The following is a 116,111-nucleotide window of genomic DNA, read 5'->3' on the forward strand; positions in this document are numbered from 1 at the left end:
TATGACCCGACCGTGAGTAGAACTCCCCATCTCTCAATTGGGAGGCGGACACACTAACCACTAGGCCAACTCGCAATCATGACCAATAATGTGACTCATTGCTAATTTGAATTTTTCTTCCTGTTAATGGCCATCACCCTTCCCTCACTCCCCTTCCTCCACCCTGGTCTGGTCCTGGTCTTGACTTGGTCTCACCCTGCCTTGGTCTTGGTCATGACTTGGCCCATGTTTACATTAGACCGTATCAGCGGATCATCAGATTAACGTTTTTAAAACGATTAGTGTGCACACAGCAACAGCAATACAAGATTTGCGTGCACACAGCAATACCAATACACGGATACGCTCGGCTCCGCAGGCATCCTGCGCTCCAAATCACGCCGCCCTGAACAGCGAGTGCCCTCTGGAGGGTGCGCACTCCGGCCTTGCGCAGCTCACAGAGCACGCGAGTGAAGTGAACAAGCTGTGATTCGGGACTGAGCCGCTGTGTGTGTGATCCCAGCGCATATCACTTATCACTTGCAAGTGGAAGGATGGCAAGCCTAAAGACAATCATAACTACACAATGGGCAGTATTTGCATCAGTATTTGCAGTATTTTCATACTTTTATACTCTTTAATGAAAGGTGATACAAGGCGGAAGTCCGCGCCATTTTTCAGCAGTCGCGTCACATGACCAATGTCACAGTGACATTGTCCAATGAGACGCCAGCTAGAGCTCAGCACAGCGTATCCACATATTCTGAATGTTTACACAGCACCGGAGCTGACACGATCTGGATTGAATACGTGGACGCTGGCGGATTCCCGTTTCCAGGCGGTTTAATGTAAACGGACAGTGCATCCGCGAAGAAAACGAGACAGATACGGTCTAATGTAAACGTAGCCTTGGTCTTGGTTTAGGTGGTCTTGACTACAACATGAATACTAAGTGTCTTTCTAGATTTTAAGCTATTTAGACTTTTGTGAATGTAACTATCCTGATCAGATCATGAAGAATTCACACTCAGCTACCAAGGTTTTCGACATCTTTACTCAGACTGACTCTGTTGCCTACCTTATTTGTTAAACTGGCTCCTTAGTAATCTAAATAAATGTATTTCCACAATGAAACTGATTTCATGATTTTTGGATGTTTTCCCACATTCAACTGAAGTGACTGTAGATGGCATGATATACTGCTAAAAAAGTTTGAAAATTGTTTTTGTTTGTAAGCACCACTCTTCTCCTTCTAGTTTATGTATTCTCATTTATGTGTGTTTTGTGGAATCATTAAACAATGGCCCGCTATACAGTAATTATCACAAAACTCTTCCCAACTCGCCTCGAAGTTCACCCTTGCCCTTGACACTCGGTATCTTGCACTTTCTTTCCTCATTTCATTTCTCTCTGAGTCATTTCTCCAAACATCTCCCTGAACAAGTGAGATGTTCCTGCTCTACTTTTCCAACCAGCAGCACTAAGAGAGGGGTAAAAAAAGACTGAAAGATGAAGCGAGATGGGAACATGAATTCCATTAAATAATAAAATATCTCCATGTCCCAGTCAGCTTTTAGAGAATGATGTTACAGAAGGAGGTCAGTGTGTCTGCATATGTGTGTTGATGTATGTAATGGGGTCATCACTATTTCACTTCTCTTTCTCTGAATACAGAAGACCCGAGACTAGAGTTCATCCATCCATTCTCTGTAGCCGCTTATCCTGTACAGGGTCACAGGCAAGCTGGAGCCTATCCCAGCTGACTATGGGTGAGAGGTGGGGTACACCCTGGACAAGTCGCCAGATCATCGCAGGGCTGACGCACAGAGACACAAACAACCATTCACACCTACGGTCAATTTAGAGCCACCAGTTATCCTAACCTGCATGTCTTTGGACTGTGGGGGAAACTGGAGCACCCAGAGGAAACCCACGCAGACATGGGGAGAACATGCAAACTCCACACAGAAAGGCCCCTGACAGCCACTGGGCTCAAACCCAGAACCTTCTTGCTATGAGGCGACAGTGCTCACCAATACACCACTGTGCCACCCAGAGACTAGAGTTCAAGTGTTTAATCATAACTACAGTAAGTCAGGGAGCCACAGATCACTTCTTGATATTGGTATGGCCTTTTTATTTATATTATTTTATATACTGAACATCTTCCATCATGGAGTTAAATAATTTAGGATCTGAGGCTCAGTAGCTACATTTAGAAGAGATTATGTTGTTGTCACTGTTGCAAAATCCTACTCCAATCCTCATCGTGGTGCAACAGTGGCAATGGCTGTTCGGTAGCTATGGTAGCGGGGTGTTTCACCCTGGCAGGTTCAACCATGCTACAAAGGTACCGAAGTACCAACCCTAGGGGAAGACTGGTTCTGCAATACCCAAGCAGGATCTATCATCTAGAGGTTGAAGCTAGCGAAACTGGAGAGGTAACTGGCCTGCCCACCTAGCCAGCAGGGTGGCGTCATTGAAATGGCTAAAACAATGCAAAGAAGAAAGCCTCAGTACCCTGCAGGGCAAATGGATCATCCAACGGCGGCAGGACGAAATCGAGGAGCCCAGAGGCTGATAATCTCAGGTATCCGTAGGCCGCTGAGACGAAGGATTACAAACCTTGCCATATGTACTTACAATTGCAGGTCATTGGCAAGGAGCACCGGTTTGGCCCATCTAATGGAGGAGAAGAAGAAAACCAAATGCGACATCCTCAGTATATGCAAAACACGTCGAAAAGAAGAACTGAACGCAAGATGGAAAGATGGGAGTGCCCTAAGATTTGGGAAGGCAGAAGGCACAAGATCAACAGGAGGCATCGGTTTCATCATCAGCAATAAATGGACCTTGAAAGTCGTTTCGTGTGATATAACATCATCACGCCTCGGAGTACTTGTCATTAACCTCTCGAGTCGAGCAAATCTGAAAGTTATCCAAGCATACGCCCCTACAAGCAGCAGCGAAGATGATGAAGTGGAAGAATTTTACCGAATGCTAGATACCGTACTAGTTAAACATACAACATATACCATCGTAATGGGTGACTTCAATGCAAAGGTTGGCAAAGGACGGCCAGGAGAAAAGTTCACAGGAAGATTTGGTCTGGCAGAGAGGAACGAGAGAGGAGAACGGCTGGTCTCCGAAGCGGAGGCGAGGAGGTTATACATAGGCAACTGCCTTTTCAAGAAAAGAGCTGAGAAAAGGTGGACCTGGATATCTCCAAATGTTCAATACTGCAACAAGATCGATTACGTGCTAGTCGACAAAAGGAGAATTCTGCAAGACGTCTCTGTCATCCCACAATTCAACACCGGTAGCGACCATCGTTTACTGAGCGCGAAGATAGCGATAGACGAAATAAGAGAGAAGGCATTGCACATGAAGAACCAACGCGTCAAGAGTGTTGACGAAAACATTCTAAAATACGCTATCAAAGAGGAAACATGGGCACAACTGGAGGACATTGACAAGGACTATGACTCACTTACCCAGAAGATCAAAGCATGTATTTGAAAGGCGCAAGTTCCCACCCCGAAAGAAGATAATGGAAGGATCTCAGAGATGACGAAGAAACTGCTGGAGAAAAGGAAGAATATGAAAAGGAATATCAAAGATCATCTAGAATATTCCATTCTCTGCAAAAGTATTCAACACAATCTCAAGGAAGACCTCCAAAACTTCAAGATGAAGAAGCTGATTCAGGCGCCAGAGGAACGGAAAAGTTTGAAAAAAACGTAAGCAAGTAATGGCACAATACAGAACGGAAGTGATGGCTCTCAAAACCAAGGAGGGGAACACCACCACCAACAAAGGAGAAATGAAAATGATCGTCGATACGTTTTACACGAACCTTTTTAAGTCATCGATCACAATCGATCCTCCTCCGTCACAAACATCAGAAGCAGTGTCAGAAATTCTGACATGTGAAGTCGAAAATGCCCTCAAAATGATGAAAGGCGACAAATCTCCAGGAAAGGGTGGCATAAACATGGAATCACTTCGAAGCAGCAGAGAGGCTCTCTGGAAAGTACTCGCGATACGGTTCAATCGATATATGAGGGAAGGGAAGGTACCATCACTTTGGAAACAATCGAAAACTGTCCTGTTGTACAAGAAGGGTGATTGAGAAGACCTGCGAAATTATCGGACAATATGCCTGCTGTTCCATCTCTACAAACTCTACACTAAAATCATAGTCAACAGACTATCACAACAACTTGATGAGCAACAGCCGAGAGAGCAGGCCGGCTTTCGTAGGAAATACAGCACGATTGACCATATATTTACCCTCACCCAACATTTGGAACGTGCGAGGGAATACAACTTGCCTCTGTGCATCACTTTAGTGGATTATGAAAAAGCCTTTGATAGCGTTGAGATAAATGCACTGCTGAAATCTCTACACATGCAAGGAGTCGAGCCTCAGTACATAAATGTGCTGAAAGAAGCCAACTCTGGATGTACAACAGATATCGAAGTACTATCATTGCCCATGACAGTCCCAGTTGGAAAAGGTGTCAAACAAGGGGACACCATCTCTCCAAAACTCTTCATTGCATGTCTCGAATCCATCATCTGAAAGGTCAATTGGGATGGAGGTATAAACATCAATGGAGAGATACTGACACACCTCAGATTCGCAGATGGCATCGCTCTCATTGCATCCAATACAGGTCAACTTCAGAATATGCTGAACGAGCTGGACAAACATAGTACAGCCGTTGGCCTCAAGATGAACCGCACCAAAACCAAGTACATGCGGTCTGACAATGTAGCACGCGGAAGAGTGATTGTGGGAAGCGATGAAATCGAAGAGGTGAGGTGGAAGAGTATACATACTTGGGACAAACAGTAAGCATGAAACGTGATCAGGGTACAGAAATCTCCCGAAGGATCCGAGCAGGATGGAAGGCGTTCACCTCCATCAAAGAAGTGCTGACAGCAAGAATCTCCAAGCTCACACGTGCGAAACTGTTTAACAGTACAGTCTTACCCGCAATGCTATACGGAAGCGAGACTTGGGCCACCACACGCAAAGAGGAGCAAAGACTGAGTACGACCCAAAGAGCCATGGAAAGGTGGATGCTGGGAATCTCATTGAGGGAGCACATCAGAAACGAGGTGATACGAGAGAGAAGCGGAGTGAATGATGTGATTGCAGAATACCGGAGACGGAAGATCAACTAGGCAGGCCATGTCACCAGACTCAGAGACAACCGATGGACTCGCGCAATTGTCGAGTGGTATCCAAGGAATTGGAAAAGACCATGCGGGCGACCTCCAAAATGATGGAAAGACGAGCTGAACAACAATCTCGGGACAACATGGATGAGAAGGGTATCATCTCGTATGGAATGGAGGCGCATTGTGGCCAGCGATGGAAACATCTGAAGTCTGGCCAATCCAGGCAATGTTGTTGTCATTTAGTGCACCACCAAATGAAAGTAGTACAAACAAGAAGGGCTCTTGGTAGAATGCATACCTCCACCAAGCCAAATATTATCAACATCAAAATCAAATCACTTGAACCAAGGATAATTCTAAAGCTGTCCACCAAATTTCGTCCAAATCTGTTCACTTCTATTTGAGTTACATTGGGAACAAACAGAGACGAAAACATAAAACAAAGTTGGTAGGAGGTGTGTCGGGGTGATGGTCTTGCTTATTTTATTTCTCATATCTTTACAAAGAAAACCTGACCATATCAACAATTATGCATGATCTTTACTTTTTTAATCATGAATTCCTGTGAACGAGCTGTTACTATAGAAACAATAATGAGTGCATTAATATAAATCTGTGAGTTGCAGTTGCCATACTGCTAGTCAACCAATCACAGTCCAGAATTCAACAGTGCAGTTGTCTACTGAAGAAAATAATCTCATCTCATCATCTCTAGCCGCTTTATCCTGTTCTACAGGGTCGCAGGCAAGCTGGAGCCTATCCCAGCTGACTACGGGTGAAAGGCGGGGTACACCCTGGACAAGTCGCCAGGTCATCACAGGGCTGACACATAGACACAGACAACCATTCACACTCACATTCACACCTACGGTCAATTTAGAGTCACCAGTTAACCTAACCTGCATTTGGACTGTGGGGGAAACCGGAGCACCCGGAGGAAACCCACGCGGACACGGGGAGAACATACAAACTCCGCACAGAAAGACCCTCGCCGGCCACAGGGCTCGAACCCAGACCTTCTTGCTGTGAGGCGACAGCGCTAACCACTACACCACCGTGCCGCCTGAAGAAAATAATATTAGTTGTAATTTCATAATGAACAGGTCCGACCCTCTTCTGCCGGTGATGGCCCAATTAGATGATGCTACATCTCAGATGATCTCCCAAACTGAACTCTGACCAGCTTAGGTGGGGTTTACATTAGACCGTATCAGCGGATCATCAGATTAACGTTTTTAAAAACGATTAGCGTGCACACAGCAACGCCAATACACGATTCGCGTGCACACAGCAACGCCAATACACGGATACGCTAATCACATGACTAATTCGGCACGTAAGTTGAAATGTGTCAGTGCGGCTCATCGCTTCCTCCTCAGCGGCTGCGCTCCAAATCACTCTGCCCTGAACAGCGAGTGCCCTCTGGAGGGTGTGCACTCCGGCCCTGCGCAGCTCACAGAGCGCGCGAGTGAAGCACACGAGCAGTGATTTGGGACTGAGCCGCTGTGCGCAAGTCACTTACCACTTGCAAGTGGAAGGATGGCAAGCCTAAAGACCATCATAACTACACAATGGGCAGTATTTGCATCAGTATTTGCAGTATTTTCATACTTTTATACTCTTTAATGAAAGGTGATACAAGGCGGAAGTCCGCGCCGTTTTTCAGCAGTCGCGTCACATGACCAATGCCAGCAAATCAGGAAGGTGGATGTCACAATGACGTTGTCCAATGACGACGACAGCTAGAGCTCAGCACAGCGTATCCGCGTATTCTCAATGTTTACACAGCACCGGACCAGACACGATCTGGATTGAATACGTGGACCCTGGCGGATTCCCGTTTCCCAGCGTTTCCAGGCATTTTAATGTAAACGGACAGTGCATCCGCGAAGAAAACGAGACAGATACGGTCTAATGTAAACTTGGCCTTAGAGACGAGACTTGACTTGTGACTCATGAGCGTCTCTGGGACACAGTCGTATGGATTTCAACTGGATTCTGAAGGAGACTTTCACCACGGTTGGGTCTCTGGCCTTCATGAGTGTGTCAAGAGACTGTCCTCAATTGACAGACCTACATTTGTTCAGAACAGGATTAAAAGAGCAAAAGGAAAACTAGAAAGGATTGTGGATGCATTTTAAGAAATTATATAAGGACGGACACCTGGCAGCCAGTCAGAAACAAGCTTTATCTTTGTGTATTATGCTATAAAGAATGTTATATAAGCGTGTTCTTCTCCTCTCTTCTCTAGGCTCAGATAAGAAGCGAGAGGAGGTGCAGGAGGAATGTCAGTGCACTATGAATGAGGAGCAGTGGACGAGTCCCATTGTGAAAGGAGAGGAATTCCCTGCCCCTGCCATCAGACCTGAACATCTCAAGAAGGTAGAGTCTGATTGTAAATTTGACAACATATCGGATATATTTTGGCTTCATTTCTGTAGGCTGGGAGTGAATGGAGCCATGCTGTCCATGTTTTCTATAATTTTTGCTGTGTAGTGAGCAAATATAATAAAAAAAAAGAAGCCATTTGGAATTTGGCTTGTGTTGAACCAGAACCCAGACAAACAAACAAACATCCCAATGAACAAATACTGAATTGCCTAAAGGTGATGATATACAGGGCAACTTTTTGGGCAATGTTGTTGGCAACAGGCAACCAGGTGAGACACAGAGCAACTAATTAAGACAACAGACAATTGGCAACAACCAATCAGATAAGAGCAAATCTATTGCCAGGGAGACAGACACCGCAAAGATGGACACGGAATCATTGTCAGCTGTCACGCTTATCTTGGCTTCAGCCTTTATTTATTTCGCTCAAGTAAGTATCACTTCTGGAACAAAACTGAATAGATCCTCTGGCCAAAACATAATTTGCCATTATTTTAACATTTATAAGTCAAAATAACCACATTCTATTAATAATAAACACTTTTTAGATATCTTTAAAAATGCTACTAGCTTCAATCACATAATGCTAAAACTAATATCTGACACATACATCACAAAAACATCATCGTTTAATTCTCATCTCAGCAAAAAGACAAAAGGTCTTGGAGCAGGAGATGCTGCTGTGGAGGAAAAGGGTGTGGCGGAGCTCCTGAAAGGCGTTCGGAGGAAAAGGGTGTGGCAGAGCTCCTGAAAGGCGTTCGGAGGAAAAGGGTGTGGCAGAGCTCCTGAAAGGCGTTCGGAGGAAAAGGGTGTGGCAGAGCTCCTGAAAGGCGTTCGGAGGAAAAGGGTGTGGCGGAGCTCCTGAAAGGCGTTCGGAGGAAAAGGGTGTGGCGGAGCTCCTGAAAGGCGTTCTTTCTTTTTTACACCCCGAAGTTTGTACTGTTTCACCCTCCACAAGTAATCGTGCTCTGGATGTGAATTAGATCAGACGATAAGTTCAACAGTCTCTATCACAACTCACAAAAGAAAAAAAAACAACAACATGGGCTGCCCATCACTTTTAACTTGATGCAAGAGAGCTACAGTAACATTATCTCTACATAGCTAGTGATAACTTTCAGCTAACTATGTTAGCAAAACCCACCACTAGTTAGCCAAATCCCATTCAATCTCTATGGAGCGGTGGCTATGGCGCTAATGGCAGTTTACACTTAGCTGAAAAAAATAATAAATCAATGTCCTAAGTACAACCTGAACACATAAAAATAGATGTCTGTTGGTTTTCTAAGCATTTGATGAGGTAAATTCACCACTTTGGGTTTACACAGAACAACTTACCGCCATAAAAAGATACAAGTTGTCTCTCTTTTTCTTTGCTCCACTGCTGTTGAGTGAGATGCCGCCATCTTTGTTGAAAATTTCAGAAGCTCTCAGGTGGTCATGTGATTCGCTGTAGAGGTCTGCGCGGGACAGAATTTTCAGTCCCGCTCCCGCATTGTGCAGTCCCGCTCCCGCCAAGAATTATGATTTTCAGTCCCGCTCCCACCCGCGCCTGCCATATTTTGTCCCGCTCCCGCCCGCAAATCCCGCATGATGCAGACGTTCGCGTTATTTCTCACGAAAGTTCTTGTCATTGGCTTGGGGAATTAAACATGCTAAGCTTAGCTGAGCTCTCCACTGACCGATCCTTCACCTAGCGCACGTAGCAAGGGTGCGCGTTGCCAGGCAGCATGCGCAGCTGAGGCTTTACAGAGATACCCAACACGCCTACCAAAATCTACAGTGGATATTAAGAATATTGTACATTACACATACAGTGGTGCTTGAAAGTTTGTGAACTCTTTAGAATTTTCTATATTTCTGCATAAATATGACCTAAAACATCAACAGATTTTCACACAAGTCCTAAAAGTAGATAAAGAGAACCCAGTTAAACAAATGAGACAAAAATATTATACTTGGTCATTTATTTATTGAGGAAAATGATCCAATATTACATATCTGTGAGTGGCAAAAGTATGTGAACCTCTAGGATCAGCAGTTCATTTGAAGGTGAAATTAGAGTCAGGTGTTTTCAATCAATGGGACGACAATCAGGTGTGAGTGGGCACCCTGTTTTATTTAAAGAACAGGGATCTATCAAAGTCTGATCTTCACAACACATGTTTGTGGAAGTGTATCATGGCACGAACAAAGGAGATTTCTGAGGACCTCAGAAAAAGCATTGTTGATGCTCATCAGGCTGGAAAAGGTGAAAAAACAATCTCTAAAGAGTTTGGACTCCACCAATCCACAGTCAGACAGATTGTGTACAAATGGAGGAAATTCAAGACCATTGTTACCCTCCCCTGGAGTGGTCGACCAACAAAGATCACTCCAAGAGCAAGGCATCTAATAGTCGCCGAGTTCATAAAGGACCCCAGGGTAACTTCTAAGCAACTGAAGGCCCCTCTCACATTGGCTAATGTTTATGTTCATGAGTCCACCATCAGGAGAACACTGAACAACAATGGTGTGCATGGCGGGGTTGCAAGGAGAAAGCCATTGCTCTCCAAAAAGAACATTGCTGCTCATCTGCAGTTTGCTAAAGATCACATGGACAATCCAGAAGGCTATTGGAAAAATGTTTTGTGGATGGATGAGACAAAAATAGAATATTTGGTTTTACTGAGAAGTGTTATGTTTGGAGAAAGGAAAACACTGCATTCCAGCATAAGAACCTTATCCCATCTGTGAAACATGGTGGTGATAGTATCACGGTTTGGACTTGTTTTGCTGCATCTGGTCCAGGACGACTTGCCATCGTTGATGGAACAATGAATTCTGAATTATACCAGCGAATTCTAAAGGAAAATGTCAGGACATCTGTCCATGAACTGAATCTCAAAAGAAGGTGGTTCATGCAGCAAGACAACAACCCTAAGCACACAAGTCGTTCTACCAAAGAATGGTTAAAGAAGAATAAAGTGAATGTTTTGGAATGGCCAAGTCAAAGTCCTGACCTTAATCCAATGGAAATGTTGTGGAAGGACCTGAAGCGAGCAGTTCATGTGAGGAAACCCATCAACATCCCAGAGTTGAAGCTGTTCTGTACGGAGGAACGGGCTAAAATTCCTCCAAGCCGGTGTGCAGGACTGATCAACAGTTACCGCAAACGTTTAGTTGCAGTTATTGCTGCACAAGGGGGTCACACCAGATACTGAAAGCAAAGGTTCACATACTTTTGCCACTCACAGATATGCAATATTGGATAATTTTCTTCAATAAATAAATGACCAAGTACAATATTTTTTGTCTCATTTGTTTAACTGGGTTCTCTTTATCTACTTTTAGGACTTGTGTGAAAATCTGATGATGTTTTAGGCCATATTTATGCAGAAATATGGAAAATTCTAAAGGGTTCACAAACTTTCAAGCACCACTGTAGCTTATATGTCACTCCTCACATTTACCATACATTCTAGGAAATACAAGTAGGCCTATAAGAAATTAATATAATTTAAAGACACAGCGTGATGGTGCCCCGCCCCCTACTTTGAGTGGATTTGAGCATAAATATCTACAGCTCACGTTCAGGGGTGCGTTTCCCAAACAACCAACCAAGTTAGCATTAAACCAATACGGTACGATGCAAGTTTGAACTAACTAACATCTAAAAAATGACTGTTTCCCAAAGCTGTAGTACCAACTTGGTCTTAACCAAGTTGATTTGAACCAACACAGTTCAAACCATGATGTTTTCAGATGTGTTCGGATGGTCTCGTTTATTGTCGGAATTCAGAGAAACAGCCCGAAGTTGGCTGACAGTGCGAACGGCATTTCACCATTAAATGACCGTTAAGCCAAACTTGGTGCGTCCATAATCTTCCCCTGATGCTTGCAACTTGGTGTAGATGTTCATTTAGACTAATATAAAATTGCAATACCCCTCATTTGGAAATCACGTATAAACAAAAGGCATCTCCATAAATGAAAGCATCATATACTAGTTTTGGCTATAAGACTATTTGCCCTGATTAAAAATAGCTAAGCAAACTGCTGTGAGATGGCACAGATAACATTATGTAGATCTGCATGTTGTGTATTTATAGGTGGCATTGTTAGGTTTATTGTAAGTTTATTGTTTAGACTCTGACATTCTGCTGACACATTCCAAGTTGAGCGCTGCATGCGCTCATGATTGACAGCTCTCGCTTTGATTGACAGCTCTTGCTTTGCGCACTCGCACTCCCACTTCCGAGTCTGTGGCATTATGATTCCAACCGCGATTTCATTCTCCTCTCATATGAAGTGTTGCACAACCACAACCAGCTCCTCAGATTATACACTGTCTATTTCTCGCTTTAGACCACATCCGCAAATTTAGGCATCTTAAAATGTTTTTATTAATGCCAAATAAAATATCCAGCACAAATTATATATGATAGACATAAATTAATAATTTATAAATTTTATTTTAAACACGTTTTTAGTTAGCGGGACTGCAGCTTATCACCTCTCCCGCCCGCGCCCGCATTGTGCACTCCCCCTCCCGCCCGCAATGAGCTTTCAAAATTTGTCCCGCACCGCACTGCTTTGCGTCGGGTCCCGCGGGTCCCGCGGGACTCCCGCGGGAGTGCAGGGCTCTAATTCGCTGCTCTGATTAGATTATCTTAAAAAATTGCCAAAAACAATCAAAATCGTTCAGATAGAAATTATGTTGCCCCAATCTCAATGGGAAAGTGTCGAAGTGCAATTGCCCTGGCAACACTGCCCAAAAAGTTGCCCTGTGTATCATCAGCCTAAGAAGTATAAAAACTAGCAACAAGGTAAACTCGTAAATTAAAATGAATTCATTTTTCCCAGGACAGCGGGAATCCTTTCAGAGAATTTCTCATTGATTAACGCTGCCGTTATTTGGCAGCTCAGTCTTGTAAAGTAATGAGAGTCAAGGCCAAGTGGACGTAGAAATAAAAACTCAAGATTAATTGATTATCATGTAAGAGTTTGATGTTGTCTTGGTTGGTCCACACAGCTGCGAGCCCCTCAGCCCCCAAAAGACTCCCAGAAGCCCTGTGCAAGGAGCCGCGTGCTGGTCCGTAAGACCCACCCTCCTGATGGTCTCAGTCCTGGTGCGAGCATTGCCATGGTTGAGCGCCTCCCAAACAATGGTGTACTGCAGCCACTGGATTATACAGGTAGCTATTAAATATCTAAAAAACCCATCAGTATGGAGAAGAACTAAAGCGCTTTCAGAAATACAACTGCACTAATTCGGTAATATAACCAAGCAGTTCAAAATACCACTTTCTTCAATCAGGTCCAGGAGCGCCACGCTTCGATGCCCAGGGCATGGTCCTGCCGCACAGCATCCTGGGAACTCTGGAGGACTTTCGGAAGGAGATGGAGGCTAGAGGAGAGGTGGAGGTGAGAATTTTTTTCTGTTCACACAAAGACAATTTAGATTAATCTTTAGTAACCCTGGGAATTTGTGATCTTTAACTGACGTTGTGTTCCCGCGTCTTTCTCTCAGCTCGTTAAGCGAATTCCTGATATGAAGAAACAACAGTCTTTTGACTCTGGAGGACAGAAACCCGAAGAGAAGACCAAATCTCGTCCACATTATGAACAGGACCAACAAGGACATGCCCTTAAACACTGGTGTTATCACATGGTAGAGAGACGCAGGCAGCAGAACTTCATCTCCAGTGAGTCAGTAAAGTTTCATACAGTTACCGTGCAGTTTCAGTGGACAACTGAGAACCTGCCCTGTTCAACAAGAACTTGCAGAGTTGCAGTCTTCGATAAAGCTAAAATTACACATATAAAATAGAATGACCTCTTCCCCTCAGTTGCATAAATCCAGGAGAAGTGTAGGATGCAGGAACAGCAAAGAGCTCCATATTTGGCCGTACACACAAAGTAGTGAGTCAGTGTAGGTGTAGCTTACACCGACGGCCTACACTAAGGGTAATCCCTTTACCGTGTGTGTGTGTGTGCTACAGAACGCACTGTGCCTTCACATAACTGTGTAAATGTTCACATAACACATCCACACACACACACACACAGTCAAATGAATCATTTGGAGATGACTTGGTGTGCTAGGTCCATGTGATGTGAAATAAATCACAGTCTCTGCTCACTAGAACCCTAGAATTCACGTCCAGTTTCTTTCTTTCTTTCTTTCTTTCTTTCTTTCTTTCTTTCTTTCTTTCTTTCTTTCTTTCTTTCTTTTACTAGAAAGTCAGCCATTTTAAGAAAACAGAATTGGCATTGCCACATGTCAATCTGTGAACCCCTCTGCCCCCTACAGGTCCTCCAGGAACTCCCTAACTACAGTATGAGACACACTATAAAATTGCAGATGTTCTAGTAAGCAGTGTTGTAGTCGAATCACTAAACCTTGAATCTGAGTCCAGTCTCGAGTCCCCAGTGTTCACGTCCAAGTCATTAAAGAAAATTTTGAGTCGAGTCCACTACTGATCCAAGTTGAGTCTGAGAACAAGACTCCAACGGCACCATCTGACGGTGGCTGTCGCTGCCTTTATGCAAAAGCGTCTCTGCTACTGTGTTGGACTAACGTTCCTGCTCGACTGCCCCATTTTAGTTAACAGGCTACAGATAAAAAGCTTGTTCATCGCTCAGCAAGCCCCGCCCACTATCAACAGAGCAATGAACGTAGTGTGTCACTTCCTTCTCTGGGTGGAGTCTTACCAAATGATGATTGAAGTTCGAGGTTGTCCCCGTCGTCTCCTCGATAGTTTTTCTACATATGGAACACAGCAGTGCATTTTTTTCCCACAGCACGAGAAGTCTGTATAAGCAAAGCGGACAATCCTAGCGGCATCTCTGCAGGCATTTTAGCGCCGTTAACGTTATTTTGTTCCTGAACATGACGTATGAACAGGTGAATGTGCATTCTCTTGCACAAAATTAGTATAAAAATTAATGTAGATATAAATATCTTATGGGCGGCACGGTGGTGTAGTGGTTAGTGCTGTCGCCTCACAGCAAGAAGGTCTGGGTTCGAGCCCCGTGGCCGGCAAGGGCCTTTCTGTGCGGAGTTTGCATGTTCTCCCCGTGTCCGCGTGGGTTTCCTCCGGGTGCTCCGGTTTCCCCCACAGTCCAAAGACATGCAGGTTAGGTTAACTGGTGACTCTAAATTGAGCGTAGGTGTGAATGTGAGTGTGAATGGTTGTCTGTGTCTATGTGTCAGCCCTGTGATGACCTGGCGACTTGTCCAGGGTGTACCCCGCCTTTCGCCCGTAGTCAGCTGGGATAGGCTCCAGCTTGCCTGCGACCCTGTAGGACAGGATAAAGCGGCTAGAGATAATGAGATGAGATAAATACCTTACAGTGGTGCTTGAAAGTTTGTAAACCCTTTAGAATTTTCTATATTTCTGCATAAATATGACCTAAAACATCATCAGATTTTCACACAAGTCCTAAAAGTAGATAAAGAGAACCCAGTTAAACAAATGAGACAAAAATATTATACTTGGTCATTTATTTATTGAGGAAAATGATCCAATATTACATATCTGTGAGTGGGAAAAGTATGTGAACCTCTAAGATTAGCAGTTAATTTGAAGCTAAAATTAGAGTCAGGTGTTTTCAATCAATGGGATGACAATCAGGTGTGAGTGGGCACCCTGTTTTATTTAAAGAACAGGGATCTATCAAAGTCTGATCTTCACAACACATGTTTGTGGAAGTGTCATGGCACGAACAAAGGAGATTTCTGAGGACCTCAGAAAAAGCATTTTTGATGCTCATCAGGCAGGAAAAGGTTACAAAACCATCTCTAAAGAATTTGGACTCCACCAATCCACAGTCAGACAGGTTGTGTACAAATGGAGGAAATTCAAGACCATTGTTACCCTCCCCAAGAGTGGTCGACCAACAAAGATCACTCCAAGAACAAGGTGTGTAATAGTCGTTGAGGTCACAAAGGACCCCAGGGTAACTTCTAAGCAACTGAAGGCCTCTCTCACATTGGCTAATGTTAATGTTCATGAGTCCACCATCAGGAGAACACTGAACAACAATGGTGTGCATGGCAGGGTTGCAAGGAGAAAGCCACTGCTCTCCAAAAAGAACATTGTTGCTCATCTGCAGTTTGCTAAAAATCACGTGGACAAGCCAGAAGGCTATTGGAAAAATGTTTTGTGGACGGATGAGACGAAAATAGAACTTTTTGGTTTAAATGAGAAGCGTTATGTTTGGAGAAAGGAAAACACTGCAATCCACCATAAGAACCTTATCCCATCTGTGAAACATGGTGGTGGTAATATCATGGTTTGGGCCTGTTTTGCTGCATCTGGGCCAGGACAGCTTGCCATCATTGATGGAACAATGAATTCTGAATTATACCAGTGAATTCTAAAGGAAAATGTCAGGACATCTGTCCATTAACTGAATCTCAAGAGAAGGTGGGTCATGCAGCAAGACAATGACCCAAAGCACACAAGTCGTTCTACCAAAGAATGGTTAAAGAAGAATAAAGTGAATGTTTTGGAATGGCCAAGTCAAAGTCCTGACCTTAATCCAATGGAAATGTTGTGGAAGGACCTGAAGCGAGCAGTTCATGTGAGGAAACCCACCAACATCCCAGAGTTGAAGCTGTTCTGTATGGAGGAACGGGCTAAAATTCCTCCAAGCCGGTGTGCAGGACTGATCAACAGTTACTGCAAACATTTAGTTGCAGTTATTGCTGCACAAGGGGGTCACACCAGATACTGAAAGCAAAGGTTCACATACTTTTGCCACTCACAGATATGTAATATTGGATCATTTTCCTCAATAAATAAATGACCAAGTATAATATTTTTGTCTCATTTGTTTAACTGGGTTCTCTTTATCTACTTTTAGGACTTGTGTGAAAATCTGATGATGTTTTAGGTCATATTTATGCAGAAATATAGAAAATTCTAAAGGGTTCACAAACTTTCAAGCACCACTGTATGTCAAATTATTATGGCATGTCACAAAAAATTAAGAAAAAAATCCAAGTCCTCGTCTCCAATTTACGAGTCCGAATGCAGTTTATGCACGAGTTATCAGTGCTCATGTCCAGATCAAGTCGTGAGTCCGAGTCCTGGACTTGAGTATTACAATCCTACAAGCTAGTAAGATATGAATTCAGAGCAGTATCATATAAAAGCTGATGCTATCTACTGTATATTCGTCTTTTCTGCCGAACCTGATCCGGGCTTGAGGCAAACCGTGTTTGGTTAACTTGGCCAGAATTTCGGCAGTAGGGTGTCTGGGACCATTCTGGTCACTCACACACACACACATTCACACCTATGGACAATTTAGAATGGCCAATTAATTCACCTCACTACATGTCTTTGGACTGTGGGGGAAACTGGAGCACCCAGAGGAAACCTACACAGACTCCACACAGAAAGGCCCCTGGGCTCGAACTCAGAACCTTCTTGCTTTGAGGCGACAGTGCTAACCACTACACCACCGTGAAGTAGGCCTCACTATACTTCATGTGGAGACTTCACACGTTTAGCCAACTTCCACAAACAGTAAGTATGACTTAATCGTGGAGAAAACGCACATGGTCATGAACTTTAAGGCCACGGTGAAACAGCAGGCAGTGTGTGAGCTTGTGAAGGTCGTGTTGGTTTCATTGTGTTGGCATGAAGCATGCTGAGGCTTTCAGAGCCTGCACCAAGCTGTTCTCTGAAGCAAGATGGCTGATGGAGGGTCCAATGATGTTTTGTGTGTCAGATTTGTTGCAGAAGCCGGTGGAGGATCTGCTGATGAACCAAGCGAACCGATTCCGAGAAACTCAGGAGCAGAGACAACTGATCAACCTTGGACTTTCCACACTACATCATGAACATGTGACTATAAATTCTGCATATACTTATGTAACCTTCCTTACAAAAGCCCAAGTGTATTATGGGTATTATGGACCTTTTCAGGTCAATCATTTGGACATTAGGGAAGATAAGCAGTGTATGGGATTCATGAGTGCACAGGATCTCTGCTCTGACTTTACCATGACAAAGAAAAATCTAACGAGTGCACGATGGAGAAAAGTGTAGATTGTCATGTGGCAGTTATTTACGAAAAATATCGATATAAGTTCTCTCCTATTCCGATTTCCAATCTGCATCTTTCTTTCTTTTGGCTTTTTGTTTCTTTTTTATTTTTCTTTCTGTTTTTTTATTTCTTTTTTAATTCTTCTTTCTTTGGTTGTTTGTTTCTCCTTCCTTCCTTCCTTCCTTCCTTCCTCCCTCCCTCCCTCCCTTCCTCCCCTCCCTTCCATGGTGTTCTGTCAGGGTGCCCGTGTGGGCAGTGAGTTCTGGAGTGTTCCACAGCGATATGGGGATGAACTGACTGGAATCATGGCCACAGTGACCCAGAAGGAGGGAGGACAAATTGATATCACACACATCACACAGCCTCATAGTACACGCCTAGAGTCAGGTACGCGCACACACAGTCATTGTGCAACCCCAAATCAGAAAAAGTTGGCACGGTATGTTGAAATTAAAGTTAAAATCGAAAACGATGATTCATAAATAATATTTGACCTCTACTGCACTCAAAACAATACAACAGCACATTATTTGATGTTTTACCTCATGTTTTTTTTTTTCCCCCAAATAAATATTTATTTCAATTTTGATTCTTGCAACACATTTAAAAAAAAACAAAGTTGTTACAGTAAAGCGTTTCCCACTTTATAATGTTCCCGTTCCTTCTCCCAACACTTCAGAGATGTTTATGGACTGAAGACTCCAAGTGATGAAGTGTTTCAGGTGTTATTTTGTCCCGTTCTTCCTGTAAACAGGTCTTAAGGATCTAAAGGAACCTCAGAAAGGAAATATTTTTCATTTCTAAATTCTCCACACATTCTCTATTGGGGACAGAGCGGACACGCCCTCTTCTTCCACAGCCACGCCTTTGTAATGTGAGCAGAACGTGGTTTTGCATCGTCTTGTTGAAATCTCCCTGGAAAATATGCCGGCTTGAAGGCAGCAGATGTTGCTCCAAAATCTCAGTGTACTTTTCTGCATTAATGCTCCATCACAGAAATGTAAGGTACCTTTGCCAAAGGCACTGACCCAACGCCATACCATGACACACCTGGCTTTTGGACTTGTTCCTGCGAACAGTCTGGATGGTCCTTTTCGTCTTCAGAGCACACGGCGTCCATTTCTTCCAAAAAAGACCTGGAATACTGATTCATCTGACCACAATACCCGTTCCCACTGTGTGATGGTCCATCCCAGACGCCTCCGAGCCCAGAGAAGTCGACGGCGCTTCTGGACACAGTTAACATAAGACTTCCTTTTTACACAGTAAAGTTTTAACTGGTGTTTGTGGATGTAACTCCGTATTGTAACTTGACAAATGTTTTCCAGTGTAATCCCGAGCCCATGTGGTTCTATCAGCTGGAGATGAACGACGGTTCTTGATGCAGTGAGGGATCGGAGCTCACGGGGGTTCAGATTAGGCTTGAGCCCTTTACACACTGAAATTTCACCAGATTCTTTGAATTGTTTAATGATATTATGCACCGTAGAGGGTGAAATATCCAAATCCTTTTCTATCTTTCTTTGAGGAACATTGTTTTTAAACATTTCAATAATTTTCTTAATCATTTGTTGATAAACTGGAGATCCTCGGCCCATCTTTACTCCTCAAAGACTCGGCCTTTACTGGATACTGATTTTGTCCCAAATCATCACCTGTTTCACATCACATCATTGTTTAATTGAAACGCAGGAATGGATGGATATTAAAAAATGAAATGAAGTTGACCAACAAAACATGAAATATCTCGGGTTCATTCTGTCTGCAATGAAATACAAGTCAAAATAAATTCAGAAATCTCTGCTTTATCTTTTTATTTGCATTTTCCACACCATCCCAACTTTTTCTGATTTGGGGTTGTACATAGCTTGCTGTTTTATACATTTTCTGTCTGCTTTTGTATTGCTTTGTATTTTAGGTGTGTGTGTGTGTGTGTGTGTGTGTGTGTGTGTGTGTGTGTGTGTGTGTGTGCAGGTAATGTGCCTTCTGAGCGCTCAGTGACTAGAGCATGGTGTCACAGTCAGTACCTGAAGCAGCGCCAGGACGAACTCCGAAATGTACTAAGTGACCTCGGCATCAGTCAGCCTGTAAGACACACACACACACACACACACACACACACACACACACACACACACACACAGTGCTCAACATTCTTAATGATCATAATATTTAATGACTCATTAGCAGTGTACAGCCACATGGCTCATTTAAATTTGTTCCTTTTAGCACGGTGTATCTTCAGAAACATCACATGATCAACAAGCTGATGTGGAAATAACACGCTGCAGTGCAAACGTTCAGCACACAATTTATTCCAACAAGGAAAAAATCGATACGGTGTTTTTGGAGCAACTGAGCAGATCAAAAATGTCTTTTTTCATCTTCTTTTCTTTTCATCTCATCTATTTTTCCTTCTTCTTAAGAGTGGCTTTATTAATCTATAAAGTGTAAATTTACATCAGTCCTCGTTGTGCTTGGAGGGGGAGGGACGCAAAAAATTAAATCAGGACCTGTTTCTTACACATCTCACATTGAAAGGCCCCGCCTCCTTTACTGTACAGATACACAGAGGCCACGCCTCTTTTACTGCACAGATACACAGAGGCCACACCTCTTTTACTGCACAGATACAGAGGCCATGCCTCTTTTACTGCGCAGACAGACACAGAAGCCACACCTCCTTTACTGCACAGACACACAGGCCACGCCTCCTTTACTGCATAGACCACAGTAATAATGTTCCTACTCAGCTCAGGTTGTCTCTCTCTCTCTCGCTCACACACACACAATGTACCCAGAACACACAGCTTCTCGCATTGTCTGTGCTAATTACCAGCAATTATCTCTCTCTCTCTCTCGCTCACTCACTCTCTCACACACACACACACACACACACACACACACACACACACAAAATAATGGTACAATTAGCCAATTAGCCTGTTCTCTTGCTTCTGTCCTCTGAGACTCTCTCTCTCTCTCTCTCTCTCTCTCTCTCTCTCAGGAGATGGATGGGTTGGAGATTGTGGGTTCGAGTCAGCCTTTCACATCTGACTCAGTGGAGTGCTGTAGGAAGCAGGAACAGAATGAGGAGGACAGGAGCGAAGGAGAACACAAAGAGAATGAGTAGGTTCTTCTGTACATCTGTAGATTTATTCATTCTGTAACTATCAAACAATAGTCCAACTCGACTGACCCTTCTTATCCAGAATCCATTGTATATACACAGTATGAGTGACACTTTGGAGAGGAAATGATCGTTATAATCAGTCATTGGCCTGAGTAAATATTAGATATCAGTATTCCCTGGAAACTGGACACTGAGTGTGAGATTTTGAACCTGCCGGTGATGTGTCTTGAAGCGACCCACTGGTGCTTTTTGAAGACGTCATGCAAGATGTGGAGCTGCTTCCTGCTCTGAGGATCAGTGGTGAACTGGCACGCTGGAATGGAAACACAACCTCTCAGCAGGTGCACCTTCAGACAAAAAACAAAACAAAAAGGTTTGTAGCTAAAGATCATCGTTTACTGACATGTTCTGTGTGTGTTCAGGGAGAGGTTGGGGTCTCTGTCTGCCTAACGTTTGAGACTTTGGTGGGTGAGAACACATCTTCTCACCTGGAACTGAAGAATGAGGGGACCACGGCTATCTACTACAGCTGGCAGAAAGTGGAGCTGACAAACAGCTTTCCTGAGGCCAGACCACAAAAACACACTCAAAAATTCTACTTTAACACAGCTACAGGTAAACACACACACACTCTCTGAAACAAGTCAAACTCAATGCGGCCCTGGGCTCCATCAGCATTTCAATGAGCCTTTGAAGGAGCATAATGTAAGATTATTAATTTTTTATTGAACATGTAATGCAGGTCCCCACGAAACACACCTCTGTCCTAATGGAGGTTCTCACAAACTACACTACAGTCCTAGCCCAGGTCATCAGAAAACAACAATCCTAAGATGGGTCCCCAGAAAGCACGCCAGTCTGAATGTAGGTCATCATAAAACACAACAATCCTAATATAGGTCCCCAGAAGGCACACATCAGTCTGATTGTTGTATTTTGTGATAACCTACAATCCAAATGTAGGTCGCCAGAAAGCACCCGTCAGTCTGATTGTAGGCTATCACAAAATACAACAATCCGAATGTAGGTCCCCAGAAAGCACCCGTCAGTCTGATTGTAGGTTATCATAAAACACAGCAATCCTAATATAGGTCCCCAGAAAGCACATCAGTCTGATTGTAGGTCATCACAAAACACAACAATCCTAATGTAGGTCCCCAGAAGCATGTCAGTCTGAATACAGGTCACCACAAAACACAACAATCCTAATATAGGTCCCCAGAAGGCACACATCAGTCTGATTGTTGTATTTTGTGATAACCTACAATCCGAATGTAGGCCACCAGAAAGCACCCGTCAGTCTGATTGTAGGTTATCACAAAACACAACAATCCTAATATAGGTCCCCAGAAACCACATGTCAGTCTGATTGTAGGTCATCACAAAACACAACAATCTGAATGTAGGTCCCCAGAAAACACCCGTCAGTCTGAATGTAGGTTATCATAAAAAACAGAAATCCTAATATAGGTCCCCAGAAGGCACACATCAGTCTGATTGTTGTATTTTGTGATAACCTACAATCCAAATGTAGGTCGCCAGAAAGCACCTGTCAGTCTGATTGTAGGCTATCACAAAATACAACAATCCGAATGTAGGCCACCAGAAAGCACCCGTCAGTCTTATTGTAGGTTATCATAAAACACAGCAATCCAAATATAGGTCCCCAGAAAGCACGTGTCAGTCTGAATATAGGTTATCAAGAAACAACAATCCTAATGTAGGTCCCCAGAAAGCACACCTCAGTCTGATTGTAGGTCATCACAAAACACAACAATCCTAATATAGGTCCCCAGAAAGCACATGTTAGTCTGAATATAGGTTATCACAAAACACAGCAATCCTAATGTAGGTCCCCAGAAAGCACGTAAGTCTGAATGTAGGTCATCACAAAACACAGCAATCCGAATGTAGGTACCCAGAAAGCACACCTCAGTCTGATTGTAGGTCATCACAAAACACAGCAATCCTAACGTAGGTCCCCAGAAAGCACCCGTCAGTCTGATTGTAGGCTATCACAAAATACAACAATCCGAATGTAGGCCACCAGAAAGCACCCGTCAGTCTGATTGTAGGTTATCATAAAACACAGCAATCCTAATATAGGTCCCCAGAAAGCACGTGTCAGTCTGAATATAGGTTATCAAGAAACAACAATCCTAATGTAGGTCCCCAGAAAGCACACCTCAGTCTGATTGTAGGTCATCACAAAACACAACAATCCTAATATAGGTCCCCAGAAAGCACATGTCAGTCTGAATATAGGTTATCACAAAACACAACAATCCGAATGTAGGTCCCCAGAAAACACCCGTCAGTCTGAATGTAGGTTATCATAAAAAACAGAAATCCTAATATAGGTCCCCAGAAAGCACACGTCAGTCTGAACATAGGTTATTACAAAACATAACAATCCTAATATAGCAAATACAAATACAAAAGACTTTATTGGATTCCCAGATGGACTCTTCATATCCAATTTACAATATAATGAAGAAGAAAAAATTATATATGTCTATATATAAATCCTATTTACAATTCAAGAAATCCTAAAGCAACTCATAAATTAATAATAATAAACCTAAAGGTAACTATGATTATTAGTTAAAATACTGCCATAAATTCCAATATGCAAATATTAACTCATGAGCCAATCACTCAATAAGTACTGTCTCAGCCGGCACTTAAAAGAAGCTACTGTAGAGCAGCTCTTTATCTCATTGGGCAACAAGTTCCAGATTTTTACACCTCTGTAAGAAATCGAGTTCTGAGCTAGAGCAGTCCTGCACTTAGGGAGGTGCAACAAGTCCCTTTTTCTGGTTTTGTAGTCATGAATTTGAGATCTCTTGTTGAACATGTTGCACAAATAGCTGGGTGCTAATCCATTAAGGCACTTGTACATTTGCACACCACCTCTGAGACGAAGACAATCCATTAGAGAAAGAGGTTTCAGCTGTTTGAGTGTTGGCTGAATGTGGTCAAATTTCCACTTTCCTGAAAGAATGCGGGCAGCAAAGTTCTGGACTAACTGATGTTTGGAGATATTATGCTTACTGGTACCAGCCCATATGGAGGAACAGTAAAACAGCTTGGAAAATACAAATGAATTGATTATGGCGAATAAGGTGGAATGATCAAGAAGATGCCTGATTCTGCTAATCATACCCAACTTTCCCATGAGACATGAAACAAGAGTGCCCACATGCTCCTTAAATGAGTGTATTTTGTCTAAGATCACACCTAGGTCCTTCACAGAATCTTCTACCTTCAATTCCTCTTCAAGGAAAGTCATTGCAGGAATCAAAACTTGATTCAACATTTTGCTTGATCCAAAAATGCAAAATTTGGTCTTCTCTGGGTTAATGAGTAGGCAGTTAGAGCAACACCACGATGCCACATGCAGTAGGTCTTTCTCGAGATCAGCTAAGCTATCATCCATAGTATTCCGCGGGAAGGATAAATACAACTTTGAGTCGTCAACATATGATTCCACGTTGCTGGTTTTACATACAAGGGGAAGATCGTTCAGGTAAAGATTGAAAAGTAGCTGTCCCAAAATAGAACCTTGCAGGACGCCATGCTGGATAGTAAGGGCACTTGACAGCGTGCTATTAATACACACGCGCTGCTGGTGGCCAGAGAGGTAGCTACTAAGCCAGGCCAGAGCATCATCAGGCACGCCAAGGTTGGAGAGTTTTGTAAGCAGAGTCTCATGATGAATGCTATCAAATGCCTTGCTGAGGTCTAGCATCAACACACCTGTCAGTTTCAAGTTCAAGTCAACTTTATTGTCAATAATGCCATATGTGCAGGACATACAGAGAATTGAAATTGCGTTTCCCTCTTATCCGCAGTGCAAACAGTAATAAACATCTCATTTCATCTCATTATCTCTAGCCGCTTTATACTTCTACAGGGTTGCAGGCAAGCTGGAGCCTATCCCAGCTGACTACGGGCGAAAGGCGAGGTACACCCTGGACAAGTCGCCAGGTCATCATAGGGCTGACACATAGACACAGACAACCATTCACACTCACATTCACACCTACGCTCAATTTAGAGTCACCAGTTAACCTAACCTGCATGTCTTTGGACTGTGGGGGAAAACGGAGCACCCGGAGGAAACCCACGTGGACACGGGGAGAACATGCAAACTCCACACAGAAAGGCCCTCGCTGGCCACGGGGCTCGAACCCGGACCTTCTTGCTGTGAGGCGACAGCGCTAACCACTACACCACCGTGCTGCAGTAATAAACATGAAATATAAAATATATAGGTACAAGATATAAAATATAAAAAGGAAAAGGGGGGGGGCCTGATGGGGGGGCCCCCCTGTCAGGTCCCCCCCCTTTTTCCTTTTTACACACAAGCTAAAGCTATCTAAGAAAAGACAAGACAGTGGCAATCCAGAAAGTGCAAATGTGGCAGTGTGAACAGAATTAATGGTATAAATTTAAATGTGACGAATGACAATATAAACAGAATGAACAATGTAAACAGGAACAGCAGTCTGACAGTATAGTAATTTATCAGTATAAATATAAAAAAAATAAATGGCAGTATGAGCAGAATTTTTCGTGTAAGTATAAATATGGCAGATATGACAGTATAAACAGTGTAGCAGTGAAGTCTATCAAAGATTAAAGATGTATAAAGTGTAAACAGTGTTGTAAACAGTTTTTATATAGTGCAATTAACAAAAAAAGGCAGTATGAACAGATTTTTCAGTGTAAGTATAAATATGGCAGATATGTAAAAAGTGTAAACAGTGTTCTAAACAGTTTCTATATAGTGCAATTAACTTAAAAAAACGTGATGACAGTATTGTAAACAGTTTTCACATAGTGCAATTGAATTCCGTTACAGTTCGTTAAAGTGGCTGGTGACATTTGGTTTGTGTATTAAGGGAAGGGGGTACTGGCCTGGGAAGGAGTTCAGCATCCTGACGGCTTGGTGGATGAAGCTGTCTCTCAGTCTGCTGGTTCTCGCCCGGAGGCTTCTCATTCTCCTCCCAGAAGGCAGGAGGCTGAAGAAGTGGTGGTTGGGATGGGTGGAGTCGCCCGCAATGCTGAGTGCTCTGCGGGCCAGGCGTGTGTTGTAAATATCCTGAAGGGAGGGTAGGGGGACACCGATGATCTTCTCAGCTGCTCTCACTATGTGCTGCAGGGTCTTCCGGCAGGATGCAGTACAGCTGCCATACCACACAGTGATGCAGCTGGTCAGGATGCTCTCGATGGTTCCGCGGTAGAAGGTCTGCATGATAGGGGCTGGTGCTCTAGCTCTTTTCAGTCTGCGGAGGAAGTAGAGGTGCTGCTGAGCTTTCCTGGCCAGCGATGCGGTGTTGCTGCTCCAGGAGAGATCCTCGGTGAGGTACACACCCAGGAACTTGGTGCTGCTCACTCTCTCCACAGCGGCACCATTAATGGTCAGTGGAGGATGCTGGGTGGAGGCTCTCCAGAAGTCAACAACCATCTCCTTCGTCTTCTCCACATTAAGAGAGAGATTGTTGTCTCTGCACCACGTGGCCAGTTGGCTCACCTCGTCCCTGTAGTATGACTCATCATTGTTGTTAATGAGTCCTACCACAGTCGTGTCATCCACAAACTTGATGAAGAGGTCGCTGTTGTGTGTTGGGGTGCAGTCGTGGGTCAGCAGGATGAAGAGAAGGGGGCTGAGCACACATCCTTGGGGGGCCCCTGTGTTCAGTATGATGGTGCTGGATGTGTTGCTGCCGACCCGGACTGCCTGTGGTTTTCCGGTCAGGAAGTCCAGCAACCAGTTGCAGAGGGAGGTGTTTAGTCCTAGACAGTCCAGTTTCTGTATCAGCTGCTGGGGGATGATTGTGTTAAATGCTGAACTAAAGTCTAAGAACAGCATCCGCATGTAAGAGTCCTTAGTGTCCAGGTGAGTGAGAGCTGAGTGGAGAGCAGTGGAAATTGCATCATCAGTGGACCGATTGGCCCGATATGCAAATTGGTACGGGTCCATGGAGGGAGGGAGGATGGATTTGATGTGCTGCATGACTAACCGCTTGAAGCACTTCATAATGATGGGGGTCAGTGCCACAGGGTGGTAGTTGTTGAAGCAGGATGGAGAGGCCTTCTTTGGAACAGGGATGATGATGATGATGATGATGCCCTTTATTGTCACTAGTCACATGTACCAGCGAAATTAGCCGTCAACCTGTCCGTACATATACAGCATACAATTGACATAGGGTAGACAGGACAGGAAGACAGGAATAAAAATAAAAAGAAAACACAACATGAGGAGAGATAAGGAAAAAAAAGAACACCCCAACACTATGCTCCTGTCAGGAGTACAGTGTGGGAACATTTAAAAAAACCTTGCATAAGCACAACTACAACACAGGTACACTTTAAACACGGGACTTGGGGGGGGTAAGGGGGGAGGGGAGGGGAGGGGAGGAGGTAATCCAGTGCAAGCAAGCAGCCGTCCACTCCTGCAGCCATGAAGGCGCTGGTCACACACCCACTTGTCACACTGGGGGTAAAAATGGCGACTGCGGAGAGTTAGAGAGGAATGCGAGGAATGAGAGCGTCTCCCGGCATTGACCTTCAGGGGGAAATGTTTTCTCAGCAATGGCCTAAAACAAGGCCGGTGCTGTCTCAGGGCGCCGAATGTCAATAAGGTATGAATTGTTTGGTCTTTCCAGACGCAAGTCTTTGCACGTCCTCACCGCTCGTCCATATCTGTCCATTCTGTTCAAGTTCAAATTGATCTCCGAAAAACGTATTCCTTGCAAAGCTGGAAGCTGCTCCGAGATAACAACCATTTTGTGGTTAAAGTTTTGAATGATGGTGGTGCTCTTGAAGCAGGTGGGAACAACAGCTTGGCTCAGGGAGGTGTTGAAGATGTCTGTGAGCACTTCTGTGAGCTCCTTTGCACAGTCCTTTAGCACACGACCTGGAATGTTGTCAGGTCCTACAGCTTTGCGGGTGTTGATCCTGAAGAGGGATCTCCTCACACTGGCTGGAGACAGGGACAGCACCTGGTCATCCGGAAGGGGTGGTGTCTTCTGTGCAGGCATGCTGTTGTTGGCTTCAAACCATCCAAAGAAGTTGTTTAGACTGTTCAGCAGAGTGATGTCCTTGTCACAGGTCTGTGGTTGAGGTTTATAGTCTGTGATGGTCTGTATCCCCTGCCACAGGCTCCTTGTGTCTCTGCTGTCAGTGAAATGATGGGCTATCCTGCTACTGTACTGCTTCTTTGCTAGTCTGATGCCACGGGACAAGTTGGCTCTTGCTGATCTCAGACCAGCCTCATCACCTGCTCTGAAAGCAGCGTTCCGGGCTTTCAGTAACCGATAGACTTCCCCCGTCAGCCATGGTTTCTGGTTGGCCCGTACTGTGATGGTCTTAATGTCTGTGACATCATCAGTGCATTTACTAATGTAGTCTGTAACAGTGTCTGAATACTCCTGGATGTTGATCTGGTGGTTGTAAGTGGCTGCCTGCTTAAACATGTCCCAGTCTGTGATGTTAAAGCAGTCCTGAAGTGCTGAGGAAGCACCCTCTGGCCACACCCGTACCTGCTTCTGGACCGGTCTGGTGACTTTGACCTTCGGCCTGTATGCTGGCATTAGCATAACAGTGATGTGGTCTGAAGCACTGAGATGGGGGAGGGGTGAGGCCTTGTATGCTCTTCTCAGTGTAGTGTAAACCTGGTCCAGTATGTTGTTTCCCCGTGTTGCAAAGTCAATGTGTTGATGTAACTGAGGAAACACTGTGTTGAGATTTGCGTGGTTGAAATCCCCAGCTACGATGAGAAGTCCCTCTGGATTGGCTGTCTGTTGGTCACTGATGGCGCAGTACAGTTCACTCAGTGCCTTGTCCCTATCATTGTTGTTGCAGCTGGGAGGAATGTAAACTGCAACAAGCAGGATGGCAGAAAACTCCCTCGGTAGATAGAAGGGCCGGCATTTGATGATCATAAACTCCACAAGGGGTGAACAGTGTCTGCAAACTACCACAGCGTCCTGACACCAAGCATCCCTGATGTAAACACAGACCCCGCCGCCGCGGGTCTTACCTCCTTCAATGAGGGCTCTGTCTGCTCAATAGCATGTTAGCCAGTCGAGCTGGATGGTGGAGTCCGGTATGCTGTCGTTGAGCCATGTTTCCGTGAACACAAAAACACAGCACTCTCTCACAGCCTGCTGGGTCGCTCTCAAAAGGTGAATATAATCCAGTTTGTTATCCAAGGAGCGTACATTGGCGAGTACGATGGACGGTATAGCCGGCTTGTGTGGATTAGCCATTAGCCTGGCCCGGATACCCCCGCGCTTTCCCTGCTTCTGCTTCCTCTCGCACCGCCTACGGCACTTCCTCTGCGGGAGTGCAGCAGTAGTGGGGCTCGATGTCAAAGCGGGCCACCAGAGTAGGCCGAGGTCATGTAGCTCCTTAGCGTGTGCTGGGTTTAACTTACAGAAAAAAGTGTTGCCAATGTCAAAAAGAGTCCCACGGCTGTATGTGCGCCTCAGGACGGACAAACGTGACGAAAACATACCATCACTTGAGCACACCGATGAAGATAAACATGTAAACACCACATTATTGGAACAGGGAGGGGCTGCTGCGTCTGCACACACCGCCATCTTGGAAAATACATCATGTGTAAATACATTTCTACTCATCAAAAGCTTTATAAAGGTGGCTAAGAAAGAATATGCCAAAAGTTTCCGTGGAGTGAAGCCATTTATTACCACTTTGATGGACAGACAACTTGTTGTTCGATGTAAGGAAATGTACCAACTGCTCATGTGTAATTCGCTCTAACACCTTGGACAGGACAGGCAACAAAGAGATAGGTCTGTTGTTGCTGGCCACCTCGTGGTCGCCATCTTTAAGATGGGCAACCACCTCAGCCTGTTTCCAGTCCGTGGGAAAGATTCCAGATATCAGAGACGTGTTTAAGAGACTTGTGATAACTGGTAAGATGTGCAGAAGGCAGGACTTAATAACGCCCATGCTGACCTTGTCAAAGCCTGGTGACTTGTTAGATGATTTTCCTGACATGCTCAGGAGTGACTTGTTCACATGCAAATTTCAGTGTGGAGTCCTCCACAGAAGCTGCTGGGGCTAAAGAGTGGGTCTCTGGAAGGTGCAAGTCAAAGTCCATAGTGAGCTGTTCGGCCTGCTTGGCAGCCTTGTTGCCGACAGAGATAAAGAACTGATGAAACTCACTGGCAACATCAGAGCAGTTGCGAGAGTATGACTGTATAGAGCCTCCTCCTCCTGGGTTCAGGCAGCGACGCACGGTTTTCCATATAGAAGACTTGTTTTGCTTATTTGAATTGATCTCATTTCTGATAAACTCTGACTCAGCCTTAATGATCTTTGACTTAACTTCATGACATAATACTCTGTATGCATCCCAGTCACTGTGATGAGAGGTCTTGCGGGCATGTTTCTGTAAGTCATCACGTTGAGACATAAGGCCTTTGATCTCAGGAGTAATCACATAAGATTTCCTATACTGAGCTGTAAAGGTGCTTAAAGGTGCATGATGATCCAGGACATTAAGAAACAGCTTATTAAAGGTTATTAACCTGATCATCAATATGGTCAAACAGGCTAATAGTATCCCAAGGGACGTATGAAATATCTGCGTTAAAAGCTTCACTGTCAAAGTTCTTATAACTGCGCGTTGTAATGACTGCTGGTCGAGATTTTGGGAGCTTCGAGTTGAGTACACCGTACATTAGAAAGTGATCACTTATTGTAGCTTGTAGGACCCCACTGTGCTTCGAGTTATTTTCTGTGGATGAGGATGACATCAATCAGCGATTCGGTAGTTTCCATCACCCGAGTTGGCTCAGTAATGAGCTGACTAAGATTCAAGATGGAACACGTCTTTCAGGGCGCGTGACTCAGGCTTGTTGGCCAGGATGTTGCAGTTAAAGTCACCGGTTATTATGATTTCCTTTCCAAGCAGAGTGGCCTGGGAGTAAGCAGGAACAAAATCATCGGTGAGGCAGGTCAAGGGGATGTCCGGGGGTCTACCGTATATGTGACACAAATGATCAGAGACTTTAACTTTTTGTGTTGCAAACTCAGCCAAAGGAAGCCACTAGCAGATATAGCCATAAGATCACAAAGTATTTTCACTTTCAAGGTGTTTCATTATACGCACAAATGCCAGCGCCGGCACGCCCCTCTCGGTCCAATCTGACTAGCCTATAACCGTCAATGTTAATATCCTTGTTTTTCACGGATGAGTTGAGCCAAAACTCAGAAATAGAAAACACATCAAAGTCACCCCCAGTTATAAGATCGTGAACTTGGTGGAAATGCGTGCGGTTTTTCAGTGAGCATACGTTCAAATGAGAAATTTTGATACAATGCCGCTATCCACAAATCCGATTGTTTTGATCTATATGACCCAATGCCCTTGTTGGTTGAGTGCTTATGGAAATACAATTACGAAGGAGATTGTTTGTTCTGTGGACATCAACCGCATTGCTGACGAACTGAATGCGTGAATTCTTTATTGCACGATCATCATTAGGACGGTTTGTGATTCAAGTAGTTATCCTTAACACAGATCCAGTAGATGGCCCAGGCAGGGGACGTATAGCTCCGCTTAGTTCGATCACCATAGCCATGAAGTTAAAGGTAGCATCAAAAGTTGCGATAGTAAGAAATCCGCATACTGAACCATGTTTTTGTTTTCACGCTGTGCGTCAGTGATCTGATGTAACTGGAATGTTGTTCTCTCAGAAAATGTTGTCCCCAGAAAGCACATCTCAGTATGAATGTAGGTTATCACAAAACACAACAATCCTAATGTAGGTCCCCAGAAAGCACACCTTAGGGCCCGTTTACACGAGGACGCTGTCGGGTAAAAACGACTAAATATTTTATCAGAAGTGCCTTTCGTTTACACGAGGACGGCGTTTCCGAGGCTGAAAAACGGATAAAATTGAAAACGCCTTCCAGAGTGGATAAGTTAAAAACAGCCCCCGTTGCATATCCGTCTAAACTACCCAATACGCGAAACTCTGCTCGGATCTGCTCACGTCGGGTACGCGTTTACGTCATACATATGTCATATACTGTACATGCCAGCCCGGGAAGTAAGAAAGTAAGTAAAAAAGTAAGAGCATGTCTGATTACATCGATCCAACGGACCTTCAAGCTGCTCTGTGTTTTAATGCAGTAGATGTGTTTTCCTGCTCACCCGCCCAGCTGGAGCTCCTCAGTTTGGTGTCGCCAAGTTACACACACACGCACGCGCGTGCCGCCTATTCAAGCCGCTCGTGAAACCATTTTTTTTAAAAATAAATTTTCATACATACTCAGTATTAATTAATTTAATATGTATATGTGATAATTATATGTGATTAATGTATAATTAGTATTTACCCGCCATCATGTCATCATTCATATGGACCGCAATGGAAATAAGTTTTAAACTTTCTTGCGTTATCCATGTACAACTAGTGTATATTTTCCATATTGTATTTATTATATCATGTATATACATTGGTTTACTAAATAAACAAAAAAAATAAAAAATAAAAATAAACCCGAGACTGAAAACAAAACTAGCAGCCGAACGGATTTATTTTGCTGAGATGGACACTGCCTTTTCTCTTCTTCACCGAAACAAGAGTGAGTGTTACTTAATAAAGGCAGATTAAAAGAGTTTCGGTTTGCTCCTGCTCCTCCCTCGAGCACTACAGTACCTCAGCCGGACCGGTGTTCTGTAAAGTTATCCTAGCAAGTTCTCATACAGACAGTTTTATTATTCAAAACAAGTCATTACAAATTATTTGACTCGGCCAAAGACTCGACCAATACGCACAAAACATAAAAATCGGCAAATGCGTGAAATTCTCACCGATTTTCTATCAGCCCAGCTGATCAGTGGGACAAAACTACTGTTGAATTTTCCTACCCTCCTGGATTTCGCGCATGCGTAGTAGGCTTGGTAGGATAACTTGACAGAACAGCAGCGCAGATGTGCAGATCAGACAAGACAGAAGACGTTGCGCATGCGTGCAGACATAGCGGAGACATTTATGCGTCACCGTATAGACGCAGATTTCCTCCTTGAAAACAGTCGTATAGACGCGGAAAAAAGTGAGAACGAAAACGGACTTTTGCGTTTTTGTTTTATACCGTCCCCGTGTAAAGTGGGCCTTAGTCTGATTGTACGATAGGTCATCACAAAACACACTTAAGTCCGAATGTAATGTCACAAAATACAGTTCATCCATAGATTCACACGTAATGATACAACCCCCTCCATTTCACATTAATTTCTTTCAGCTAATACAAAATCCCGAATGAAACCAGGCAGTGGGTTGGGTTTGGTCTCGTCAACTAGGGTTTGATGTCAGTGGTCTAAAATAAGTTTCTTTTTCAACGTTTCACAAATTTATGGTTGTGTTTTTCCATGAAGTGTTCTGCTGAAGACGAACAACATGAGGACATCATCAGAAGTGTCTTAAATCGCACACTTGGGCACAATTCAAGACCATGTTTCTGTTACAGGTCAGAATTGTAGGTCAGGTGGAATTTTTCAACCTAGGTTAGAATTTTTAATCCAGTTCATAATTTGCTCCTTGTATTAGGGAAACTTACTCTATCTAGGGTTAGGATTAGGGTTCAGATTTGGGAAGATTTTGTATTTGAAACTACTTGATGACATAATAAGACTGGACTCATTTATAAATTCAAAATATATATCACTCCTTCCATTGCAATCGTCACTAGCCTAGTGATTAAAGTGTTGGGTTAAGAATCAGAAGGTTCTGAGCTTGAATCCTGGTTAACTATGAAAAAGGATATGTAAAAAATGCGAATTAGGTAGACAGACAGACAGACAAGAGGAAATACTCGGTAGGTGTAGACAGAGAGGAAGTGGATAGAAGAAAGAGAGACAAAAGAAGTGATGGAAAATCCCTTTTAAGAATCTTTGATAATCCAAAATTTTACTGAGGTTGGAAATTATGAACTAGGTTAAACATTTTTACCCAGGTCAAGAAAAAATCACCTAGGTTGAATTTTTTTGACCTGTAACATTTCCATACACACACCTGTTTCACATATCACATGAAAACTATAATCTCTCATGATGGGTACTCTGCACTAATTTGCAACTAGTTATTGAGTACATTGTATGTACTGTGTGTGTATTGTGTTTCCACTGAGCCTTCTGTTCTAGACCATGTATTCTTTCAGTGGAGTTACCGGTACAACCCCGATTCAAAAAAAGTTGGGACAAAGTACAAATTGTAAATAAAAATGGAATGCAATAATTTACAAATCTCAAAAACTGATATTGTATTCACAGTAGAACATAGACAACATATCAAATGTCGAAAGTGAGACATTTTGAAATTTCATGCCAAATATTGGCTCATTTGAAATTTCATGACAGCAACACATCTCAAAAAAGTTGGGACAGGGGCAATAAGAGGCTGGAAAAGTTAAAGGTACAAAAAAGGAACAGCTGGAGGACCAAATTGCAACTCATTAGGTCAATTGGCAATAGGTCATTAACATGACTGGGTATAAAAAGAGCATCTTGGAGTGGCAGCGGCTCTCAGAAGTAAAGATGGGAAGAGGATCACCAATCCCCCTAATTCTGCACCGACAAATAGTGGAGCAATATCAGAAAGGAGTTCGACAGTGTAAAATTGCAAAGAGTTTGAACATATCATCATCTACAGTGCATAATATCATCAAAAGATTCAGAGAATCTGGAAGAATCTCTGTGCGTAAGGGTCAAGGCCGGAAAACCATACTGGGTGCCCGTGATCTTCGGGCCCTTAGACGTCACTGCATCACATACAGGCATGCTTCTGTATTGGAAATCACAAAATGGGCTCAGGAATATTTCCAGAGAACATTATCTGTGAACACAATTCACCGTGCCATCCACCGTTGCCAGTTAAAACTCTATAGTTCAAAGAAGAAGCCGTATCTAAACATGATCCAGAAGCGCAGACGTCTTCTCTGGGCCGAGGCTCATTTAAAATGGACTGTGGCAAAGTGGAAAACTGTTCTGTGGTCAGACGAATCAAAATTTGAAGTTCTTTATGGAAATCAGGGACTCCGTGTCATTCGGACTAAAGAGGAGAAGGATGGCCCAAGTTGTTATCAGCGCTCAGTTCAGAAGCCTGCATCTCTGATGGTATGGGGTTGCATTAGTGCATGTGGCATGGGCAGCTTACACATCTGGAAAGACACCATCAATGCTGAAAGGTATATCCAGGTTCTAGAGCAACATATGCTCCCATCCAGATGACGTCTCTTTCAGGGAAGACCTTGCATTTTCCAACATGACAATGCCAAACCACATACTGCATCAACTACAGCATCATGGCTGCGTAGAAGAAGGGTCCGGGTACTGAACTGGCCAGCCTGCAGTCCCGATCTTTCACCCATAGAAAATATTTGGCGCATCATAAAATGGAAGATACGACAAAAAAGACCTAAGACAGTTGAGCAACTAGAATCCTACATTAGACAAGAATGGGTTAACATTCCTATCCCTAAACTTGAGCAACTTGTCTCCTCAGTCCCCAGACGTTTACAGACTGTTGTAAAGAGAAAAGGGGATGTCTCACAGTGGGAAACATGGCCTTGTCCCAACTTTTTTGAGATGTGTTGTCATGAAATTTAAAATCATCTAATTTTTCTCTTTAAATGATACATTTTCTCAGTTTAAACATTTGATATCTCATTCATCCTTCTACAGGGTCGCAGGCAAGCTGGAGCCTATCCCAGCTGACTACGGGCGAAAGGCAGGGTACACCCTGGACAAGTCGCCAGGTCATCACAGGGCTGACACATAGACACAGACAACCATTCACACTCACATTCACACCTACGCTCAATTTAGAGTCACCAGTTAACCTAACCTGCATGTCTTTGGACTGTGGGGGAAACCGGAGCACCCGGAGGAAACCCACGCGGACACGGGGAGAACATGCAAACTCCACACAGAAAGGCCCTCGCCGGCCCCGGGGCTCGAACCCAGGACCTTCTTGCTGTGAGGCGACAGCGCTAACCACTACACCGCCGTGCCGCCAACATTTGATATGTCATCTATGTTCTATTCTGAGTAAAATATGGAATTTTGAAACTTCCACATCATTGCATTCCATTTTTATTTACAATTTGTACTTTGTCCCAACTTTTTTGGAATCGGGGTTGTAGATATTAGTGTCACCAGGTCGCAGGTGACTTCTACAAGAACTAAACAATCATCTGTCATCCAACAATCAGATCTAGAATTGAGCAAATATGTATAAAGAGTCCCCCCAGAAAGTATTCACCTCTCTGACATGATTTCGCTGATATGCTGTATTTAGTTTAAGCATTTCAGAATGGGATTTTTCTACAGGAATAAATTTAAATAACATATTTAAATATCCTTGCAATTCTTTAAAAAAGTCGAAAAAGTACATAACTGATAAGTATTCACTCCACTTTCTTTCCTTTTGTCATGTAAAGCAGGACTAATATTTCATTTTTGAGAGCTCCTATGAACAGGATATTCCTGTGTTCATTTTAAAATCTACCTGTGTCCAATTGTATGCTTTCACAATAAATATCACTGACTTTAGGAGTTAAACCAGCTACATCAGCAGATCAGATCAATCCTGCAGTGACGAAGAATAAGGAATGGCCCATAAAGCTTCAAGATGAAGTTGTTAGGAGGAGAAAAGTTTGCATTACATTACATGGTATTTAGCAGATGCTCTTATCCAGAGCGACGTACAATGAGTGCAAAAGTCAGGTACACAAAGTGCTGAACTTCTAGACAAGAAAGTTGCAGTGCCAACTGAACAAGTGACGGTAATACCTAGTGTAAGATGCTGTTGAAATACCAACACTCAAACAGCCAAGTAAACAAACCAACCGTATAAAATACAACTAAATAGAAAACTCAAACAGCTAAACCCAGGCTGGACAGTCTACAGCTTGGGTTGGTCTAGACCAATATGCAGTTACCCAGGGGGCAGGGAAGAAGGGGAGAGGTGCAGCCTGAAGAGGTGGGTCTTCAGTCTGCGCTTGAAGGTGGTCAGGGAGCCAGCAGTTCCGACCTCAATGGGAAGGTCATTCCACCAACGGGGGACCAGGACAGACTGGCTGGGCAGGAGCTGAGAGGAGGAGGGGCCAGGTGACCAATAGTAGTGGAGCATAGGGATCTGGCTGGCATGTAAGATGGAGAAGGTTATTAAAACATAAATCTTTTAACCTTCTTAGGAACAGTGTGCAACCCATTATAACAAATCAGAAAAATATATGACACAACCAAGACACTACTAAGATCAGGCCAAACTGAGTGCAAACTGAGCATCCAAGTGTCCAGCTACAACACTGAAGGAGCTATAGAGCTCACTGGCTTTTCACAGATCAGGTCTCGGTGGGAGAGGAGCCAGAAGGAAGCCATGTTGGAAAATCTGAGAATTTTTGTGAACGGAGAGTTTTGTGGTCTCAGGTGATAAAAGCATACCATTCCTGTGATAAGGCATGGTGGTGGTAGCATCATACACTAGGGTTGCTTTTCAGTAGAAGGAACTGGAAAGCTTGGTACCATCACAGGCAACATAGATGGTGCCAATTATAAGCAAATTGTTGAGGAGAACTTTTTACACTCAGCCACACATCTGTATTTAGGGTAAAAATATATATGTTCTGACAAGCCAATGAGCCAAAGCACAGGGTGGAAACTGCAATTAGTTGGCTTGAAAAGAACATGTGTTTTAGAGTGGCCAAGTCAAGACCCAGACTCGCAAGTGCAACATTTGTTATGCCTATAAATTACAGTTATATAAATTTAATCTGTCATTGTTATTGACATTAAATTAAGAATAGAACATTGACCATCGTTGTTCAAAGTTTTACTCTTCCAGCTCAGTATTCAGTTATTCATCTGAATAATTTATAACTACAGTGAATCTAATATGACCCCAGACAGGCCCTGGGATTTTGATCGATTTAATGAAATATGCTTAAGCCAAATGATGCTCACAAAATCTCGTTACCAAAAAAACTGGTCTCTCTGTCTCTGATACAGCTGTGATACTGCCAGGTGATACCGAGAGAATTCTGGTCATCTTTAAGACTGCGTGTCCTGAGATCATGACAGAGGTGTGGAACCTGCACACACATCCTCTACTCATGGGCGGCGCCATCCTTCAGGTCACATTCAAGGGTATGGCTCTGTACCAGGACAAAACCGCTGAACAGAGAGTGGCCCTGGAGGTGTGTGTGTGTGTATGTTTGTTGCTGTTACAGAATGTGTAGGTATGTTTGCGTACATTAATGCAGTCTTCTTGTGCATTTATAAAGTAATATAAATGTGTGTGGTGTGTGTGTGTGTGTGTGTGTGTGTGTGTGTGAGATGTAGCTGGAACTGGAGCACCGAGTGGCCATATCAGTGTGCAGATCCGTGGTGTCTGAAGTGCTGCATGGGGTTCGTACTCCTGCGAGGCCAAGATCACCAGCTGAACTCTATATGACAGATGAGGAACGATTTCTTGCCCAGAATCCTAATGTAGGTCCCCACAAAACACACGACAATCCTAATGTAGGTCCCCACAAAACACACGACAATCCTAATGTAGGTCCCCACAAAACACACGGCAATCCTAATGTAGGTCCCCACAAAACACACAACAATCCTAATGTAGGTCCCCACAAAACACACGACAATCCTAATGTAGGTCCCCACAAAACACACGGCAATCCTAATGTAGGTCCCCACAAAACACACGACAATCCTAATGTAGGTCCCCACAAAACACACGGCAATCCTAATGTAGGTCCCCACAAAACACACGGCAATCCTAATGTAGGTCCCCACAAAACACACGGCAATCCTAATGTAGGTCCCCACAAAACACACAACAATCCTAATGTAGGTCCCCACAAAACACACGGCAATCCTAATGTAGGTCCCCACAAAACACACGACAATCCTAATGTAGGTCCCCACAAAACACACGACAATCCTAATGTAGGTCCCCACAAAACACACGGCAATCCTAATGTAGGTCCCCACAAAACACACGACAATCCTAATGTAGGTCCCCACAAAACACACGGCAATCCTAATGTAGGTCCCCACAAAACACACGGCAATCCTAATGTAGGTCCCCACAAAACACACAACAATCCTAATGTAGGTCCCCACAAAACACACGGCAATCCTAATGTAGGTCCCCACAAAACACACGACAATCCTAATGTAGGTCCCCCCAAACACACTACAATCCTAACCTAGGGTATCACAAAATGCAGTATAATCCAAATGTAGATCATTATTTTAAAAAACAAACAAACAAAAAAAAAAAAAAACAATTTGCTTCCAATATAGGTCTTCACAAAACACAATAAAATCCTAATGTAGATCCCCACAAAACACACTGAAATCCTAATGTAGGTCCCTACAAAACACACTACAATCCTAACCTTGGGTATCACAAAATGCACTATAATCCGATTGTAGATCTTTCTTTAAAAAAAAACAAACAAAAAAACACAATTTGCTCCTAATGTACGTCCTCACAAAACACAATAAAATTCTCATGTAGGTCCCCACAAAATGCACTAATGTAGGTCCCCCCAAAACACACTACAATCCTAATGCAGGTCCCCACAAACACACTACAATCCTTATGTAGGTCCCCCCCAAAACACACTACAATCCTAATGCAGGTCCCCCCAAACACACTACAATCCTAATGTAGGTCCCCCCCCAAACACACTACAATCCTTATGTAGGTCCCCCCCAAAACACACTACAATCCTAATGCAGGTCCCCCCAAACACACTACAATCCTAATGTAGGTCCCCCCCCAAACACACTACAATCCTTATGTAGGTCCCCCCCCAAACACACTACAATCCTAATGTAGGTCCCCCCAAAACACACTACAATCCTAATGTAGGTCCCCCCCAAAACACACTACAATCCTAATGTAGGTCCCCCCAAAACACACTACAATCCTAATGTAGGTCCCCCCAAAACACACTACAATCCTAATGTAGGTCCCCCCAACACACACTACAATCCTAATGTAGGTCCCCCCAAAAACACACTACAATCCTAATGTAGGTCCCCCCAACACACACTACAATCCTAATGTAGGTCCCCCCAACACACACTACAATCCTAATGTAGGTCCCCCCAAAAACACACTACAATCCTAATGTAGGTCCCCCCAACACACACTACAATCCTAATGTAGGTCCCCCCAACACACACTACAATCCTAATGTAGGTCCCCCCAAAAACACACTACAATCCTAATGTAGGTCCCCCCAACACACACTACAATCCTAATGCAGGTCCCCACAAGACACACTACAGACCTAACCTAGGGTATCAAAAAATGCATTATAATCTAAATGTAAATCTTTCTTTAAAAAAAACAAAAACACACAATTTGCTTCTAATATAGGTCCCCACAAAACACACTACAATCCTCATATAGGTCCCCATAAAACACATTACAATCCTAACCTAGGGTATTGCAAAATGTATTATAACCCAAATGTAGATCTTTATAAAAAAAAAACACGCACACAATTTGGTCCTAATGTAGGTCCTCACAAAGTACACTATACTCCTTACAGAGACTACTACATCATCATACAGTCCTAAATTCTGAGTCCCATAACAAAAGCTGTTCTTATTTCATTCATGACAAGCCTGAAAACGATACCACAATTCTTCACCAGTTCAGATTATAAAAGCGTGCTCTTACTGAGAGAAACCAGTGGGGACTAGAACACAGATCGCAGTGAGGAATATTGGACTGAGTCAGTGTCAGCACTTAGCAGTTCAGAAATGACAAAGGAATGAAAATTTAAAAATAAACACTATTCCGAGTCGCTGTAACATAGAAACAGAAATCACTGATTTTATGGATCCAAGGCACTCTTATTATTATCCATACTATTATCAAACCTTAATACTATAAACAGGAAACAGTATTATGTCTTGTTCATCAAATAGTTATTAGTTTCCTGCTGCTCGCTCTTTAGCCCATGAGCTATGGAGTAAAGAGCTTTGTTAGATAGCTCCCGTATGGTTAGAACGATTATGCTGACGTCGACGTGATTGTGTTTTCTTACACTGATGGCCGTCTGTGCTGTGTAAGACCTTTAAAACTGTAAACGGCACGTCTTGCGTAAATGTGATTTCTGTTACTACAGGAAATGAATGAAAGCTCCTGCAGATAAAAACAGTAAACATAGTAAACACTGTAATAAACAGACACACACAGACAGCTACATGTGTTCAATCAGACAAACCAAAATCACAGGTCCTTCCAATCGGCCCTCGGAAACACCGTAGGACTTTTTATGTGCTGTGCATGTATGTGTGCAATTGGGATAACCAAATCTTAGATCTCCAGATGGAAGAAGAGCACCCAAGATACTGAATGAGAATAAAAATCTCTTACCGTCCACGTGAAAATCCTGGATGAGTTCCCATAAAACAGACAAGTTTTGATCTGTCTGTACTGAAGGAGTTTGAATTGACAAAATATGATCCATGAATGTAGACCTCGATCGCCTAAGAGATTCTGTCTCGTGGATATCCGGGAGCGAACAGTCACTGACAGAGACACAGCTGCTCAGAGATGTTTCTCGGTTTATTGTTGGACAAACATGATCAAGAGTGTGTTGTAGCTATATGATTGGAAGATGTGATTGACGGAGCCGAGTTATGTGTCTATGATATGGGTGATGAAGCATTACATCACTAGTCAGGATAACCGTATGAAAGCAGAGCGACATCGCTGGTCAAGATAACTTCATGAAAGCAGAGAACAGATGTGCGAGCGAAGATATGTTTAAAGAATTTCACTAGAACTTGCCAAAACAAGGAGCAATCAAACCAGCCTGTAACAGTTTCAAGCAAACCAAACATATACAGTGGTGCTTGAAAGTTTGTGAACCCGTTAGAATTTTCCATATTTCTGCATAAATATGACCTAAAACATCAGATTTTCACACAAGTCCTAAAAGTAGATAAAGAGAACCCAGTTAAACAAATGAGACAAAAATATTATACTTGGTCATTTATTTATTGAGGAAAATGATCCAATATTACATATCTGTGAGTGGTAAAGCTATGTGAACCTTTGCTTTCAGTATCTGGTGTGACCCCCTTATGCAGCAATAACTGCAACTAAACGTTTGCGGTAACTGTTGATCAGTCCTGCACACCGGCTTGGAGGAATTTTAGCCCGTTCCTCCGTACAGAACAGCTTCAACTCTGGGATATTGGTGGGTTTCCTCACATGAACTGCTCGCTTCAGGTCCTTCCACAACATTTCCATTGGATTAAGGTCAGGACTTTGACTTGGCCATTCCAAAACATTAACTTTATTCTTCTTTAACCGTTCTTTGGTAGAACGACTTGTGTGCTTAGGGTCGTTGTCTTGCTGCATGACCCGCCTTCTCTTGAGATTCAGTTCATGGACAGATGTCCTGACATTTTCCTTTAGAATTCGCTGGTATAATTCAGAACTCATTGTTCCATCGATGATGGCAAGCCGTCCTGGCCCAGATGCAGCAAAACAGGCCCAACCCATGATACTACCACCACCATGTTTCACAGATGGGATAAGGTTCTTATGCTGGAATGCATAGTTTTCCTTTCTCCAAATATAACACTTCTCATTTAAACCAAAAAGTTCTATTTTGGTCTCATCCATCCACAAAACATTTTTCCAATAGCCTTCTGGCTTGTCCATGTGATCTTTAGCAAACTGCAGACGAGCAGCAATGTTCTTTTTGGAGAGCAGTGGCTTTCTCCTTGCAACCCTGCCATGCACACCATTGTTGTTCAGTGTTCTCCTGATGGTGGACTCATGAACATTAACATTAGCCAATGTTAGAGAGGCCTTCAGTTGCTTAGAAGTTACCCTGGGGTCCTTTGTGACCTCGCCGACTATTACATGCCTTGCTCTTGGAGTGATCTTTGTTGGTTGGCCACTCCTGGGGAGGGTAACAATGGTCTTGAATTTCCTCCATTTATACACAATCTGTCTGACTGTGGATTCGTGGAGTCCAAACTCTTTAGAGATGGTTTTGTAACCTTTTCCAGCCTGATGAGCATCAACAACGCTTTTTCTGAGGTCCTCAGAAATCTCCTTTGTTCGTGCCATGATACACTTCCACAAACATGTGTTGTGAAGATCAGACTTTGATAGATCCCTGTTCTTTAAATAAAACAGGGTGCCCACTCACACCTGATTGTCATCCCATTGATTGAAAACACCTGACTCTAATTTCACCTTCAAATTAACTGCTGATCCTAGAGGTTCACATACTTTTGCCTCTCACAGATATGTAATATTGGATCATTTTCCTCAATAAATAAATGACCAAGTATAATATTTTTGTCTCATTTGTTTAACTGGGTTCTCTTTATCTACTTTTAGGACTTGTGTGAAAATCTGATGATGTTTTAGGTCATATTTATGCAGAAATATAGAAAATTCTAAAGGGTTCACAAACTTTCAAGCACCACTGTATCTCTATCAACAAGGACTCATTCTTCCATGCTGACGTAGGGCTGCTTGAGTAAGATTAAATGCACAGAGCAGTTGAAAATTGCTCACCAGTTACCAAAGGACTGCTTGACGTACACGATTGAAAGCCTTTGAATCTTTAAAGGCTTTTTATAAACGTTTCTACACTTCACACACACACACACACACACACACACACACACACACACACACACAATATGCAGTGTTTCATTATCAGACGAATTGGATATAGGCCAGAACATTTTAGAAGTCCCTTGAGAGGCCCATCGGTGCTACATTCATAAAAGAGCACATTTTTGTTTGTCCTCTATTAAAGCTAGACTGCCTTTCAGATTTTTCAAGTGTAGGTCATAAAAAGAATTTTCCCGACACCCAATTATTTTTGTTTAGGGACCCAAAGCTACTGAATTCAAATCACAGACTTCCAATTTTATTAGTTATTTTTTAATAGAACAATTAATGAATTTAGAGCCACATAGCCCTAAATTCTCTGCTATTTTTTCCTGCTTCACCATGACCCAATTCAAGATACTACATCATGCATCATATCACGTGGTGGGCTTTCCCTGTTCACGCAAGGCATTGTGGGCTACAAATTTGAAACAGGAGAGAAAAATGGAGGACCTGAGTGTGCGAATGAAACGTGAAAGAGCGACTACAGTAACGGAAAGAAAGCAAGAAGAAAAGACGTTATGTTATATATGAAGGAAAGGAAACGCAGGACCAAACTAATAAATATGGGCACTCAGTGAGCACCTCGGTGTGATCAGCTGTTCGTTTAGCGACAGAATGATGGAACTGTCAGTGCACGCTCAAAGGGAAACCTGTAGATGGCAGTAATGCAACACTGTGGATGCCAGCTGCCGTAAAACCCAAAAGAAGAAGAAGAAGGTAAACCTGCGCATGCGCACACGGACTTCCTCTGTCTGCTTGACTGCGCCAAGCGAGCGATTTCATGCACATTATTTGCTTTAATCCCCTCAAATTAAATAACTTCCCAGCCACAGAATGGCCTGATATTTTGTGAGATATTACAGAAATAAACAGATATCACAATCACCACATTTCAGACGGAACTAAATTTCACCGGTTTTATGAAATCGAAAGGCCGTCTAGCTTTAAGACACCCATACTTGCAAATTATTTAAAAGAAAATTTGTGTCAACTTATAACAATTAATGTTTGTTTCATGTCCTGTTAATTAAGTGAGTGTGTGTGTGTTTATTTTAGCTGCACTATCATCATGAGCCAGTGGAGGCACTGAAGGGTCTGTGGGAGCAGGCAACACGGGGAACGCTCGCAGAGTCAGGAGATACAGAGGACAAACACACACATGGCCCTGTCTGGGATCTGTCTATGAGCAGCCTTTATCAGGTGGAACTCCCACACACACTTTCCACTGATGAATCTTGGAGTCCATGTATGAAAAGAAATGGGCCACAATATACTAGTGCATCTCAAAAAATTAGAATACCATGAAAAAGTTCCTTTTTTTTCATAATTTAATTCAAAAAGGCAAACTTTCATATATTCTATATTCATTACATGTAAAGTGAAATATTTAAAGCCTTTTTTTGTTTTAATTTTGATGATTATGGCTTATAGCTTATGAAAATCAGAAATCCAGTATCTCAAATTATTAGAATATTCCCTAAGATCAATCAAAAAAAGGATTTACAATACAGAAATGTCCAACTTCTGAAATGTATATTCATTTATACACTCAATACTTGGTTGGGGCTCCTTTACCATGAATTACTGTATCAATGCGGTGTGGCATGGAGGTGATCAGTCTGTGGCACTGCTGAGGTGTTACTGAAGCCCAGGTTGCTTTGATAGTGGCCTTCAGCGTATCTGTATTTTTGGGTCGGGTGTTTCTCATCTTCCTCTTGACAATACCCCATAGATTCTCTATGGGGTTCAGGTCAGGCAAGTTGGCTGGCCAATCAAACACAGTAATATCATGGTCAGCAAACCATTTGGTAGTAGTTTTGGCACTGTGGGTAGGTGCTAAGTCCTGCTGGAAAAGGAAATCAGCATCTCCAAAAAGCTCGTCAGCAGATGGAAGCATGAAGTGCTCTAAAATCTCCTGGTAGATGGCTGTGTTGACTTTGGACTTGATAAAATACAGTGGACCAACACCAGCAGATGACATGGCACCCCAAATCATCACAGACTGCGGAAACTTCATACTGGGCTTCAAACACCTTGGATTCTGTGCCTCTCCACTCTTCCTCCAGACTCTAGAACCGTGATTTCCAAATTAAATGCAAAATGTACTTTCATCTGAAAAGAGGACTTTGGACCACTGAGCAACAGTCCATTTCTTTCTCTCCTTAGCCCAGATAAGACACTTCTGACATTGTCTCTGGCTCAGGAGTAGCTTGATATTAGGAATGCGAAAGTTGTATCCCCTTTCTTGAAGATGTCTGTTCGTGATGGGTCTTGATACACTGACACCAGCCTCAGTCCACTCCTTGTGAAGCTCTCCCAAGTTCTTGAATCAACTTTTCTTGACAATCCTCTCAAGACTGCGGCCATCCCTGTTGCTTGTGCACCTTTTCCAGCCACCCTTTTCAGCAATGACCTTTTGTGGCTTACCCTCCTTGTGGAGGGCATCAGTGATCATCTTCTGGACAACAGTCAAGTCAGCAGTCTTCCCCATGATTGTGGTTGTGTGTACTGAACTAGACCGAGAGATACACTGTGTTCATACTGTTTTACTCAAACTCGAAATGAAATATTCTAATATTTTGAGAGTTTTTTTTATGTTTTTGTACTGTATGCCATACTGATTAAAATTAAAATAGAAAAATGCTTGAAACATTTTAGTTTATGTGTAATGAGTCTCTATAATATATAACATTTTCACTTTCTTAAATAACTGATGGAAAATATTGAACTTTTTCACAGTATTCTAATTTTTTGAGATGCACTGGTAATTTCACCATTCTTATACCAAATTTATGTGTATTTGCTCCTTCTGTCCACAAGATGCTGGTGTCTTTGCCACCAGAAGATGCAGACACACATGAGGAGAGTGCAGGACTGTGCTTGGAGGAAGCTCTCAGCCAATACAACATGTTATTGATGCAACTCCACCAACCACAGCTCGCTTGCAAGCCACTTACAAAGCACGGAATAGGGTAGGCCGAAAGCCGGGTTTCCATCCAATATGTTTAAGCAAAAGAAAACAGGGATGACTGCATTTTTCCATCAAAGGAATGTGTACTTTGTCAAAATAAAACTATTGTCTTTCTGGACCTGGGTATTTGTGGTGCCAAATATATTTTGGCACCTGTATAATTTAAAAGAAATATAAGCAATGTCAGCTCTGGCTTCAGCTTTCTTACTAATAAAAGAAAACATTGTAAATGTAAACAGAGATTTGCGCAAACCAACTCATCTGAAAAGTTATAAACAGGGCTTTGAACCAGAATTTTTTTCCTATTGGTTCGTTCCGAACAGAAACGGAATTTTAACGTTTCCGGTTTTGGGTTCCACCATTAAATAGACGTTCCCGAACCGGTTAGAACAAAAAAATTTCATTCCCGGAACGGTTAATTATGTTCCCTGTCAGCGGTTTAACAAATGGCTATAAAGTTATGTCTCTGTCTCATCCGGCTTAAGCCAAATGTAGGCTAATTCTATTACAACCTTCATTAAATAAGACAAGAAATAATTCAAAACAATTATTATTTCAAATGTTGGCGATTTGGATTCTCAGTATGTCTTCCCATCTACACAAACAGAAAAAGTGCCAAAAATGAAAGATAATTCGTTTAGTGTGTTACCAAAGGCTAGTCAGGCCCTATAGAGGGCTACCGCATGACGTCACCGCGCCGCGAGATTTTGTTAGGCGCCATATTGGAAGGCCAAGTACACATCTATGCAAGTACATACATACATAAAACAAACTACACCTGAAATGTAGCCAGGGCCGGTTCTGCCCTAATCTGGACCCGGGTGCAACATTGCGCACCCCCCCCAAAAAAAAATACCAGTCTAAATCAGGACAACCATCACATAACTATAACTATAAACATTTTATATCAACTATTTTAACTAAATGGGCTATAATAAATAAGGCTGCAGGCAGCCACGGCGGGCTGCCTCAGAAAACTAACCATTTGTCCTACCTTAAAACTCGTTTTGCATTTTCTGCCTCCTTTTTTGTATTTTCGACCCTCCGTTTATTTTCTTTCCTTTTCTGAAAACCCGATTTGTGTCCAGACATTTTGTTCTGCTACCAACGAACTAACTCGTCAGGTCTCGTCTCTCGAGCCCGCGATGATTCCCGTGGGAAGGGCAACAACTGATACATTTTTACAAACAGCCAATAGGGAGGTTGCATCGTTCAGGCTCTTCTTTGCTCAGACACTCAGTAATGGAGACGTGATAGCAGTCCACCTTCCCGCTCTCTCCATTCAGTCAGCGAACGTCACACAGGAAGTGAACCCCAGCGGGTCATAGAAACTTGCGCAGGAGAAGAATGACTTTTTTATCTGTAGGCTACGGAAACTTTGAGGAACGAAATAAAAACCGGTATTAACCGGTTACCATTATTTTTAATAAGCGTTTCTGTTCCGGAACATAAAAAATAATAAAGTTTCTGGTTTCGTTTCTGTTCCATGTGAAATAGAAAAAGTTCCCGGTTTTCGTTTTCGTTCCTTGAACCGGTTCAAAGCCCTGGTTATAAATGGTTCAGGTTAGGGAGTGTGAATGATTTTAGCTCAAAATAAAATCCAACAAATTTGCAAAATCTTAAAACGTGAGTGATGGTCATGGGGGTGTGATCTTAAGGTTTTGATCTTGGGGGAAAAAAAAAACTTGGCTTTGACTTCATTTCTGGTGCACAGGCTGCAGTTATGGAGGGAGCTGTTGGATGATTTAGCCGGTGAGGCTCTGTGGCTGAGACATGTGCTGGGACTTCCTGAGAACGACACCTGGGAAGACACACATCCTGCACCAGACAGCAGTGAGTACAGTACACACAGCACTGTATTACAGTAATCTCACTCTGATGTACTGTTACTGACGTGTGCAACTGCATTTAAACTCGAAGGCCACTACTTACAGGGTGCATAGTTGATGGGCCAAAAAAATACAAAAAATTGTTCCGTGCAGAAGTGGACAAATCAGCAACCCAGGACAAGCATACGTATTTCATTTGCCTAAGTTTTTTATTCATAGTTACTTATTGGACAAATAGGTTCAACACTCAGAGAAAGAAAATCAGACCTAATTCCTACTGACTTTCTGCAAAACAAAATGTTTCGTTTGGTGTGTAATTATAAATACACTTCACAAAGAAGTGACACACCTTGATGCTGTAACTATAGCACACACTTCTCCACATGCACTATGGCTACGTTCAGAACTGAAGGTTGCTCCCTTGTTGCTGTAACAGACAGGTGTCTCATAAGGCAGGACTTTCAACTGAAGGCATCTTTCAAGAATGTTCATTTCAGATGACCTTTTCAGATAGATTTTATGATAACTTGTGATGTCAGCACACCGTGTAACTAACTAGCTAATCAGCCAATGAATGACTCACAAATCATCCATCCATCCATCCATCCATCCATAACCAAGCTGGAGTCTATCCCAGCTGACTATGGGTGAGAGGCAGGGTACTGTACACCCTGGACAAGTCACCAAATCAATCATCGCACGGCTGATACACAGAGACACACAACCATTCACACTCACATTCACACCTACGGTCAATTTAGAGCCACCAGTTATCCTAACCGCATGCAGGGATGAGAGTTTTCCGCTTTTTTTCAGTCAAAATGGGCCTTTTTTATATTGTTGCAAATCCGTTGAGAAAATTTTAGGGGGGTAGGGTAGGGTCTGGTACTATTTCTGGGCGGCCGGACTGACTCGCCGTCAGCTGACTCATATATCAGGACTCGCGTAATGTTTACAGAAATGTAGGTGGGCGGCACGGTGGTGTAGTGGTTAGCACTGTCGCCTCACAGCAAGAAGGTTCTGGGTTCGAGCCCCGTGGCCGGTGAGGGCCTTTCTGTGCGGAGTTTGCATGTTCTCCCCGTGTCCGTGTGGGTTTCCTCCGGGTGCTCCGGTTTCCCCCACAGTCCAAAGACATGCAGGTTAGGTTAACTGGTGACTCTAAATTGACCGTAGGTGTGAATGTGAGTGTGAATGGTTGTCTGTGTCTATGTGTCAGCCCTGTGATGACCTGGCGACTTGTCCAGGGTGTACCCCGCCTTTCGCCCGTAGTCAGCTGGGATAGGCTCCAGCTTGCCTGCAACCCTGTAGAACAGGATAAAGCGGCTACAGATAATGAGATGAGATGAGAAATGTAGGCATCCATTTTGAATATCGTTGTGCTGTTTTGTCATTGCCACGGGGCAAGGGAGACCTCTAGTGGTCATATTTTTCCATAGCAACGCAGTTTTCTATTCCTTTTTGTGCCTTGTTGCCGTACTCGGGTGTATTCAGTTATTTATGTTACACAGAAGCTGAACGGGGGGCGGCACGGTGGTGTAGTGGTTAGCGCTGTCGCCTCACAGCAAGAAGGTTCTGGGTTCGAGCCCCGGGGCCGGCGAGGGCCTTTCTGTGCGGAGTTTGCATGTTCTCCCCGTGTCCGCGTGGGTTTCCTCCGGGTGCTCCGGTTTCCCCCACAGTCCAAAGACATGCAGGTTAGGTTAACTGGTGACTCTAAATTGACCGTAGGTGTGAGTGTGAATGGTTGTCTGTGTCTATGTGTCAGCCCTGTGATGACCTGGTGACTTGTCCAGGGTGTACCCCGCCTTTCGCCCGTAGTCAGCTGGGATAGGCTCCAGCTTGCCTGCGGCCCTGTAGAACAGGATAAAGCGGCTACAGATGATGAGATGAGATGAGAAGCTGAACGGCCAATGGTTTTGTGATCTGTGTTTATGGCCAGAAAGCATTTGCCTGTAAGTAATTTGTTAATCTGCCTCTCAATAATTATAATAATAATAAGAAGAAATTATCTGACATGAATCTTCCTACATAAGCGAGAATATCTTTTTACAGTTAATGTATCAAATGGTAACCGTTAGCTTCTAATGACGTTTCCCATAGATGTTAGCCTTAAGCTAACTGCTCATCTTTCATTTGTCCTGTACGTAGCCTACTCTTTCTTGTGTTGTGTGATTATAATCCAAACATGGCTTAATCCAGATACACTTTGCATGTCTTGTATGTCAGTTTTACAGATAAATCTTCAGTAAATTCTTCATAAATCCACCAACGGACTCTGAAAGTTTATTGAAGAAGTTGTTAGCTATCTGCGTAGCTCGTTGCCATGCAACCAGGGAAGCACACGCACGAGCGGGGCAGAATAATCGTACTTTCTCGTAAGACGTTAGTTTGCCGTTAGTTTGTATTTGGTGTATAACCAATGTCGCATGTGTTGTGATTGGCCCCTGTATCGGCATTTGCTGAATGACAACCAATCCGTATTCACCTTCTTAAACCACCTTCCCGCGCTACGTGATTGGTTCTTTGCACGTGTGGAGGACTGCAGCAATACTCGTGTCTGCAGTTTTGTATCAATCAAAATGACGAATGTTATCGAGACTTGAGACGAAGCTAAAGTGCGTGATCTGAAAAACAAGCATGCAGAGTAAGAGAAAGGCCAAGGAGGAGTGAAGGCCAATTTATGCTGACAACGCAGTCCTCGCAGACGGTGTCGCAGATAGCGTCTGCGTAGCCCCCCCACCTTCGCAGATGCTCTGCGCACACCTCCCAAAAATTGTGACCACCGCAGAAGCCTCACAGACAGCATCGCAGACAAGAGGGCTCTGATTGGTCCACTCTACATCCGCTGTACACGCACTTCCGCTTCCCTACTTTCCCGGTTTGGTTTGTTTTCACGACCGCCATTTTTGAAAACACGAGCGAAGATGGAGCAGGACGAAGAGCGGTTGATCGAGGAAGTGGGGAAGTACGTACATCTATACGACTCCAGTTCTAGTCATTATAAGTAACCGGAGGATAAACACTCCACTAACCACACCCACCAACTACTCCTAGCGATTTCGCGACTTCGTGCCCCCTTGTGTTGTGGCGGTGAATAACATCGCGCACGCCTATTACTCCCCGCTCAACGATAAATTACAACTGTCTGCGAAAAGCTATCTGCAAAAGCCTTGTCGCAAGAGCATGCAGAGGCCCTTAGACAGGGAGCAAAAGAAAGCAAGGCTGGAGCATGTGAAAAATCAAGAGGAGTTGGCTAAAAAGAGGGAGAGGACCAACAAGCATTTAGTTCTTGCTAAAAAGCTCAAAATAAAGAAGAAATAAATTTTCTGCACCATGAAACTGTAAATAGTTGTATATATTGTAAATATATTTATTTATAAATAAATAAATAAATTTCTAAATGCAAGGTTTTGCACATGTCAAAGTTGAGATCACGTAAAGGGACTCCAAATAATTATCAACTAGCTGGGAAGGTATTGGAAACAGCCTCTGAAACTTTCGATCTCGGGGTGGTTGTTTCTAATAAGCTCACGTGAGCTACCCATATTGAGGAACTTTGTGCTAAGGGAAACAAAGTGTTACGTCTTGTGAAGCGCGTTTGTGGGCGTGATATTAACGATGTATCAACTAGGCAGTTCAAGGGCGTAAAAACGGTGTTGATATTGGTGGGGACATAATTTGGCCAAGCGCCCCAGTGCGCCATGGTTGTCGCATGAAATGTGGCCTACACTGTACAAATGATTGGTTGTCCATTCCTTTGTGTTATTTTGATTTTTAGCACCAGGTACACTCAGTCTTAGACTTAGGCTAACATCTGCATGTATACGGGCAATACATTATCACACAGAGAAAGTGGACATTGAAGTTGCTGTGAATTTCGCTGTAGTGGATGACCTACCCAAAATACAACAACACAATCAATCAAAATGATGTGCTGCTGCTTCATTTTCACACAACTTTTACTATTTTCACACATTTGAAACATCATGTGCTTCCTTTTGAGTTACTGCAATTTCAGAATCTGGAAGTAATGTAGGTATGGGTGGTAGAAGTGTGAAGAGTTTTGGTAGTTGTAGTGCATTTTGCAAAAATGTTTATTCATTAAGTTGAAAGGGTTAAGTGACAATTGTTTCACATTGTTACATTTTATTGCAGAGGTTACATACATACGCATATACACATGCATATATACATATGCATATACATGCAAACAATGAGCAAGAAAAAAGTAAATATAAGTAAACATTTAGCATTACCTACAAGCATTTATTAGTGTGTGTGTGTGAGAGAGAGATTGCAAACAGAAACTCCTTGATGTTACAGTAAATATAAGTAAACATTTAGCATTACAGGGCGGCACAGTGGTGTAGTGGTTAGCGCTGTTGCCTCACAGCAAGAAGGTCCTGGGTTCGAGCCCCGGGGCCGGCGAGGGCCTTTCTGTGCGGAGTTTGCATGTTCTCCCCGTGTCCGCGTGGGTTTCCTCCGGGTGCTCCGGTTTCCCCCACAGTCCAAAGACATGCAGGTTAGGTTAACTGGTGACTCTAAATTGAGCGTAGGTGTGAATGTGAGTGTGAATGGTTGTCTGTGTCTATGTGTCAGCCCTGTGATGACCTGGCGACTTGTCCAGGGTGTACCCCGCCTTTCACCCGTAGTCAGCTGGGATAGGCTCCAGCTTGCCTGCGACCCTGTAGAACAGGATAAAGCGGCTACAGATAATGAGATGAGATTTCGCATTATCTACAAGCATTTATTAGTGTGTGTGAGAGAGAGAGACAGACATAGAGAGAGATTGCAAACAGAAACTCCTTGCTGTTACAGGATCATATGACAAAAATGTCATATTATGTCTTCCTTATGTTTTCTTTTATTGCCCGACATCACTGCCTGTGTGCTGTTTTGCTGTAGCAGCGAGCTGGATGCTGATTTTACCGCTTGCTACTGCTTACAGCCAATGACAACAAAAAACCATAGCAACATCAAGGTAATGGGAGGTGGGCCAATCAAAAACCATAGCAACGTCAAGGCAACGGAAGGTGGGCCAATCAAAAACCATAGCAACGTCAAGGCAACGGAAGGTGGGCCAATCAAAAACCATAGCAACGTCAAGGCAACGGAAGGTGGGCCAATCAAAAACCATAGCAACGTCAAGGCAACGGAAGGTGGGCCAATCAAAAACCACAGCAACGTCAAGGCAACGGGAGGTGGGCCAATCAAAAACCATAGCAACGTCACGGCAACGGGAGGTGGGCCAATCAAAAACCATAGCAACGTCAAGGCAACGGGAGGTGGGCCAATCAAAGCTTCATAAAGCTTCTTTACCTGCTGTCCCCACCAATAGTCAGCCGTCTTTGAGAGGTCTGTTCACAACTGAAAATCAGCTGGAAGCGATACCGCGTTTGGTGTTTTTATTCAGCGTTTCCCGCATCGCGGCTTCTCCATTCAAAAATGGTATGGACATTTTAAACTCAGCTGAATATTGGTATGGACGCGTCCATACGCATTTTTACGCCCATGGGTCCTTCCTTTTCTTTGCGGCTACCGCCATTTGAATGTGTCCACCAGCAGCCTACCTGACAGTCCGACTGAGTGGATTTTCAAACCAACGAACCACATGGGCTGACCCAAGTGCACAATCATAGGGGGTGGTCGCAAAGGTTTTTTTTTGTTGTTGTTTCTCTGTGCTTCCTCAATTGAAAGTAAATCGGACATAAGTGAAGGATTCATTATAGCCATGGTTCAGGATGGCATATTATTTGTCTCATATTGATTTAATACGCCAAATATTGGGGGGGGGCAGATTGGTACTTTCCCAATATTGGGGGGGACATGTCCCCCCCAGTGCCTATGGTGGTTACGCCCATGAGGCAGTTACTGTATATGACTTTAGTTCGGCCAGTATTAGAATATGCATTGCCTTTGTGGTCCCCTTATACAGTTAAACATCGAAAGCTGTTGGAAAACATCCAGCGTCGCACCACAAAGTTTATTCTAAACTATCCGGCCGTAGAGTTAACATACAATGACAGGCTGTGTAAGCTAAATTTACTCCGTCTAGAATTTCGTAAGGAGATACATGACTTAGGTGGGGTTTACATTAGACCGTATCAGCGGATCATCAGATTAACGTTTTTAAAACGATTAGTGTGCACACAGCAACACCAATACACGATTCGCCTGCACACAGCAACACCAATACACGGATACGCTCGGCTCCGCAGGCATCCTGCGCTCCAAATCACTCCGCCCTGAACAGCGAGTGCCCTCTGGAGGGTGCGCACTCCGGCCCTGCGCAGCTCACAGAGCGCGCGAGTGAAGTGCACGAGCTGTGATTCGGGACTGAGCCGCTGTGTGTGTGATCCCAGCGCATATCACTTACCACTTGCAAGTGGAAGGATGGCAAGCCTAAAGACAATCATAACTACACAATGGGCAGTATTTGCATCAGTATTTGCAGTATTTTCATACTTTTATACTCTTTAATGAAAGGTGATACAAGGCGGAAGTCCGCGCCGTTTTTCAGCAGTCGCGTCACATGACCAACGCCAGCGAATCAGGAAGGTGGATGTCACAGTGACGTTGTCCAATGATGACGCCAGCTAGAGCTCAGCACAGCGTATCCGCGTACTCTCAATGTTTACACAGCACCGGACCAGACACGATCTGGATTGAATACGTGGACCCTGACGGATTCCCGTTTCCCAGCGTTTCCAGGCGTTTTAATGTAAACGGACAGTGCATCCGCGAAGAAAACGAGACAGATACGGTCTAATGTAAACTTGGCCTTAGTCCTCCTATTCAAATTCAAGGTTGGGATAATAACAGCAAATTTTGAAATTTTTTTGTCACCTGCAACCAGCCATTATAGAACTCGTAACTATGATTCTAACAACTTTTGTCCTCTTACGTCGCATAAGCAAGATTATTTCACTAACTCATATTTTCCTTGAACTATAAAATTATGGAACAGTCTCCCCAGTTATATAAAGCAGTCTACGTCAGTTCCTGAGTTCAAAAAACTACTTCGTAGCCATTATAATTCAAGATTGTACTCATACCGGGCACCATGATCTATATTTATTTAACTTGGATATTTTTGTTACTTAGTCAATTGATAATTATTTTTTATTGTTTTTCTTGTTTTTAATCATCTAAATATGTTTTGTAATGTTTTGTATTTTGTTAAGGGGTTGAATGTTAATTGGGGCTTTGCCCTGTATTCTTCTCCTGCCACTTTTTGCTATTTATGTATTTATTGTGGCAAACCTCAATAGACAAACACTTTATAGAACCAAAGGAAAAATGTATTCATAAATCATATAAACAGTTTGCGACTTGTACATGTATGAGGTAAGAATCTACAGCTTCTATCAAATTTGCACATTTTATATAAATACTAGTGATAAACCATTATTTAATATAGCAGTGAATGTGTTACCTTAGTTTGGATTTAGAGCAGCAAATTTGAAGTATCATGTTGGTGCTCACCTGGAATGTATATGCAAAATTTATCACAAAAGGTCTATGTCAATGTTTCCTTTACATAGGTGTAGTTGATATTTATCAAATGAAAGTTTAAGTAATGTATGTACTTGAAAGAGAGTTCTACTTTTGTATAAGTGTCAATTTTGTAAGCAAACAGGGTATGGTATTTCAACAACATTTGTAAAATTTTGATGATAAAATAAATGGTTTTTAGGGTAAAAACTCTCTAAAATCCATGAGCTCCCAGGGGCTGTGGCTCCCAGACCCCCGGCTAATTTTTCAGATTTTTTCATCACAAGCCACTCTCATCCCTGCGCATGTCTTTGAACTGTGGGGGAAACCGGAGCACCCAGAGGAAACCCACGCAGACACGGGGAGAACATGCAAACTCTGCACAGAAAGGCCCCTGTTGGCGACTGGGCTCAAACCCAGAATCTTCTTGCTGCGAGGCAACAGTGCTCACCACTGTGCCACCCCACTCACAAATAATCTCATCTCATCTCTCATTATCTGTAGCCGCTTTATCCTGTTCTACAGGGTCGCAGGCAAGCTGTAGCCTATCCCAGCTGACTACGGGCGAAAGGTCATCACAGGGCTGACACATAGACACAGACAACCATTCACACTCACATTCACACCTACGGTCAATTTAGAGTCACCAGTTAACCTAACCTGCATGTCTTTGGACTGTGGGGGAAACCGGAGCACCCAGAGGAAACCCACGCGGACACGGGGAGAACATGCAAACTCCACACAGAAAGGCCCTCACCGGCCACGGGGCTCGAACCCAGAACCTTCTTGCTGTGAGGCGACAGCGCTAACCACTACACCACCATGCCGCCCCACTCACAAATAATATCAAACAAATTTATTTGGTGACAGTCGCAAGGGTATAAGATAGCACAGTGTTTATTTCTCTGTAACTTTTCAAAAATATAAGTGAAAAAGCCCCAAAACTTACATTTGTATATGAAATCACTTTTTTCTGTAAAGTTCAATGATCTACCATCCTTTTTATTTTTTTTTCCATTGCTTGAGGGAGCTGCCGCACAGATTTATGGGTAATCGGCAGCATTGCAAATACATCAACGCTACTTTCAACTGGGGCAGTTTGAATGTATCTTATAAGACAGGAAACGAGTTCGATCAGTTTCAAACAGTCCTTGATGCCACATTGTCGTGTAAGACATCCTCTTGAGACAGCACTTTCCCTATTTCAAATGCACCCACTATATGCCCAATAGTGTGGACACCTGAATATCACACCTTTATGAAATTGTTGGATATCCTGTTCCAAAACCATGGGCATTAATGTGGATTGTTCAATCCCAAGTTATGTGGCTACAACAACTGCCACTCTTCTGGAAAGACTTTCGACAAGAATTTTTGAGTGTCTGTGGGAATTTCTGCTCATTCAATCAAAAGAGCATTTGTGAGGTCAGACACTGATGTAGGACAAGAAGGCCTGGCTCGCCATCAATGTTCCAGTTCATCCCAAAGGTGTTCAGTGGGGTTGAGGTCAGGGCTCTGTGCAGAACACTGGAGATCCTCTGCACCAAACTCCTCAAACCATGTATTTATAGACCTTGCTTTATGAACAGGAAAGGGCCTTCCCCAAACTGTTGCCACAAAGTTGGATGCATACAATTGTGTCTTATATCTGTGTATGCTGTAGCATTAGCATTACCCTTCACTGGAAGTAGGGGACGCCATGGCCTAATGGTTAGTGAAGCAGCTTTGGGAGCAAAAGGTCACTGGTTTGATTCCCTGGACAAGCAGGAGTGGCTGAAGACAAGAAGCCTTTATTTATCACATGTACATTCAAGCACAGACCTAAGACATTCCTTTGCATTTAACCCATCTGAAGCAGTGAACACAAAAGTGAGCAATGAGCACACACATACATACCCAGAGCAGTGGGCAGTTATGCTACAGTGCCCAGGGAGCAGTTGGGGGTTAGGTGCCTTGCTCAAGGGCACTTCAGCCCAATCTTTAGGCCATGGCAGACCTGTTTACTCCTACGATTTGTCCGTAGTTCCTACGATTTTTCAAAACAAAATACGGACTACGAATTATTGTCCAAAAACTACGATTTATGGCCGAAATGTTGCCAAATGTTTCAACAGGTTTCGTCTAAACGGGGGAACTGCGCCCTCTTACTCTCGGCGTGCGCCCCCTTACCGACTCCGTGAAAACATCCCAGCAACACTACGTGACAATGTGTCTGATCATCAAATACGTTATAATTACTCCAAAAATATTCCAATCATAGTAGATACACCGCCAGACGGTGCAAAAACAATCCGAATTGGCGTTTTCCAGACTGAAGGCGCCATGCTGTTTAGTTGTTTACTTGTCGCGGCTGCTCTCGCGAGATTTGACATGGGTTACATACAAGGTCAGCTGACTTGTAGAGCGAGATTTCTCGAGACTGAATGACCTTTCACCCACCGGCGCGGGAGCTTTTGACAGAAGTAGTCCGCGAGTTGTTTTTGTTGACACTTGGGCATTTAAAGATGTCATCCCGCGGCACGAAGCGGAAGAAAGCCAAAGACTGTCCGGGGTAGAAGAAGATTACTTCTTTCTTTTTCAATGTTGACAGACAATTTGTTACAATTTCCCTCTCAGATAGCCTCAGAATGTCCCATTGGAGCCTCAATTTTTCAAAGGCTTCGCACGGGGGCAACCGGCACCATCTCTCCCCCCCCCCCCCCCCCCCCCCCCCCGCTTTGCTCCCTCGCCATGGTGAGCGCCCTCATACTAAATTTTTCTAGAAAAAAACCCTGTTCATGACTTACTTTATAATCATATTTATTGTGGGAATCGAACATCGATCGTATAGTCATGGGCGCGGCCATGTTTAATCACGTTTAAGCCATGTTTACCGTACGTTGCATTGTGGGAAGGTTCCATTGTTTCAACTTTGGTTTCTGAGCACACAATCATGGCGGCCGCGAAGCGAAAGGCCGATGGCATTAAATGACTTGTGATTTGTTAGTAAAGAGTGTGAGATCAGTATAGCTGCCAATCAAGTATTAAGTAGCCTATTAGAGCATAGTATGGTCTCTGAAATATTTTTCTTATTGTAGCATCCTAAATAAGTATTACTGCTAGTCTTCTGGTTATTTCAGAGATACTGAAATAATGAAATGTATGAGGAGTCAACAAGTCGACCTTAGAGTCCAGGCTTGGTAATATGAGGATTATGGAGCAGATCCAGATTCTTACATGGGTTTGCTTTTTGGTTCTCACAGGTGCTTAACTTGACAGAAAAAATAAGACCAGTGCTAGATTTTAATTTTTAAAATTTTGTTCATGTAATCTATCACTTACTTTCAACTTGAATGAGTACTGTTATCTAATAGGCTGCTTTCTACTTTTTGTCTTCGATACAATACATAGATTGGACCCCAGTAAAATTCCTACTGACAGCTTACCAAAACTACTGACAGGATACTGCAAGACTACTGACAGGGCAAATTTGGGGTAAACAGGTCTGCCATGGCTGGCCCATGTTAACCTAACCACATGTCTTTGGCTTGTGGGGGAAACTGGAGTACCCAGAGGAAACACATGCAGACACGGGGAGAACATGCAAAGTCCACACAGAAAGGCCCTCATTGGCTGCTGGGCTCAAACCCAGAACCTTCTTAGAATAGAATAGAATGCCTTTATTGTCACTATACACATGTACAATGAGATTAAAGCATCTCCAATAACAGTGTGTAGAGAGAGAGAGGAAAAAAATAAATAAATAAGGGGGGGGGGGGTGTAAGGGGGGTAAGGTGCACAGTCCTGAGGTGTAGGTGTTGTGTTACATTATGGAGTGAGGTATTGCTCATTGCACATTATAAAGTATTTCACAGAGAGAGTCACATTATAAAGTATTGCACATTATAAATTATTGCACGAAAGAGTCACATTATAAAATAAAATATTACACATTATGAAGTATTGCAAGCTAAGGTAAGGTGCACAGACTTGAGGTGTATGTGCTGTGTGTAAGGTGCACAGTCCTGAGGTGAATGTGTTGCATTTCACATTATGGAGTGAGGTATTGCACATTATAAAAGTATTGCACAGAGAGAGTCACCTTATAAAGTACTGCACATTATAAATTATTGCACGAAGAGAGTCACATAGTAAAATAAAATAGACTATAAAGTCAGAGCATATCCGAGTTCAGGGCGGTTATGGCTTTTGGAAAGAAGCTGTTTTTGAATCCGTTTTTCTTTGTCCTGATGCACCTGTAGCGCCTCCCTGAGGGCAACAGGTCGAACAGATCAAAGCCAGGGTGGGAGCGGTTCTTGATAATGTTCTTAGCTCTGCTAAGGCAGCGGGAGGTGTAAATGTCCATCAGGGAGGGGAGAGGGCAGCCACTGATCTTCTGTGCTGCCTTAACTACCCTCTGGAGCCTCTCCCTGTCTACAGCAGTGCAGCTGTCGTACCATACTGTAATACAGTACGTCAGCAGGCTCTCGATGGATGAGCGGTAGAAGGTCAGCAGCAGGTTGGAGTTTAGGTTGTACTTCCTGAGGACTCTCAGGAAGTGTAGCCACTGCTGAGCCTTCTTAATGACTGCTGTAATGTTTGCTGACCAGGAGATGTCGGCAGAGATGAGGACGGCGAGAAACCGGAAGGTGTGGACCCTCTCCGCATACACGTTGTTGATGTAGAGGGGGGCTAGGTCAGTGCTGTGCTTCCTGAAGTCAACAATGAGCTCTTTGGTTTTCTTGGTGTTCAGAGCGAGGTTATTTTCTGAACACCAGGCTGCTAACTTCAGGACCTCCTCTCTGTAGGCTGCCTCGTCTCCCTTTGAGATGAGTCCGACCACTGTGGTGTCGTCAGCAAACTTGACGATAAGGTTGTTGTTGTTGTTGGTCGGACTACAGTTGTGGGTGTAGAGGCAGTACAGGAGGGGGCTCAGCACACAGCCCTGTGGAGAGCCGGTGCTCAACGTGTGGGTGGAGGAGAAGTGGGGGCCAAGTCTCACAGTCTGGGGCTGGTTGGTAAGAAAGTCCTTTATCCAGGCACATGTGAGAGGGGGGAGGCCGAGAGTGTCCAGTTTACTGATAAGGATGTCCGGGATTATTGTGTTGAAAGCAGAACTGTAATCCACCAAGAGTATGCGGACATAGCTCTGCTGCTGCGCCAGGTGGTTCAGTACAGAGTGTAGAGCTACGGCGATGGCGTCCTCTGTGGATCTGTTTGCGCGATATGCGAACTGGTAGGGGTCGAAGTCTGGGGGGAGGTGGTCCTTGATGTGCTGAAGAACTAGTCTCTCAAAGCACTTCATGATTACCGGAGTGAGGGCCACAGGAAGGTAATCATTCAGGCTGGTGACGGGAGACTTCTTCGGCACCGGGATCCAAGATGGCGGCGTGTGTGGTTGCAGCGGCTCACGGCTCTCCTTTTCAGTGCTCTTTTTTTTGTTTGTTTGTTTTTATATTTCTTTCTTGCTTGTTTGTGCACCATCGGTTCTGCGAACATCCGGTACACCTGCCAGTTACTTTTGGTCATCGGTGACCAACACCAGATATCTGTTTCGAGCGACTTTCACTACAAGCATAACATCCCAGATGACATAGCGAGACCGCCGGGCTCTCCGTGGATTGTTGTCGGGTCTAGGAGGCGGCTCAGATGGAGGAGGGAGAGGAAGCAGAAGCGAGGCCGCAGGTCCGGTGCTATGCTAAGGCTAAGAAAACAACCACACAAGCCACCTCTACCGAGCCTGTATCTCTCCAATGCCAGATCCTTGGTGCATAAAACGGATGATCTGGAATTACAACTCGCTGGAAATCGCTATGTTCGGGACTGCTGTGTTTTAATTATCACCGAAACCTGGCTTCATCCGGAAATACCCAATGCTAGCTTGCAGCTAGCAGGCCGCACTCTGCTCCACTGGGACAGGACTGAGGACTCCGGTAAGAGCAGAGGAGGGGGGCTCTGTATTTACGTGCATGATAATTGGTGTAACAACAGAACAATTATAAATAAACACTGTTCCTACATCAAGGACCACCTCCCCCCAGACTTCGACCCCTACCAGTTCGCATTCTTGCTGTGAGGCAACAGTGCTAACCACTACACCACTGTGCTGCCCATTAAATGCCATTGAGCAAGGTACCTAACCCCCAACTGCTCCCCAGTATGTGCTCTGAGTATGTTGTACGTTGCTCTGGATAAGAGTATCTGCTAAATGCCATTAAGGTAACGTAAGTAAAGGGTTCAGACCCTGATAAACAGCCCCAGATTGTTAGCCTTCCTCCACCACAATTGACTGTTGGCACTCTGCATTCCAGTAGGTAGCGTTCTTCTGGCATCCACCAAACCCAGATTCACCCATCAGACTGATGGATAGTGAGGCATGATTCATCACTCAGGAGAAGACATTTCCACTGCTCCAGAGTCCAGTGGTGGTGCTTTACACTACCCCAGCCCATGGAAACCCATTTCATGAAGCTCTTGACACACAGGTCTTGTGCTAATGTTGCTTCCAGAAGCAATTTTGAACTCTGTAATGAGTGTTGGATGCAACAGAGTTGCAGAGGCAAATTTTATGCACGACATTCTTCAGCACATGACCCGTGGCCTGTTCTCTTTACATGGTGTACCTTCTTGGTGAGCTCTTCAGTATGACCCATTCCACTGCCATTTTTCTGTTTGTGGAGATTGGATAGCTATGGCAATGGATGATTTTATGCACCTGTTAGCAATGGGTGTGGCTGAAACATCAACTCTGTAGATGGATTAGATAGATTGATTAGTATGAATGGATGACAGATGAACTCTCTCGAATCAGAAACATGCAGGCATGTGGAAAATAAAAAGTCTGTGCAAAGCTTCCATTTTAACTCTCCTGCCTGCTACATGCAGTAACAAAGAGAGAGTGAGAGAGAGAATGAATAAAGACGCTAGCTGGACATCAGTAACTTTTCCAGTGGGCTAGCTATTTAATTTAGCATCGTATGCCACCATGAATTTCATTTCCTATGCCGATGACGTCCAGCTCTACATCTCCACCAACTCCATCAACGCTGCTACCCACTCCACTCTGACCAGGTGCATCACTGAAATCAAATCATGGATGCAAGCCAACTTTCTCAAACTCAACTGCAATAAAACAGACATGGTCATCATTGGCCCCAAATCACTCACAAAAAAAACACTCATAACTTCTCCCTCACTCTTGATAACTCCACCCTGTCCCCCTCCTTCTACATCCGGAATCTTGGAGTCACTTTTGACAGCAACCTCACCTTTGAACGCCACATCAATCTAACCATCAGAACAACCGTTTTCCATGTAAAAAACATAACATGTCTTCATCCTTCACTCTCCTTCCCTGCTGCCGAAACTTTGATCCACGCTTTTATCACATCCCGATTGGACTACTGCAACAGCATCCTCTATGGTGCATCATCCAAAGTCCTTAATAATCTTCAATACATCCAGAACTTTCTTGCACGCCTGCTCACTCACTCCCGCTCCCGTGATCACATCACCCCGTCCTCCAAAAACTCCACTGGTTGCCTGAACCACAACAGACTCAATTCAAAATTATTTTCTTCACCTACAAAGCCCTCCATATCTCACTGATCAGCTCCACCATCATACTTCCTCCCGCACCCTCCATTTTTCTGATGCCAAACTCCTATCCATATTTCTCAGGACCAAACACCGGACTTGGGGCGACAGAGGCTTCTCCATTGCTGCCCCTTCCCTCTGGAACTCCCTCCCCAAACACATCCGTGACTTCACCGACTTGTCCAGTTTCAAATCATCTTTAAAAACTCACCTCTATACAATCTATAATACAATTTGGACTTATGCTTTATATGTTTTCCTGTATTGTTTATTTTTTGTTTGTTTTAACTTGCCTTAACCTTGTTTTTACCTTGTAAGGCATCTTTGAGTATTTAGAAAAGTGCTCTATAAATACAAATTATTATTATTATTATGGGCGGCACGGTGGTGTAGTGGTTAGCGCTGTCGCCTCACAGCAAGAAGGTCCTGGGTTCGAGCCCCGGGGCCGGCGAGGGCCTTTCTGTGTGGAGTTTGCATGTTCTCCGCGTGGGTTTCCTCCGGGTGCTCCGGTTTCCCCCACAGTCCAAAGACATGCAGGTTAGGTTAACTGGTGACTCTAAATTGAGCGTAGGTGTGAATGTGAGTGTGAATGGTTGTCTGTGTCTATGTGTCAGCCCTGTGATGACCTGGCGACTTGTCCAGGGTGAACCCCGCCTTTCGCCCGTAGTCAGCTGGGATAGGCTCCAGCTTGCCTGCGACCCTGTAGAAGGATAAAGCGGCTAGAGATAATGAGATGAGATTATTATTATTATTATTAGCATTAGTCAACCCCTGCAATGACAAATTGTAAATAAACCTGTGATGTTTTACTGTCGCTTGCACACAGAGCTTGAAAGTTCTCTGCTACGTTGCATTTACCATATGTTTAAGGAATAAGTAAGTTTTGATGTGCAAAGGCTCTAAACCTAACTTTAAGGTTAACCCTTCGTCTTAACCCTTCGCACCCAAAATGATATGTTTTAGCTATTTATTTATTTATTTATAAAAATGATGTATATCATAAAATCTTATTTTCTGTACAGACCAACAAAAAGTCCTCAAACATGGCATGTATTCGTCATATCATAAAGACCTTGAAGTGAAATACATGCTAGGCACATTCACATTCCTCTACACTATTGGTGTAACTATTGATTAGTTCATAAAGTATTAGAACTTTGCAGAGTTATTCACTGAATGGTTGCACAGGGGAGGAGCCAAAGGAGGAAGAGACAATGAAAAGAAAAGCAGCACCACTGATGAAAACGAAGGAGAAGAAAGGTGCAGCCAAATCTGCAGCCAAGGACAAACCTGCTGAGGTAATGAGCTGTAATGAGAATAGGGGAACAGCAGGGGGCAGCACACTACAGCAGCATTACATTGTGTGTGTGTGTGTGTGTGTGTGTGGTTTAGGAGCAGAGCCGAAGTAAAAGCAAGCCCAAAGGGGAGGAGAAGGAGGTGAGAACAAGGTCATCCTCCGCCTCAGTAAGTCCAGACTTCGAGAGCACTCCACAGCAGGACCACATCAATCCTGAAGTGCTGGAAAGATACCGATCCACTCTACATCAAAAGGCATGGACACACACACACACACACACACATTGAACTGACGTGGTCGGCTGCCCAGACCCATTCCATCCATACAGCCTCTTATCCTGTACAGGGTCGCAGGCGAGCTGGAGCCTATCCCAGCTGACTATGGGTGAGAGTCGCCAGGTCAGTCATCACAGGGCTGACACACAGAGACATGAACAACCATTCACACCTACGCTCAATTTAGAGTCACCAGTTAACCTAACCTGCATGTCTTTGGACTGTGGGGGAAACCGGAGCACCCGGAGGAAACCCACGCGGACACGGGGAGAACATGCAAACTCCGCACAGAAAGGCCCTCGCCGGCCACGGGGCTCGAACCCGGACCTTCTTGCTGTGAGGCGGCAGTGATAACCACTACACCACCGTGCTGCCCACAAACCCATTATTAATACTAATTAAAAAAACAGTTTTGGTCATAATTATTTTAACTGCAGAATGGTTGCATAAAGTACTAAACAACTGGCATGCCAAAAATTGGCACATATGGGTTTGTAAAAAAGAAAAAAAGCCTATATGTTTAACAGTTATTCCACGAAATCGAGTCTTATGTGAGCTAATAGCCGACGACGAGACTGAGTGGAATAGCTGTTTCATTCTATCCACATTCACTGGATTTTGAGAAACGGAGCATTTTTATTTTTATTTTTTTGGAAATATGATAAATAAAAACTTTATACAAAACATCTGACAAAATCCTTTCCACTTAGAATGTAAACAAGCCAGCGAAAAATGCAATAATAATAATAATAATAATAAGTCTTGAAAATAATTTAAAAATATACTTTCTGATCATCAAATACTTTTATTCCATATTTTTGTTGCTTTTTTGTATTTTGGGGAGTTTTGTTTTCAACTAGAGTTTGTATTTCATTCTTAGTTGGTTCAGCAACACGCGCCACCATTTTCTTCTTATTATTTTTCCTTTGGGTTTTTTTTGGTGGTTGGCAAACCAACTTAAAGGTGCATTACTGCCACCGACTGGGCTGGAGTGTGGAACAGGAGATACTGGGGTGGGGAACTCTATTCTTTTAGCTATTTTTGTTTCTTTTAAATACTTGACAACAAAGTGATATACAGTAAGCCCTCAGTATTTGCGGGGGTTAGGGACCGAACATGGCCGCGAATAAGCCAAAATCGCGAATACTTGTGCCCCCCCCGTAGTGACGAGCCACTGCCGCAAAAGTCTTCCCTTCCTTTAGCGTATCGAGAAGTCCTACCTTCTCCTGCAGCGTCATTACCTTCTTCTGGCACTTCGGTTCCTTGGCAGGAGCCTTAGAAGATGCAGAGCGTTTAGGAGCCATTGTAGGGTGTAAAAATTATTCAAAAATACCAAGAACACACAACACGTGAACAAGTCTGAACTACGGGAACCGCGAGACTGTACTGTACAATGCGCTCATTCGTATCAGCCAATGAGCAGCAGCCCGCCATTCAAACTTCAGCCAATAGCGAGCGAGCATTCGGGTCCGAGAATGTAGCAGTGCGTAAAAGTTCGATATGTTTGCCGCAAATGACCGCGAATCGCTGAGATTTCCGTGAATGTATAGGAGATATGTTCTATATAAAATCCCGCGAATATGTGAATTCGTGAATACTGAACCGTGAATAGGCGGGGGTCTACTGTATTTGACTTGATGCGCGCCACCATTTTGTTTTTACTCTACTCACTGTATATGAGCTGATAGCCTAGTAGTAGAGTAACCAATCAGAGCACACGATTACTCATATCCAGTGAATGTGGACAGAATATATATATAAATTAGATGTTTTTGTTTTGTTTTCTTCAAAAATAAATTGACTTTAATTGAAGATTAATTAGGGCCCGAGCACCATTCGGTGTGAAGACCCTATTGTTTTTCGAAGGATTATTTATTTATTTTTTTATTTTTTAATTTTTTTCTGTCACGCTTGGCTTTTTTTGGAGGCATTTCAAAACTCATGGCACGAAAACTCATGAAATTTGATACACACATCAGTCATTGTAACCGCTTCTCAGCCACAGACGTTTGGCCCTGGGCGTGGCCCAGGGACTTCATAGCGCCCACTATGCATTAGCCACGCCCAACAGGAAGTGAGGTAATTGGGCTTATATGCGTTTGGACACATGGTCATTTTTAACGTACTCCTCCTAGACGGTTCATCAGATTCATGTCAAACTTGGCAAACACGATGCCAAGATATTGCTGATATTGAATTGTGAGGGGATTTTTGATATCTTGTAATATGTTGAAATGGCCTTATGATTTTAATATCTTGCCACATAAACAGGAAACATGTCAGAAAGTCACAGTGCATTGACTGTATGGTCGGACACTTCTTACTTCAATAGATATTATGATTATTATGATAACCTGACGCCCCACAGATGTTTAGCCCTGGGCGTGGCCCAGGGACTTCATAGCGCCCCCTAATGTCATGGAGTCCTTGGACTGGCATATAGTTTCAGCTACGCATACCAAATTCGGTACGTATGTAGTTCATCCCAAGACGAACAACTTTCGTATATACATTGCATTAGCCACGCCCAACAGGAAGTGAGGTAATTAGGCTTATATGCGTTTGGACACATGGTCATTTTTAACGTACTCCTCCTAGACGGTTCATCAGATTCATGTCAAACTTGGCAAACACGATGCCAAGATATTGCTGATGTTGAACTGCGAAGGGATTTTTGATATGTTGTAATATGTTGAAATGGCAATATTATGAATTTTAATACTCGCCACATAAACAGGAAATGTGTCATGAAGTCATAATACATTTAATGATTTGGCTGAAACCTTTCAGGTTATTAGAGAATGTGATTATTATGACATCTAGACACCCAATATGCCTGTCTGGTATAGCGCCACCAGCTGGGCAAGGAAAGAATAGGGTTTTGAATATGTGTGTTTTGACACATGATGAATTTTAACATGCTCCTCCTAGACGGTTCATGAGATTCATGTGAAATTCGTTATATGTGATGCCAAGATGTCGCTGATATTAAATTGCGAAGGGATTTTTGATATCTTGTAATATGATTCTGATTCTCTTTAGCCATTATGGCATCTTTATTAACAGTCACGATCTTACACTTTCTCTAGTGGGGAGAACTCCGAACTCTTTTCATCTCTTTACAAACATAACACGCCTGGGCATGTCCTAAACAAAATGTGGTGTCACAACATGAGTTTCAGGCTTGTGACTTTTAACCCACTGTGGTGAAAACAAAACACTACACCTCATTAAACTGCATTACAATCACATATCACGTTATTGTAACAACTGAGTACATTAAATAAAAGAATATCTCTTAATTATTAGGGCCCACTCTCTCAAGTACGCACTCACATGCACACGCAACATCTATGAGCACACTCTCTTTCACACACACACTTTCTCTCTCTCTCTCTCTCTCCCTCCCTCTGACAAACAGACACACACACAATAATAGTGACCTGCCATCATTGTGCATTTTGCATATGAATGTGCATGCAGAATTTTCATATGTCTGCAGCAAAATGCACAATGATGGCAGGTCACTGTTATTGTGTGTGTGTGTGTGTGTGTGTGTGTGTGTGTGTGTGTGTGTGTGTACATGCAGAGTTCACACACACACACACACACACACACACACACACACACACACACACACACACACCGCAGACACAGGAAAGCTAAGATGACTTAAGATTACAGCGTGAGATAGAGATAAGGAGGAGACGCGCATCACCTTTGAACATTTGATGAATGTATGACATGTGACTGTTTTGTTGGGTGGCGGAATGTCCTGAGTTGCAGAACCACACGTGCGAGGGCCCGTCAAGGCCGCTAGCATCTTTAATCTTCTTCTTATTATTATTTTTCTGTCACGCTTGGCTTTTTTGGAGGCATTTCCCATGCACGAAAAGTCATGAAATTTGATACACACATCAGTCGTTGTAACCGCTACTCAGCCACAGACGTTTGGCCCCGGGCGTGGCCCAGGGACTTCATAGAGCCTTGAAATGGCCTTATGATTTTAATATCTTGCCACATAAACAGGAAACGTGTCAGAAAGCCACACTACATTGACTGTATGGTCGGACACTTCTTACTTTAATAGATATTATGATTATTATGATAACCTGACGCCCAATGGGCCTGCCTGTTATAGCGCCACCACGTGGCCAAGCAGGAAATGTGCCAGAAATTGGCAATGCCTTAACTGATTGATCTGACACTTTATAAAATATTGTGTATTATGCTTGTGATGATATTCCCATGTGTAATTCAGATGCCTAGCACAGCGCCACCATCTGGCCAAGCAGGAAATGGGCAAAAAATGTTCAATTCATTAATGGATTGATCTGAAACTTTACAAAATATTGGATATCATGAGTCTGATGATATAACATGTACAATTCTGTGCACACTCATACACACACTCAGTCATATGCATATTTATGCATACACACATACACTCTCTCACAAGTAGGCACTCACATGCACACGCAACATCTATGAGCACACTCTCTTTCACACACACACTTTCTCTCTCTCTCTCTGTCTCTCTCTCTCTCCCTCTGACAAACAGACACACACACACACACACACACAATAATAGTGACCTGCCATCATTGTGCATTTTGTTGCAGACATATGAAAACTCTGCATGTACACACACACACACACACACTGCAGACACAGGAAAGCTAAGATGACTTAAGATTACAGCGTGAGATAGAGATAAGGAGTAGACGCATGTATGATTTTGTACACATATAAATGTACATTTTCACACCACAGAAATACACACTTACAGTCTTTGTCTGTCTATCTCTCATCCGTCAAACAGTCATGGCATTTGCAACATGCACATCACCTTTGAACATTTGATGAATGTATGACATGTGACTGTTTTGTTGGGTGGCAGAATGTCCTGGGTTGCGGAACCACGCGCGTGAGGGCCCGTCAAGGCCGCTAGCGGCTTTAATTTGTCTTATATTTTCAAAGCAAGATGTATTAAATTAACCACAACATTTTTTTTTACTCATACTCACCATGGGTGCCAACATTTCTGCCCCTGACCATGCATATTAAAAACTAATTGAGCAACCTGAGGTCATATAGTAGCCATGCTGGTGCCTTCACCACACACTGAATGGTTATCTACTGGTGGATCCTTTCACCGAAATATGCGTACTTGGATAAGAGAAGTTCAGTAACCAGTGTTTTATTTAGTTAAAGAAAACGATGTTATAATTTGTTGTAAATCACATTATTATGAATGTATTCAGTTTCCACCTGTTTGTTCTCAGCTCAGACTTCCTCACTTCACATGCATTCATTTCAGTCAGCGCTGTCGTGTCCTCGTCCTCACACCACTCTAATGCTCTGTTTCTCTCTCATGGGTCTGCTGTAAACATCCATAATGGGCTTTTCAATCGACCCAGACACGACTGCGCCATTCAGAAAAGAATCAACAATCACGAGTTTGCATTAAAAACCTATAGTCAACCTCCCTGACCCTGATTTTCTGTCTTTCTGAGGACGTTTCTTTCCCTCTCTCTGCCTTAATCTTCCCTTCTTCTCAGTCCATTTGAGAGTAGACTTATAGTCTTGGCTATACGACGTTACAGCATTTTTACTGATTTTAAATGTATTTATTAATTAACAACAATGATTTAAGAATGTATTTACCTTCATAGATACACATATACACACACACGCAGCACGATTACTATGATCGCAACATGCCTACTCTGTCTTTAGGCCTTTACACACTGGATAGGACACGAAAACAAAAAAAAAAAAAGTGTTTGAAATTTTTGCACACAGAGTATGCATGTCGAGTCCAATGCAATTTTTAAAAAAATTATAATACATACAGGACACTTTTTGGATGGAATAAAAACGCATTCCATTCCCTTCTAGCGGGTTTCATTCATTTCGTTTGATAGCATGCAATATTGTTAGCATATCGCTTATCCTACATTTTACGTCACTCTACCCAATGGAGAAAAAGAGCTGAATATGGTTTACGATATTGCATGGTTGTCAAGACAACATGACGTCACACGTCGGAGCTGATACGAATATCCAATGAGAGAGTTTTCTGCTGCGCATACGCAGGAGCATTTCTTTGTTTGCCGGGAAAGAAAAATTTACATTGAACACCCGAAAGGCTACCAAAACTTCATTAGATATTCTTTATGCATACTTACAAGCAGTGTCGAACGGTTACTATTAGAGCTGGGACTTGAGCTCAGCCAAAACTTTGCCAGACAACAAAAAGCAACAGGGCAAAGGATTTTGTAAGGGATTAGCGTCAGGCTGCCAGGTCGCTCCGTTGTGTGTAGCTGTTGATGTTGATTTTAAAAGTCACTCAGTAAATTACACGGGGAAATGAATCCTTAAGTCTGATTGAAAAATACTGTGGCGAGCATGCAGCGTGGAAGAAGAGTCTGGAGACAGAAATCTTAGTTTCTCGGTTGTTAGCCTGTAACTCTCGATAGCACTGATTTGACTGCTTTATTAGCATTCGCTAACACTACTGATGAACGCTACACCGGCTGGAAGGCGACTTCACTGCTGTGCTGACGGCACCAATTCACGGTTAAACTCATGTTGGCATTCGAGAAGGCCGAGGGTGATACATGTTTGGTCCCTCCCACTATAAATCAAAATCTGATTGGTTAATTAATCTGTCACTTCCTGCATAAACATACACTGCCATGGCCTTCTGTCCCGGCAATGAAGTCCTAACCAATGAGTGAGCAGCTCGAAACTCTTCTCAGCCTAGAGACAAATAAAACGATCTCATTGGATAACTCGATTTTAATGTTTTCAGGACAGTGACCCTTTCATGTCTGAAGCACATTCAATCGAAAATGAGGCCAAATTAGAATCAGAAAATAATTATCATGAAATTATGAAAGAAATTAAAGAATGAAAGAAATTAAATATAACATTTGAAATGCTGATATGTTTGGGCTTCTCTGAAGGACTAGAAGGTCCTGACAGTTCCTCTCTGGTGTATGTATAATAATAATAATAATCTCATCTCATCTCATTATCTCTAGCCGCTTTATCCTGTTCTACAGGGTTGCAGGCAAGCTGGAGCCTATCCCAGCTGACTACGGGCGAAAGGCGGGGTACACCCTGGACAAGTCGCCAGGTCATCACAGGGCTGACACATAGACACAGACAACCATTCACACTCACATTCACACCTACGCTCAATTTAGAGTCACCAGTTAACCTAACCTGCATGTCTTTGGACTGTGGGGGAAACTGGAGCACCCGGAGGAAACCCACGCGGACACGGGGAGAACATGCAAACTCCGCACAGAAAGGCCCTCGCCGGCCCCGGGGCTCGAACCCAGGACCTTCTTGCTGTGAGGCGACAGCGCTAACCACTACACCACCATGCCGCCAATAATAATAATAATAATAATAATAATAATATTGGCTGGCTTTTTTCATGGTCTATCAGATATATTCCTCTCAGCTACTTGTCTTCGACTCGTTCAGTATCATGCTAGCTGAATGGACTATATCTGAAAAAACGCCTGCCATTATTTAAATATGTCACGTTTTATTTCGTGTTTGTTACCTCACCCGGGACGGAGTCTACCAGGGGTGAGGTATTGTTTTCGGTGGGGTTTGTTTATTTGTAAACTATATTACGGGAAAATGGCTGGACCAATCTTTATGAAACTTTCAGGATAGATGGGCATTGGTCTCAAATAGAACCTTCAACATTTTGAGGGTCATCCAGTCAAGGTCACCAAAAAGGTCAAAATCGTTTTTGTTGTGTCTGCTGCCTCATATAGAGGCGCTCGCCACTACGTCATCATGCTGTAAGAATGTAAGTGTAACGATTGCACACTGCGCATGCGCTTACGTGTGTTCCGATTAAAATGGCCGGTGAGTCTATACAATTCGGTTCACTATTCGAAATTAATGGACTAGACTAAAGAAATCCCTTTCAGACATGTTTATGCTTATTACAGAGGGAAAGTGCGTTCCACTGAGCTCTAGCACCGGGCCATTTCTGGGAAATAAGAGTTTGGGTCATGGCGACAGTGTGTGTATGTCAGCCTCGGTTCGGAGGTTTCAGTTTCGAAAACTGTAAGAGGTACGTGTAGAATAATATAAAGTACACACACTTGGTATATTTTACTTCTGTGATTTTTAAATTGTTCATTTTTGGATTACGCTTCATTTTTGTGGCTACCGCCTCAGAGTAAATATATATATGCTATATTTACTGCATGGACACAGGATCAGAAAACTACTTTATTTATAAGCAGCAGCCACATGGACCCATAGGGAAACGATTTTTTTTTGCAATATCTTCCTTCATGGGCGGCACGGTGGTGTAGTGGTTAGCGCTGTCGCCTCACAGCAAGAAGGTCCGGGTTCGAGCCCCGTGGCCAGCGAGGGCCTTTCTGTGTAGAGTTTGCATGTTCTCCCCATGTCCGTGTGGGTTTCCTCCGGGTGCTCCGGTTTCCCCCACAGTCCAAAGACATGCAGGTTAGGTTAACTGGTGACTCTAAATTGAGCGTAGGTGTGAATGTGAGTGTGAATGGTTGTCTGTGTCTATGTGTCAGCCCTGTGATGACCTGGCGACTTGTCCAGGGTGTACCCCACCTTTCGCCCATAGTCAGCTGGGATAGGCTCCAGCTTGCCTGCAACCCTGTAGAAGGATAAAGCGGCTAGAGATAATGAGATGAGATGAGATCTTCCTTCATATTCATCATAAGTGCTACCGGGCGAGGTTTGTTTTGCCTGGCAACACTTGTAAGTTATCCATAAAACATTAACAAAATGACTCCCAGCCCCCACATCAAGACATGCTCTTAAAAAAAAGAAAGTTTTGGCTACACCTGCTGTTGGAACCGAGAAGACGACAGGAAGAGTTTCATAATCTTATTCAAGAGTGGAAGCTGAGACACGGGATGTTGGGCAACGAGCAAGAAAGCAACATTCACAGTGTTGTGTGTTCAAGGGTGAAATATTCAGTTCCTGGATGTGAATACCAAAGGCTCACCACTACATTCGCTGTCACCCACATCACAACATGACATCCATTCCTCACAATGGGATTATCTCATCTCATCTCATTATCTCTAGCCGCTTTATCCTGTTCTACAGGGTCGCAGGCAAGCTGGAGCCTATCCCAGCTGACTACGGGCGAAAGGCGGGGTTCACCCTGGTCAAGTCGCCAGGTCATCACAGGGCTGACACATAGACACAGACAACCATTCACACTCACATTCACACCTACGCTCAATTTAGAGTCACCAGTTAACCTAACCTGCATGTCTTTGGACTGTGGGGGAAACCGGAGCACCCGGAGGAAACCCACGCGGACACGGGGAGAACATGCAAACTCTGCACAGAAAGGCCCTCACCGGCCCCGGGGCTCGAACCCGGACCTTCTTGCTGTGAGGCGACAGCGCTGACCACTACACCACCGTGCCGCTCCACAATGGGATTAGTTGATGCATTTATCCACTGTGCAAAAGCTCTGAAAAATTGACCTGCAAAAAAAAATTCGCTTTTTCAGTGTGTAATCACGTTCTGCATGAAAGTACTCTTGACAAAAACAGCAGTTAAAAAATTATATAAATGCGTGAATTACTTGTACAAACACCCCTGGTGTGTAAAGGCCTATTCTCTCTCTCTCTGTCTCTCTCTGTCTCTCTCTCTCTCCTGTCTGATTAATTCAGCAGATGCTTCTCTGAGCTCTTTGTTTTGTTTGCTCCACAGAGCAGAGACCTCTTAGTTTATGATAGAAGTGTATACCTAATGTATATTTTATATTTTCCACTTATTAGGGGTGTGCATTTCTCCTTATTTGCCCCTTTCACATATCCCACAATCCACTGCGTGGTTGGAAACTTCCGGTGGCCAGTCCCAGGCTGCTGATAATGGTACAAAAACCAATATTAGGCTATATAATCAGTTTCTATGTTCAAATCTCGGGTACAAGCCGAAATGTGATGTTGTTATTAGATTGCTTTTATATGTCTAGTTACTGGTTCCATGGTATTTTCTGTCAGCCCAGAAGTTTTTAATCGGTCATCCTTATATTATCGCCCATCCAGCCCTTTCACTTTCACTCTCTGCATTGTTTACACGAAATACATGTTCCAACTCCTCAGCACTATAACTCTGGCCAACAACATCTACAGTGTACATTTACACTGATGACAAACTGTAAATGTGCAATCATTCCGAGCAGTATTAATCTTGGAAAAATCTGTGAGACCATGCAAACCTGTAATAATATTTGAACATTGAAACTGATTATACAGCCCAATATTGGTTTTTGTACCGTTATCAGCAGCCTGGGCGTGACCACCGGAAGTTCCCAACCACAAAGTGGATTGTGGGATATGTAAAAGGGGCGAACAAGACGATTCAGGAACTCTCTCGGTGCAAACAACAGTTTCAATTTCAAAACAAAGGTATCGACTATGCTTCGGTCACACACACTGACAGGCACAGGGCAAGTGGCAGGCACACATGGCATGCCTCTTTAACTGTGATTTAGGGGCACAGAGGCCATGCCACCTTGATGGGGTTGAACAAACCAAGCCTCCTTCACTAGGTTAGAGGCGCTTAGAACAGATAAAGAGAGATACAAGTGAATCTACCCTAACTAAAACTATTCAAAGGTGATAGAGATAATAATGATGAATATCTCTCTCTCTCTCTCTCTCTCTCTCTCTCTCTCTCTCTGTTTTAGGTGTACGTCCTTGTGGAGAAAATGATTGATTCTTTTGCAGGTCTGCTTGATGAAACTCAGCAAATCCAAGAAAACCTTCACAACAGCAACTGAAACATTCATGTCTATCATTCATTATAGTGCACACAACACATACACACCCAGATGTGCACTCTGTATCACAGTGTTACTGTGTGTCAACAAATGTCTGTCCTTCTCTCATTTGGCTTTGGCTATGTTGAGGTGGTCTGTTGTCCTTTGGAACATTAGAAATGTGAGAAATAAAGAGAGCCTTTTCATAGCCCTTTATCTCTGCAGACTCTGTTTCCTTGTTCATTCAGGCTATTTCCACATTACACAATGGAACCGTTTTTAAAACCAGTTCTTAGAGAACTCAAACAGCCCCAAAGTGCCAAAACGAACTGATGAAGAACACTTACTACCTGGCAAAACTCCCATCCCTCATTCCCATGTTCACAAGCCCTGTCTCCGGCTCTGTCCCTGTAACTGTCCCCCACACCATCCCCAGAATAGCTTCAATTTCCAAAATATCTTTCTATCCCAACCACATCTGCACAAGTCCCATCGATATCCATATCCCATTCCCGTAAGTCCTGTGTCTATCCTTACCCCATCCCCATAAGTCCTGTCTCTATCCCTATCCCATCCCCATCCAAACTAGTCATGTCTCCATTCCTACCCCATCTTCATAAGTGCTCTCTATCCCTACCCCATCCTCGTAAGTCCTGTCTCCATCCCTACCCCATCCTGGTAAGGCCTGTCTCTACCTCTACCCCTTCTTCATAAGGCCTGTCTCTATCCCTACCCCATCCTCGTAAGTCCTGTCTCTGTCCCTACCAGTGATGGGAATAACGGCGTTAGAAATAAACGGCGTTACTAACGGCGTTATTTTTTTTTTAGTAACAAGTAATCTAACTAATTACTTTTTACATCGTTATAATGCCATTCCCGTTACAATAAAATGCTATGTGTTACTTTATTAAAGCTGTTTTCATCTGGCACGCTGCTCGTTCAGCCTTTCTTTACTCTGCTTTAGTGTGGGGCGGGGAGATGCGAGACAACAGCATAGTAAGCCAATCAGAGTAGATTTGGACAACATACGTACAACATACGTAGGTAGGCTATGTCTACTGCACTACTGCACACAATCAGAAGACACAGCAATGGCGAGCGGTCAGCCCAAGACTGCGTTTTCAAATTGGAAATACAGCCATTACTTTTCATTACTTGAAATAAAAGGCAAAAATGTCTAAGTGCAATGCACATTATGTCAAGGAACAAAGCGTTTGTCCTCATCAGTGGCCAGTAATTCAGACCTTATGAAGCACCTCACCTCATCTCATGGCAGTACCAAGCTAGTGGCCAAGAATGCCCAAGGTAACATTAGCAGCCCAAACCTAGATGGGAGCTTTGGTGATGCACAAGGAGATGGAGGAGCCACACCATCAAAACAGCAAAAGCTTGATTTTTCGGATCAACGCAAACTTCTAACTCAGTCTGAACTAAACAGGCTAATAGCCAGGTACGTGGTTGAAAACATGCTGCCACTAGCAACCAAAAATATTAATATAGTGTAGATAACGTTACTAATTGGTTCTGTTAAGTGTCCATTTCAGTCATTAAACACATTTAACATTCACTTTTATTATGATTACACTAATTGAATTTTTTTTTTTTTTTTGTGTGTGTGTGTGGGGGGGGTAACACAAAATGTAACGGAATAATTACTTTCCCTGGTAATTAGTTACTTTTATGACAAAGTAACTCAGTTACTAACTCAGTTACTTTTTGGGAAAAGTAACTAGTAACTATAACTAATTACTTTTTGAAAGTAACGTGCCCAACACTGGTCCCTACCCGTTCTTCGTAAGGCCTGTCTCTATCCCTTCCCCATACTCATAAGTCTTGTCTCCATTCCTACCCCATCCTAATAAATGCTGTCGCTATCTCTACCACTTCTTCATAAGTCCTGTCTCTATCCCTACCTCATCCTCCTAAGTCCTGTCTCCATCCTTACCCCATCCTCATAAGTTCTGTCTCCATTCTTACCCCTTCTTTATAATTCCTGTCTTTATCCCTACCCCAGCCTCATAATTCCTGTCTCTATCTCTACACCTTCTACATAATTCCTATCTCTATCCCTATCCCATCCTCGTATGTCCTGTCTCTATCCCTGTCCCATCCTCATAAGTCCCATCTCTATCCCTACCCCATCCTTGTAAGTCCTGTCTACATTCCTACCCCATCCTCATACACTAAGTCCTGTCTCCATCCCTACCCCTTCTTCCTAAGTCCTGTGTCTATCCCTACCCCATACTCATAAGTCTTGTCTCCATTCCTACCCCATCCTAATAAGTGCTGTTGCTATCTCAACCACTTCTTTGTAAGTCCTGTCTCCATCCCTACCCCATCCTTATAAGTTCTGTCTCCATCCTTACCCCTTCTTCCTAAGTCCTGTCTCTATCCCTACCCCATACTCGTAAGTCTTGTCTCCATTCCTACCCCATGCTAATAAGTGCTGTTGCTATCTCAACCACTTCTTTGTAAGTCCTGTCTCCATCCCTACCCCATCCTTATAAAGGCCCGGTCCCACTGGCCGATGGACACAAAACGTATGCAAAAAGGACACAGCGGACGAGCAAAATTTCGGGGGTGGCGCTATCCGTTTTCATCCGCTCCAGAAATGGACAAAATTGGCGAAAATTTGCAAAAACAGAACGGAAAAGAACGGACGTGGGTAGTATATAGCGGGGATGTTAAACGCATGTTCATAGGAAGCCTAGCGGATGAAAGCGGATGGAAGTGGATGACAGCTCCGAAGGGGTTACCGGTGATAACTGAGAAGCGGACGCATAGCAGAAAGAGCGGATGCATAGCGGATGAAGGGGATGCATCACGTACGCCTAACGGAAACAAAGGGGATGTTGCGCGGATGTATATCGGATGCAGACCGTTCACTGCGCATGTGGGGGGTATGAATTGCGTCTGCTCCGCGGATATAAAGGGATGCAGCACGCACGCCGTCAGCATAAAGCGGAAAGACGTGCTGGCGGCTACATCCATACATCTCTACTACTAGATGATTTTCTCCCCCTTTTTATACAAAATATCGATTGTCCGCTAGGTGTCCTTCTACATACTCTAGACATACTCCAGACATCCTAAATATACGAGATACATCCCAGATATAAACGCTTTGTCCGTTTTGAATGCTTTATATACGAGATGCATACGCTTACATCCTTTCTATTTCCGTGCTACTAACAGTGAATAGACGTTTCATGTACCTTATCTTTCCTCCCTCTTTCCGTTTTCAGCTGCAGTGGATGTGAGTTGCGAGGATGCCCAGAGGATGCAGAGAGGATACAGCAGACGTTTAACGGATGATAACGGACATAGAACGTTTGTTGCTCGTATATGTCGCGGATTTACATCGTACACGGCGGAAAGTTCATCCGTTCTAAAAGTTTTGTGCAGCTCAAAACTTTTTGCGCGGATGAAATCACAGTGGACGGATGCTCGATGGATAGAGCGTATGAAGCACGTATGCAATGAGTACACAACGGATGCATAGCGTTTTCCAATGGATGGCAAAGATTTTTTTACGTTTTACATCCTCTTTGCATCCGTAAGTACAGTGGGACCAGGCCTTAAGTTCTGTCTCCATCCTTACCCCTTCTTTATAATTCCTGTCTCTATGCCTAACCCATCCACATACATCCTGTCTCTATCCCTATCCCATCCTTGTAAATCCTGTCTCTATCCCTAACCCATCCCTGTAAGTCCTGCCTCTATCCCTACCCCATCCTCATAAGTCCTGTATCTATCCCTATCTCATCTCCTCAATCTCCATCTTCATCCCCACCACATCCAAAACCAAAACTCCACAATGTTCATCTCCTTCCCTACCAGATCCTCACAACCCACATCCTCCTTGTCCTTACACTTTTTAAAATCATTATTAAAATCAATTTCACTTCCTTTTTGGAATTATGATTCCAGGTCCCAATCACCATACAGCCTTTTACTTCCCTTTGAAAGAAACAACACAATCTCCTGTTTCACAGATATGGATTCAAGGTTTAAACACATTGATGCTGGACTACCAAAACAAGCCTTGAACGAAGAAAACAAGATTAAGATGTCAAATATGGGAAAGCAAAAAACGAAGGTATCTGAAACATTACATATCAAAAAGGTAGCTGAACTACATGAAATATTTACTACTGCCTTGCAGGAACCCTACCCTTGACAAAATAAGAAGAAACCTTTATTTGTCACATGTACACTCAAACACAGTGAGATTCATCCTCTGCATTTAACCCATCTGAAGCAGTGAACACATGCACACACACCCAGAGCAGTGGGCAGCCACACTACAGTGCCCGGGGAGCAGTTAGGGGTTAGGTACCTTGCTCAAGGGCACTTCAGCCTAAGGCCACCCCATGTTAACCTAACTGCATGTCCTTGAACTGTGGGGGAAACCGGAGCACCCAGAGGAAACCCACGCAGACATGGGGAGAACATGCAAACTCCACACAGAAAGGCCCCCGCCGGCCACTGGGCTCGAACCCAGAACCTTCTTGTTGTGAGGCGACCATGCTAACCACTACACCACTTAGGGCTTAGCATCATGGCGCCCCTCGAGGCAGATGTGTTTGCTCACTCCACTCTTGAATGCCGGCTTTTTCTTTTTTGTGTATTTTCTGGTTTTTTCTGCCATGCGCTGCTAACATTTAACTGAATTTAACATATAACTTAATTTCTTAATTTCTTAACATATTCTTAATTTCCTTGAGGGAACCCGCCCAAAGGGATCAATAAAATTTTATCTAATCTAATCTAATCTAATCTAATCTAATAACAGACAGGCACTGCTGGACATCACTAACACACACAGCCATTTGGAATTTACTGTCTTTATACCACCGGAATTACAACTCATTTTTCGCTCCTGCAACCATCACCAGCCCCAGGAAGGCCCTGAAGCACCGGGCCCAAGTGAGCATGCTGACCCCAGGAGAGTGCTCCGGAGACCCCGACGCAAGTGGGAGGGGGCTCCATGCTAAGCTAAAAGCTCGTGCTAGCCGACCACCACTACCCAGCCTCCTGCTAGCCAACGTGCGGTCTCTGGAAAACAAACTGGACGAATTAAGAGCCAGAATCACAGCTCAGCGGGAAATAAGAGAATGCTGCAGTCTAATTTTCACCGAGACCTGGCTCTCAGACTAAATCCCAGAATGCACCATTCACCGGACCACAGCCTCCGGTAAGGCTAAAGGGGGAGGTGTGCGTGTTTATTAACAACTCTTGGTGTGGAGATATGCAGACTGTTTATAAGCACTGTTCGCCAGATGTGGAGCTGTTACTGCTGAAATGCCACCCCTATTATCTCCCAAGGGAATCCACTGCTGTGTTTTTGGCTGCTGTTTACATCCCCCCGTGAGCGTAACTCCACAGCAGCACTCAGTAAACTCCATGATGACAGTGTGTTAAAGACGGCTCATCCTGACACTGTTTTTATCATTGCTGGTGACTTTAATCAGTGCAATTTATGGACTGTATTCCCTAAATATTATCAACATGTGGACATCCCCACCTGTGATGAGAACACACTGGACCATGTTTACAGCAACATACGTGGTGTATACAGGGCCGCACCCCACCCCCACTTTGGACACTCGGACCACATCTCTTTGTTCCTGTATCCGACCTACAGACAAAGACTAAAACAAACAAATCCTGTCACCAAACAAGTCAAACTCTGGAGCCCAGAGACTGAGAGCACCCTTCAGGACTCTTTTGCTTGGACAGACTGGGATGTGCTTAAAGCTGCAGCCACTTTGGAGGACTCTTCTGTCAGTATACAGGACTATGCTGAGTATGTGACTGGGTACATCAGCACATGTGTCTACAAGATCGTGCCCACCATACAGATCAGGAAGTTCCTCAACCAAAAGCCCTGGGTAAACAGTCAGGCACGACGCATGCTGCATGCTCATTCTCTTGCATTTAGATCAGACAATGAGACGAAGTACAAAGCGGCGAAGTACGGACTGAGGAAAACCATTACAGCAGCCAAGAGGCTGTACAGAGAGAAGCTGGATGACTTCTATTCTACTGCTGACCCTGGGCGGATGTGGCAAGGCCTGCAACACATCACAGACTACAGGACCATCATCAGCTCCACAGACAGCCTGCCAGATGACCTCAACACTTTCTACACCCACTTTGAGACCTCCAGCTACAGCACAGAGAGGAGGCACACACTCACCTGGACCACCCAACCCCCCTCCCCCCCATCAACAGTCTCATCAGGCCAGGTACACAAAGCTCTGAGGAGGATCAACCCCAGGAAGGCAGCAGGACCAGACAACATCCCTGGGCGGGCCCTCAGAGTATGTGCCAATGAGCTGGCTGATGTTTTCACCACCATCTTTTCCCTCAGCCAGAGCACTGTTCCCTCCTGCTTCAAGACCACAACCATCGTCCCTCTTCCCAAGAAGAGCCCACCCACCTGCCTGAATGATTACAGACCAATAGCACTCACTCCAATCATCTCAAAGTGCTTTGAGAGAGTGGTACTGGCCCACATTCAGAACAGTATACCGGAAACCCTGGACCCCCTGCAGTATGCCTACAGGCCCAACAGGTCCACCTCAGATGCCATCGCTGCTGCCCCCCATTATGCCCTCTCCCACCTGGAAAACAAAGACTCTTACATCAGGATACTCTTTGTTGACTACAGCTCTGCCTTCAACACTGTCATCCCCTACAAACTCATCCATAAACTGTCCACACTTGGTTTGCACCCCACCCTCTGTGACTGGCTCATCGACTTCCTGACTGGCAGGCCCCAGACTATCAGGATTGGTAATAGGACTTCATCCAGCATCATCACAATCATTGGCACACCACAGGCATGCGTCCTCAGCCCCATCCTCTACACTCTGTTCACCCATGACTGTGTCGCCTCCCACAAGGACAACATCATCCTGAAGTTTGCGGATGACATCACAGTGATATGACGCATCACTGGCGGTGACGAAACGGCCTACAAGTGTGAGGTGGCCAGTCTGGTGTCATGCTGTGAGGACAACAACCTCACCCTCAACATGGACAAGACGAAGGAGATGATAGTGGACATGAGGAAGGAGAGGAAACCTCATCAGCCACTGTTCATCCAGGAGCTTGAGGTAGAGAGGGTGAGTAGCTTCACATACCTGGGTGTTCACATCAGTGAGGGCTTCACATGGACACGTAACACCATACAGCTGGTTAGGAAGGCTCAACAGTGACTGTACTTTCTGAGGAGGCTGAGGAAGTTTGGCATGTCACCCAAGATCCTCAGCAACTTCTACAGCTGCATGATTGAGACCATCCTGACCAACTGTATCACTGTGTGGTACAGCAGCACTACAGCAATGGACTGCAAACGCCTGCAGAGGGTGGTGAAGACTGCTGAAAGGATCACCAAAACTCCACTGCCCTCTCTGCAGAGCATCTACTACTGCAGAGTCCACAGGAGAGCTGCCTCCATCCTCAAAGACCCCACCCACCCCCAGCATGGACTGTTCACACTCCTACCCTCAGGCCAGAGGTACAGAAGTCTGAAATGTAAGACTGTCAGACTAAAGAACTCTTTCTTTCCCACTGCCATCAGACTCCTGAATAGCTGACAGGAGTCTATAACCTGGACTACCTCCCTGTAAACTGTCCTTGACAATTTACATCTGTTTGCACATTACTGCCCTTTTTGCTGCTGTTCCTTGACTGTTTACGTCTGGTTACATTGTTTGGAAATTCACACATTACTGCCCTTCTGCTGCTACATCTGATTATTGCCTTATTTTTGCATCATACTATCTATTTTGCACTACATTTACCTTTATTTTGTACTACACTGGGTGTTTTTGTTTTTGTTGCTTTTGCTTTTCTTTGCTTTTATTTTTGCACTATATTGCCTTTACTTTGTATTACTTCTTCTGCCTATTTATTTATTTATTTATTTGTAATTGGCGGCATGGTGGTGTAGTGGTTAGTGCTGTCGCCTCACAGCAAGAAGGTCCAGGTTCGAGCCCCGTGGCCGGCGAGGGCCTTTCTGTGTGGAGTTTGCATGTTCTCCCCGTGTCCGCGTGGGTTTCCTCCGGGTGCTCCGGTTTCCCCCACAGTCCAAAGACATGCAGGTTAGGTTAACTGGTGACTCTAAATTGAGCGTAGGTGTGAATGTGAGTGTGAATGGTTGTCTGTGTCTATGTGTCAGCCCTGTGATGACCTGGCGACTTGTCCAGGATGAACCCGCCTTTCGCCCGTAGTCAGCTGGGATAGGCTCCAGCTTGCCTGCGACCCTGTAGAACAGGATAAAGCAGCTAGAGATAATGAGATGAGATGAGATAATGAGATGAGATGATATTTGTAATTGGTATTCATGGCGGACAGCAAACTAAGAATTTCATTGTGCAAGTGGACATGTCCTTACTGTGCATATGACAATAAACACTTTGAACTTGAACTGTGCTGCCTGGTGTCTCCTTATCTAATTATCTAAAATGTCTCCTTATCTATATTTTCACAGGTGTGAATATTTCACTAACGAGTTATCATGACACTATTCAGTGCACACACTCAGCCTGGTTTCGCATTGGCGGTGTAGAAACAGATTGAGTCGAATGAGTCCAGCTGCTTCCATATTTATGTGTATTGAACAGTGATGGATCCTGATGTCTTTGTATTGACCAATACAGATATCACACACTCAGCTCTTTTTATGTCGAATGTTTATGATTTCGAAAGCGCATTAAAGGAGTTGTCCTTTCTGTCCTGTATGTCCTGTGTTGTTGATTTATGCCTTTAAGATTTCACTCTCACGGCTAGTGTTGAAACAGTGCAAAGGATTAAAAAGGATTAAGCAGCAGCGGCATTTGGCCTTTTCTCTGGGATTGATTTAGTTGTGTGGTTGTACTGGGGAAGAAGGGGTTAATTGCAGCACATCCCTCCCTCTCTCTCTCTCTCTCTCTCCCTCCATCTCTTTCTCTCTCTTTCTCCCCTACATGATGCATAAGCAAGCATGAGGACACAACGCACCAGGTTCTCTCCGTTCTTACAAGCGAAATGCTGCACCCGAGGGAGGAATGATGAGTAGGGTGGGTGCTTTTTTTTTTGTGCTGAAGCATCGCGTGTTATGGATCAGAGCATCACATGCTCATTCTCTCTCTCTATCTAGGTCTCTCACATCGGCACTCCATCCTGAAGCACACAGAGGAGAGAGCAATGCTAGAGGTAAGACCGGAAGAGAGACTGGATGAGACAGATGCAGTAATGGTATTCTGTACTGTTGGGTTTCAATGTGAAATATTTATACAATAACACACAGAGTAGATTCAGTCAATCACTGTGTCAGAGTGTGTGTGTGTGTGTGTGTGTGTGTGTGTGTGCATATGTGATGGAGGGGTTGCTCTGATGAAGGGCCTACACATGAGCAGAGGCATCTATAGTAATCCAGCATCTGCAGCCACATGCAGGCAGTGATCTCACGAGGACTCTGTAAGTCCTGCTGAGAAGAGCTACTCTGACTCAGGAAATGGGACTGGGTGTGTGTGAGGGGTGTTATACGGTATGTGTGTGTGTGTGTGTGTGTGTGTGTGTGTGTGTGTGTTGTCCATATGGCTCCAGTGGGCCTGGTAGTGATGGATGAATATCACAGAGTTCCATTTAGTCATCCCAGTACTTTACAGGTTTGTTTTTTCCTCCTCACGCCATATTAAACTCAGGAGATCCACTAATCATTTTTCAAAGTGACCCTTCAGGCAAAAAAAATTAATCACAGATGATCATAAGGGTTGCCAGGGTTTAAGTAGAAGGGTGAATCACTGATGACTTACCACATATGGTAGGCATCATACTGAAAAAAGAGTAAATACACATACAAGCATATAAATAAAAATGGATTAAAATATGGAAAGTACCGTAGGAATATGTAGTTTGATTAATTATATTGATAACAACAAGTTTAGGGTTGAAGTTAAGTCCAAGATCAGGTCAACCTGTCCACTGTCTACGGTTAGAATAAAATCCAAATAATCAGGAAGTGATAGACTGGTGGTTTGAGTGTTTATCCCTGACTACAATCAGGGTTGCCAGGTCAACACGCAATGACACTGATTGTACAAATGAGTAAATTAGTCAAGCGTGTCTCAAAAACACATTGTGATCTGGTCATAGTCTGGGATGTATGTGACCACATCGCATTTGTAGTGCAAACACAAATGCATTTCAGTACTTCCTGGACAGCGGCTAAGTTCTGCCTGATGGACTGCGTCATTGCCCCAGCTGGAAAATTCATAATCATTGTGAGACTGTTTGGAAATCATGCTCTTTGCTGCGAGGCTAATGAAATAATGAAATCAGCTGCTTTTCATACCTTCATTCGCCATCTCATCTCTGATTCATTTATTTCGTTAGTGCACCACACATTTAAAGCAGTACTGCCTTTCAGATTTTAAGTGTAGGTCAAAAAAAGAATTTTCCCGAAACCCAATTATTTTTGTTTAGTGACCGAAAGCTACTGAATTTGAATCACAGACTTCCAATTTTATTAATTTTTTAAGAGAACAATTAATGAATTTAGAGCCACATGGCCCTAAATTCTCTGCTATTTTTTCCTACTTCACCATGACGCAATACAAGATGATACTACATCATGCATCACATCACGTGGTGGGCTTTCCCCGTTCACGCAAGGCATTGTGGGATACAAATTTGAAACAGGAGAGAAAAATGGAGGACATGAGTGTGCGAATGAAATGTGAAAGAGCGACTACAGTAACGGAAAGAAAGCAAGAAGAAAAGATGTTATGTTATATACAAAGGAAGGGAAACGCAAGACCAAACTATTGGGCCTTTTCCACTACCCTTTTTCAGCTCACTTCAGCTCACTTCAGCCCAACACGGCTCGCGTTTCGACTACCTCAGAGCAGCACGACTGAGCTCACTTCAGCCTTACTCAGCACCCAAAACTCGCACGGTTTTGGAGTGGGGCTGAAGTGAGCCCAACCAAGCCGAGTGGGGCTAGGGGTGTGAGGAGACACTCCCCTGTGCACTGATTGGTGAGGAGGAGTGTCCTCACATGCCCACACACGCCCCGCGAGCACGCTGGGATATGTAAACACTGTAAACCCGGAAGAAGAAGAATTACGACAAAGAAGAAGAAGAAGATCAGAAAACTAGAAGATGGAAGACCAACCCAAGCGAGGAAAGGCCAGCCAGTTTATTGTTTACTATCCGGGTCGTGAGACTACCGCTTAAAAGGTCACTGATGTCACTGTTTGCGCCGCCTAACGACATCACGTGACGTCCACCCACTTTCGCTAACTCCACCCAATGTGTCCACCCACTTCCAGCCAGCACGGTTCAGCACAGTTGTAGTCGAAATGCAACCCCAACAGCCCCGCTCAGCTCGACTCAGCCCAACTCAGCACGGCACAGCTCAGCCCAACTCAGCCACGTTGGTAGTGGAAAAGCCCCATAATAAATATGGGCGCTCAGCGAGCACCTTGGTGTGATCAGCTGTTCGTTTAGCGACAGAATGATGGAACTGTCAGTGCACGCTCAAAGGTCAACCTGTAGATGGCAGTAATGCAACACTGTGGATGCCAGCTGCTGTAAAACCCAAAAGAAGAAGAAGAAGGTGAACCTGCGCATGCGCACACGGACTTCCTCTGTCTGCTTGACTGCGCCAAGCGAGCGATTTCATGCACATTATTTGCTTTAATCCCCTCAAATTAAATAACGTCCCAGCCACAGAATGGCCTGATATTTTGTGAGATATTACAGAAATAAACAGATATCACAATCACCACATTTCAGACGGAACTAAATTTCACCGATTTGATGAAATCGAAAAACTGACTCACTTTAAAAGTTTTGAAACAACCAATAAAGATACATGAGATACGATTCCTGGGACATTTCTGCCTGAAAATAAAGGCATCTGAAGACTTATGTAATAAATGTACATGGCGGTCCTGAAATCTGATCACTAGTGGTCACTGAGAACACATTCATAACGTCAGGAGTGAACGGTTATACAAGTCGACGGTCCACTTGTGATCTGATCACCCAGGATGCATGTAAATGCCGGGTGTAAACACGGCCTTAGATCTGAAACAGAATCAAATCCAACCACTCAAGTATGAGTGACAGGATGAAAAAAAAATGATTGAGGTTTTTTTTTTTTAAGCATACAATTAGCAAAGAGACTAAATTTGGTTGAATAGCCATTTATGCTGACAGTATTGTTATTTTAGGGATGTTTTAACGATGTACTGTTTCAGTCTGAAATTTAGATAACAGAGCTGTTCTGCCAAAGTGACGTCATCAGTCAATTTCACAGTATCAACAAAAATACAGGACAAACAACAAGAGAAGAAGAGAAAGTTTCTTCTGAACGTAGGAAAGTTCAACTTCATGTTGAATATTTTAATTATGATTTGTTGATAGTGAATGTGTTCTGGTCACAGGGTTGAGTGAGAGTTGCGATTTCTTTCCCTCTGTGATATGAGAGAAGAAGAAGTGAGCAGTCGGCACCTCAGCTATGACTTAATCTCTCTCGCTCTGTGTGTGTGTGTGTGTGTGTGTGTGTGTAAAGGACATTGATGCTTCTGACCACATGCTGTTTTTTTAAATAAACATTGCCCTTGAAGGTATTTCCATTTTCATAGGTGTGTGTGTGTGTGTCCTTGCTCTCAGAATAGATCCATATTGGCTGTCCACTCTAATACCCAAGTACAGTGTCTACAGCGAGTGAATTTAAGGGTCACTGTCGGCTTGAGGGGTGGGGTTAAAATCAGGGGAAGAGTTAAGAAGAGGATTAAGGTGAGGGTGTGGTTACAGTAGGGGCAGGGCTAAGATCTCGTCTCATCTCATTATCTCTAGCCGCTTTATCCTGTTCTACAGGGTCGCAGGCGAGCTGGAGCCTATCCCAGCTGACTACGGGTGAAAGGCGGGGTACACCCTGGACAAGTCGCCAGGTCATCACAGGGCTGACACATAGACACAGACAACCATTCACACTCACATTCACACCTACGCTCAATTTAGAGTCACCAGTTAACCTAACCTGCATGTCTTTGGACTGTGGGGGAAACCGGAGCACCCGGAGGAAACCCATGCGGACACGGGGAGAACATGCAAACTCCGCACAGAAAGGCCCTCGCCGGCCACGGGGCTCAAACCCAGGACCTTCTTGCTGTGAGGAGACAGCGCTAACCACTACACCACCGTGCCACCCAGGGCTAAGATAAGGGTGTTAAAATGAGGATTAAGGTGGGGGTGTGGTTACAGTAGGGGCAGGGCTAAAATCAGGATGTTAAGATGAGGATTAAGACGGGGTGTGTGATATGTTTTTTTTTTTTTTTTATATATTTCCACAATATGTAAGTTTTGTAAATACACCATCATTGTGCAAACCAGTAAAGCATGCGGAAGAAATGCACTGCAAGAGAGAGAGAGAGAGAGAGAGAGAGCCATTGCTCAGCAGAAAGGTGATAGTGTGTAAATTTATGATGACCGGAGTCCTCCTGTGCTCCCTCGTCCTCCACCTCCATTAGCTCTGGAGTCCCAGCGCTTTATAAAGAATCAGTTTATTATTATTATTATTATTATTATTATTATTATACTTTGTTATAATATTGTTAACCTTATTCCAAAATGATGAGATATTTTATTTTAATACTTGATACAAGAATGAATCATTAATTAAAAACATTATTCATAAATCATTAAACTTTATTTAGTAATGCATGACTTGCTACAATTGATTCATTACTAAACCTAAAATTAAAGTCTCAGTAAATAAATCCTTACAAACAGTTTTAGAACCCGGACCTTCGGCATATTGTCTTACCTACGAGTGATGAATAATTAATCTTGTTCTCACCAACAATATTTACAACGTCAAGGTTTATCTAATTTAAAAATAATCAACTAATATTGTGATGTGAGAAAATGTAATAAATAATAATCAATGATGGATTTTATTATTATTATTATTATTATTATTATTAAATGGAAAATAAATACTAAGCTGGAATATAAAGTCAGAGGAAGCAGATCTCAGACGGTGGCAGATTCAGAGACACCTGGGAGAGAAGGTTTATGTTCTCCCTGCTTTTAGAACGACACGATGATGAATTCTGGCAGCATCATCCTTCATCATCCTTCATCAAATAATTCTCCTGGGCTGCTAGTTACCGAGATGATTTATGTCACTGTGTGGAAATGAATGAAATCTGATATAGAAAATGAGATTCTGTTTATGCGTGCGTGTGTGTGTGTGTGTGTGTGTGTGTGTGTGGGCTTCAGTAAAATATGGGGCAACCCTGTCTCCTCATTTCCAACCTGTTCTCTGTGGGCTATTGTCGCCATAGTGATAGATCATGATATAAAATGGTAACTACACTGTGTGTGTGTGTGTTAAATCCTGAGTCGGAGTCTCCTGTGTGTGTGTGTGTGTGTGTGTGTGTGTGTGTGTGTGTGTCTGCTACAGTAAATAAAACAAGACTTGGAGCTTTGTAGTACACTGATGCTAAACCATCAGCATTGTTGGAGGACACACACACACAGTTACTGTTTTCTATTATCCAGTTGGTGGGTTTAACCTTCTGAATGCTAACAGTTCGCACAACTTTATTTATATGAAATATTATGAAGATTAGGATTTGGGGCGGAGTCAAGGGCAGGACTGGGGCGGAATTAGTGCTTGTACCTTTTCTTACGACTTTGTTGTCTTTTGAAAATTGGATGAATTTCTCCTGAGATTGTAATAATGTAAGATTAAACGGAGGGGCTGAGGCGTGATCGGGAGTTACACTGCCTCTAGCTTTCGTTACCCATGCATTCGTAAGAAACTAAACTAAATCACTCACACTCACGACATTTACTCTGAATTTTACATGAAACATCAGTGAGTCTCCACTGGGGAACCAGAACACTGGCACATGGATAGTACTTCTTGATGACCTACTTCCTGTCACACTTCCTGTCCTGGTGTTCTACAGGAAGTGGCAGCTGTAACAGGTTGTTTAATTATACACACAGTAAGTCCCCGAAGAGAACATTGATCTCATTCTGCTGCAAAAAAAGAAGAGAAATAAACGAATGCACTCATGTAATTTTAATCAGATGTGACCTCAATTATTGCTCGACTCCCAGAGATCAATTTTAATGCAACATCTCTTTGTCTGTACCTGTATCTCTCTTCCTGCAGACACACTCCTGATCCTGAGCCTCTTTAGGGTCGAACTCATTAAGAACCACCAACATACACACACACACCTGCCGTAGCCATGACGACCTCGGCCCTGCGACGGCAGGTCAAGAACATTGTACACAACTACTCGGAGGCTGAAGTGAAAGTGCGCGAGGCGACCTCCAATGACCCTTGGGGTCCATCCAGCTCTCTGATGTCGGAGATCGCCGAGCTGACATTTAGCGTAGCCGCATTCAGCGAGGTCATGGCCATGGTGTGGAAACGCCTCAACGATCACGGCAAGAACTGGAGGCACGTCTACAAGGTCATAATGTGCTAATAACATGTTTGTTTCTATTTTTATTTATCATTTGGTTTTAAATGGAATCATGCTCGCCACTTGTCATCTTAGGCCCCTTGTTTTGTTTAGGCCCTGACTCTGCTTGACTACTTGGCTAAGACGGGTTCAGAGCGCGTAGCGCAGCAATGCCGTGAAAATGCCTTCACCATCCAGACGCTGCGCGACTTTCAGTACGTGGACCGGGACGGGCGCGATCAAGGCGTGAACGTGCGTGAGAAGGCCAAGCAGCTGGTGGCATTGCTCAGGGATGAGGATAGGCTCAGACACGAGAGGGCGCTGGCGCTCAAGACCAAAGAGCGGTTAGCAAGCGCAGGAGGAGGTGGAGGGTCAGGTACAGTTCCTCCTTCATACCCGAGCAGGAGGAGCAGCCAGCCAAGCATGGCAGCGCTATACGGAGAGGAGTTCAGTCGCTCCAGAGGCTCTCCATCCTCCTTTACATGTGAGTGGCCTGGATGGGAAAAGTTCAATGCCTACTGTACTGTATATATAGTTGTATGTTGATTGTTTGTGATGTGGCTGTTTCAGAACTTCATACCTCTGTAATGATGCACAATTTTACTACCTCCTAGGAAATTCCAAAGACTCTTAAAGGGAAGTTGCATAGGTTTTGGCCTTTAGCAGTTAGAAGGTGAACAACAAACATTCGAATGATTCCTTTTTGACCCCCACCTCCCATACATGAAGCCCCACCTTGTAGCCATATGTACTGCCAGATTCTTCCACATTAGTTACAGTGGTCCTTGAAAGTTTGTGAACCCTTTAGAATTTTCTATATTTCTGCATAAATATGACCTAAAATATCATCAGATTTTCACACAAGTCCTAAAAGTAGATAAAGAGAACCCAGTTAAACAAATGAGACAAAAATATTACACTTGGTCATTTGTTTACTGAGGAAAATGATCCAATATTACATATCTGTGAGTGGCAAAAGTATATTTTCTGCTTTCAGTCAATGGGATGACAATCAGGTGTGAGTGGGCACCCTGTTTTATTTAAAGAACAGGGATCTATCAAAGTCTGAGCTTCACAACACATGTTTGTGGAAGTGTATCATGGCACGAACAAAGGAGATTTCTGAGGACCTCAGAAAAAGCATTGTTGATGCTCATCAGGCTGGAAAAGGTTACATAACCATCTCTAAAGAGTTTGGACTCCACCAATCCACAGTCAGACAGATTGTGTATAAATGGAGGAAATTCAAGACCATTGTTACCCTCCCCAGGAGTGGTCCACCAACAAAGATCACTCAAAGAGCAAGGCATGTAATAGTCGGCGAGGTCACAAAGGACCCCAGGGTAACTTCTAAGCAACTGAAGGCCTCTCCCACATTGGCTAATGTTAATGTTCATGAGTCCACCATCAGGAAAACACTGAACAACAATGGTGTGCATGGCAGGGTTGCAAGAAGAAAGCCACTGCTCTTCAAAAAGAACATTGCTGCTCATCTGCAGTTTGCTAAAGATCTCGTGGACAAGCCAGAAGGGTATTGGAAAAATGTTTTGTGGACAGATGAGACCAAAATAGAACTTTTTGGTTTAAATGAGAAGTGTTATGTTTGGAGAAAGGAAAACACTGCATTCCAGCATGAGAACCTTATCCCATCTGTGAAACATGGTGGTGGTAGTATCATGGTTTGGGCCTGTTTTGCTGCATCTGGGCAAGGACGGCTTGCCATCATTGATGGAATAATGAATTCTGAATTATACCAGCAAAAATGGTAGGTATAAAGGAAAATGTCAGGACATCTGTCCATGAACTGAATCTCAAGAAAAGGTGGGTCATGCAGCAAGACAACGACCCTAAGCACACAAGTCGTTCTACCAAAGAACAGTTAAAGAAGAATAAAGTTAATGTTTTGGAATGGCCAAGTCAAAGTCCTGACCTTAATCCAATGGAAATGTTGTGGAAGGACCTGAAGTGAGCAGTTCATGTGAGGAAACCCACCAACATCCCAGAGTTGAAGCTGTTCTGTACGGAGGAACGGGCTAAAATTCCTCCAAGTCGGTGTGCAGGACTGATCAACAGTTACCGCAAACGTTTAGTTGCAGTTATTGCTGCACAAGGGGGTCACACCAGATACTGAAAGCAAAGGTTCACATACTTTTGCCACTCACAGATATGTAATATTGGATCATTTTCCTCAATAAATAAATGACCAAGTATAATATTTTTGTCTCATTTGTTTAACTGGGTTCTCTTTATCTACTTTTAGGACTTGTGTGAAAATCTAATGATGTTTTAGGTCATATTTATGTAGAAATACTGTATAGAAAATTCTAAAGGGTTCACAAACTTTCAAGCACCACTGTATCTCGCTAGGCAACTAGCCTTCCATAAGCTTGTTAACATGACTCAAATTTTATTCTACACACATATTCATCCTTGTGTTATAATAATAAGCTAAAAAAAAGCCAACAAAAATGAGCAACAACTTTGGAATAACCTTTATAGGCTTAATCAGCACAACTCAAGCAGAGTTTGTGAACCTCATCTCATCTCATTATCTCTAGCTGCTTTATCCTGTTCTACAGGGTCGCAGGCAAGCTGGAGCCCATCCCAGCTGACTACGGGCGAAAGGCGGGGTACACCCTGGACAAGTCGCCAGGTCATCACAGGGCTGACACATAGACACAGACAACCATTCACACTCACATTCACACCTACGCTCAATTTAGAGTCACCAGTTAACCTAACCTGCATGTCTTTGGACTGTGGGGGAAACCGGAGCACCCGGAGGAAACCCACGTGGACACGGGGAGAACATGCAAACTCCGCACAGAAAGGCCCTCGTCGGCCGCTGGGCTCGAACCCAGGACCTTCTTGCTGTGAGGCGACAGCGCTAACCACTACACCACCGTGCCGCCCAGTTTGTGAACCTATTTAGCATTTTTTTTTAACATGCATAAAACCTATTTATACCAAATGCAGTAATGCTGTGTGTAAAAGCCTCTGGATGGAGTTCAAATTAACAACCAGTCAAAAGATTGTTTTCAAATGTTTATAATCTTAAGCAGGAACCCCTTGGAGAACCTTCTTGCTCCAGTTCATGTAACTGTGGTAAATCTGTGGGCTGCTTCCTTTCCCCCCGACTGTGCTACAGGTGCAATATCTCTGTGATATTACCTTCCAGTTCTCTGTTCTTCTCTTTCAGCATCCCCCTCATCTCCGAGAGCATCTGACCTGGAGCACTCTCGCCCTCAAACCAGCGGAGAGGAAGAGCTGCAGTTACAACTGGCACTTGCCATGAGCCGAGAGGTAACACACACACACACACACACACACACACACACACACACACATGCTGCATACGCCAGCATTCATGCTGATATCATCTCCCTTTTATCAGTGTTGCATTCACACTTAAACAGCCAGATGGCTCAAATGTATCATCAGCACCGTATTAGTGGATGGAGGCCTTTTTTTTTCCTATATTAATTTCAAGAAAGGGAAAAAAGAAAGGCTGTTGAGAGAATGACAGAAGGACTGTTTGTAACTTCAATAATGTAGGTGATAATAGGAATCAACATGTTTCAGGTTCGTTCCAAAACATTAAATGTGACTATTAAAGCTAGACTGCCTTTCAGATTTTTCAAGTGTAGGTCATAAAAAGAATTTTCCCGACACACAATTATTTTTGTTTAGTGGACCGAAAGCTACTGAAATAGAATCACAGACTTACAATTTTATTAGCTTTTTTAAATAGAACAATTAATTAATTTAGAGCCACATGGCCCTAAATTCTCTGCTAGTTTTTCCTGCTTCACCATGACCCAATTCAAGATACTATGTCATGCATCACGTGGTGGGCTTTCCCCGTTCACGCAAGGCATTGTGGGATACAAATTTGAAACAGGAGAGAAAAATGGAGGACGTGAGTGTGAGAATGAAATGTGAAAGAAAGCTTACTACTTACTACTACTTACTACAGTAATGGAAAGAAAGCGAGAAGAAAAGACGTTATGTTATATACGAAGGAAAGGAAACGCAAGACCGAACTAATAAATATTGGCGCTCAGTGAGCACCTCGGTGTGATCAGCTGTTCGTTTAGCGACAGAATGATGGAACTGTCAGTGCACGCTCAAAGGGAAACCTGTAGATGGCAGTAATGCAACACTGTGGATGCCAGCTGCCGTAAAACCCAAAAGAAGAAGAAGGTAAACCTGCGCATGCGCACACGGACTTCCTCTGTCTGCTTGACTGCGCCAAGCGAGCGATTTCATGCACATTATTTGCTTTAATCCCCTCAAATTAAATAACTTCCCAGCCACAGAATGGCCTGATATTTTGTGAGATATTACAGAAATAAACAGATATCACAATCACCACATTTCAGACGGAACTAAATTTCACTGATTTGATTAAATCAGGGGCGGCACAGTGGTGTAGTGGTTAGCGCTGTCACCTCACAGCAAGAAGGTTCTGGGTTCAAGCCCCGTGGCCGGCGAGGGCCTTTCTGTGTGGAGTTTGCATGTTCTCCCCGTGTCCGTGTTGGTTTCCTCTGGGTGCTCCGGTTTCCCCCACAGTCCAAAGACATGCAGGTTAGGTTAACTGGTGACTCTAAATTGAGCGTAGGTGTGAATGTGAGTGTGAATGGTTGTCTGTGTCTATGTGTCAGCCCTGTGATGACCTGGTGACTTGTCCAGGGTGTACCCCGCCTTTCGCCCGTAGTCAGCTGGGATAGGCTCCAGCTTGCCTGCGACCCTGTAGGACAGGATAAAGCGGCTAGAGATAATGAGATGAGATGATTAAATCAGAAGGCTGTCTAGATTTAATGAACGTAGATGTAGATTTTTTTCATTATTCAGGTCTGTTTTTTTTTTTTTTTTGCTGTAAAGGAGCATCGCAGAGGTCAAGAGGATGAATCCCAAGTTGAGAAAGCTGTAGACAAGAGCAGGAGGGGCAGTGAATCTGGACCCGGGGAGGTATGAGAACATCAATTCACCCTGTTTTCCATTAATACCTTTAACAAATCCTTATTATGTTCTCAAATGAAACGCATGTACAATCTGTTGTATCTGTGGTCATTTGCAGCACAAAGTGAACATGGAGCAGGATTGAACCTTGGCCACAATCTTGTTTGCTACCTACCAAATTAATTAAATAATATTGGCTGGTGTTGAGCAGTATATCAGATATATTCCATTCAGCTAGCATGATATTGAACAAGTGTCAGTATGTCTTATCCCAGTGTTGTAGCAAAAGACAAAAACTTCACGCTGTGGCATTCTTTTCCAAAAAACTCACTGCTGCAGAGAGAAATTATGATGTCAGGAACCATGAACTACTAGCCATCAAGCTTGCTCTTGAGGAGTGGAGACACTGGCTAGAGGGAGCCACTCAGCCCTTTGTAATCCTCACAGACCACAAGAATCTGGAGTATCTTAAGAAGGCTAAAAGACTAAACCCACACCAAGCTAGATGGGCACTCTTCTTCACATGTTTTAACTTCACCATTTCATTTCATCCAGGCCCTAAGAACACAAAAGCAGATGCCCTGTCCCGCACCTTTGTCTCAGATCATCAAGATCCCGCCAGTTCTTCCCTCCAAATGCTTCTTGCAGTCCATTACATGGAACTTAGATCAGGAAATAAGGAAGTTGCAACCCAGGACACTTCCAGTCAGTCTTCCACCGGGCCTCCTCTATGTACCCAAGCATCTCTGAGAGCGACTCATCACTTGTGCACACACATCTCCCACCACAGGGTATCCTGACAGCTATTGGACTCATCAGATGCTTCGGAACAAGTACCAGTGGGAAAACATGCTCACGGAGATTAACCAGTTCATCACATCATGCTCCGAGTGTGCACAAGCAAAGGTTCCATGAACTCCTCCAGCAGGTAAGTTTTGTTTACTTCCAGTCCCTCAGAGACCTTGGTCACACATAGCAATTGACTATATCACTGACTTACCACCATCGCAGGGCAACACCACCATCATGATGGTGGACAGTTTTCCAAGGCACTGAAACTCTTCCCACTTCCAGGCATCCCCACAGCACTTCAGACAGCAGAACTATTGTTCCAACAGGTGTTCAGATACTATGGTATCCCTGAGGACATAGTCAGTGACAGAGGTCCCCAGTTTATCTCTCGCTTATGGACTTGCTTCATGGAATGACTTGATGTTTCAGTAAGTCTCACGTCAGGCTACCATCCCCAATCTAATGGCCAAGTGGAAGGGGCAAACCAGGAAATTGGATGCTTCTTATGGATTTTCTGTCTGAGAAACCAGGGGGACTGGTCTCGCTTCATCCCATGAGCCGAGTATGCACAGAACTCACTTAAGCACTCAGCAACTCAACTAACCCCCTTTCAGTGCATACTTGGCTCCCAACCACCACTGTTCCCCTGGGACAACTCACCAGTCAAAGTCCAAACTGTGGATGACTGGTTTTCTCGCAGCCAGGCCATCTGGGAGGAGGTTCACCAGCATATTGAGGTGGTCAATGCCAAGTACAAGGAATATGCTGACAAGCATAGAAGTAGCAACCCAGAGTTCTCACCAGGTGACAGAGTGTGAGTTTCAACCAAGAACCTCAGAGAACCCAACACATGCCGAAAACTGCAAGCATGGTACATTGGTCCGTTCAAGGTACTTCGACGCATAAACAAAGTTTCACACAGGTTAGAACTCCTGCTCACAGCTGAATCTCACCTACATTTCATGTCTCCTGTTTAAAACCTGCCATTCCAGGGCCACTTGCTGAAAACTCCCCAGTTCAAGCGCACCCAGCACTAAGCCTCAAAGGTGAGCCCATCTACCAAGTCAATAGGCTACTCAACTCCAGACGCAGAGGAGGTCAGGTTGAGTATTTGGTAGACTGGGAGGGCTATGGGCCTGAGGAATGAAGCTGGGTGGCAGCCAAGGACATCTTGGACCCTTTGTGAAAGCAGTAATTCCATGCTCAACACCCAGATAAAGGCACCCCAGGAAGAATGTAGCTCTTTGGGGGAGGGTTATGTCAGTATGAGTATTGAGAACAACAATGCTGAGCAAACTACAAACATGGCCACCCAAGACTACAATGCCCATGAGCCACAGCACCCCCTATAACCGGAGTATTGAACACAGCTGAGGTTCATCATCAATCAGCACCATGCTACTTAAACCCCTCTCTCACAAACACTCACTGCGAAGTATCGTTCTGTGTTCTCCAGTGCATACCAAGTCTTATCTTTCTGACTGCCTATTGTTATTCTGGTTCTTGCTATCCTTCCTGCCTTGTCTACATTGTTCTGTTTGCCAATCGACTGACCCTTGCCTGTCCTTGACCATGATTCTAGTCTCATGATTTGGCTTCATTACTGTTTATGCTCTACTCTCCTCTCCAATTACATCTGTAAGATGCCTGCACCCTGACAGTGAGTCGAAGATGAGTGGAATATTTCTGATAGACCACAAAAAAAGCCAGCCAAAATTATTATTATTATTATTATTATTATTATACATACACACTCTCTTCATATCAGCATTCTCAAAGGCCAACACGAGCTTACCTGTGACTCAGTGCTATTAACAGGGCAGCCTCGTTACCTTCCAGCCAGCGTAGCATTGAACAGTAGTGTTAGCAAAGGCCAATGCTATCATAGTCAAGTCAGTGCTACTGAGAGCTAGTAGCACAGGCTAATGACTGAGAAACTAAACTTTCTGTCTTCAGACTGTTCTTCCATGCACGCTTGCTACAGTATTTTCCGCTTAGACTTAAGTATTCATTTCCCTGTGTAATTTACTTAGTTACTTTTAAAATCAACATCGACAGCTACACACAACGGAGCAACCTGGCAGCCGAAATTCTCTCAAAATCTTCCATTTTTAACTAAGCAAACCTGGTGGCCATGTTTGTTTACAAATTATCACTGTTGCTCGCTAGTGTGGAAGTTTGACATCTCCAACGTCTGACATTATGTTGTCTTGACAACCATGCAATATCGTAAACCATATTCAACACTCATTCTCCATTGGATAGAGTGTCGTAATACACATAGGATAAGCCATATGCTAACAATACTGCATGCTATCAAACCAAATGAATGAAACCCACTAGAAGGGAATAGAACACACGCTTTTATTCCATGGAAAAAGTGGCCTGTATGCATAATAATTATCCATTTTGCTAACTATCTAATTAAATAAAATAATCAGTTAGCTGCTATACACATAAAGGATAGCTTTAAAATCATTCATGCTTTTTTCATTTCATTACAGTGTATTGTTTTACTCCATGTTACAGTTTCTTCCATTTTTTGTTTGTTTTGCTCTTTGCTGTACTACTTTCTGCATCTCAAGTACACAGTGATTATGACTTGATTGATTAATCATCATCTCATCTCATTATCTCTAGCCGCTTTATCCTTCTACAGGGTCGCAGGTAAGCTGGAGCCTGTCCCAGCTGACTATGGGCGAAAGGCGGGGTACACCCTGGACAAGTCACTAGGTCATCACAGGGCTGACACATAGACACAGACAACCATTCACACCTACGGTCAATTTAGAGTCACCAGTTAACCTAACCTGCATGTCTTTGGACTGTGGGGGAAACCGGAGCACCTGGAGGAAACCCACGCAGACACAGGGAGAACATGCAAACTCCACACAGAAAGGCCCTCGCCGGCCACGGGTCTCGAACCCGGACCTTCTTGCTGTGAGGCGACAGCGCTAACCACTACTCCACCATGCCGCCTGATTAATCATCAAACAAAAGTAAATTTTGATAATAAAGCACTCGTATTAGGGTGAGACAGGGGAACGTGGATGAGGACATTTCCCTAATAGAAGTAAAAGGAAAGGAAATCTCTTACAAGACTCTGAAACTAACAAACAGTGAACTCAACCAACTAGGATTCTCTGTAGATTAGATTAGATAGATTAGATTAGATTAGATTAGATAGAACTTTATTGAAGTCCTGTAGCAGCTTTACTGGTGTCTGATTGTCTTATCATGTGTTTGTTCTTTCAGTCAGCCATGATTGATCTGGTTGACATATTTGGACCATCTGGACAATCTGAAGTGCCGGCCAGTGATGATCTCTGGGATACCCAGCCCTCCTGCCCTTTAACCTCTGATCCCTGGGAGTCTGTAGGTAAGTTGATCTATTGTTTTTTTGGTGTGAATTTAAAAAGTGAGTGACAGAAACTAGAAAAAAATCCTTATTATGGATTATATATGGAAATATACCATTCTCTGTCTTTCTCGTTCTCTATAGCTGTGGGTAACACCAGTACCCCTGTAGCTGATAGTCCATGGAAACCCAACCCCTCTTCCAGTAGCCCAGAGCACCACTGGATTACAAACCAATCTCCACCAGACCCATGGGGAACCCTGCCCCCTAAGCCCACATCTAAATCAGCAGAGCAACCATGGAGGAGTCCAGTTCGGCCAGGTACCGTGCAGAATAAACAAAACTACAGATACACTTTCACACAAACTATGGAGACAGTGTTTATTTGACATCCGGTATGTGTTATAACAAAGCCTCAGCAGGGGTTGACCCATTTTCCATTCGTGAGGAAGAGGAACCTGGAGACAAACGACCTAACAGTGTGTTCAGTCCTCGCTGTGAGAGTCCAGCAGGTACTGCTGTTTTTTTTTCTGTTTGTTTGTTTGTTTTTTGAGCCTGTTCTGCATTCCATTTCTGTTTGTCACATGCATTTTTCTTCCCTTTGGTTGAATCCCCATCACCATATTAGATGTTGTTAAAATGTAGCATTAAATGGCCATTAGTTGAGGGATGGAGACAACATCACTGTATATGTTGAGAACATAAATTACATTTCTGTCTGTATATGATAGCCAAAGTATCAAATCCATTTATTTTTGTCTCTATTTCAGATATAGACCCATTTGCTGACTTGGTGGTGGGTGGGCAGGTAAATGGCAGAGTTGAGACAAGTTCGGTGACCTCTGACGGTGCTCATCTTGGTCCCCCACTGGATTCAGTGGCCCCTAGAAAGTGCTGTACACCTGAGGCTTTTCTTGGCCCTACAGCTGCATCACTTGTCAACCTAGACACATTGATTCCCTCAAAGCAGCACTCACAAACGCACACTCTCAACCCCTCCAATATACCGGCAAAGAGCAAGAACCCCTTCCTGTCAGGTTAGACACGAGCACACACAAATGTAACCTTTATAAAGGATCTATTCACATACATGTATACTTCACATACATAATAACCCATGCTCATTTTTAACCCCTGAGTGTTTAGTGTGGGTGAGGACTCTGGCTGCAGAGTTTTTTATTTACTGAAGCTGAACAATTAACTTGTCTGGGAGACCAATGAACAGAGCATTACAATAATATAGTCGCAATCTAAAAAAAAAGCATGAATGAGCGTTTCAGCATCCTTGGTGCTGAGTGCAAGACGGAGACATGCAACGTTGCGAAGGTGAAAAAAGGCCGTTTTAGACAAGGAGTTTATGTGATTTTAAAAAGTGATGGCAAACTTAAAGATAATACCAAGGTTATGTACAATAGGTAAAGGTTTAATGACAGTGCCATCAATGACCAGATTAAAATTACCATTGAAAAAGGTTATTGATTTGGAAACAATTAGTAAAAGGTACATTTTATCAGCATTAAGTTTTAAAAAGTTATTATTCATCCTCAGCTTTAGATCTTGGATGTATTTAGAGAAGGAGGGGGTGGGGCAAACGTAGAAGGCCTGTGGCTGTTGTAAATCTGTGTCATCTGCATAGCAATGAAAATTCAAACCATGACGGTGGATAATTTGGCCCAGGGGTAGCATGTAGACTATGGGCTAATGTTTAAAGAAGCAGCTTTGGGACCAAAATGTTGCCAGTTCGATTCCCTGGACTAGCAGGAATGGCTGAAGTGCGCTTGAACAAGGCCCCTAACCCCCAACTGCTCCACAGGCTGTTCTGGGTATGTAGCACGGGCGATTGCTCTAAGACAACAAGGGAGGCTCAGCCTCCTCTAAAAATGACGAACATCGTGTAGGATGAATTGTGCTAGGCTTATGTTATAGCCGACCTTATAACATTGCCATTTCAGATCCAGAATCATAGAAATATATGTGCTCAAACCACTACAGTGCGAAATCATTCCGTTATAACTTTAATGTGTGCGTGAGTTTTTCCCCCTCGTGACAGCACGATGCAGCGCAGCCTCAGTGCACTTCAATGGCATTTGGGAGCGATACGCTTTTCAATCTCAAAATGCAAGACGGTTATTGGACAAGTACTGCGAAAACGCCCGCCCACGGACTCCCAGCCTCACAGTGGGAGGCAATGAGAGGGACATGGCAAAGCTTTCCACAAGGAGACTGGTGATTGGTGAAAGCGGCCGGATATTTTCTTTGATTGACAGCTCGTTTCAACTGTAGACAGGCAGCAGTGAATTTCAGTTCAGTCCCATGCAGATTCGCAAGTGCTGTGGTGTATTGTAAGAGATCAGCTTACATTTCGATTTCATTCATTACATACGGTTTCTACCAGCTTTTTTAGTTTGTATATATTTTCATTGTAAATAAAGTGTAAATATAGTGTTGTCAAGTTTGCTATCTTAGTTCCAGAAATGTCGTTTATTTGAGTGACTGAACTTGAACTTGAGGGGGCTAGTCAGCTAGCAAGAAAGCTGCGCACGGATGCCAAGCATTGCTGATTTAATTTTGGCGAAGCCATTTGCCAGTCTTCCTTTCGAGGAAAAAATTAAAATTAAAGAGCAGGGTAGACCAACGCCTCAAATTGACTTGGTGAAAAAGGTAGGGAATAATACGCGTTCCTTTCAGCTCTCCTGGTACGAGAAAGTGAATTGGCTAACAGCAAGTGACCCACATCAACAACAGTAAATAGGCTACTTTAGTAATATGTCATGGATGGACCAAAAATATAGAATCTATTTAAAATGTTTATGCTGAGTATATTATATTGGAATATATATTTCTCTGGATATGAGTTAAACACAGCTACAATTTGGAAAACATTGTTAAACAAAAACACAGCCAAGAACATTTCACACTACAGGCCTGGATTAAAAGTGAAGGGTTATCAAAATTGTCAATAAAACATTTCTCAGTCAAAATAAGTAAAATATAGGGAAAGTGTCATTGAATGAAATGTGTGGCCCCCAGCTCTATGTTTGGCTCCCCAAGGTCAGTGCTTGTGCCTATTCCAGAACACTCTGCTGTTACTGCTGAGGTTCCTGACAAAGAGCTGCTTTCAATAATGATCAATTTTTAAACAACATGCCACAATTTTAAAATATAAAATGTTAAAATATACCCATGGATTAAAGCAAAAAAAAATCATCTGACTGAAAAAAAAAAAGCTCCATGTCGTTGGCCCCTACCACATCAGCGATGCGTCAAATTTTAAACGTCATGTTGTCCATTATCTCCTCGGCCCCTACTTATAGTACATTTACATAATTTTAACAATGACTAAAGCTAAGGCAAGACTTTACCATTGTCATTACTGGCTATAAATGATGAAACATCAAGTTTTCAGCGCAAAGTGCAAATTTATTTCAACAATACTTAAATAATGCACAACAGTGGTTCAGAGAAAAGTGCAAGTGCAGTCGAACTTGAACCATGCTTTCAAAAGAGTGGAACAGAAAGAAAAAATAAGAAAATGTGTTGAAATAAAGCCAGGAAACAAGAAAAGTAAAGTGAAAGTTCACTTTTTCTGCTTCTTCGCAGTGAAGCCAAAGGCATCTAGTTTGGCAACACCTGATGCCTGTTTTTGTTTCTTTTTCCTTGGCACAGCAACAGGAGCTTGCCATTATCGCCCATTTCATTTCGCCAAGCCCATCTCCACTTATTCTTTACCGTTTTGTCAATGTCTGACACATCTGTGCCTTCATTTAAAAGAAGCGCGTCCATGCTGGCAAAACCGAAAGTAATTTGACGCGCTCTAGTGATGGAAATCGAAGGGCCTATGTCAGGTGAAATATGGCCTTATACACAGTACTCGAGTTGAGGGGGGGATGTGGGGGGATGGCATCTCCCTTCTGAAATAAAAATCTCATATCATCCCCCTTATAAAACGGCCATCCCCCCATCACATCCCTTGTGCCATTTTACCAATTAATGTGGAAATTAGCCTACTATTATTTTAACAAATATTACTACCATTTCAACATTAGAGGCTTTGCGCAGTGATAGCCTACATGTAGCCGGATAAAAAAGATGCATATTTATTTATTTGGTTGCACCTCTCATTCACACCTACAGTACCAGTCAAAAGTTTGGAAATGCCTCTAATTCAGTGGTTTTTCATTATTTTAAAATTTTCTGAATTGTAGATTAATACTAAAGTCAGTCATCGACATTATGAAGAAATATATATGGAATTATTTGGTAAACAAAAAAAGTGTTAATCAAACCAGAATATGTTTTATATTTTAGATTTTTCAAAGTCAGCACCTTTTGCTTAGATGACAGTTTTGCACATCTTGGCATTTTCTCAGTCAGCTTTATGAGGTAGTCACCTGGAATGGCTTTCAGTTTACAGCTGTGCCTTGTCAAGAGTTAATTTCTTGAATTTCTTGACCTCTTAATGTGTTTGAGACCATCAGTTGTGTTGTGAAGAGGTAGAGTTGGTATACAGTGAATGGCCCCATTTGAGTACTGTTCTAATCCATATTATGCCAAGAACTACTCAACTAAGTAAAGAAAAACGACAGTCCATCATTACTTTAAGAAATGAAGGTCAGTCAGTCCGAAAAAGTTTGGGATGAGTTGGACCGCAGAGTGAAGGCAAAGCAGCCAACGAGTGCTCAGCACCTCTGGGAACTCCTTCGAGGCTGTTGGAAAACCATTTCGAGTGATTACCTCATGAAGCTGAATGAGAGAATGTCAAGAGTGTGCAAAGCTGTAATCAAAGCAAAAGGTGCCTACTTTAAGAATCTAAAACATATTTTGGTTTGATTAACATTTTAAAGTTTACTAAATGATTCCTTACGTGTTGCTGCATAGTCTGGATGACTTCAGTATTCATTTACATGTAGGAAAAAAATTAAAAATAAAAACATCGAATTTGAAGGTGTTTCCAAACTTTTGACTGGTACTGTATACGGAGGTTTCAGTCACTGAAAACAGCTACTTTCTGTTAGGGTTTTGCTGGGATTCGAACCTGGTTCGATAATCCAGCAAACCCCCACTAGGCCACCAGGGGGATGACTCAAGTGCAGAGGCGTGAGGCAGAAGTAGAAAAGTATCAAAAGGTTTATTTACAAAATATATACAATCCAAGGGAAAAAAACAAAAAGAATAATCCAAAAGCTCAGAAGATATACAAAAATAAAAATATCCAAAGGTTCAATGTCCAAAATCCAACTCAGAAAAGAAGAGGCAAAAACTCAAATGCTAAGAAGATTCAAAGGTCAAAACAAAATCCACAAAGTCAAAAAGAAAGCAACAAAACCAAGAATACTAAGACACAGGCAAGGTACATGGGACAGAGGGAACTAGCACTAACAGCATAGCATAGGAAAAAGACTCCGTGACAAGGGAACAAACAGAAGGGTATTTATACACACAACAATTAAGGAACAAGGCAGGGCAGGAAACAGGCAATCAAGACAAACACAAAAACACAGTGGCGGCCTCTAGAGGCCAAAACAAACATGACAAGAAAAGGAAATAACAGCGGCCTCTAGAGGCCAAAACAGTCCCAGTCCTAACACTTTCGCAAACTCGGGGCAGAGTGGAGATTTCTGAAAACTCCATCTTCAGACACGTGTGTAAATCGGGAAAACGAAGCAGCAGTGGGCGAGAGGGCGCACATGAATAGAATGAGTCAGAGGTGTGAATCTTTCACCGAATGCCAACTGTCCCGGTTCTTCATGAAATCGCACGCGCACACACAAATTCATCAGGTTAACTTTCAAATAACTGTTCTTGTGCACTTGCGACACCGGAGCCACTTTCCTGAATTTTGAGCTTCAGAGTATTGGCTTCCACTGTTTTCTTACCTTTTGTGCTTAGTGAATGAGACACTTCATTACACTCCACTGACTGACTTCCAATTCCAGACTTTTTTGAAAATGTAAAATATAGGCCTACGAGATGTTTTTTGGGACTTAATTCGCGTTGCTCCTTCACTATTAATTTTTGAGACTGATGAGGCACTAAATACTGTGGAATTATTTTCTCCTTACTATGAAGTTTGGCATCTTAAACAAGTGTCGGGAAATCTTGCAGCCTGACTCTGCAGCCTCCAATGTTTAAGCGAACTGCTGAAACCATAATGTTTAAAGATTAAATCGTAGGCTAATCAAACCAAAGAAAAACACAGCCTTTCCAGAACGTTGTCTGCCGAAGCCTGTTTAACCTACAAAAGGCTTAATAGCATAGATCTTGCTGTGGCTTCAACAGGGCTGTTTAGATTTTTTACCTGATCACCTTTCAATAGGCAAATATCATTATTATTATTATTATTACTACTACTACTACTACAATAGGCCTAGTATTAGTAGTAGGCAAGTAGTTGCCTAGTAGTAGGACAGCCAAATTGTTTCATCAGTGGAGCCGCCGTTAAAAGGAAACTGATGCGGAGCGCCGCGGCTTGCCTCGGGGCTGGGACCTCCCCTGGCCGAGTTACGAGCGTGCAAAGTCGGGCTGGAGCCGCCAATAGAAACGAAACTCAAGCCAAGCACCGCGGCTCGCTGCCTACGCCGAGCCTCCCCGGGACTAGACAGTAGCGGAGGCTGTATTTATTTATTTATGCCTAACTAGCGCAACAACTTATTCCTTTACATATACTCAAACATAGCATAAGAAAGGGTTCAACAACAGGCAATCATAGCAGCTTGGTGAAGTTCTAAATCACATCGGTGTCAGACCTATGGGCCTACCCCCTTTTTTTTTCTTCCTCGGATCTGCATCACTCTCATTATTGACCTTTAGCGCTCCCAGTTGACGGAAAGCCGTCATAGCGACGGAAAACTTTAATCCATGTATACCCCCCCAACACCACCATCATGTATATTGGACAGTAGGCTAATGGGCCAAAAGAACCTGTTATTTCACAGTTTGTGACCCTGCCAACAATCAGCCAGATCAGAGGCAAGAGTATGGGCAAAACTGATGTGTTTTTTCTTTTAAAATCTGGAACTATCGTAACCAACCAGCCTCCCCTGTTTGAAAGACTACCAGCCGCCACTGGTATGTTGTATATCACTCTGGATAAGAGTGTCTGCTAAATGCCATTAATGTAATATAATGTGAACAGGAGAGGTTCTTGGAGAGAACCCTGTGGGATGCCACAACTAGGAGCTAGCTTTTGCTACAAAAACTGTTGTACTTAGTATTTTCCATTCTCTTCTCTTTTTTTTGTTTCTCCTCTTTAGGTCTGAGTGCTCCATCGCCCACGAACCCTTTCCACTGTGACCAACGCAGACTGACTCTGAATCAGATGCGTCCGAACTCCACTTCCCCATTGCCTGCCCATGCTTTGCCTGGTGCTCTTCCCTACAGTGCCTCTCTTCCTCTCCCCTCATCCCAAAACACACCCCAGCCTCTGGACCTGCCCCCTAACCTTCCCCAGCCCTTGTTGCCCCTCTCCTCAATGCCCCGCCTCCAAACAGCCCCCCAGCTCCAGAGCCACAGCAACAATCCCTTTCTCTGAATGTCAAAAATTACTTGATACAGATCAGAACCAGTGCTGTTCACTTCATGCTCAGTTGGAGCTGAAGTGAAACATGTTGGAATATACACTGAAATTGAATTCAATGTGAACAGACAAATCTGGATTTAGCATATCAAAAATGACACACTCTGAATGTAATAAAAGAAAGTCACACATTAGGCATTAGAGTAAAATTTAATGCTGAATTCAAGGACATGTAATTCAGTATTTACAGAAATAATTTTTAAGGTAACTGAAATACCTGATTTAGATGTGGTACTTGACAAAATTATGTGCTAACAGATACTCCATCATCTACAGTCTCTAGCATGCTGCTTATGAGATGGAGTTCAGCTGTCACGTGCTGCTTGAGAGATGGAGTTTAGCTGTCAATCAGCATGGCTCTGCCCTTTGCATAACCAAAAGGACCTGTCAATCAAAAGGACACAATGCTCCTGGACTCAAAGTGTGCAGAACTCAGCTATGAAAGGGGGATAACCGACATTTCAGGAATACTGACATGAACTAATGCTCAGTTTCTCTTCTCGACAAAACTCACGTTTTTATTGCCTTCTGTCTGTGGATACTCGCCTATTCAGGGTCCAGCATCGATTGTAACCCTTGGCTTTTCCTCACAGAACCATGTGCCTGACTCAATGGCTTGCCTACAATGCACCAGAGGAAGGCATCTCCACACAACTTGGACCTCAGGAGCCCTGCTAACCAAAACCTGCACAACCAAGTAACTGATTACAAGCAACTATCTCTATGTGGAGAATTTTAAATAAAAGAAAAGTGATGGATAAAAAAGAAGAATGAAAAAAGGTAGTCTGGTGATATAATGGTGAACTACTCTATGCTGTTCTTCTGTTGAACTGTTCTATTTATTTATTTATTTATTTATACATACATACAAGCTTTATTGGCTATTGCTGAATGAATTTAGTGCATTCTGTAAGACAAACACATCCAGGTTAATATTTAATCAAGGCACACATGATATACAGTATATCAGTAAGCAACAATAAATGAATGTCATTTGCATTTAACAGTGTTACATATGGTTTATTAGAACAGTGTGGGAAATAAGGCTGGACCGGCGTACATTGACCGGTAATTTTCACATTTGTCCATCTGTATTTCAAAAGCATTGGACCAGATGGCCAATGAAAAATTGTAAAGATATGGGTCTAATCTACTTCTAATTTTCTTCCAAATGTTACACTGGGCGAATACATTGTCATAACACGGCCTGTGATTGGCCGATTGTGGATGCTCTCGGTGAATGACAAGTTGCCTCTCATCATCAAGTAGGAGTGCATACTGGCATGACACCACATGATGCTGTTATCAGCTCGGTAGGTATACCACTAACGTTACAAGAAAATACACTACTACAGGTTTTGGACACTGACAAAGTGTTTTTTCCATCATGTTTTAATATCACTCAACATCTGCTGATGTTCTCCCAACAGTCACCCTTGAGCTGAAAGAGCAGTCTGCTTTGCCTCTTCTGCTGCATCCATGATGGCGAAGTATCCTGTCAGCGTGTACAGGTACTTATGGACACAACTGTAGGGGAGAGCGGGTGCATCGCAAACAGGTAGCCAAATCCAAGAAGTGAGGCAAGAATCTAAGTCAAGTTCATGCCAAAGGTTGGTTGATGTACAAACAGCATGTCACAGAGAAATAACAGTCTCAGAGTCCAAAAGTAAAGTAAACAGGGTCTAAATCACTAGAGTCAGGCAGAATAACAAATGGTTTAGTATGATCAAGTACAGGGACATAACAGTCTCAGAGTCCAAAAGTAAAGTAAACAGGGTCTAAATCACTAGAGTCAGGCAGAATAACAAATGGTTTAGTATGATCAAGTACAGGGACCCCCTCCTAGAACTGCCACCTTATTGTGGTGGAGGGGTTTGTGTGCTTGAATGATCCTAGGAGCTATGTTGTCGGGGGCATTATGCCCCTGTTAGGGTTTCCCAAGGCAGACAGGTCCTAGGTGACAGGCCAGACCAAGAGCAGTTCACCAAAAAACCCCTATGGAGAAAAAATCCAGGACCGTGACGTCGCCCGGTAGGACGCAGCCGGGGCCCCACCCTGGAGCCAGGCCCGGGGTTGGGGCTCGTATGCGAGCGCTTGGTGGCCGGGCCTTTGCCCATGGGGCCCGGCCGGGCTCAGCCCGAAGAGGTGACGTGGGCCCGACCTCCTGTGGGTTCACCACCCACAGAGGTAGCAGTAGGGGTTTGGTGCAATGTGGATTGGGTGGCAGTCGAAGGCAGGGGCCTCGACGACCTGATCCCCGGACACAGCGGCTGGCTGTTGGGACATGGAATGTCACTTCGCTGGGGGGGAAGGAGCCTGAGCTTGTGCGGGAGGTTGAGGGGTACCGGCTAGAGATAGTCGGGCTCACCTCCACGCACAGCTTGGGCTCTGGAACCCAGCTCCTCGAGAGGGGCTGGACTTTCCACTTCTCTGGAGTTGCCCGTGGTGAGCGGCGGCGGGCTGGTGTGGGCTTCCTTATAGCTCCCCAGCTCAGCCGCCATGTGTTGGAGTTTACCCCAGTGAACGAGAGGGTCGCCTCTCTGCGCCTTCGGATTGGGGAGAGGGCTCTTGCTGTTGTTTGTGCCTACGGGCCAAATAGCAGTATAGAGTATCCGGCCTTCTTGGAGTCCCTGGGAGAGGTACTGAGGGGTGCTCAGACTGGGGACTCCATTGTGCTACTGGGGGACTTCAATGCTCACGTGGGCGATGACAGTGACACCTGGAGGGGCGTGGTTGGGAGGAACGGCCTCCCCGATCTGAACCCGAGTGGTGTTTTGTTATTGGACTTCTGTGCTAGTCACAGTTTGTCCATAACGAACACCATGTTTGAGCATAGGGGTGTCCATAAGTGCACATGGCACCAGGACACCTTAGGTCGGAGGTCGATGATCGACTTTGTAGTCGTGTCATCTGATCTCCGACCCTATGTCTTGGACACTCGGGTGAAGAGAGGGGCTGAGTTGTCAACTGATCACCACCTGGTGGTGAGTTGGATCCGCTGGCGGAGGAGGAAGCTGGACAGACCTGGCAGGCCCAAACGTATGGTGAGGGTCTGCTGGGAACGTCTGGCCGAGCACTCTGTTGGGGAGGTCTTTAACTCCCACCTCCGGGAGAGCTTTTCCCAGCTTCCGAGGGAGGCGGGGGACATTGAGTCTGAGTGGACCATGTTCTCTACCTCCATTGTGGACACAGCTGTTCGGAGCTGTGGCCGCAAGGTCTCCGGTGCCTGTCGTGGCGGCAATCCCCGAACCCGGTGGTGGACACCGGAAGTAAGGGATGCCGTCAAGCTGAAGAAGGAGTCCTATTGGGCCATGTTAACCTCCGGGACTCCTGAGGCAGCCGACGGGTATCGGCAGGCCAGGCGTGCTGCAGCTCGGGCAGTTGCGGAGGCAAAAACTCAGAACTGGGAGGAGTTCGGGGAGGCCATGGAGAAGGACTATCGGTCGGCCTCGAAGAAATTCTGGCAAACCGTCCGGCGCCTCAGGAGGGGGAAACAGTACTCTGCCAACACTGTTTACAGTGCGGGTGGGGAGCTGTTGACCTCGACTGGGGACATTGTCGGGCGGTGGAAGGAATACTTTGAGGATCTCCTCAATCCCACCGTCATGTCTTCCACTGAGGAGACTGAGGCTGATGACTCAGAGGTGGACTCGTCCATTACCCAAGCCGAAGTCACTGAGGTGGTTTGCAAGCTCCTCGGTGGCAAGGCACCGGGGGTGGATGAGATCCTCCCTGAGTATCTTAAGTCTCTGGATGTTGTGGGGCTGTCTTGGTTGACACGCCTCTGCAACATCGCGTGGCGGTCGGGGACAGTGCCTCTGGAGTGGCAGACTGGGGTGGTGGTCCCTCTTTTTAAGAAAGGGGACTGGAGAGTGTGCTCCAATTATAGGGGAATCACACTTCTCAGCCTCCCAGGGAAAGTTTACTCCAGGGTACTGGAGAGGAGAATTCGACCAATAGTCGAACCTCAGATCCAGGAGGAACAATGCGGTTTTCGTCCTGGTCGCGGAACACTGGACCAGCTCTATACCCTTCATAGGGTGCTCGAGGGTTCATGGGAGTTTGCCCAACCAGTCCACATGTGCTTTGTGGATCTGGAGAAGGCATTCGACCATGTCCCCCGTGGTATTCTGTGGGGGGTGCTTCGGGAGTATGGGGTTCGGGGCTCTTTGCTAAGGGCTGTCCGGTCCCTGTACGAACGGAGCAGGAGTCTGGTTCGCATTGCCGGCAGTAAGTCAGACCTGTTCCCAGTGCATGTTGGACTCCGTCAGGGCTGCCCTTTGTCACCGGTTCTGTTCATAATTTTTATGGACAGAATTTCTAGGCGCAGCCAGGGGCCGGAAGGAATCCTGTTTGGGAACCACAGGATTTCATCTCTGCTTTTTGCGGATGATGTTGTCCTGTTGGCTTCTTCAAACCAGGACCTTCAGCATGCACTGGGGCAGTTTGCAGTCGAGTGTGAAGCGGCTGGGATGAGAATCAGCACCTCCAAGTCCGAGGCCATGGTTCTTGACCGGAAAAGGGTGGCTTGCCCTCTCCAGGTTGGTGGAGAAGTCCTGCCTCAAGTGGAGGAGTTTAAGTATCTCGGGATCTTGTTCACGAGTGAGGGAAGGATGGAGCATGAGATCGACAGGCGGATCGGTGCAGCCTCCGCAGTGATGCGGTCGCTTTACCGGTCTGTCGTGGTGAAGAAGGAGCTGAGCCAAAAGGCGAAGCTCTCAATTTACCGTTCGATCTACGTTCCGACTCTCACCTATGGTCATGAGCTTTGGGTAATGACAGAAAGAACAAGATCGCGGATACAAGCGGCTGAAATGAGTTTCCTTTGCAGGGTGGCTGGGCGCTCCCTTAGAGATAGGGTGAGAAGCACAGTCACTCGGGAGGAGCTCGGAGTAGAGCCGCTGCTCCTCCACATCGAGAGGAACCAGCTGAGGTGGCTTGGGCATCTTTTTCGGATGCCTCCTGGACGCCTCCCTGGGGAGGTGTTCCAGGCATGTCCCCCCGGGAGGAGGCCCCGGGGAAGACCCAGGACACGCTGGAGGGACTATGTCTCTCGGTTGGCCTGGGAACGCCTCGGTGTTCTTCCCGAGGAGCTGGCCGAGGTGTCTGGGGAAAGGGAAGTTTGGGCTTCCATGCTTAGACTGCTGCCTCCGCGACCCGGTCCTGGATAAGCGGAAGAAGACGAGACGAGACGAAGTACAGGGACACAGAAAGATACTTTGTGTTGTGTGTTTGTGACTACAGTCCTTAATTAGGGTGCGCTGATTGCTAGGGATATGGAACAGGTGTGGCCTCAATCAGAATTTGGGAGAGGGAGGGTGCTGTGGTGTTTGGGAGTTGTAGTCTGTGGTAGCCTGGCTAACGCGACTTCAAAGCTCTCCGAGCTATTGGTCTGGCCAAGATATTAAGCCCAACCGTTTCCCAGAGCCCGTGGTTGACCCGCCTCCCTGAAATGCCTCAGTTTGCTACTGGCCGAAGCCAGAAAAGGCTGTGACGAAGCTTAAACCAATCACATCACTCTTCCCTCTGACGTATGCGATGCGACGGGGCTAACTGGTAGATTAAACTCTTACCGAAGCCGGTCGTGAGCAAGGCGAAAACGTCCTTCCTTTCAATAAATACCTCCAGGGCTGCTCTTTGCTCCGTTTTCAATGAGAACTTCCCGTTGAATGCTTTCAATACAGCATCTATGCGTAATAGATGCGGAAGCGTGAATGAAGCGCTTCCGGCATAGATTCTGTAAACAATCTATGGCTTCCGGTTGCAGTTCTACTACGTCAGTGCCTTGAACACGCCTCTACCCAGGGCCGTTGGAGATGCTCAAAGTTGATTGGTTCCCGATTTTTCGGGAGCTTGGAAGAGCTGTAGATAGCCTGCCTGGCCAGACTAAGCTCGCAACAGGCCCTCGTGTTGCGTCACGTTTAGGATGGGCGGGCCCAGGCTAAGTCCGTGGCAGCCATGTTTGAGGGCTGCCATGAACTTGCATTATCAGTAACAGTATATTTACAACAAACAATGAAGTTTATCAATTTGAACATTAATTATCTTGTCTTCGTGTTGTATTCAACTGAATACAGGTCAAAAGCACACTACCGTTCAAAAGTTTGGGGTCACTTTGAAATGTCCTTATTTTTGAAAGAAAAGCACTGTTCTTTTCAATGAAGATCACTTTAAACTAATCAGAAATCCACTCTATACATTGCTAATGTGGTAAATGACTATTCTAGCTGCAAATGTCTGGTTTTTGGTGCAATATCTCCATAGGTGTATAGAGGCCCATTTCCAGCAACTCTCACTCCAGTGTTCTAATGGTACAATGTGTTTGCTCATTGCCTCAGAAGGCTAATGGATGATTAGAAAACCCTTGTACAATCATGTTAGCACAGCTGAAAACAGTTTAGCTCTTTAGAGAAGCTCTAAAACTGACCTTCCTTTGAGCAGATTGAGTTTCTGGAGCATCACATTTGTGGGGTCGATTAAATGCTCAAAATGGCCAGAGAAATGTCTTGACTATATTTTCTATTCATTTTACAACTTATGGTGGGAAATAAAAGTGACTTTTCATGGAAAACACAAAATTGTCTGGGTGACCCCAAAATTTTGAACGGTAGTGTATTTGCAAATCATTGCATTCTATTTGTATTTACATTTTACACAGCGTCCCAACTTTTTTAGAATCAGGGTTGTATATACAGGATCTTTAGGTGTTATACCAGAGGGACAACAAAATTATTTAAGACTGTAGAACTGCAAAAACAAACACTGTACTACCACTAAAAGTAATCTGAAAGAAACACAGCCAACAGAGAGAGAGAGAGAGAGAGAGAGGAGGTTTTTTTAAGATGCCTTTAAAGAATCACTTTGGCATATTTACATATTTACATTTTTAAACAGAACCTCATCAGACCCACATCCTCCACCCAAATTATTAATGCTAACACCTGCTGGTGTTAATTGGTGCAAACCAAACGGGGTGGAAAAGGACATTTTTTTCTTGGGATAGGGGAGTCAAGGGTCTCTGCCAATATACCTTCTTTAAATCCAGTGTCAAATAAAAGCAAGCAACCGATCAAGCAGTTTATCAATGCGAGGCATTGGGTAGGCAATGAATTTAGACACTGCATTGACCTTGCAATAGTCCACACAGAACTGGACCAACCCGTCAGTCTTGGGAACCAACACAACCAGGCTGCTCCAGTCGCTCTGCGACTCCTTGATTATCCCCATCTCGAGCATGTCCTTAAGTCAGGGGTGTCAAACCTGATCCATAAAGGGCCTTGTGGCTGCAGGTTTTCATTCCAGCCATGCAGCAGCACACCTGACTTGGCTCATTCAATCAACTGAACTGTCTTCACACAGTCAAATGCTTGCAGCCACACCCACCCTTGATTAAAGGGTGGGTGTGTCAGTTGATTGAATAAGCCAAATCAGGGTGCTGCTGCATGGCTGGAATGAAAACCTGCAGCCACACGGCCCTTTATGGATCAGGTTTGACACCGCTGCCTTAAGTTCTTCCCACACCACAGGTTTTTTGTGTTCAGGTAAGCGGTAGGGGTGGCAATGCACCACCACACCTGGGGGCATCTCAATGTGGTGTTCTATGAAGTGGGTGCGACTGGGCAAGGGTGAGAACACATTGGAACACTCCTTTTGCAACCTGGCAACTTCCGAGAGTTGGGATGGCGAGAGGTGGTCTCCATAGGGGACCAGGGCGGGACAAGTGGCAGATTTTGTTTTAACCTCCGGCCCCAGCTCCTCCCTCTCTGGAACTACCATTGCCAATGCCATGGGGATCCCCTCGTTCCATAGTTTGAGCAGATTAAGGTGGTATATCTGCTGTGCCCCACTCATATCCATTCACTTCACCTCATAGTCAACGTCCCCAACTCGCCGTGTGACCTCAAAGGGCCCTTGCCACTTGATGAGTAATTTAGAGCTTGATGTGGCTAATAATACAAGAACCTGATTTCCTGGTGTGAATTTTTTAAGCCATGTCCCCTGTTGTACAGCTGGGACTGGTGCTCTTATGCCTGCTGCAAATTATCTTGGGCTCAGTGACTGAGGGTGTGGAGTTTTGTGCGCAGGTCAAGAACATATCAAATTTCAGTTTTGCTGTCAGAAGGCCCCTCCTCCCAATTTTTCCAGATGATGTCTTGGACGCTTTGAGACTTGCGCCTAGATAATAACTCAAATGGGAAAAATCCTATGGAGGCTTGCGGGACCTCT

At 43.9% G+C, this 116,111-nt stretch overlaps 2 protein-coding genes across 2 annotated transcripts; both read left to right on the forward strand.

The window, feature by feature from the left end:
* The first annotated feature begins 5,204 nt into the window (after positions 1-5,204).
* Positions 5,205-75,727, forward strand: mycbpap (mycbp associated protein). The gene is made up of 19 exons (XM_060898319.1): positions 5,205-5,322; positions 7,421-7,551; positions 12,575-12,737; positions 12,860-12,966; positions 13,073-13,247; positions 17,287-17,402; positions 17,844-17,991; positions 19,579-19,691; positions 20,612-20,733; positions 20,970-21,078; positions 21,160-21,352; positions 37,800-37,987; positions 38,133-38,279; positions 44,527-44,670; positions 46,291-46,442; positions 48,156-48,274; positions 64,525-64,634; positions 64,729-64,887; positions 75,635-75,727. Exons 1-19 carry the CDS (start codon positions 5,205-5,207, stop codon positions 75,725-75,727), a joined length of 2,607 nt encoding a protein of 868 aa, XP_060754302.1.
* Positions 75,728-90,978: 15,251 nt separating this feature from the next.
* On the forward strand, positions 90,979-107,840 carry epn3b (epsin 3b). Its single transcript, XM_060899594.1, has 9 exons — positions 90,979-91,206; positions 91,312-91,681; positions 94,397-94,500; positions 96,082-96,168; positions 100,207-100,330; positions 100,454-100,630; positions 100,723-100,821; positions 101,080-101,346; positions 107,563-107,840. Exons 1-9 carry the CDS (start codon positions 90,979-90,981, stop codon positions 107,838-107,840), a joined length of 1,734 nt encoding a protein of 577 aa, XP_060755577.1.
* The last annotated feature ends 8,271 nt before the right edge of the window (positions 107,841-116,111 follow it).

This window comes from Neoarius graeffei, chromosome 18 (genome assembly GCF_027579695.1).
Source record: "Neoarius graeffei isolate fNeoGra1 chromosome 18, fNeoGra1.pri, whole genome shotgun sequence".
In the NCBI taxonomy this organism is placed as follows: domain Eukaryota; kingdom Metazoa; phylum Chordata; class Actinopteri; order Siluriformes; family Ariidae; genus Neoarius; species Neoarius graeffei.

What these genes read in the sequence shown, in the direction of transcription:
- epn3b (XM_060899594.1), top strand. Translation starts at nt 90,979, where the DNA reads ATGACGACCTCGGCCCTGCGACGGCAGGTCAAGAACATTGTACACAAC. An exon ending in CTCTCCATCCTCCTTTACAT is followed by an intron (nt 91,682 to 94,396) that starts GTGAGTGGCCTG and finishes CTTCTCTTTCAG; the next exon opens with CATCCCCCTCATCTCCGAGA. An exon ending in CACTTGCCATGAGCCGAGAG is followed by an intron (nt 94,501 to 96,081) that starts GTAACACACACA and finishes TTTGCTGTAAAG; the next exon opens with GAGCATCGCAGAGGTCAAGA.
- mycbpap (XM_060898319.1), top strand. Translation starts at nt 5,205, where the DNA reads ATGGACTCGCGCAATTGTCGAGTGGTATCCAAGGAATTGGAAAAGACC. An exon ending in GGACAACATGGATGAGAAGG is followed by an intron (nt 5,323 to 7,420) that starts GTATCATCTCGT and finishes TCTCTTCTCTAG; the next exon opens with GCTCAGATAAGAAGCGAGAG. An exon ending in GCAGCCACTGGATTATACAG is followed by an intron (nt 12,738 to 12,859) that starts GTAGCTATTAAA and finishes TTCTTCAATCAG; the next exon opens with GTCCAGGAGCGCCACGCTTC.